The sequence below is a fragment of the Centropristis striata genome, chromosome 17 (assembly GCF_030273125.1).
Source record: "Centropristis striata isolate RG_2023a ecotype Rhode Island chromosome 17, C.striata_1.0, whole genome shotgun sequence".
Taxonomy (NCBI): Eukaryota; Metazoa; Chordata; class Actinopteri; order Perciformes; family Serranidae; genus Centropristis; species Centropristis striata.
Window position 1 is genome coordinate 17,005,694 of NC_081533.1, and position 144,179 is coordinate 17,149,872.

The following is a 144,179-nucleotide window of genomic DNA, read 5'->3' on the forward strand; positions in this document are numbered from 1 at the left end:
ATAAAATTATTTCGCAGCATCGACACTCAAATATTTAAGTTGGAATAATAAGTTGGGTTTTATAGTGTCTGTTTTTTCTGCACTTGTTGTTTTCTGTGCACTTTTAGTCTTTTAGTCACTTTGTGGTTGTTTTGTGTTTTTTTAAATCACTTTATTGTTGTTTTGTGTGCATTTTTAGTCATTAAGAGTCTATTTTAGTTACATTTGCACGCAACCAAGCTAGCTGTTTCCCTCTTTATGCTAAACTAAGCTAAATTAAGCTAAGCTAAGCTAACCGCTGGCTGTAGCTTCTTATTGTACCGTACAAACATGAGAGTGGTATTAATCTTCTCATCCAACTCTCAACACAACAGTAAACAGGCGTTATTTGTCTTATTAAAAAGTAAAAAATGCATGTATTAAGTGTGGCCAAAAAAACAAGCTAACAAGCTGACAAGCTAACGACAAAAACTAATTTGACAGTGTTTAACTGTAATTTCTACAAACATTTTTTACAGTGTATATATAAATTTAATTTCATTCCAATTCTAAAAAAAAAATATTTTTCATAGAAATTAAACTTATTTTCTCATGATTGCGCTGATTCCACAGAGCTGCAGGACTATTTTATATATTGCAGTGAAATACAAGGACACAGTGAGTAAAATGTAAAAAGAGCAACAACAAAAAAACCCGCCCTGAAACAGCTTGTTGGGTTCAGAGGGTTAACTGGCTCTCGGGGTCATCAATATGTTTTAATGAGCTCTTGCAGCACCTTTTCTCTCTGTGCAGCTCCCACAGAGCTGCTCAACGACTCCACTTATCATCCGTCAACCTCCGTTTGCCCTCGGCAGTATTTACCTAACCGTCTCACCACACTCAGACATCAGTTTCCCTCCAGAAGAGAATAAACCTCAGCAGCATAAAGAGAGCGTTCAGCCAGCAGCGACATAAATCACAACAGGAGACGTGAAGCTAGTTGAAAATACTATTATTATTATTTATGGTACTTTTTTTCCTCACGTGAGTGTTTTTGCAGTTACACAACTTGTAATGCATTTAAACAAAAAGTTTTATCATAAATCAAAATTACATTGAACAGAAGAAATATTCTCTCAACAAGCAACTGTCTTTCTTTCCTCCCTTGTCAAGTCAACGAGTTTCCAGTCGGTTCAGAAAATGGCTGTTATAGGACAAGAATACATATGTACAAACAGGAGAATATATGTGGAAGATGAAGAGTTGTTTGGTTTTAAAACAGCAGGATTTGTGTGGGAACAAACTACGGGGAAAAAAAGAGGGCAGAGTGTAAAACTGTAACCTTTAATAAACGTTAAGCTGCAGATCTGCAAGTAGAAAAGTGCCTGTTTTTTCACTTAACTTCAGTCCTTTTCACCTTTCAACAGCCAAAATATACACATTTCATCTTCCCAACCCCTCCCATCTCATGTCGAGCTGCAGTTTTTTTTGGTTTTTAAAAAATATTTTTTACTCTAGACAGGCAGAGGTGTCCTGTCCGAGAAGCTAGGACCATAAACTGAATTCAAAAAGTGTTTTAAAAGGGAATAATTCAACATTTTTGCTTTCTTACTGAGATTTAAATGAGAAGATCAACACCACTCTTGTTTCTACAGTCATGGAAAAAAATTGTTTTCTTCAATTTCTTTGTTCATTTTAATGCCTGGTTCAACGAAAGGTACATTTGCTCGGACAAATATAATGATATCAACAAAAATAGCTCATAAGAGTTTAATTTAAGAGCTGATATCTAGACATTTTCTATGGTTTTATTCATAATAACCAAAAATCATTATCAAGGAAACCATGGAAAATGTTGTTTTGTGTGCATTTTTTGTCATTTCGAGTCAATTTGTTGTTTTATGTCTATTTTTAGTAATTTAGAGTCACTTTATTGTTGTTTTGTGTGCATTTTAGTAATTTAGTCAATTTGTTGTTTTGTGTGTATTTTTAGTATTTTAGAGTCACTTTGTTGTTGTTTTGTGTGTATTTTTAGTTACTTTGTGTTTTTTTTTGGTCTTTTTTAGTCACTTAGTCATTTTATTGTTGTTTTGTGTCTATTCTTTTTAGTAATTTAGAGTCACATTGTTGTTGTTTTGTGTCCATTTTTAGTCTTTTAGTCATTTTATTGTTGTTTTGTGTCTATTTTTTTGTAATTTAGAGTCACATTGTTGTTGTTTTGTGTCTATTTTTAAATAATTTAAAGTCTGTTGTTTTGTATCTATTTTTAGTCATTAAGAGTCTCTTTTAGTTACATTTGCACACAACCCAGCTAGCTGTTTCCCTGTTATCAGTCTTTATGCTAAGTTAAGCTAAGCTAAGCTAAGCTAACCGCTGGCTGTAGCTTTTTATTTTACCGTACAAACATGAGAGTGGTATTAATCTTCTCATCTAACTCTCAACACGCCAGTAAACAGGCGTTATTTGTCTCATTAAAAAGTAATAAATGCATGTATTAAGTGTCAGCTGAGACTGGCAGAAGACAGAGTTTTGGCCAAAAAAACAAGCTAACAAGCTAACAACAAAAACTGCAACTCCTGTTTCGAGACAAACCAAACTCTTCCCCGTCAAAATATACAGTAAACGTTGACTTCCCGGTCTTCTTGTTCATCTTTTACAACCATTTTTACAACCAATTCCAGTCATTCAAACGAAAAAAAATCACTATATACACATCGTATACATTATAAACACAAGTGTCGTCTGTACAGAACAGTTATCATGTGACAGTTTAACGCGCCGGTGGAGTCTCAAACTCCAAACATGTTACAGTAATGAGAATACAAAGTGATATGACGATATTATGGTAGATAATAAACAGTATATGTGATGCTGGGTGCAGCTGAATACATAAAGAGAAGCTAACGAACTTCTCAGAGGCAGTTAATAACGCTGCAATGTTGACTTTAGTGTTGCTAACGGGAAGCACCAGAATAAAAAGTCTCCTTCGATTCTCTGAACCAGGAGATTTAAATACAAAACACAATAAAAAAGCAGCGTCTCAGTGACACATTCATCAAGAGAAAATGTCTTTGGCAACGTAGTGTTAGAAGACGTGTTTAACAGTTTTACAGTACATGTGAAGCAGACAGTATAATGTTGTATAAGTGGGTGAAATTTGGTCGAAAACATTCATTTCTTTTCCTTCTGTGGTCACAACATGCTCTCGGCTCTCTGTGGATCAGTTGTCAATATATTTCTGAAGATTTATCTGATTTCCAAAGTCAGTAAATGTTTTATCTGATGTTTCTTCGTGCTCCATTTTCTTCTTTTTCCTCTTTTTTTTCCTGCACCACAGCACCGAAATTCAGTTTTTTAACCTTGTCGACACCTCAGATTTGTACCTTCTTTTAGGTAAATTTGAGCTTTTATAGCAAATTTGGTTCTGCAATTTATGCATCTTCATCTCTGCCAACACAGGAAATAAAATATTTTTTTATCACAGGGTGAGTTTTACCCTCAATGTTGGAAATTTTGAGGCATTAACATGTACAATCGCACATTTTTTTGATTGTTTTATAGGGCATAAACCTTCATTTTTGCCCTTTGTCTCGAATATTTTTGACACTGATTTCTGCAAAACCTGAAAGGAATAGTTTGACATTTTCACATAAAGACGAAAGGAAGAAGAAGGAAATATTCTGGCACATAACCGGCCAAAAACACAAGATATAAGGTGTTAAACGGTGCTGGCAATCATGGGAGTGGTTTTGATGTTTTCATGGCAAGAAAATGTCAAACTTTTAATGTCGAAATGTTTTGTTTGTCTCATGTCAAAAACTCTGTCAAAAAACAAAACTTTTTTATTGTTCTGTGTAGCTCCACCAACTGTCTCTAATTTGTGTATATTTTTCTGTTATGAAAACAATAAAAATAAATACACACAAAAAAAGAAAATGTCAAACTATTCCTGTAAATCGATGCTTTTACAAGCATGTCTGCTACCCGTCTGCTCCTTCTCTTCTCGTCTCCAGACTAACTGACTTCTTCATCTCTTTTTTAATAATGTCCGTATCCCATCGACATTCCCATCCCGATCCCGATGCCCAGCCCCAGGCTCTCCCTCAGCCCCCTCAGCTGCTCTTCTCCCAGCCGCGTCTTGTCCTCCAGCTGCCGCTGCTCCACCAGCAGCGCCGCCTTCATCTTCACAAAGTGGCTGCGAGGGAAAAAAAACAGACGTTAACATTTTTTTAAAGAGATTAAACCCTGATTAAACGTAACTCAGAGTCATAATAAATGGATAAATCAGTTAACCTCACAACCTGCCATTGGTTCTTAAAAATTAATGAATCAATTCATTTGAAAAAATCTGCAAACTTTCATCATTTATCACAGCCGAAAAAAACGTAAAAACAAAAATTAACGTCTAATTGTCCCATTTCTGACGGTCCTTGAATGTGTCATGTGCGATGAACGCTTCATGAATGTTTATATAATAAAGGCAAAAGTGATAACTTTCATTTCGGTTGTTGTTAATGGGAATAATTAAGTAGCACTCTGAGAAAAAGCTTTTTTTTTTTTTTTTTTTAAATAAAAAATGTTGCTGAAAAAATATTTATATATTTTACATTATTTTATAGTATGTTATATACATAAAAGTTTTATATATATTTTATATTTATATTTCATCCAATAATATTTATTCTATTCAAAGTTTTTTTTAATTAATTTTTAATTATTATTATTTTTTTTTTTTAATTAATTTTATGGCAAAAAAACATTTAATTTATCTGAAATGTGCTCCTATGTTTTACTGTTGTTGTTGTTGTTGTTATATTGTAACTTCCTTTATAGATTTAACACAATTTTGTAGTAATTTATAGACACAAAAGTTATACATACACCTTTAATTCATATATTTATTCCATAATATTTTATAATATTCAAACTTTTTATATTTTCTAAATTTTGAGACCAAAAAAAAAGCCATTTCTTTTTAATGTTTTTGTTGTAAAAAAAATATTTGAATGTCTTTCATATCCTTTTATGTATTTTATATTCATAAAGGGTACACACACACACACATATATATATGTTTTTTCTATTTTTTGTGATTTCACTGCATGTTGTACTGTGTCTGATTGTGTTTATGATAAATTTCCCTCTGTATTGATGTGTTTGTGGTAAAATTATACCTTTTCAGCTCAACAGTAAATATAAAATGCTCGTGCATCAGATCGTGGTTACATCACTCAGATAGTTAAATAACCTCCATCAGCCTTTATTCATTAATTGCCACGCTGCAGTGTGTGTGTGTGTGTGTGTGTGGTACCTGTAGTCCCGGTGGTGCTCGGGGGACAGGCAGCGGGCCAGCACCCGGCTGACGGCCTGCTCTCTGCGGTCCACGTGCTCCTTCAGGTCCTGAGCCTCGGACAGCTGCCTCATGAGCTGACGCTTCTTCTCCAGCAGGGGGAGCTGCAGGCCAGAGAGACCACAGGTGGTTTAGTTCACCTGAAGCTTTAATAAGTGACTCTTTCTTTACACAGCTGCTGGTTCTGTGTTCCACAAGATCCTGAGACGTCTTCGCTTTCACTCCCTGGCTTCTTCTTTTATCCTTCTGGATGCTTTCACCTTATTTTCACTTATATTCCTCTGTGTTGATCAGTTTTTTAAGAAAGACAGACTATGCATAACCATATCAATAAACAAACATGCACAAGAAAATACAATATAAATATATATAAACACACTAAAAGTGTCAAAATAGTATTTGTACTCTGACGCAATGTTGGTGATATATATATATATATATATATATATATATATATATATATATATATATTTATATTTATATATATATATATATATATATATACACATATATATATAAATAAATAAATACAGATAAAACAATACAAATAAAATGCAACTAAAACCTCTATTAATAGACTACTAAATATATATATATATATATATATAGACATTTTATATAGACATATATATATATATAGACATTTTAATTGCATTTTATTTGTATTTTTATGTGTATTTATAGATATATATATATATATATATATATAAATACACATAAAAAAACATATATATAAAAAAATAAATAAATAAAATGCAATTAAAATGTCTATAAATACAAAAACATTTTTTGAATAAATAAAAAGAAATATAAATACACTTAAAAAAATACAAATAAAATGCAATTAAAATGTCTATACATAGACTAATTTAAAAAATAAATAAATATAAATACAGATTAAAAAATACAATTAAAATGTCTATTAATAGACCAAATTTTTAAAAAATAAATATAAAGAAATATAAATCCAAATTAAAAAATACAAATAAAATGTCTATAAATAGACTATTTAAAAAATATATATAAAGAAAAGTAAATCCAGATAAAAAAATACAAAATAAAAATGCAATTAAAATGTCTATAAATAGAATATTAAAAAAATATATATAAAAAAAAATAAATACACATTAAAATATAAACATAAAAGACAATAAAAATTGAAATAATCAATAAATACACATGAAAATTACAAATAAAATTCAATAAAAATGACAATAAATAAAAATAAATTAAATTAAAATGTTGAGTGAAAATCCTCATTCTTTTTGCATTGAAAAGGATTCCTCACCCTCTCGTGGTGCTCCGTCTCGGGGTCCAGTGTATCCAGCGTGGTCTCCACCCTCAGCAGGCGCCCGGACAGCGACAGCAGCAGGCTGACCACTTTGTCCAAGTCGCCGATGAACATGCGGAACTTGTCCACCTCGTTGGGCTTACACACCCCCACCACCATGCTCTCCACCTGGGGACACGCACAGGAGACAGCTGGAGGTGACTGAACTCAAAATTACCCAAAAAAAGTAATTAAAGGGACCTTCCACACACAGAAGGGGGAATAAATAACAACAACCAAGCACCAAAATCTGTGTCTAAAGAGGCAAAAAATCACTATAGGAGCAAAACTAAAAACTCAAAGTTTGGTCAAATAAATGTCTCCCAAAGATGTTTTTTGTCATTGTAGTTCATTACTATCATGCTGATGTTTGTTCAAGTGTTAATTCGTTTGACTTAGTGATTTGATGCTGTAAAACCGTTATGATTGACAGCTCTGATTGTGCTCTGATTGGGTAGCACGGTTGTTTTGGGGGCGGGAACCCAACACTGTGGATATTTTATCTTTTTGGTCCATTCTTTATAGTCTGTGGTATCATCTACCAGCCACATTTATATTCTAAATATCAGTATTAGCCTATCAGTTCATAATCTGTGCATTTCTAGTTTGCTGACGTTTCATAGATTCATGGTAAATGGAAAACAAATCACCTAGTATATCTTTCATGAAACAATGATTAGTTTGAGCGAGGCCTGGGTGACTATATGATCGCGATTAGTGTTTGTGAGAAATTTCAGGTTGATTACGGTGATCAGCTGTGAGCATATTTATCGATCAAACATGTCGTAAATGTGCGTGACAACAGCCAATCAGAGTCGACCTTTTCCTGCTCCACTACTGTTTGTAAGTTGCCGGAGAAGTAAACAGAAAGACCGAACGTGGAGCTAAACGAGGATCTGAGGGCAGCGAAATAGATAATAATAATAACAAACCAGGGAGGAACAGGTGAATGATGGGAAAGAGCAAAGGAAATTACAGTCTATCCGCCGCTGTATGGAGAGAAAATAACATTCACAGCACGGCAATTCACACACAGGTATGGTGCATTCATTAGTGTCAGAACGGCTATGGTGCGTTTAAGAGCATTGGACATGAAAAAATGAATCGTGATCATTTTTTTTGTCATATCGTCCAGCCAAGTTTGAGCTCTAATGAAGCACTCCAATAAAGTTCTTAGAAATATGATTAATGAGATTGTGGGTGAGTAAAAGCCAGAAGAAGTTTCTCTGACCTCCTCTCCCAGCTGTGCGTTGGCTCTGATGTCCTCCTGCAGTCCCCGCTGAGCTTCTCTCAACACTCCCAGCTTCTTGCGGAGGCTCTCCATCAGCTGTTTCTGCACCACAGACAAACAGGGATTGTTTGAAGTGAAGATAAAAGACAAAAACATGTGTCCCTATTGTGTTAGTTTTGCCTTGAAAACGCTAAAATGATTGTACAGGAAAGGAAATTACTATCTATCCGCCAATGTATCGAGAGAAAATAACATTCACAGCACGGCACTTCACACACAGGTATGGTGCATTCAAAAGTGTCAGAACGGCTATGGTGCGTTCAAAAATAAAAAAATAAAAAAAATAAAATATTAAAAAACATATTTGAGAAGAAAAAAAAAAGAACGGCTATGGTGCGTTCAAGAGCATGGGACATTTGGAAACTTAAAGAGAAACATGTTATTACTGAATAGAACTTAGTTCAAACAACAAGTTAGCAAAATATTAGCAGAGTGGGCTTTCTAACAACAACAAATCTCACAATTTGTTTATTTTGGGTCTTGCATGCCTGCAAAAACAGAAACAAAACTGTAAAGTAGTTCACTGTGCTATTTTAGATTTTTCTAAATTTGTTGTACTGTTGAGTAAAAGTTGTTTTTATACTTTTTTATGTTCATCTCATTTAATTTGCGTTGTTATTTACTTTGTATGTCAGTAAAATCTTAAACTAAGCTCTAGTTGTCAATACAGATGCTTCTTGCGGAGGCTCTCCATCAGCTGTTTCTGCACCACAGACAAACAGGAATTGTTTGAAGTGAAGATAAAAGACAACATGTGTCAAATTCATGTCAAAGTCAAAGTCAAAGTCAAACTTATTTAAATAGCGCATTTACAGACGGCTGAGCCGCACCAAAGTGCTTCACATAAAAGTACAAAAAGTGCAATAAAATTCAGAATTGACAAAGGTAAAAAGAAAGAAACAAAAAACAAAACAAAATAAAATTTAAAATAAATTAAAAGAAGATGGGATAATTTTAAAAGCACTGTGGGATCTGTTTCATTCTGAAGAGTCAGCTTTTTCAAAACCAACATGGCTCAGTTCAAAATGTTGTTTAGAAACAAAACTTCTCATCTCTTCTCTGACATGATTTTGTCGCCATCGTGTTAGTTTTGCCTGGAAAACGCTAAAATAATTGTACAGGACTAGCGGTTGGTCCAGCAGTGAGACAGCAGTGTTACCTTGTAGGTGAGCTCGTCGTCCTCGTCTCTGTCTCTGTGATCGGTGAAGTCCTTCATCTGAGACAGCAGCTGAGCTTTGGCTGCCGACGTGCTGTAATAGGACGAGCAGCTGGAGCTGGCACCGGAGCGCCTGGGGGGAGAACTTGATTTAATTTACGCAGAGATAAAAGACCGAGGAGAAGCGATAAAACAGACGGCAGGTCGTAAAATACAGTGATTAGAACAGTGCATAAATAAGGAGTGCACTCAATTATTTAAGACAAAAGAAAAACAAAGCAGACATATGGAAAACATCTTCGCTCCAAACAAGCAAATAAAGCAAGAAAGTTGCAGAACAGATGACAGAACAGGTGGCAGAACAACAGAAAAATACGTAAAACTACAAAGAATATGAAATATTTCTGCCTGATACTAATTTTTTAGTGGTGTTTCAGACTCTAAAAAGACCAGCTGTTATTATTTTCTCATTATTACTTAAATAAACAAATAAAAATATAACATTAATAATAATAAAAAATTGGGAAAAAAATAGAGAAATACAGATTTAAATAATATAAAATAAAATAATAATAGAAAAATGTTTAAGAGATTGTAACATTTTACTATTATTAATAATAGTAATAATTATTATTATTCAAAAACATTTTTTTAATAACTTAAAAATATAATCATTCATTCATTCATTCATTCATATTCATATTTATTTATTCTCTAAATAAAAAAATCGTAAACAATTTTTTTCTATTATTATTATGCTTATTTTGTCTCTCTTTTTTAAATAATTTAGTGTTTTTTCAGTCATTTTGTGTCCTTTTTTGTAATTTTGTGTCTTTTTTAAAATAATTTTGTGTCTTTTTTAAAATAATTTTGTGTCTTTTTTAAAATAATTGTGCGTCTTTTTTGGTAATTCTGTGTATTTTTTGGTCATTTTGTGTCTTTTTTAAGTAATTTAGTGTTTTTTCAGTCATTTTGTGTCTTTTTTAAAATGATTGTGTGTCTTTTTCTGTCATTTTGTGTCTTTTTGGGGTCATTTTGTGTCTTTTTTAAATAATTTTGTGTCTTTTTTTGGTCATTTTCTGTGTCTTTTTTAAGTAATTTAATGGGGTTTTTTGTCATTTTGTGTATTTTGTGTTTTCTTTTTTGTGTGTCCGGCTTTAGCCGCTCTCTGGTTACCTGTCAAGGCTGTCGGTGCTGTGCTCGGCGCTCTGGTAGGCTCCTCTCCAGCTCTCCCTGCCCGCCTCCCCCTCGCTGCCTGGGGGGAAGAGCTCCTCCAGGCTCTCCCCGGCCTCCAGCTCCTCCTCCAGCGAGCCGCTCTCCGCCCTCGTCCTGCTCGAGGACGGCGAGGCCTCGGCCGAGTCCGCCAAGGTGTCGATGTCCGTCTCCAGGACGGTGACGGGCAGCGCGAAGCACGGCAGCTCGCTGCTGATTGGCTCCAGCTCCGCTCGGAGCCCCTCGTCCTCCTGGAAGTCGTCGATGTCCGTCTCCAGGGGGACGTCCAGGTCGGCGTCCAGGCTGTGGACGGGACTCGGGCTGAGCGTCGTCTCCGACTCTGTTCCGGGTTCTTGGATCTTCTGGGGCTCGATGCTCTGGAAGCCTCTGTCCATACGGAGCTGCTGCTGCTGCTGCTGGTCGTAGTCGGTGCAGAAGAAGGATTCAGGAGGGAGAACCGGTCCCACGCCTCCGTTTTCTACCACGGGTGGACGACTCGAGTCGCTATGAACTCTGGGAGACGGGGCTCTTTCCCACTCGGCTCCTGGTCGCATGTTGGGTTTCTCTTTGTGAGGTTTCACTGTCACTCTGTCCTGGTCGGAGCTGATAAAACTGCAGAAACACAGACGAACATTATTATGATTATGAAGTGTTTATTTGAAAATGTATTCAAAAATTTTCAGTTTTTCAAAATAAAACTAGTTTTCTCAAAATAGAAACTGACTTTTGAAACTGAAACTGATTATTTTAAGATAATGACTTATTATTTTGAGCTAACAAGTCTTTATTTTGAAAAACTGACTCATTATTTTGAGAAAACAAGTCTTTACTTTGAGATACTCAGCTTCTTTTTTGAGATTGTGAAGTGTTTATTTTGAAAAACTGAAAATACTGAAAAAATGAGTCAGTTTTTCAAAATAAAACTTGTTTTCTCAAAATAGAAACTGACTGATTATTTTAAGATAAGACTCCTTATTTTGAGTTAACAAGTCTTTATTTTGAAAAACTGACTCATTATTTTGAGAAAACAAGTCTTTACTTTGAGATGCTAAGCTTCTTTTTTGAGATTGTGAAGTGTTTATTTTGAAAAACTGACTCAATATAATAATCAGTCATTTTCTCAAAATATTGAGTCAGTTTTTCAAAATAAAACTTGTTTTCTCAAAATAGAAACTGATTATTTTAAGATAAGACTCATTATTTTGAGTTAACAAGTCATTATTTTGAGATACTAACTAATTATTTTGAGAAAACAATTATTTATTTATTTTGAGATACTAAGTTACTTTCACCAAAATAAATGATATTGAACATTTGGGAATTTTATTGTGACTAAAAAAATGGACATATCTGAGTACCATAAAACATCACATGCACTGTAAAACTTTTCATTATAAGTTTACAGTAATTAACTGGCAGCAGCTTTGCAAAAAAGTAGTTTTTTAAATTTGAAATATTAGACAAAAAATTAACAGTTCCCACTAACCAGATTTGGTAAATAAACATTAAAAAACTTCAATAAATCTTGTACTTTAGCGCGCTGCTCACCTGCTCACACTGTTCTCCGTTGGAGGAGGTGGAGGGAGAGACGATAAGACCTCCACCCTCTCCTGCTGTCCATACGGGCCCCTCAGCTCCCTCTCCTTCTGGGGCGGGGCCACCGGTCTGAAGGCCCTCCTGGAGAACATGGGACTGGGCGGAGCCACGGTGAAGCCCTGCTCCTGAAACTGAACCGGATTCTGATTGGACGAGGCCTGAGAAAAGGGACGTTCCTGCATCTGTGGTTGATTCTGATTGGACGAGGCGTGGTTCACTTCCTGGTTGTGGCTGCAGCTGCAGCGCGGGCAGCCCTCGGACGCGTCAGGCCTCTCCGGAGGAAGACTGTAGGAGCGCTGTCTGGACGTCTCAGATGGAGGGACGCAGGAGGAATAGTGTCCTCCTGCTGTGTCGAAGGGTGGAGGCGTGGAGTGAGACGAAGAGGAGGAGGAGGAGGAGGAGAAGAGGGTGTGGTGGGACGCTCGCCGGCGGTGGAACTGCTCCCACTTTGGGGGCGGCGGTCTAGGCGGAGGAGGCGTCTTCTTCCTGTTTGGCCGGGCGGCGTTGACAGCTCCTCCTCCCCTGACTCCGCCCGCTCCTTCCTCCACCTCGCTCAGCGTCTGGCTGGTCGCCACGGAGACGGACGGCGACCAGCGGTGGCTGCTGTCGAAGCGGAGGTCGTTTTCGGACATGGCTCGTCCTCGGAGCGAGAGAGGAGCCGGCGGCGGAGGGAACCCGTACCCGTTACGGTCCTCGTCAGACGGTCTGTGGCTCCATCGGCCCTGATGGTGCTGATGGTTTATGTTCTCCGCAGGTCGGGACTCTCGTCTCCAGCTGGAGTAGTCCCTGTGGTGGAGATTAAAGAGACAGAGGAGTCACATTGTTAATTCAAAACACAAACAGTTGAGTCTTTATTTTGAAAAACTGACTCATAACTTTGAGACAAATTCATTATTTTGAGAAACTAACTCATTATTTTGGAAAACAAGCCTTTATTTTGGAAAACTGACTCATTATTTTCAGATAGTGACTCATTATTTTTGAGATAACGAGTCAACATTTTTAGAATCAGTCATTTTCTCAAAATATGGAGTCAGTTTTCAAAATAAAGGCTTGTTTTCTCAAAATAGAAACTGACTGATGATTTTAAGATACTAACTCATTATTTTGAGAAAACACGTCGTTATTTTGAGATAAATCATTATTTTGAGAAAAGTTATTTATTTTGAGATTCTGACACATTATTTTGAGAAAACAATAATTTATTTTGAGATACCAAGTTACTTTGAGAAAACAAGCCTTTATTTTGAAAAACAAACTCAATATTTTGAGAAAAAAAGTCATTTTGTTATATTAACTCATTATTTAAAAGTTAAGAAGAGAAAAGTTATTTATTTTGAGATACTGACACATTATTTTGAGAAAACAAGTAATTATTTTGTGATATTAACTCATTATTTTGTGATATCGATTTTCTGCTAAATTTTCAGATACTGACTCATTATTTAATTTAAGTTTATCATTATGACTTACAGGACCTTTTATTCCTTTGGCAGAAAAGGGTTCCATACTTGAAGGATGTGCGGCGGAAATTTCCATGTTATGAAACATGAACAGAGTCGGAGAAAGTGGCCAAATTACAGTAAATGTTTCCTTTTTGCATTCCAGACTCTCTGGACTGTTTCTGTCTCGGGTCAGATATGAGTAGAGGCCTTTTTATAAGTCATGCATGTCCTAAACTCCCCTTCTCTACCGCCGAACATACAGAAATCACCAACCAACCACATATCATTATGGGCACATTTTAAGAATGGATGATTGCACCGCACACTTAGAGCTCATTACAGTCAAATCACAGCCAGGCATGACTGAGTGGGATTTCCGCCCCGTCAGTGCACAATGGGCTGACCCCACCTAAAGTCCACAGAGACTCACTTAGAGACAAACGAGATGGAGGGAGTGTGTGTGCACCATGACAGAAAGGAATAGAAATTATTGTTGGACTAAAGGGAAAAAAAAGACACAGAATGGCCAAAAAATAAAAATAACTAAAAAAGGCACAACAACAGACACAAAATAACCAAAAAAGACACAAAATGACTAAAAAAAAGACACAAAATTACCAAAAAAAGGCACGAAAAGACACAAAATTACCAAAATAGACAAAACAAAAGACACAAAATTAACAAAATTGTTACGCTAAACACACAAGTCAAATAAAATAGAGTCACACTAGAATAAAAACCAGAGTTGGATGACAGGATCACACACAATCACAAGATCCCATTTATGTTGGTTTTTCTTTGTTTCTTTTTGATTCAAAATGTTGATCCAGTAAGTCAGAATAAAAAATCAATCATTATTAGGTCATATAGGTGAGGTTGTGCTGAAAAAGTTTGACAAACATGCCATTTAAACATTTTTTAAGTGGTGTATACAGGCAAGATGACAAGGATTCAGAAATGGACGAAATAGCCCAAAAAGACTCCATAGAGTTAAAGGAAGCGGCTCACCTCTCAGTCAGGCTGTACTTCCTGTTGAGCTTGGTCGTTTCCTGTTGCCGGGCGGGATACATCTGTGGAAGACATTTAGAGGCGGTTAATAACACCGGAGGAATGAAGGAAGGCTTCAATCTGGTGCTGGTCAGCAATCGTCCCTGCTGAAGGGAAGTGGGTGTGTTACTCCACCCGGCCGTATATTGTAATGGTGATAAGGTTAATTGGGGTGGAGGTATTTTCTTATGTCAAAAACCTTCCATCCATCCATTATATTTTTCAGTTTATCCAAACTTGGGTCCAGCTGACATTGGGCGAGAGGCGGGGTACACCCTGGACAGGTCACCGGGCAGACACATAGAGACAGACAGCCATTCATGCTCTCATTCACTCCTACGGGGAATTTATCTTGCTGCATGGATAGATGATTTCACTTGACAAGATTTCTTAAATTACGATTTTTAAATCTAGAAATAAGCATGTTGAACACTTAAAATAAGAAATTAACTATGAACAACTTTGTCTGGAAAAATAAACTGAACAAAGCGTAAGATTTAAAAAATAAAAAATAAACCGTTTACTCTATCCAAATACTGTAAATACATTAAATTCTGCACTCCTCAGCGCAGCTGTAGAGCCATGAATGACTCGGCTGAAGCCAACAGTCACATGACAAAAATTCGGAGAATTTTTGACTGAACTGCAGGCTGTTTACACAGCCGAGAGGAGAGGACAGGAGAGGTTAGCAGTAGAGGCTGTAAAAATGTGAATAGTCCAATATGTATAACTAACAAATATTTTTCCATTATAAATAATATAACACTGAAAAATTTGTATTTTCATTTTTTATGTAAAATTGTGTTGTTGCTTTTACAATTTAAGGCATTATTACTGTGTTATACTGCACAAAGAGGCCAAAAACAAGCAAAAAACTACTGAAACTTCTTGGGATTCCGAGGGTTAAATATTGGTTTGCCCACACTGAAAAAATTGGAGTGACATTTACTTAAAAAAAGCTAGGCAAGTTTTTCCACACAGAAAGTGTTTGTAATCTTTACTCAGGCTGTTTCTAAGTAATATTTATTTAATAGAACCATTTATTTTTTTAATGAAAAATACATTTTACTTGGAAATATCAACTAATTAAGCCAATGAACTGGATTAGTGAATATTACTTGGAATGAATGATTCAATTTACATACAAAACTGAGGACACATAATAACAAACAATCACTAAGTAATGCACTACATGAAAAACTGCTATTTCAAAGTAAAAGCACTGAATTCATATTTTGTTGTAGAATTTATATAGATGATTGAAATAATAATTACAGGGCCAAAAAAAATCTCTTTTTTTTCAGTGCAGATGTTGTGGTTGTTGACTTAAGAGTATTTTGTCAAAACTGCCATTTCAATTGAAGAATTAACTTAAATTGTATAACGTGTTGATAAGTGCTACAGTTACACTGCAGCTTTTTTTAAAATATCTAAATCACCAGAGTTCCTACTAAAACAAGTTGATGTTGACAGATAGATAAAGTAAAAACCCCCAGCAAGAATTAAAGTGAGGGATTGAGAAAGACTATAAAAGTGTCTTTTGTTGCTGAAATAATGTTCATTATGGCTACAACACAGGAAACGCCCACACAAAGCGTTCGACCTGGTTTATTACCACCAGTGGAATGCTGAAAGAACTCATTGCACTCTCATTACTGCTCAGAGATACAGCAGCCAAGAGATAGCTGCACAAACACACCGCTGGGGTCCACACACACACACACACACACACACACACACACACACACACACACACACACACACACACACACACACACACACACACCTACTGGTGTTCATACATCATGGGGACCCGAGTTTTAATGATCACTTGTGGGGACCACCCTTTCTAGAGGTTGTTGAGTAAACTTGCCACAGCTTAGTTAATGATGATGAAATGATGACGTGATGTTTTAACCAGACTTTATGGGGACATCCGGAAAAACCAGTAAACATGCTTTCAGGCTACATCATTTACAAGTATTAGCATATTTCACACAGATTGTTTGGTGACTAATGAGGACTACTTTTACATAAAACAATGAAAATTAGATACTTTTATAAGAAGTCAATTCTATAATTATGGCATTTGCAAAAAAAGTAAATAACATTAAGGACAAAAATAATATTGAGCAGAGACAGTTCAAATGATGTTGAACTCTCCGCAATAAGAGTTGTATTCCCTGCCTGGCCCAACACACACACACACACACACACACATTCCTGTGCAGAGGTATTTTCTGACTGTCTGCAATGCAAATCTGAACATTCAGATGGTATTTTTGTTGGAATGGTGGGATGAGAATTTAACATATTTGGCCGTCACTTGCTGTCGACAGAGCATAAAATCTAGAAAATGGTAACAACTGATAAGTTTGTGATAATAAACTCCTCGAACCACGAGAACCTGCGCGGCCCCTCTGCCCTTAAATGTGTCGTCTCGTGAGCTTTGAAGAGGCATTAAGTTATTTATAACTCTTTTTGGGGGTCTTGTCTATTCCTTTAAGTGGAAATTGAACAGAAACACCTGGTTAAGAAGAAGTTTATCACAACACATACACACGATTTAAAGAGGTGCTTTTGCCTGCTTCTTTGTGGAGAAACTGGCTTTACTGGTGTGAAAAACTCCTGAATATTCCTCTGGATGGAGGGATGGATGGATGGATGGATTTGATAAATGGATGGATGGATGGATTTGATAAATGGATGGATGGATGGATGGATGGATGGATGGATGGATGGATGGATGGGTAGATGGATGGATGGATGGATTTGATAAATGGGTGGATGGATGGATGGATGGATGGATGGATGGATGGATGGATGGATGGGTAGATGGATGGATGATGGATGGATGGATGGATGGATGGATGGATGGATGGATGGATGGATGGATTTGATAAATGGAAGGATGGATGGATGGATTTGATGGATGGATGGATGGATGGATGGATGGATCAACTTTCTGATAAGTTGACAAAAACCAATACCAAATACCAATATAGTATTGGTGTTAGTCGACTAACAATTTATTTAGTTGAAGGCGGCCGTAGTAAAACACATTCTGAATTCATTAATCAAGTTTCATAAATAAATGTGCTTTATTTTGAGTATAATGATCATTATGTACACTCACATTTACATTTAAAGTCCTTTGAGAAAAATGCATGGAGGTTTGGATTTAATGTTGATGTAATAAGGTGGGACGTCAAAAACAAGAAGCTTATCTAACAGTCTAATTTTGCCAACAGCGATTCAATTGAACTGAATTATTTCCCAACATTTTTTAAAAACACAGCTGGGCTTCTCAAATGAGAGCCCACTGAGTGACAGGCCACAAATAATAATAACAATCCTAATAATAGTGGCCGGTTACGTTTCTGTATTTTCACATTCTGTTTCCTTTCGCTGTCCAAACACACACACACACACACACACACACACACACACACACACACACACACACACACACACACACACACACTGGAGAATGAAAGCAAACAACTTAATGAATAAATCTGAATTCCTCATTTAATTTAAAATGGGAACCGTGTGTTTGAATTTCACATTAAAGCTTGGCTTCCACACCGTACATGTACACCCTGATATGTATGAGCTGTATGTCTTATCACGGCCTGGCCAGAACATCTGTTACCATTAAAAATATTGGACATCATCAGTGAAACAAGAACTCAATGCATGGGGGTTATCGTTGTGGCACCAACCCAACAACCTCTCATTTGAAAAGGATCCAGGGTTCAAGGCTCCCCCGAGGCCTCAGCACACCACACGAAAACAACAAAAAAAGCATCCGTTTGAACCAAATATCTACATTAAGCCAAAAGCAAATGTCAGTCGGGCTTTGCTCAGTGTGAAAGGATGAGCTTACTAATAGGTTGGAGTTCACAAGAGTGTTAGAAGTTCAGACGAGGGGCTGCACCCCCCTCCAAGACACTCGAATCACTTTGTGGTAAAAGATGTAAACCAAAGCTGCTATTATCGCTAACACAAGTGTCCGCCACTGTTGCCCAATCTCCCTCCAGCTCCGCGAGCTATTCGACTTTTCAATGAGAATTTCAGACTCCGACCGCATGCAGGATGCGAGGTTCGACTTCAAACCAACCGTTCAACCACGGAGGACTTGGAGCGAGTGGCCACTTACGGCTCCAACATCCAAAGTGTGGCCACTCGATCCCTTTTTTCTGGTGCTGGGTTTAAAGAACCAAGATAGTTTTCAGTCTCCAGTGGTCATTTCAGCTCGGGCCAAAACCACAGTCTGATTTCAGCGAGCTATAAAGTTTATCTTTGACTCTGAAAGGCGTTACTTGGTTTCAGTGCTGCTGGGAGACAGGCTGTTATTCAGCTCAGGAAGCCTGCTGCTGGAAATCTGTTTGGCCTGTAAACATACGTGTTAATGGATGCATTTACAACTGCTAATGTGTTTATATATTAACTGGATTTATGAATTGAAAAATCTAGTGCTGAGCTGATTAGTCAACTAATTGTTGTTTTGCTCTTAATTGATGATTTCTTGTGTCAATTAGTCAATTTTTAATGCTTTTTTTCAGGCTGAATGACTTCCTTCCAAGAAACTGATGAGCAGATCTTTGGTCAACACAAGATTTAAGTCATGCTTTATTCTTCGTGGAAAAGAGATTTGTAGATTAAATCAACTATTGAACTAAATCGTGTGAGTGGTAGTTGACTAGGAATTCCCTTAGTTGAAAATTGCTCTTGAAAAATCTAGTTTTTAGGTCTTATGAATGTTGTTTCAATATAGAAATGACTTTATTTGTAATTATTTGCAGACCAAGTTTCTTTTCTCCATTACAATACAATTTTATGTACGTGAAAATATTTTGTATACATAGATATGTCCAAATGTCATCTTGAAAAGAAACAAATGTACAAATTATTTTCCCACGTTCCCCTCCCCAACCCGAACCCAGATGATTCATGATATTTAGACATATGTTGAAGAAGAAGAAATCATTTTAATTCATTGTTACCAGTATTATCAGTATTGTTGATTATGATGATTTGGTTGCAGGGCATCTAGACCAGTGTTTTACAGTTTAACTATTAAGGTATTAAATTTACCTTAAAAGAGACATTTTGATATAAAAGTCAAAGTGAAGACCAGCAACACAATGTCCCAGAAACTTCAGAAAGTTAAAAAATTGTGGACGCAGCACCCCCAATTCTGACGCTGGACATTTGGGGGAGTTCCAGATGCTGTTCGACCAGCATCGCCTAGTAAAAAACAAAGGGCACTCAGAGAGTTCCCACACTCTCTCCTAATGTTGATGAAAGTGAAAAATAATTGTTGTATCCCTTCGTGATTTGGATCCAAACTTTAATGGGTTGTTTTTTGGACCATAATACACCGTTCCACCAAGTTTCATGAAAATCAGGCTGATAGTTTTCCATAATCCTGCTGACAAATAGACAAAGAAACCAACAAACTGAACCAAAATCATAACCTCATTGGCTGGTTTTCCCATTATTCTGAGTGATAAACAGGTACCTATAGCATGTTCTTTATGTTTGGCCCACTTCTCAGTGACTGATACTTCAACTCACCCCAGATCACTATCATCCAATATTTCAGGCCATATTTTACTCTTTCTGTCTATAAACCTGCCAAAGGCAAGTTTATAATCCAGATCCAGGGACAGCAGACTCTACTGAGAGCTAACCTGGCAACCCCTGACTCCTTCATGACCCGTATAAAGGCAGTATGTCTTTCATCAATGTGGAAAACAGAATGTGGCCTTTTTATGTTGTGTGTTCATGGACATGTTTTGATGCATTTTTCTTTTCTTACCTCTGTAGGCGTGTAGCTCCTCGCTGTGTATCCCTGGTGAAGAGGCTGCTGGTTCCCCAGTGACTGGGAAGGGGTGCTGACAGGATAAAAAGCCGACCGTGGGCCTTGGTTCTGGATTTGGTTGTGGGAGAAGGCCTGAGGCTTTGGGGGGAAGTTGTGTTGGAAGTCTTGATTTCTTTCTTTGTTGCTATAAAACTCCTGATGTGAGCTGAGCTGAGCATCTTCTTCTCTTGCTCTCTCAAGTTCTTTCTCTCTCTCTATTTTGAGACGTTCTTTCTCTCTGGCTCTTTCCATCTCTTTTTCTCGCTCCAACTCAAGTTCCCTCTCTCTCTCCTTCTCCCACTGCCTCACCCTCTCCTCTCGTTCCCTCTCCCGCTGAAGTCTTGCCCTCTCCATTTCTAACTCCCTCTCCCTTTCTCTCAACCTCTCTTCCCTCTCTCGTTCTCTTGCCCTCTCCTCCCTCTCCCTCGCTTGCTCCCTCTCCCTCTGCCTCTCCCTGCTGGTGCTAACCGACAGCCTCCTGGCTTCCACAGTGTTTGGAAGGAGGGCGCTTTCCTGCTGAAGCCCCCCTTGATAGGAGTACCTCCTTTGGGATGGGTACTGACCAAGCTCCCCTCCTTGGGGATCTGGATAGTTGGGTGGTTTTCTCTGCCTACGACTTGACAGATTTGAGACATTTGGTCCAGGCATACCCTTGCTTGTCTCCTCGAAAAACTTCATCCTATCTGCAAACGGTAGGATATCAGACTCCTCCATTCGAGAACAGGAAGAGGAGCGACTGTATGAGGAAGAGGATGAGGGGGTGAAGGCACAAACCCCGTGCCGAGACCCCGAGACTCCCAAAACCTTTTCACCCGTACCCCGTCGCTCCGGTTCGGGTTCAGGTTGGAGTTTATGCTCGGGGGTCCAACGCCAGCGGCGGGCTTTGCCAGCAGGAGCTGGTTCCTCTATGACTCGGATACCGACACCAAAACTGGGCAATCCTGGATCAAGAATCTGGACAGACCTGGATAGGTTGTTGTTTTGAGTGTGGGTTGTTGACTGAGTCTGCAAGTGGTTTGATTCGGTTGAGGTGGTTGATTTCTCGACTGGTGCTGGGGTGCTGGCATCTTTGGGACTAACAGATGGTGCAAATGCAACTTTGGTACTCCTCTCCTGGGACGGCAGCACTGGGTCTGCATCCTCGTCCTCATTGAGGTCTGGACCCTCTTCCTCCTGGACAGTTTCCCCACTACAGAGCAACCCTCCTGGGCCACGGCTACTCTGAAGCTGGGCTTTTTTCCTCTGGATCTCATTGCGGAGGTTGGTAGCAAACCGCTCGCTACGACGCCGGTTCCGGCGATGGTTTCTGGACTTCTTCATGTTCGCCTCTCCTGCAACAGCCTCCTCATTTTTACCTCCGGTTACTACTCTATCTACTGCTCTCTGCTCCTCTAGTAAAGTGTCAACACTGGCAGCAGCGCTAAGAGGCTGAAAGTCTCTCTCCAGAATCTGGTCGGCGCTCAACCTCGCCTGGGTCAACGAGCCAGTGGGATCCCCTGGAACACTCACAGAACGACCCCAAGGGTGGTGATGGTCCATTGGTGGAAGGCACCCTCCATTCACACCCGTCCCTTCCGGCCTCTCACTTGAATCCCCATCATCATCATCCCCTTCCAAGAAGACAGATCCTGGGGTTGAGCAACGGCTGCCTCCCCATTTATTTGACGGTGCTGGGAGGTGGTTCTGGTTCTGAGAAGCTTCTTGGTCCTCCTTTGCGGGCTGGAGGGACGATTGGGACCACTGGCTGCTACAAGGGGACAGGGATGCATCAGAAGTGTTTGATGAATTGTGAGGCTCCAATGAAGAGTCATCACTGTTAAACTGCAATAACTGAAGTTGCGTAGCAAGGAGCTTATCGGGGGCGCTGTGACGGTGGAGCCTCGTAGACGAGTGCTTGGTCTGGGAGCGCATGATATGAGACTGCTCCTGAACCTCCAAGGAGGATTCTGCAGGTAAGGAGCAAGGACGAGAGGAGGTGACAGGAACGAGGGAGGCTGACGCTTGGTCAGAGAGGTGATCTGCAGTGGTCTCCGAACTGTAGTCTTTATTTGCACTAGCATCACATCGGATATGTCTAACGTCTTCAGTCTGTCTTTGGATGTAGTGTGAGTCTACGGAATCTGTTTTGAAATTCCCAGTTTTGTCGCCTTCTTCCGGTGCAGCGAAGCCGTTATGAATTCCTGATTCAACATTAAGAGAGGGCTTGTTTTCGTCGTGGTAAAAAGAGACAATGGAATTTTCAATCGGAGCGGAGACGCAACATTTGTTGGCGACATTAGGGCGACTACGGGTTGCCCTAAAACTGTCCTTCCTGGTCGGAGGCTGAGGAGGGTTCATCTTTCTCTCTGCTCCTCCTTCTCCATTCCTTATGATCTCAAAGTCTCCTCCCCTCCGTTCCTCCTCGTAACAACACGAGGAAGGCCTCTCTTTTAACTGAACAGGCCTTGGTCTCGGCCTGGTCAGTGACCTGGATTTCAATACAATAAGCTGCATCTCATCGGGGGCCTCGCCAGATGAACTCCCCAGGGTTGGGGTGTCACCAGCGGGGTAGCCTCGGCAAGCCGGCCCCAGGCTCTGGAGCAGGTTATCCATGGAGCAGGCCTCACCGGGCCTTAGCGGCACTGTGGCGTAGTCGGACGTGTTGGAGCTGGCGGAGAACGAGCTGTAGGCCGAGTCTCTCTTGTTGTTGAAGAGGGCGGGATCGACGGGGGAATTGTGGGAGTCGGAGTACGGCTGTGTGGTGGGTGTCGGCGTGTCCAAGCTCTCCATGGAGCCCAGGGAACTGCTTCGGTCGGTGGAGGAGTAAGGTCTGGACAGCTGACCCCACTGCAAGGATAAGTCACTGCAAAGACAAGAAGACAAAGAAGATCATTAGAAACCAATCTCCAGATAAAAGAGAGACAACTGTCAATGTTACGTTGTATCCAGATACGATACTCATTTTCAAAAGTATCGATACCGAAGCAGAGAAAAGTCGACCTGCAACCAAACAGCAACACACACACACACACCCGACTCTACCGTCTGTGTTTGACCAACAACGAAAAAAATATGATGCCAAGTCCCAAGAAGCGAGAGTGCAGAATAGAGGACAATGCACTTTCTGAACACTGTGTGATTGAATAATTCTGTGCAATTTTCAGTTTCAGACTTTTTTTTTAACAGGTGCAGCTGCTGAGGATACAGCATAAGCATTTCAACAGTGTAATGTTCATGTTAACTGGTTTGGCTAGGGTCATTTAGTTTATTGTTGTTTGTAAAGCATAGCCAAGGAAGGAACACTTAAGTTAAGAAAATTTTAGTATCGTGACAACCCTACAATGTTCTCAGACATGATGAATGCTAAATAAAAACACTTTAAAAACCACAAGTCATCTTTAATTTTCAAGTGGCAAGTTTCGATTCTCCCCGGAGACATTTACAGTATATTATTTTGTAATACTGCACAGTTTGAACTGTGCAGCTGGGGAATCTGTTTTCTATCAGTCCTGAGCTGAAGATCCACAGCAGCCCCATGTGTTTGCAAAGACCCTCGGAGGAAGCCTCTTAAGGCGGAGAGGGATTTCCTCCTCATCAACTCCAACTGCCTGGAGTCAGAGTCTCTCAGTCATCCCCTTGATTCTTCTCTTCCTCTTTCATTCCTTACTTCCTCCTGTGAATTCTTCCAGTCCCATCTCCTTTAAATCAAATGTGGATTCAATCCAAGATGGCCCCTTTTTAAAAAACCTACTTATTTAGATTTGATTGACATTAGGGGTGGGCGATATGGCCCAAAAAAATTATCACAATATTTCAGGGCATTTTTTGCGATAACGATATTCTTGACAATATTAAAAAATACTGAAAAATATAAAGAAAATATGTTTTTTTTAGTCTGTATAAATAAATAAAAAACATAGAACAAAATAAAAAATCATAAATCTAAAATGTAGTGTAAAGTGCGAATCTCAACAGTTGCCAAATACAACATTTTTTATTCTTGTCTCTTGAGTATTAGCAAAAACTGTAATTTAGACTGAATATTCCCGTTATTTTTATTGTAATTGTGTCATTCATTCACACATCATGGTATTTCTCCATTAACTTTACACGAAAATGTTATATTTTTTGCAGCAAAACTGGGTGTTTCCTACAGTTTATGACAGTAAAAGTAAAAGTTTTGTGCTATTCTTTGATTTACCGTCTACTACGGTGATATACAAATTTTAATTTTACGCCCTATTTCTGATGTAGTTTGACAGTGTTTTATTATAATTTCTACAAACATTTTTTACAGTGTAGATATACTTTCAGTAGGTTGAAATGTGACGTTAGTGCAGCACATGAGACACTGGAGCCGCCACAGTCTAGGTCATTAATGGGAACCCTTACGTCACTATGGCAACAAGTAGAAATGTTGACAATATCATGATATGCATTTTTTTTTACCCATAAAAGAAAAAATACCGGTATAATTGTAAATGATACAATATGGCACACCCCTAACAAATGTGTTTCCTTTAATTGGATAGTAAGTCAGTTAAACTTTGCACTGATTATATGATATGCACTAACTAGGGGTGTCTAATTAGACTTTTAATATTAATTCATTTAAACATTTGTCTTCAGCACTGACAGCTAGGTCATCATCAGACTATTGAGTCTGGAGTCATGTACATTTTCAAATTCCTCTTTAAAAGCTAAGCCACATTGCATTTAAACAGTTTATTGTTGATTGATCACCAATACTGCTTTAAATGTGATAATTATATCAGACTTTCAAACTGCCATTATGTCTGGTGCATTCACTCTGTTAATATGCATGTGGCTTACTTTTTATTTTTTTGTTTATTTTTGACAAACTGGTTTCTTTCCTCTATTATTATTATTATTATTATTATTATTATTATTATCATCATCATTATTATTATTATAGTTCTTATTTTTATGTTTTATTATTATTATATTTTATTTATTTACATTATTATTATTATTATTATTATTTTGTATGCATATATGTGCATTTATTGACCGAACTATCTTTTAGCATTTAATGTTAATGTTAATAAATATTTTATACAGATCACTATCAATACTTTGCTTGAATGTTGATCTATATTAAGTGTCTGTCAATTATTTTTTTCTTTTAAGAAGGTTTTATGTATCTAACTGTATTGTAATTGTAAAACTGTAAAATCAAGCATCATAATGTATGTTTTAATAAAACAAATCTTCATATATATATTTAAAAAAAAATTGAAATTGTGACACCTGTAGTTCTACCAAATATTCTGTTTATACAGCACCATATTACAAATGTGGGCTTTAAAATCTTTACAACATGACACCTGTTATCCTGGAAGACTTAATTCAGGTAATTCAGATATGGAAAGACTATTTAAAAACCCTTTAAACCTCAGAAGAGAAACACCATACAACCACAGTGTCCCTGGTGTGAATCTGACCCTTCTACTTCTAACAGTCCAATAACTGGCCAAAAATGCCTGAAAAATCCAGGAGGTGGGAGCTTGGTTGAACTCCAATCCATAAAGGCTGCAACAAAAATGTCACTTTCATTTTATTGTGGTATTTCTTCTCTCTATAAAGAAGAGAGAGTGGTCACTCACCCTTTTATATTTCTTTGCTGTCTTATTGGAACAATAGGGAAAGTTGCCAAGCAGTCCGAGGAGAGAGACATTTCTCAAAGAGGCTTTGATCTCAAACCAGTATGTGGAAACAACCAGCAGACTGGCCTCGGGCTGTTTCTGTGGTATTTATGGTTTACAATCCCTGCAAAGATCTGGAGAGCGACTGCTTTTGTTCCTCTTATAAAGTACTTTACCACAACTCGCTCATATCATAATATGATTATCTGCTTATGTAGACAAATATTTTACTGGTCTGCAAAAAAGTGTGTTTTTATGTGGTGACTGTTTAGGCACCAGGTCAGGGGTCTCAAACTTGCGGCCCGTGGACCAATTGCGGCCCTCGTGATGATATTTTGTGGCCCCCACCTTGATATGAAAGTTTAATGTGAGTTTTATATGAATGGCACTTTATCGTGTTGTGTGTGGAAGGTCCCTTTAATTACTTTTCTTTGGAAATTTTGTGTCTTTTTAAAATAATTGTGTGTCTTTTTTGGTAATTCTGTGACTTTTTTGTCATTTTGTGTCTTTTTTAAGTAATTTAGGGTTTTTTTCTGTCATTTTGTGTCTTTTTTTGGGTAATTTTGTGTTTTTTTTTAATAATTGTGTGTCTCTTTAATAATTTTGTGTCTTTTTTTGTCATTTTGTTTCTTTTTTAAGTAATTTAGTTTTTTTCTGTCATTTTGTGTAATTTTTGGTCATTTTGTGTCTTTCTTTGGACCAAAATTACCGAAAAAGACACGAAAAAAACGAAAAAAAGATACAAAATTATTTTAAAAAGACACAAAATTACCAAAAATCTAATTAAAGGGACCTTCCACACACAACACGGTAAAGTGCCATTCATATAAAACTCACATTAAACTTTCATATCAAGGTGAGGGCCACAAAATATCGTCACGAGGGCCGCAATTGGCCCACGGGTCGCGAGTTTGAGACCCCTGCTCTAGATACTAATATTCCAGTATATAAATGGAGTACTGGGCATATTATAAAGCCTAGTTTTTAATGCGTACCATGCTGTAATGGGAACTAGAAGGTGACAGGGTTCATGTGTGATGCACAGGAAGTGCTTGAGAAAGGTTAAAGAGCTGCTACATGATTTTTATGTTGTGCAAAAATGACTGGGAAACATCAGTTGCCTGGAAAAAAAACATTCAGAAGTCTTGTAACTAAGGGAGAGGACATCCAGACAAGTGGGGGGAAAAGTTATCTGCATGAGAAAACTGTCTTTGAAGGAAGTGAGCCATGAATGAGAAAAGAAGAGGCGGCTGTATGGATGTGACCTGGGTGACAGAGACAGGAAATGAGACGGGACCTGGACAGGAAATGACCGACACTCCTGTCCAATCAGACGGCAGCCTGGAACATGTGAGTCTATGGGGCTGACACGGATAAAACAGCACTAATACTGGATCATGAACATGGTGCAGCTCATAGCAAAAATCCAAGAGCATTGAATGCATATTTTCTTTGACCCTTTATAACATATACAATCTAAAGTCACTGTTTAATATGAATTTATAATCTATTTGAAAAATTTTAATTTCAGTACCGTAACACACTTTTAACTCTATGGAGTCTTGGACTATTTTGCTATTTTACTTTAGTTATTTTGTGTCTTTTTTTTGTCATTTTGTGTCTTTTTTGAGTCTTTTTTGATCATTTTGTGTCCGTAGTTTCTTTATTTTTAAACATATTTATGATTCACAAATTCATTATCTTAATGCGTCCAGATAAAAATGTCATGATTTCCCCACACTAATATACAATAAATATTTAATAAACTTTATAAAAATAATATGCATTTGTTTAAAAAATTATAATTTAACAGAATATAATCAAACATAATGGTTTTTAACAAAGTCTGAATGAAAATTGATGAGAAAAAATGGTTAAATGTTACGGTAATGATAGAATTGTTTGCATTAAAATATGTGTATATTTTAATAAAATACATTTTGGGGATACCAGCTACCCTTGAGCATATTTGAGTGGTTGCCAAAGAAAAAAAAAAAACTTTCATTGTTTTTATTTCTATTTAAAAATGTGTTACAGTAATGAATTTTGCTCAGTGTCTCAAAAATATTAAAAATAGATTATACATTCATATTAATCAGTGACTTTAGGTTGTATTTGTTTATAAAGGTTAAAAAAAAATATGTATTCAATGCTCTTGGATGTTTGCTATGAGCTGCACTATGTTTATGGGAATCAACCAAAAGCTCAAAATCTGATGCTTTTCTGTCCTCTTTTATATTTTGTTTTCCATAAAAACACAAACTGTACAAAATGTCCCTCTCTATCACACAAACACCGTTTATTGAATGTCTTCCTCTCTTTGTCCACAAGTTCTGGGAGTCACATGCTATTGTCCAGAGTTATGCCGGGAGCTGCCTCCTCATCAGATATGTGTGTGTGTGTGTGTGTGTGTGTGTGTGTGTGTGTGCAGGACAAACTGTGGGAATAAGAGACCCGCACACACACACAAACACTGCAATCTAATCCACGTGGGACTATTTAATCTAATAGTGGGACATTATATCACTGATTCTTATCGAAATGAGAACAGTACAGGGCCCTGACGCACTGCACCGCCAAACTGACCGACAAAGACTATTTTTATTGTGAGTCAACATACAGACTGCGGTCACTTCCTCTTTCCCTTTAAAGGCTCACAGTTAGCTTTGTGAGATCATGCTTCAGTACAAAGACTACTGTACTGGAAGGCCTTCTTTTAGTTCATTAACCTGGGTGGACTATTCGCTCTTTTGTTCCAAGTGTTTCGTAATGATACAAAAATATCCAGGATTAGAATTTGAGCTGAAACAATAACTTTTATGTATTAATATAACAAACTAAGTCTTTCATTGGACTATTAGTTGTTTAAAGAAGCTGTCTTTTTTTTTTTTCTATTCTCCCCATTATAAAAGTAACAGATAATGAAATAGTTGTAGTAATGGTTAGATGGAGCCATTATTAGATTGTGATGCAACTGTGCACTTTATACAACAACATTTATTATTATTTATTTATTATATATTTAAAATAATTAAATTAATTAAAACAATTATATACTTATATAAAATAAAAATAAATCAATCAATTATATACATGCACATATGCATGTGCATACATACATTTATATGTATGTATGTATGTATGTATGTATGTATGTATATCTATATATCTCTCTCTCTCTCTCTCTCTCTATATATATATATATATATGTATGTATGTATATGCATGTATGTATGTATGTATATCTATATATATATAGATATACATACATACGAATTTGAGCTGGTAAGGTTATTATGCATGTATTTTTTTTTGTGGAATAAAATGGAAAAAATATATATACACTGTAAACACTTTTCTGTGCAGAATAACACTGTTAATGTTACATTAATCATACAAAAACTAAAAAATGCAAGCCCAATTTATCTGATTAATATATTTTTTAATTGTAATAAAATATAATATATGTATACAACACTTTTCCAAGTGCCCATAAGTGTCATGAATATTGGAATAAAAAAATGTGTCTCCACATGCTATACATATTGAACTATTTAAATTTTTACAACCTTTCCTGTCCTCTCCTCTCAGCTCTGTGTAAACAGATTTTCAGTGAATATTTGTCATGTGACCGTTCATCTCAGCAGAATCAATCGTGTCTTCACAGTGTCTCTGAGGAGCAAAATTTAATGTTTTTAACAGGATCTAGTTATTACAAACTGTTTATTTTGGGTGACTTTTTAAATGAGACATGTAGAATAAAGTGATTTTGACAGAAATATCACAATTTTAAGCTTCGTTTTGGTTACATTTTCTAATGGAAACTTCCGTTACCTATGATCCGTTCAAGAACGTTTGGAAAGTTCAAATTCTGCTGATAAGGCCTGTTTTTACAGTTTCTTTCTACGATAAATGGTGTATTATAAGCTAAGCAAAAAAAAAACTGACATTTCAAAGCTCTTTGGTAGGCTAAAAACCTAAATTTTACTCTTCTTCTTTGTCATAAAAAACCCAGAAAAAAAAAATCCACCTGCCCGTCCGCAGTCTAAGAGCAGGTCTGATTGGTTATCACTTTGGAATGTTTAAATAGAATCCAAAAATAGACCAATGGGCTTCCTGCGTGGGCAGTGTTGACATTAAAACATGGTGATGTCACCTGTTTCCTGGCAACCAAAATCCCCCGGCAGTGACTCGAGGCTCGGTGTGAATCATTCAGTGTAGCTCAATCTGCACATCACGCACCTATTTTCTTTACGTTGAAACAACAGCTGGATTAAGGAAGCGAGCCAGAAGAATATATTTAGCAGTGCATTTGAAGCTTCAAATAAGAGCCTGCTGCCCCCGCGACCCGGCCCCTTATAATCGGAACCAGAAAATAGATGGATGGATCACAGGAATTAAATTTGAGCTTTTATTTATTGTCATTCAGTTAAAAATGTCACTTTTAATGCGAAATTAGCTTTTTTTTTGGTAATGTTATAGTTGTGACGTGATTTTGTGACCTCAAAGAAGGTGGTATAGTTTGGAAGATATATCACTAAAGACATGATTTAATATAATAATACCTGTTTTTGTAGAAAAACAAATGTAGAAACAAGACATTGCAAACGTTGATTACATTAGTGAAAAAAAACCTTTCCCAAAGTCAGATTTTTGCACTTTTGTAGGTTTTAAGGTGCATTTGTGGCCCTCGTGACTATATTTTGTGGCCCCCACCTTGATATGAAAGTTTAATGTGAGTTTTATATGAATGGCACTTTACCGTGTTGTGTGTGGAAGGTCCCTTTAATTACTTTTTTTGGTAATTTTGTGTCTTTTTTTTGGTAATTTTGTATCTTTTGTAATAATTTTGTGTCTTTTTTGGTAATTCTGTGTCTTTTTTTTTGGTCATTTTGTTTCTTTTTGAGTAATTTAGTTTTTTTCTGTCATTTTGTGTTTTTTTTTTTGTTATTTTGTGTCTTTTTTGCGTCATTTTGTGTCTTTTTTTTGTAATTCTGTGTATTTTTTTGTCAGTTTGTGTCTTTTTAAAGTAATTTTTCAGTCATTTTGTGTCTTTTTTGTAATTTTGTTTCTTTTTTTAAGTAATTTAGGGTTTTTTTCTGTCATTTTGTGTTTTTTTGGTTATTTTGTGTCTTTTTTTGGTCATTTTGTGTCTTTTGGGGGTCATTTTGTGTCTTTTTTCTGTCATTTTGTGTCTTTTTTAAGTAATTTAGTTCTTTTTCTGTCATTTTGTGTCTTTTTTTGGGTCATTTTGATACTGCCTCCAGCGGCCCCCAGGTAGTTTGAGTTTGAGACCCCTGCTCTAAACTAATTCAATGTTATTGATATGAACTACTCACCTGTTGTCAGTTGTGTGCCAGGGTACTGTGTAGGGGCCGGGGTGGAGCTGCATGGCAGACAGAGGGGGAGGAGGGGGGAGGGGAGGGGAGTCTGCAGGGGGGAGGCAGGGCGGAGTAGGAGGAGGAGACGGAGGTGGGGGAGGGGGAGGGAGCGGTGGCTCCGATAGCTTTGCCAGGTGCCAGGAGTGAGGCCTGATGAGAGGGACGCTGCGCCTGCAGAGAGGAGAGGAGAGGAGAGGAGAGGAGAGGAGAGGAGAGGAGAGGAGAGGAGAGGAGAGGAGAGGAGAGGAGGTCAGGTGAGGATCAACGATAACTGCAACAAATCATCACGGCGTAAAGAAGTCACATTTATATCCCGATTTTAATGCATCAAATGGAGATGAACACTGAAACGAGCGTCTGAACAGAACAAAAGGAATTTCTGGAGAACTGCCGGATTTCATCAGAACCCGACCTGGTGGAACTTTGCAGCCATTCAGAATAACTACTGAGAAACAAGAAGCAAGAAGCAAGAAGCAAGAAACAAGAAGCGTTCATCGCTGTGTGAATTAATTCCTGATGGTGGCAGGTGGGACCAGTGTGTCCTGGTAGCCTCGGCCACCAGTATGAATGTGTGTGTGAATGGGTGAATGAGCGTAGTGTGTAGTGTAAAGCACTTTGGATAAAAGCGCTATATAAGTGCACCCCATTTACCATTTATCACTTTCACACACAAGCTAATTTGGTCAAAATTTAAAAATCTACTTAATCTCCCACTATATCAGGGGTCTCAAACTCAAATTACCTGGGGGCCGCTGGAGGCAGTATCAAAATAACCAAAAAAAAATACACAAAATTACAAAAAAAGACACAAAATGACCAAAATAGACACAGAATTACAAAAAAAGACACAAGATGACTGAAAAAAACTTAATTACTTTAAAAAGACACAAAATTACCAAAAAGACACACAATTACCCAAAAAAGACACAAAATTACCAAAGAAGACACAAATGACAAAAAAAGACACAAAATGACAGAAAAAAACAAAATTACTTAAAAAAGAAACAAAATGACCAAAAAAAAAGACACAAAATAACCCAAAAAAGTAATTCAAGGGACCTTCCACACACAACACAGTAAAGTGCCATTCATATAAAACTCACATTAAACTTTCATATCAAGGTGGGGGCCACAAAATATCGTCATGAGGGCCCCAGTTGGCCCACGGGCCGTGAGTTTGAGACCCATGCATCATATGAATACATAGTTCCTATGGGCACTGCACTAGTAATCTTAATAACAGTCTCTTATGGAGGTCACAAAGAGGCAACAGAATTAAAACTCAGTGTGTAATATCCAGTCAAAAGTTCCTTGTAGTTGCTTAAAACTGGATATTTTCCCCATGACGTTTATTTAACAGATTTACAGTCTGTTCACATTCATACCAGTTGAGGACTATGAAGCTAATTTCACATAAGAAAACCTTGAGATTTTGCCTACATATAAAGAACTTGCTGCAGTGTTGTATTTCCTGCTCGAAAACTCCCAGTCTAAATATATAAATGTGCAACAAAGACAAATGAAGGCTGTCATCCTTTTCCCCTGACGGCTAATGTAATTTCCCTTTTATACACTATGTCACTTTTTCCACTTTGCGACCTCCTCTTGTTCGACTACAGGACGCTTTTAACCACAACGTCTCGTCTTTATAGGTCTAAATACGATGATTTATCCAGGCGAGATGGCTGAGATGACATCCTTATTTGCAACCGCAGTTGTAAGTGTCTCTGAAGATCAGAGCGCACATAAAACTGGGAGCTACACAGCAGCGCTACCTCGCCAACCCAAATTCTGCAGAAACAGCCTCCTCAGATATTGTTTGGCTTGCTATTGGGCTGCTATTAAAAACTCATCTAACATGTACAGTAAGATCTCCAGTGTGATCTGAAGCCAGACATTCCAGAGTGTCCCATGATATTCCCTAATTCCCTTATACAGACTTCCGATCCCATATGCGAGACAGATTCAATTCAGCCCCCTGCAGACAGTGTGTGTGTGTGTGTGTGTTCTTGTCCTTCCTACATAATGGGGCCCAGAACACGTTTTTAACCAACAGAGTGAGGACATTTTTGCAAAGTGAGGACATTTCGGCCGGTCCTCACTTCTTTAAAGGCTTTTTTTAAAGATTTCAGACTTTGTTTTAAGGGTTAAAGGTTACATGATAATGATAATTAACTGAAACTGTGTTGTGTGGTTACAAAACTAACTGAAATTATAGTGAAAATGTCCTTCGTTTTTGTCTTCGTCAACTATTTTCATACATAATGAAGATGGATAAGGCAAAGGAAATAAAGGCAAAATTTACAAATAACCTGTTACAAAACACTAAAACTAACACTAAAACTAATAAATACTAAACTAAAACTAGCAAACTCACTCAAAATCATTATAACTAACTGAAATTGAAAACAAAAATTCACAACAAAATTAAAACTAAAACTAATGAAAAATCCAAAACTATTTTAACCTTGCAAGGGAATTCACTGTTACAATGAGGGTCCTCACAAAGATAGAAGTGCAAGAATGTGTGTGTGTGTGTGTGTGTGTGTGTGTGTGAGAGAGAGAAACATGAAAAAAAAGAGAGCTTTATACACGGGAAAGAAAGAGAGAAAGCTCTGTCAGGTATAAATGATCCATTCTCAGAGTCTGAATGGCGCGTTATGTGTTTATCTTTGAGATTAACACAGTTGGGAAAACTGCTGCTGGAAGGAAACAACGTAGAGCAGGAAAACAAAGAAAGCTGCTGACTTGACAGAACTCAGAGTTGACTTTGACTGACCTGGGACTTGTCTTGGACCTGTTTCAACTGAGGTTTATCGAGACTCAAACTTGACTTGAAACCTAACAAAACTCATACCTGACAGGAGGACATGGACTTATCTCAATGGACTTGGGACTTGGGCTAGACTTGTGGCGTGACAAGGCCTATTCTTCAGTGGGACTTCAACTGACATGTCTGGACTTAAACTAGACTTCGACTTCTCTTGATTGGCACTCTCTGCAACCTGACTATTACCTGGTTTAGGCTTTAGACTTGACAAGACAGAATTGACTAGGACTTGGAAACAGGTCAAAATACAGTCAGGCACAGATATGACTTGTCTTAATGAACAAGTCTCAAGACTAGATCCAGATTTATATTGACTGATTTAAGATTTAACAAGATTGGAACTTTTTTTACTTGTCTGATTTAATCCGACACTTGATTCATATCAAACCAGATTGTGATTTGGGATTTACAGTCACGAGTCTCTAACTTGACTTGGACTTGTCTCAACTGACAAGAATTTCAAGACTCAAAATTGATTTGGACTTGTCTTGATTGACTTGAAATTGAACAAAACCTGAACCAGCCTTGTCTAAGATGACACAAGACTTGACATGGACTTATCTCAATGGACTTGGGACTTGGGCTAGACTTGTGGCGTGACAAGGCTCATTCTTGAGTGGGACTTGTCTCAACTGACTTGAGACACGTCTGGATTTAAACTAGACTTCGACTTCTCTTGATTGGCACTCTCTGCAACCTGACTATTACCTGGTTTAGGCTTTAGACTTGACAAGACAGAATTGACTAGGACTTGGAAACTGGTCAAAATACAGTCAGGCACAGATATGACTTGTCTTAATGAACAAGTCTCAAGACTAGATCCAGATTTATCTTGACTGATTTTAGAGTTAACAAGATTGGAACTTCACTTGTCTGATTTAATCCGACACTTGATTCATATTAAACCAGATTTTGACTTGGTACTTACAGTCACGAGTCTCTAACTTGACTTGTCTCAACTGACGAGAATTTTCAAGACTCAAAATTGAGTCTGACTTGTCTTGATTGATTGTCCAAGTCTTATTGGACTGGACAAGACTTGAACCTAAGTTGGAAGAGTCTCAAATGACTTGAAAACAGCTTTGAAAACAACCAAATTAACAGCTGGATGAGCAGAACGGCAGTTTTTTAAAAACCTACAAATTTTGCCTTGACAATTTTTCCAAGTCTTATTGGACTGGACAAGACTCGAACTCGAAGTTGTAATAGGCTTAACTGACTTGAAAACAGCTCTGAAAACATCCAAATTAACAGCTGGATGGGCAGATCGCCAGTTTTTTTTAAAAAACAACAACAACAAATTTTCCCTTGACAATTTTTCCAAGTCTTGTCAAGCCCAAGTCTTATAGAGGACTGGGTAAGACTTGAACCTAAGTTGGAATAGTCTCAAATGACTTGAAAACAGGTCTGAAAACAACCAAATTAACAGCTGGATGGGCAGAACGGCAGTTTTTTTTTTTTTAAATCTACAAATTTTCCCTTGAAAATTTTTCAAATTGTCTGAAGTCTTGTCCAGTCCTATTGGACTGGACAAGACTTGAACCTAAGTTGGAAAGGGCTCAACTGACTTGAAATAGACTTGAAACAGCTAAAAACAACCAGGTGGATGGGCAGAACGGCAGAGTTTGATTCCCGTCCAACAGAGTTCCCTGAAAGTGTCTCCGGTTAAGAGTCTCAAAGTACAAAACTGTAAAACGAGACTATTCCGGGTACTTCGGAGAAACATTTAGAGGTACAGTTTTGGGAGAGGAATGCGTCTCCTGGCACGGCGAGGGAAAGGAAAGGACCATTTCTGACTATTATTGTTTATGATAACGCAGGAGCAGGGGGAACCATTTCCAAAACAAACACTCTTGTTTCCTGGTTCTCGCTCCTTAAGAGGGATTTCTACCCGAGCCCACTGATTGTTCGACTCGGCTGACAATGTCCTTAAATTATCCCCTGAGAAAGTTTATGTTGAGCCCGTGTGTGTGTGTGTGTGTGTGTGTTTCTGTCTATGTGCATGAATATGTGTGGGAACCGTCCAGACTCGACCAGACAAAATACCATTATCGAACCGAGTTTAGCTCTCAGAGATTGATGGCTGCGAAAATCAAAACAAACAACGTGACGCCAACATGAGATGGAGAATGTGCGATAAAGACATAAAAAAAAATGCTGACAAGTGTGCAACTGAGGAATGTAATATTGAAAGCTACTGTAGTGTTTTTTGTATCCATGCAGGGGAGAGGAGGAAAGTTCTTCCAAAACCACATAACCAATCGCTGTTTTTCCCAAAAATGCTCAGAGCAGAGCTCAATCATAATTCCCACAAGTTCAGGGATTTATCGAAGAAGAATCTTTTATCACGGAACCACAAATTCAACATATTTTCTGCCAATATGCAGATTTTTTATTATGTTACACACTGTTATGGTGCTTTTAATGGTACTTATCAGTATACACTGCAAATAATTTGTTTCTTAACAAGTTTTTAAAAAAAATTAGATTAAGAAGCTTGTTTTAAGACTTAATTTCTTAATTTAAGCGTTCATCATGCTTATTTTTAGATTTAATAATCTGAATTAAAGAAATCTTGTCAAGGTAAATTATCTGTCCATGCAGCAAGATCATTTCCCTCAGATTTAGTGTTTTTATCTTGTTTTTAGACACACCTTTTTTTTGCAGTGTATCTTCCGATATGCCCTGATAGAAAGATTTTTTTTTACAGAAAATATAATAGAGAAAAAATACACTGAACATACAGTACTATTGCTATTTATTTTCTTTCCATTGTATTCCTTAGATCGACAATCTAATACACTGTATGTACAATGTTTAATGATTGTAAATATTCTTTTATAAAGTTAATTAATTAAGGTTAACCCTTTCAATCACAACCTTAACGTATGTTTTCTTTAAAAATCAGCAAAAATGCACAGACTGTCGTAGAAAGAAATTGTAACAACAAGCATTATTGTTGAAATTGTAACTTTCTGACACTCTTTGAACAGATCGTTGGTTATGAAAGTTTCTGTTCCAAAAACGAAGCTTAAATTTTTTTATATTTATGTCAAAATCACTTTGTGACTTGTCAAAATCTGTTTACACAGAGCTGAGAGGAGAGGACAGGAGAGGTTGTAAGAAGAGAAAAGTATATATTTGTATATACATACATATATATATACGTATATATATGTATGTATATACAAATATATATATACATATATATATATAATTTTTATTTTATTTATTTTAATATATTCATTTTGAATTATTCCTTATTATTCTTATTTTATTTTTATGTTTTTATTTTATTTATTTATTTTTTATTGTCTAATTGTTACCTATATTTTTTTGCATTATTGTTTTATTATTATAATGATCTTTTTTTTTTCTTGACTGATTTATATATATATATATATATATATATATATAAAAAAGATAATTCATCAGAGAAATTCAACTTGTGTTTATGTGTGTGTTTATGGTTTATGTCATTATAACTATGTTATTCTGCACAAAAGACATTTTTTAATGGTTGTTCCCATTTCTAGCCATGCTTGTGCTGATTCCATAGAGCTGCAGGACTAATATATTGCAGTGAAATACAAAACCACATGAGTAAAATAAGCAAAAAACTTGGGGCTTGGGGTCCAGAAAAAGACAAGACTGATCCTCATGCACTGCTAAAAATCTTTCTTTGGGAGTCAAGTGTAAAAAAAAAAAAGGTTTCCAAAGCCTTTGTCAGGGCTGCATTCACTGACAGCTACAGAGGCTCCATAAAGTCTGTGGCTCTTTCATTTATAGGGAACAGGAAACAAACCAAAGTACAACTGTCCCTTTGAGGTAGCGAGGCCACCATCGACTGTCCAAGCTGGTAATAACACAAGAACTCTCCCTTTCCTGCTTCTGACACTCTAACCCAGTTGGCTACCTGCTTTAAAACAGGAACAACACACAAATAGGAATCACATGAATCATTTTTTTCAAAGAATTCGCCTGCATACGAGAGGTAACAGCGTGTCTTTGACGCTAGAACCGAGATAATGAGTAAATCGCTGCTGTTGTGGTGTTGCTGCGACCGTAACCAACCAGGAAATCCAATCAGGTTAGCAAGACATGGCAAGCTTCTATTTATACATTTATTCTCAGGGGGGTTATTTTCTGTTTATATTCAACTGAGATTAAAAAAAAAACATGTAATAGTGGCAATGGGATAGAAGAGGGAGGCAAAATGGTCCTTTTAATGGTACTTATCAGTGTACACTGCAAATTATTTGTTTCTTACCAAGATTTTAAAAAATCTAGATTTAGAAGTGTGAGATAATTTATCTTGTTTTAAGAGTTAATTTCTTATTTTAAGCGTTCATCATGCTTATTTCTAGATTTAATAATCTGAATTAATGCATTAATCCATGCAGCCAGATCATTTCCCTCAGATTTAGTGTTTTATCTTGTTTTTACACACACCTTTTTTGCAGTGTATCTTCCGATATGCCTTGATAGAAAGATTTTTTTTTACAGAAAATATAAAAGAAAAAATACAGTGAACATACAGTACTATTGCTATTTATTTTCTTTAAATTTTATTCTTTAGGTTGACAATCTAATACACTGCATGTACAATGTTTAATGATTGTAAATATTCTTTGATACAGTTAATTAATTAAGGGTAACCCTTTCAACCACACCCTTAACGTATGTTTTCTTTTAAAAATCGGCAAAAATGCACAAACTGTCGTAGAAAGAAACTGTAACAACAAGCAATATTGTCGAAATTGTAACTTTCTGACACTCTTTGAACAGGTCATCGGTTATGAAAGTTTCCGTTAGAAAAAGTAGCCAAAAATGAAGCTTAATGTTTCTATATTTATGTCAAAATCACTTTGTCGCTTGTCAAAATCTGTTTACACAGAGCTGAGAGGAGAGGACAGGAGAGGTTGTAAGAAGAGGCTGAAAAAATGTAAATAGTTCAACATGTATAACATCTGGAGACCCAATTCTTTGTCCCAATATTCATGACTCTTGTGGGTACTTGGAAAAGTGTTTTATATACATATACATATACATATACATATACATATATATATATATATATGTATATGTATATGTATATGTATATGTATATATATATAGTTTTGAAAGTTTGACAGCAAAATTTGACTTGCGTTTATAGCATTTATTGAAAAAGTCCAACAACTCTTGGGATAAAAATAGTGTTATTCATAATTTAATATTACATACATTACACTATATGTAAAGAAGTGTTTAACAATGAAGATACATCTCTCTCATTTTATTTATATAATATTTGAAAAATCATTTCTTATTCTTTTTTAACGTCACACCATAGGACAAATTTATGGCGCTGTTCAGTGAAACTGTTAAAAAAAACTGTGAAAGAACTGAAAAAGTTATTGACCCCTTATATTTTCTCAAATTTCAGATTTCACACCCCATAAATATATGCTTATTTTATTCAAAAATGGTGTTTTACAAAAAAATGCTTTTTTACTGCCTATTTGTCAACAACCCATATACATATAATATATACATACATACATACATAAAAATCGGGGTTATTTTCTGTTCATCTACAACTGAGAAAAAAGTGTAATAAAAAGTGTAAAAAAAAAGTGTAATTGTGGCGGAGAGGGAGGCAAAAACAGACAGAAATGACAAGAAAACAGCAGTCAAAGGCTGAGAAATTATGAATTCTCCGTCCTGCAGCTCTGAATGAGCCTCTATGAAAGGATCTGTTGGAATGTCCCACTTAATGGACAGAAACTGCAACAGCTGACTGATACCGCAAAGGTCAACGCGCATAATCTGAGTCACACACACAGCCTCAATACAGTACAGAACGAATGCCAGACGGGCAGCCGGACAAATAGATTTGGACTCTGCTGAACAGTCTCGCAGATAAGAGCAGAAAGGCATGACTTCCAGAAGACAGGAAGGACTCGAAACAAGACGGGGGTGATTCAAAAATTGGGTTTGTGGAGAAAACGCGTCATGTGCTCAACAAACCGTCTCCAGGACGATAAAAGAGTGGTCAAAGATGCAAAATCTGGTATTTAAAATACAAATAGTTCAATATGTATGACATGGAGACAAGATTTCTGTTTTTTTTAACAATATTGACGAAAGATCACATGACAAATATTCACTGAAAATCAGACAGAACTGCAGGCTGTTTACACAGAGTTGAGAGGAGAGGACAGGCGATGTTGTTAAAATGCAAATAGTTCAATATGTATAACATGGAGACAAGATTTATTTTATTTTTTAAACAATATTGACACTAATAAAAATGTTGTATATATGAATTCCATTTCATTCCAATTAAAAAAAGGTATTTATCAGAGAAATTCAACTTTTTTCAACTCTTTTGTTATGATTTATATCATTATAACTGTGTTATTCTGCACAAAAGACATCTCTGAGTTGTGTTAAAAAAGTTCCACAAATAAAGAAATTATGGTTGTCAAAAGTATCGATACTCAAAAAAGTATCCATACTAAAACGTTGTATCCGGATACAATACTCATTTTCAAAAGTATCGATCCAACAACTTATTAAGCAGCTAAACCATACAGCCTCAAAATATTGTTCTAATTGTTATTGTTTATTGTATTTAATTATTTTTTGCACTACCTCAGACCTGAAGCTTGTTATCAGAGTTGCAGTTTCTTTTTGCACAACTGTTTTTTATTATAAATATTTAACCTGTGGTTCTGTTAATTTTAACATGTTGCATTTTCCTTGTTAATAAAAATATCTAAACATTTTTTCTAAAAAATCTTAAATTTTGGGGTCTTTGTATTTATCCTTGTGGTATCGAAAATGGTATCGGTATCGACAACCCTAAAAGAAATCATGGAAAAGATAAGATTTTGCACCTAAACTGATGTGGAACCTCAAAATAAGACCTACCAGACTCTGCAGGCTGGAGCATCCGCTGTCAAACTGGTCCCAGTTCAGGTCCCAGCATCCCTGACGCTCAAGTTCAAGTTCAAAGAGTTGAGCGTCTACTAAAGGACTCGCTTTTTAAAATTCTCCTTACGAGTTTTCCAAGAAGTATCACCTCGTCACTTTTTTCCAAACTTTTCCCAACTTTTTTCTATCGTCCTCAAGCCGGTTGAGGTCCAGTTAAAAGAAAGAAGCAGGTTGTAACTCGGTAGAAAGCGTCCAAGTTCTGATGTCCATCTGAAGAAATAAAGCAGTTGGAACTCTTTGACCAAGAGGGAAAAACCGAGAAACGATGCTCACATCCCCTCTCCCTCCTTTTCCTCTCTTCCTCCTCCCTCGCTCCTCTCGCTGGAAGACAAAACATGGCTATTTCTCCCTCCTGCACTCTGCATTTCTCTCTCTCCCACCCCTCTCTCTCTCTCTCTCTCTCCATCTCATTCTCTCCCTGCCTCGCTCGCCCCCTCTCAGGCAGGATGTGTGAGTCAGTGGGAGAGGAAGTATTGTGCAGGGCAGATAAAGTGGTGGACGGCTGCTAAAATAATACCCAGAGTTCCACACTGTTATTGTTTGACGGGGGGGGAGAAAATGCAGAGGTACTTCCTCTTTGTGTGTGTGTGTGTGTGTGTGTGTGTTCTTGTACTCCCTACATAGTGAGGACCACGACACGTAGTTAACCAACAGAGTGAGGACATTTTTGCAAAGTGAGGACATTTCGGCCGGTTAAAGGCTACATGATAGTGATGATTAAGTAAAACTGCATAGTGTGGTATTGTAACAAAACCAACTAAAATTATAGTAAAAATGTCCTTCGTTTTCGTCTTTGTCAACTTTTTTCATACATAATGAAGATGGATAAGACAAAGGAAATAAAGGCAAAATTTACTGTGACCTCTTTTAGTCTCCCACCCAACAAATACCCCATTACAAAACACTAATACTAATAAAAAACGAAACTAAAACTAAAGCAAATGAAATAAAAAATAAAAACGGGAGCTTTTTAAAAAACGAAAACTAACTGAAACTGTATTTTGTGGTTACAAAACGAACTAAAACTAACTAAAATTATAGTGAAAATGTCCTTTGTTTTCGTCTTTGTCAACTTTTTTCATACATAAACCTTTTTGGTTGATATGAAATCTCTTTCATCTATCTATCAAGTCACTGTTACAATGATGGTCCTCACAAAGATAGAAGTACAAGAATATGTGTGTGTGTGTGTTATCGTGCATGTGTGTTTGCAGAGAATGAAAAAGAGATCGAAAGAGCAAAGAAAGCAGAGACTTGTTGGACAGACGACGGGGCTTTTTTAGTTTTGGCCAAGAGACGAGAAAAACAAAATGTGGTGAAAGAAGAGGGAATGTGAGAGATGATGGGAGGTCTGCAGGAGAAAACGAGACTCTGACGGAGAGTTACAGACGTAAACAATCAGCGGAGGTGATGGATGGACAGCAGAGGTGACTTTATCACTCTCCTTATCGCTGGAGTTCCTTCATATTATCAAACAGTTATGCATTTGACCGTTACACCTCCACGCCACTGAGAACTTTACTGTCGCTCTCAAAAGGTCAAAGAACCAAAACTGCATCACCTGCTGGTTATAACTTTTCCTTCCCTACATTTAACAGGAAGTAATCAGACACAGGGAGCAGGTAAAAGAAGAAGTAAAATTTGATGCACTCAAAGGAAAACAGTTTTTTTGTGCATAAAATATATATGAAATACAGTTTAATATTAGGAAATATATAAAAATGATGGCTTCTCATTGCCTGATATGTTTGTTACTTATACAATGTTCCTGAAAATAAATGAATGAATAAATAAAACAAATAAAAATGTAATTAAACATATACAATTAAATTAAAATAATAAAGAACAAAATAAAATAAAATATAAACTATTAAAATGAAAATGTAGTTAAAAATAAAATAAATAAACAAAACAAAAAAATAATTAAACATATAAAATTAAATTAAAATAATTATAAACAAAACCAAATACAATAAAATAAAATATAACCTATTAAAATAAAAATGTAATTAAAAAAAATAAAAATAAAAAACAAACAAACAAGGGTTAAACAAAAAAGGTTTTAAGAGACCCAGTTAATAATTGAGGTTGAGTCTGACCAATTTCCTGTTATTACCGGTTAGCTCTCCATTTAATGCTACCTAATTAGAGCAAAAATAAAAATAAATGCTACAACAACAAAAAAAAAGAAAGAAAGAAAATAGATACTGTGAGGCCATGATTGATTCTGCTGAGACGAACAATCACATGACAAATATTCACTGAAAATCAGACAGAACTGCAGGCTGTTTACACAGAGCTGAGAGGAGAGGACAGGAGATGTTGTTAAAATAAAAATAGTTCAATATGTATAACATGGAGACAAGATTTCTTTTTTTTAACAATATTGACGCTAATAAAAATTCCATTTCATTCCAATTAAAAAAAAGGTATTTATCAGAGAAATTCAACTTTTTTCAACTCTTTTTTAATAATTTATATCATTATAACTGTGTTATTCTGCACAAAAGACATTTCTGACTTGTGTTAAATGTATAAAAACACTCTAAAACAGCTTAGGGTTCAGAGGGTTTGTCCGACAACAAACTGCAGTATTGACTGAAGCTGCTTCTCATCGACTCAATATTTTTATCATGTTTGTCCAAACAGGAACGGTAGCAGCAAAGTGTTGAGTTTTGTCATATGACCGACTCACAGATTTTACGTTGATTAGCTGCAGCTGATGCAACCTGCATGTGACGCCTGTATCACCGTCCCATAGACTCTTATTCTGACCAGACGTGAACCTCGCAGAGCAAACATCCAGAGGTGTGAGTGTCCGACTCTAAATCTGTTGAAGTTTAACCAACCGCACAACAGCAGACGCTTAATAACATGAAGGCCTCAGCGGGCTTCAAAGGATTTCCTGGAGACTTATATCTCCTGCAGACTGTGTGTTAACGTGTGTGTGTGTGTGTGTGTGTGTGTGTGTTGCATGCATGCATGTGAGCAGATTCCTCACATTCCCTTCAAAAGGGTGAAGGGTTAACTACGCTAGAAAGCCTAAACAACCTCACCTCCTCCCCTCTGTCCCTTTGTGTTCGCCTGCAATCAGCTTCTATTTGTTTGCTTTATGGGTCTGTGTGTGTGTGTGTGTGTGTGTGTGTGTGTGTGTGTCTGCTGTTTGTTTGCCTCTCTTATGGACCCTCATCACCCTGATTATGGATTTCTGAAGGACTGCCACAAACACACTTTTAGGCATGCTTTTACTGTTTAAATGAACACACACATACCTGGAGACCAGGGGTCTCAAACTCAAATTACCTGGAGGCTGCTGGAGGCAGAATGACCAAAAGAAGACAAAATTACAAAAAAGACACAAAAAGACAGAAAAAAATAAATTACTTAAAAAAGAAACAAAATTACCAAAAAACGGCCCAAAATTATTAAAAAAAGACACAAAATTAATTTTAAAAAGACACAAAACTATTAAAAAAAGACACAAAATGACCAAAAAGACACAAATTGACAAAAAAAGACACGAAATTACAGGAAAAAAAGACACAAAATGACCAAAAAAGACACAAAATGACAAAAAAGACACAAAATGACAGAAAAAAACTAAATTACTGAAAAAAGAAAAATGACCAAAAAAAATACACAGAATTACATAAAAAGACACAAAACTATTGAAAAAAGACACAAAATTACCAAGAAAAGTAATTAAAGGGACCTTCCACACACAACACGGTAAAGTGCCATTCATATAAAACTCACATTAAACTTTCATATCAAGGTGGGGGCCACAAAATATCGTCACGAGGGCCACAATTGGCCCGCAGGCCGCGAGTTTGAGACCCATGCTGTAGACTCTCATTTCCACACACACATGCACAGACAGACACACACACACAGTTTTGACATACCAGGTAATCAGTACAGTGAGACTAGGCTCATACCAGAGGTCGATAGCAGGAAGGGTGAAGTCCACTTTAGCATCGGCAGCACAATGAGCTGTTTGTTACTGCTCCGTCCCCTAACATTACGTGTGTGTTTGTGTGTGTGTGTGTGTGTGTGTGTGTGTGTGTGTGTGTGTGTGTGTGTGTTTGCCTGTAATCAGTACTGCCATTTGCTTCATTCAGCTGTCAAGAACATTTTAAGTGACTTTTTTACCAAAATGTTCCAAAAACTTGAATGCAAATTAGTTGCTGTTCCATCAATCAGGTTAAGTAGAAAAGACAGCTTATATGTATTAAATGACGTATGAAATGCAGTTGAATGGCAGAAATAATAGTTGAAGTTGAGGTTCCTAAAGCTGAGAGAGGCAGGTTTCTGGAAAAGGAAAAAAGACTCTTTGCTGCCAGAAGAGCTCAGGCATATTTGTAAACCCTTTAAAATGACAAAGTAGCCGTGTTTCCATTACAGTCGAATCAAATTTGGAAGCAAAATTTTGAAATGTTGCATTAAAGAAAATGTTAATTAGGGATGTTTCATCAGCTGGTTTAGAGCAAATAAACAAAGCTGCATTAATATACTTTGGTCAGCAGATGGCAGTGTAATGTGTTGCTGTAGGCTTATCTGTCAGTAAACAGTAGAAGAAGAACAATTCAATTCAATTGGGCAACTTGTAATTGTTCATTCATGCCAGCTCGGAAATCAGTCATGTGAGTTAAATGTTGGCTGTCAGAACTTATTCGGAAAAAGACGTTTCCGTCTCCTATTTGGCGCATTAACTATTTCTCGAAAAAGACAAAAACACCTCAAGTGAGCACTTTTTCAAAAGTTTTATCCAATTTATGTGTTTCCATCAAGCTTTTGTCACGCAAATCTTTCAAATGTGCAAAATAATGAATTGATGGAAACACAACTATTGATGCATATAGACCAGATCCAGCATTTAAGTTGCCCATCCCTGACATGGAGACTCAGACTCTTTCTCATAAGAGTGTCTTTCTAGATCTGGTTGCTTTGCAGTGTGGTCACATGTTGCCAATGTTAAATTTGCAACTTTTTCTGCAGGATATTACACAATTGAATCAGGCACATAGAACCCGTAGTACAGCCAATAGGAACACCATCAAATGACCTGTGATCAGCCAAAGGCGAGAAAAATCAGGATAAAAGCTGTGAAACTTATTATAACATATATATGACTACTGTGATAACCAATTAAGTCATTTATGAGGTAAAACAATAAATATTTCTTGTTTCCTGTCGAGAAAAGCTGAAGATTTTGCAGCTTTTCCTTGTTTCATATTGTTAGTCAGGCAAAGTAAAAGCATGTGGGGTCTGGTAACTTTTGATGGGAATATATAATTATATGAAATAATCAATAACTGGGCGAGTGAGGTTACAGGGTTAAAGGGAATATCCTCTCTCTCTCTCTCGACAGCACTGAGTTAGTGTGATGACACTTTTAATGTCCTGCTTCTTCTTCCATAACACAGAAACATCTTTTAAACATGTGTGTGTATGTCCAAGTTGGCCTCAAGGAATTTGTGCGTGTGTTTGTGTGTGTGTGTGTGTGTGTGTGTGTGTGTGCGTGTGTGTGTGTGTGTGGAGTCAGGCCAGTGTCATGTATCATGGAGTCGGAGTTTAATGGGCCAGTTAATAAAAACCAGGCCGGAGGAGACAGATAAACTGTAGCAGACCACACGCGTAGAGCACGGACAAACTCGCCCACACACACACATACACACACGTTTAAACACACACTCTGCACTAGAGCTGCAACTAACGATTACTTTCATTATCAATCAATCTGCTGAATACTTTGCAGATTAAAGGAAAACTCTTTTGGTCTTTAAAATGTCCAAAAATAATGAAAAAGGACCCACGCAGGTGCCCTGCAGCCCAGTTAGTGCTCCACTGAAAGTTATTCAGGTCATTATTTCCATATAAGACAAAGAAAAGCTGAAAATTTGCTCATTTGAGAGGTTGGAGCCAGCTATTTTTCTTGATAAAAAGAAAATAATCAATAAAAAAAAACAGAATACAGAAAAACAGAGTATAAAAAGTATAACTCATCAGGTAAAATTGATACCTATAACTGGAACTATTGAAGGAAAATTGATGAATAAAAGTAGTCGGGGTGAGAATTTGGAGGAAGTTGTATATTATTTTTGGTTTTAATGCTATTTTTTTCAAATATTAAACTCTAATAAACTCACGGTTTGCTTCCTCCTTAGCACCAAACAGCAGACAGACACAGTCAGAAACCAGCTGGTGGAGACCAAAACCGAGCTAAAGCGAGATTAAATATTGGACCTACATTGAGTCGCCCGAAACAAGACTTTGCTTATTGCTTATGTTGCTCTCTGTCTGCAGAGTATAGCCCCTTTCATAGAGCCGTTTCATGCCGGGACATTTACGGCTCTGTAATGTCTCGCCTCCACTATGGACATGCCCGAAGCGGGATGCCGGGATCAAATGATCCCACCAATGTTCCGCCTCCAGAGGAAGTCACAGAGCCGGAATACTGGTGGGACTGCTGGAAGTGGGACCACTATGAACGGGACACGTGACTTCTAACACACACCTCCCACTTGGTCCAACAATCACTGTTGAACGCCCTAAGACGAAAAGCCGGCACAGATCTTTCAGGCATATAGCGGGACATTTGCTGGACCGCACGATGAAAGGGGTTTTATGTCTATAGGCAACTTTTTGCTAAAATGTTTTGCTAAATGTTTGCTAAAAAGACCCCGAGGGCATCGCCAAACAATTAGAACTTCATTGGGTCTGTCTATGAGGCACAAAGAGACTTTTTTGCGGGCAGCTGTGGGTCAGTGGGTAGAGCGGGTTACCCACCGATCGGAGGGTTGGTGGTTCGATCCCCGACCATGGCAGCCTAAGTCAGTATCCTTGAGCAAGATACTGAACCCCAAATTGCTCGCAACGCTGCGTTCATCAGTGTGAGAATGAATTCCCAATGGTGGCAGGTGGCACCATTTATGGCCTCTGCCACCAGCATGAATGTGTGGGTGAATGGGTGAATGAGCGTAGTCTGTAGTGTAAGCAGCTTTGAGTGGTCGCAAATCGGCTAGAAAAGCGCTATATAAGTGTAGGTCCATCTACCTTTACCATTTTTTCCAAGAGAAGTAAATGTTTTAAGGTACATAAACTTCCCAGTACCCAAACCATTCCACCTATAAGATGTCAAATCAAATAATAGTCAAGTCCAGAGTTCAAACTCCATCAATAATACAGTTTATTTTTATGGTAAATGGTGATTTTGGTGAATTTGTCAACGTACCGTAACGTACATAACTTTCCACATAACTTTATGGTCGACTCTTCTTTGTATCTATAAGACCATTTAGCTTAACTGGAAGTTATGTCGCTTACAGTTTGAGTCATGTCAACCTCCCTTCTCCCTGGGAGATTATTAAATGCAAAATTCCTTGAGGAGCTAAATTAGTTTTTGTTCCCCTTCATACCATCACGGTTAAAGGATCCCGAAAGGAGGCACTGACTCTCAGCAGCATCACATAATTAGCTGGAAGAGTCCATTAAGGCAAGAATACATTTTTGGAATTAGTCAATAATTAACTGAATCCAGTTATTTAACCCCCTGATTGAACTGCCAACCTCATGAAACTCACTTCAGGCCACCGCTGACCCTTTCTTCTGTTCATCCCGACCAAAAACACAGAAACACACATTCTTCTTTTCTACCCACAATATCACTAAATCAACCCAAACAGCGTCACAACCAAAATCATTTACAGTCAGGATCCTAATAAGACCCAGAATGGTGTATATATGCATGTGTGTGTTTATGTGTGTATGTGAGGAAGAGGTCTTAAGGAATGCCAGGAATGTCCATTGTTCGGTTTGGGAAGGAGTGATGGGGGGCAGACTATTGTGTTTCATGGTTCTTGGCACCGCAGACCTCGGTCTTGCCCCGGTCTCCTGGGACCCTGTGGTACAAAAAATCTAAACAACGGGATGTGTGTGTGTTTGTGTGTCCATCAATCTGTCTGCGGTTAAACTCCCAAACACTCACATGAATGTGTGTGTGTGTGTGTGTGTGTGTGTGTGTGTGTGTCTGTGTGTGTGTTCATGTACTTCCTACATAGTGAGGACCAGGACACGTTTTTAACCAACAGAGTGAGGACATTTTTGCAAAATGAGGACATTTCGGCTTTTTTGATATTTCAGACTTTGTTTTAAGGGTTAAAGGTTACATGATAATGATAAATCCAAAACTATTATAACCTTGCAAGGGAATTCACTGTTCCAATAAGGGTCCTCACAAAGGTAGAAGTACAAGAATGTGTGTGTGTGTGTGTGTGTGTGTGTGTGTGTGTGTGTGTGTGTGTGTGTGTGTGTGTGTGTGTGTTCTTAAAGTCTGAAAAGAGCAGGAAAAAACAAAAAGATTCAGCGAGTCAGCGTGCACACAGAAGACGAACTCTTCCAGGAAAAAAGATGAAAACAAATGTTTCAAATGAACGAGAACAAATAAACTGTGAAATTGAAGCAGCTCACCGGTCAACACTGAGGACTGGAACCGAGACAGATCAACATTTAAGAAGAATATGTTGGAGGAAAAAGCCTCAATCTTAGTTTGGCTGGATATTGAAATCGGAAAAAAGGTCCAAACATGATGGGAATGGATTAAACAGATATGGGAGTATGGTGGTCAATACTTGTTGTACAATACTAGAGAATAATAGAGTTTAAATGTATGTTATGTTTAAAAGATCGCCATTTATCATAGAAGGAAACTCTAAAAACGGGCATTATTGTTGAAATTTGAACTTTCCGACAGTCGTTTTTTTTTTTCTGTTAGAAAAAGTAGCCAGAACGAAGCTTAAAATTGTGATATTTCTGTCAAAATCACTTTATTCTACATGTCTCATTTAAAATGTCGCCAAAAATAAACCGTTTGTAATAACTAGATCCTGTTAAAAACATTAAATTCTGCTCCTCAGCGACACTGTGAAGCCATGATTGATTCTGCCAAGACGAACGGTCACGTGACAAATATTCACTGAAAATCTATTTACACAGAGCTGAGAGGAGAGGACAGGACAGGCTGCAAGTAGAGGTTGTAAAAATAAATAGTTCAATATGTAACGCATGTGGAGACACATTTTTTTTTTATTCATAAAACTTGTGGGCACTTGGAAAAATAAATTCCAATTTCATTCCAGTTTTAAAAAAAATAATAATAATCAGAGACATTCAACTTGCGTTGAATGTTGCTTTTTTCTTTTTCTTTTTTTTTATTATTTATGTCATTATGACTGTTAGTAATTTAGTGTTTTTTTTCAGTCAATTTGTGTCTTTTTTTGTCATTTTGTGTCTTTTTCTTAGAAATGTGTCTTTTTTAAAAGTAATTTAGTGTTTTTTCAGTCATTTTGTGTCTTTTTTTGTCATTTTGTGTCTTTTTTTTTTTTGAAATTTTACGTCTTTTTGTAATTTTATGTCTTTTTTGGTGATTTTGTGTCTTTTTCTAATACTTTTGTGTCTTTTTTAGTAATTTTGTGTCTTTTTTGGGTAATTCTGTGTCTTTTTTAAGTAATTTAGTGTTTTTTCAGTCATTTAGTGTCTTTTTTTGGTCATTTTGTGTCTTTTTTTGTGTATTTTTTCTGCAATTTTGTGTCTTTTTTTAGTAATTTTGTGTCTTTTTTTGATCATTTTGTGTCTTTTTGAAAGTAATTTAGTGTTTTTTCAGTCATTTTGTGTCTTTTTTTTGGGTAATGTCTTTTTTTTGTAATATTGTGTCTTTTTTTGGTCATTTTGATACAGCCTCCAGCGGCCCCCAGGTAATTTGAGTTTGAGCCCCCTGCCTTAAACTGATGTTGATATTTTCAGATAAAACTTTTTTTAGCTAACTAAAATCCATTTTGCTGCTGCTCCCACCCACAGCAGTATTCTTATTCTCTATAAAATAACTTAATGTTTTACTTTTGTGAGAAACTTTTCTTGAGTTTTCTTGAGTTATCAGCAATAATGTGGCAACAACCAGTGACTCATCTAATCTAATAATCTAATGTTCCATTCCTGTTGTTTCCTTTTATTTTACCTTAAGTTCCCCCAACTCTTTCTCTCTTTCACCTACTTTCCCTGTTTCCATTCTTTCATCTCCTCTTCCTCCTCCCCGTCCAGCCCCTCGGCTAAATAAATGTTTGGTTAATGTGCAGCAGAGATGAAAAAGGCGAGCTGGGATGAAAGAGCGTGGTCATGAAGCGCTGTTTACCCTGTCAAAGCATCAAACCTGATATCGGCCTCTCTTGTAATTATCCTTTTAATTTCCTCGTGTTCACTCCTCCTTGGTGCTGCCACGTTACTCCGGTCTGTGGGAGATTTCCTGCCGTGCTGCCCTCTAATCTGACTGCGTTTCTTTTTCCCAGCTTTTGTTTTGATTTGCTTCTGAATCTGACTGAGGTTTCCTTCCAAACTGAGATTGTTCACCGTTCGTAGAAAGTGACAGAAAAAGATTGATGTCGAACAGATTAAACAAACGGCTACTGAAGGTCGGCTCAAGTTTGGGTTCGACAAAAGACAACAGACGATATTTTGTGGCCCCCACCTTGATATGAAAGTTTAATGTGAGTTTGATATGAATGGCACTTTACTGTGTTGTGTGTGGAAGGTCCCTTTAATTACTTTTTTGGTAATTTTGTGTCTTTTTTTGGTAATTTTGTGTCTCTTTTTTAAATAATTTTGTGTTGTTTTTTTTATAATTTTGTGTATTTTTTATTTAATCTGTGTGTTTTTGGTAATTTTGTGTCTTTTTTTAATAATTTTGTGTCTTTTTTGGTAATTTTGTGTATTTTTGGTCATTTTGTGTCTTTTAAAAAAATAATTATGTGTCTTTTTTAAGTAATTTAGTTTTTTTCTGTCATTTTGTGTCTTTTTTATGTTTTTTTTAAATAATTTTGTGTCTTTTTTAAATAATTCTGTGTCTTTTTTGGGTCATTTGGTGTCTTTTTTTGTCATTTTGTGGCTTTTTTGATAATTTTGTGTCTTTTTTGATAATTTTGTGTCTTTTTTGTCATTTTGTGTCTTTTTTTGTCATTTTGTGTCTTTTTTGGTAATTTTGTGTCTTTTTTTAAGTAATTTAGTTATTTTTTCTGCCATTTTGTGTCTTTCTTTAGTAATTTGTCTGTTTTTGGTCATTCTGATACAGCCTCCAGCGGCCCCCAGGTAATTTGAGTTTGAGACCCCTGCTTCAGAGGAATAAAACAGTTTTGTTAGGTGTCTGAAACTGAGAAATCTGCATCTTTAAGGAATAACCTGGCTGACTGCTTTACTCTCCAATTTGAGACTTCAACAAACTCAAGGGTGTAATTTCGGGTTATTTCTCTTCCCACTGGGCGCTGCACATCTGCTTACAACAGCTGGATGTAAAAGGCACAGACAGACAGACAGACAGAGAAAAAGAGAAATGTCTTAATAAATTATACTTTAAACTGACCAAACCCAGTGTTTACTGGTCAAAAAGTCTGAGCCTGGCTCCAATTTCTAAATTAAATCCATGTTTTCTTTGCGTTTAAATCCATTCTAATGTTTTAGGACATCACAGTCTTGCTTTGGAGAGCACAGCTGTTGGTTGAACCATTTCTGTTATTTTATTTAAATGTACTTCAACATCCACCATCCCAAACAGATTTTAAATGTATGTTTTCTTTATAAGATGCCCCGACATACACCGTTTATCAGAAAAAAAACTGACAAAAACAGGCATGATAGTCAAAATTTGAACTTTCTGAGAGTCTTTGAATGGATCAAAAATTAGAATAAAATGGAATTTATATAAACAACATTTTACCAAGTGCCCAAAATTGTCATGAATATTGGAAAAAATAAAATAAGGTCTCCACATCCTGTACATATTGAACTATTTGAATATTTGCAACTTCTCCTGTCCCCTCCTCTCAGCTCTGTGTAAACAGATTTTCAGTGAATATTTGTCATGTGACCGTTCATCTCAGCAGAATCAATCGTGGCTTCACAGTGTTGCTGAGGAGCAGAATTTAATGTTTTTAACAGGATCTAGTTATTAACTAACGGTTTATTTTTGGTGACTTTTTAAATGAGACATGTAGAATAAAGTGATTTTGACAGAAATATCACAATTTCAAGCGTTGTTTTGGTTACATTTTCTAATGGAAATTTCCGTTACCTATGATCTGTTCAAGGACATTTGGAAAGTTCAAATTCTGCTGATAAAGCCTGTTTTTACAGTTTCTTTCTACGATAAATGGTGTCTTTTTAAAAAAAAAAAAAAGAGGTCTGATTCGTTATCACCTTGGAATGTTTAAATCGAATCGCAAAAAATATTTTTGGCAAAGTTTTAAATGAGACAAGTAGAATACAGTTATTTCACAGAAATATCACAGTTTTCAGCTTCGTTTTTGCTGTTTTTTTCAACAGAAACAATCATAACCTATGACCCAGAAAGTTTAAATTTCGATGAGAATGCCTGTTTTTACGGTTTCTTTCTACGAAAAACGGTTTATTTTTTGCGATCTTTTGAAGAAAACATGTTCAGAGGGTTAAAGGAACAGTTTAGCATTGTAAGGTTTAGATGAAACAATTTAGAAATGTACGATACGACGATAAAGATGAAGCTTGCAGCCAGCTAGCTTGCTAAACTGCTAGCCTGGCTCGCCAACAAAAGCCGCCGTTAAAACTCACTAATTAACACGTAACACATATCTTGTTTGTTTAATCTATAAAAACAGACCACGTCCATGCACACCTGCATGATAAGAGCCATTTCCTGTTCCATCAGCAGCTTTAAATAAACTGTTTGGTCTTCACAAGCTGCTTCTTTTCACAAAAATTTCCCGCAATGCATTAAGTCCGAGCTGGACAGGAAGTAGAGGGGGGAAACTTTGGAAAGAACAGGAAATGATGCGAAAGCTGAAGAATGTCCTCCTACCTCTTTCATGGCTGCCCACTGAGACACACACACACACACAGAGTACAGTTGGATCTAACAAAAGGTCGGTGAAAACAGGAAGTACTATAGAAGAAACATTTCCAGGTCAAGTTAACAAAACATCCCCAAACATTCTTTCCCCTCCAGAAATATATTGGAAAAATTGTCAGTTAAAAACACCCAAAAAGATGTAAAGAGACAGAAATATCCTCGCTGTTCCACTGAAAGTGGAGGTGGAGGTCCAAAAGGTCACAGCAGCAACAAAAACATGTATCCCAGAGTAGAAATCATACAGGAAATTAGGCTAAAGATATTATAATATATATACAGTCATGGAAAAAATGTCAGACCACCCTTGTTTTCTCTAATATATTGTTCATTTTAATGCCTGGTACAACTAAAGGTACATTTGTTTGGACAAATATAATGATAACAGCAAAAATAGATGATAAGAGTTTCATTTAAGAGCTGATATCTAGACATTTTCCGTAATTTTCTTGATAATGATTTTGGTTATTAAGAAAATGTCTAGATATCAGCTCTTAAATTAAACTCTGATGAACTATTTTTGTTGTTATCATTATATCTCTGAAATGTGTTTTGTTTGTCAGAAAAAAAAGTTTTTGCAAGATAAAGTTGCAACAATTAGACGACTAATCAATTTGTCGATCATGAAGATGAAAAAAAGAAAAGTACAAACTACTTTAAAGTAATTTTTCATGCAAAAATAGCATAAAATGCTGTTTCAACCACTCAGATGTTGAGATTTCATACTTTTCTTTGTTTTATTTCTCATTTAACTGATTTTTTTTGTTTTTGGACTGAGAAAACAAGACAAAGACAAGAAAACAAAGACATCAACTTGGACTTTGAGACATTTTTCACTGTTTTTTTTTTGGACATTTTTATAGAGAAAATGATTAATCGATAATTACGATAATCTTTACTTTGCAGCCCTATTCGCTGACTTCACTCAATGGAAATAATCTGTGTTTGCAGCCTTTAATATGAATAATGTTTAATAAAAAATGTGGTATACAAGCATGCATGTGTCCAGTTTATAACATAACATGATTCTTTTTATTCTGGGAGTCGTTTCTGGGTAATGAAGTCCTTCAACTGCCAAAAAACTCAATCTGCTGCCTCTCACTGCTGTCTGCTCCAAGCCACACTTCTTAAATTATCTTTTGTTTATGTTTTTTGCTGCAGTTTGTTTTTTTAACATGCTGGACGTCTTAATTAGGAGGGAAATAAAACACTAGTTAACAGCAGTGTGGGTCCTTTTTTACCATCTCTTGGCTTGTAAAGACGCCAGTAAAGCATCACTGTCCTCTGAACCGCTGGGCAGCCCACTGAATTCCTGCGGTTTGCCAGATTTAGCCTGCGGGCCTGCTCTTCTTTCACCACAGGACAATGCAGCCAGTCTGAATTGAATGTATTTTATTTAAAGAATGGACAATGATGTGAAGGATGGAGGGAAAGCTCGAACAATGACAGCAGATTTAACCCATTAAAGCGAGGAAAGCATTATCGCATTTCTACCATTAAAACCGGGGGCGCTGTTGTGTTATTCTACCAGTAAAGCAGGGAAAGCAGATACGTCGTCTTGTAGTATTTGTAGTTTAATCCACCTATTTTCGGTCTCTTGGCCAATGAAATGCATCAGAATACATGTGGGAGTGCCGCAACGCAATGCAACATGGGACTTTTCCAGAACTTTGAAATCATCACCAAAAAAAGAGACAAAATTACCAAAAAAGACACAAAATTACCAAAAAAAGGACAAAATGACTAAAAAACGAAAAAAAATTACAAAAAAGACACAAAAAGACACAACATGACTAAAGAATGACACAAAATGACCAAAAAAGACACAAAATGACCAAAAAAAAGACACAAAATGACAAAAAAAGACACAAAATGACAAAAAAAGACACAAAAAGACACAACATGACTAAAGAAAGACACAAAATGACCAAAAAAAAGACACAACATGACTAAAAAAAGACACAAAATGACCAAAGAAACACACAACATGTATAAAAAAAGACACAAAATGACCAAAAAGACACAAAATGAATTAAAAAAGACACAAAATTATTTTAAAGACACAAAATTATTTTAAAAAAGACAAAAAATTACCAAAAAAGACACAAAATTACCAAAAAAGACACAAAATTATTTTAAAAAAGACACAAAATGACTTAAAACAAGACACAAAATGACTCTCAAATACTTTTTGAATTTCGTTTCTATCTGCTACAGAGGCTGAAAAATCTATTATTTAGTAGGAGTTGACACTTCTGTTGAATTTCCAGAGAAACTTCAGGTTTTTAGGGGCTTATTTTAAAATCGCCCAGAGGTTTTACAGGCATTTTTTTTACAGCCCTTTTAGGCCTAAATGGGTAAATGTAAGAGCTAGAAAAGTTGTGTGTTTTAGGACGTTAAAACTCTCGTTTTGTCTACGAGAATCAAATGGTTTTCATTTCCGCTGTCACACAACTTCTTATTAATGTCATGCAAACCTGTCATATACAATAAGCCCCTTCATAAATCCAATATCAAAGTGAAAATGCTGCACAAAAGCACCATTTTCCAACCAGAAAGTTGAACAAATCATCATCTCTCTTTGCCAACTTCACATTTCCTTCCTCTGCGTTTACATCATGTAATTAAATCCACTATGTGCATTTTCCCTGCCCGTTCCCTTTAAAAAAGAAAAAAGAAAAAGGCCAATTTCTTTACAAACAGTAAAACACTGTACAGGGGAACCCCAGTGAGTAATTTCCTGATGTGTAAGAAATCCATGTAGCTACTCTCCACCTCAGTTTAGGTTAAGTGAGTTTTAATTGAGCTTAGAATAACAGAGAAGGCACACACACCGAATTTCTCACACTCACTAAAACATAAGTACACACGTGTGCGCGCAGATATAAAAACATGCGAGGCGGAGTCCCCGAGGCCGGGCAGAAATGTTGACGACAGTTTGGCAGGCAGCCAAATTAGAAGACCAGGTGAAGAAAAGGAGTCGTGTATAAAGAGACTTTAGATTTACAAACATTAAACATGCAATAAGGTCAGCGGTCTCAAACTCAAATTACCTGGGGGCTGCTGGAGGCAGTATCAAAATGACAAAAAAGACACAAAAAGACCAAAACAAGACACAAAATGACTGAAAAAACACTAAATTACTTTAAAAAAAAACACAAAATTACAAAAAAAAAGACACAAAAAGACCAAAAAAAGACACAAAATAACTGAAAAAATACTAAATTACTTTAAAAAAAACAACACAAAATTACAAAAAAAAAAGACACAAAAAGACCAAAAAAAGACACAAAATGACCAGAACAAGACACAAAATGACTTTAAAAAAAGACACAAAATTACAAAAAAATACACAGAATTACCAAAGAAAGAAACAATTATTTTTTTTAAAAAGACACAAAATGACCCAAAAAAAGGACACAAAATGACAAAAAAAAAGACACAAAAGGACAAAAAAAGACACAAAATTATTTAAAAAAAAACAAAAAATTATTTAAAAAAACAAAATTACCAAAAAAAGTAATTAAAGGGACCTTCCACACACAACACAGTAAAGTGCCATTCATATAAAACTCACATTAAACTTTCATATCAAGGTGAGGGCCACAAGATATCGTCACGAGGGCCGAAATTGGTCATGTTGGGTATGCTTGTTATCTACACTCTTTTTTGTACATTTTACTCCCTGTGTCCTTGTATTTCCCTGCAGTATATCTCAAATCTATAAGTCCTGCAGCTCTATGAAATCAGCACAACCATGGCTATAAGTTGGAACAACTCAAAAGTGTCTTTTGTTCAGAATAACATAGTTATAATGACATCATTTTTAAAAAGTTGGAATAAAATGGAATTTACATATGCAACATTTTCCAAGTGTCCACAAGTATCTTGAATATTGGAAAACAAAAATTGGGTCCCCATATGCTACACATATTGAATAATTAAACATTTTAACCCTTTGAACCCCAACAAGCCATTTCAGGGTGTTTTTTCCTCTCCTGTCCTCTCCTCTCAGCTCTGTGTAAACAGCCTGCAGTTCCAGTGTGTTAATATCCACTTGTTTTTATTTTCTGATTGCACATAACAAACATCTGAGTAGAAACACCAGATATTTGGGGGGGAAAGTAATATTTTTTTTACCTGAAAACCTCTATTTACAACCTCTCCTGTCCTCTCCTCTCAGCTCTCTGTAAACAGATTTTCAGTAAATATTTGTCCGTCTCGGCAGAATCAATCATGTCTTCACAGTGTCTCTGAAGAGCAGAATTTAATGTTTTTAACAGGATGTAATTATTAAAAAACTGTTTATTTTTGGTGATGTTTAAAATGAGACATGTAGAATAAAATTATTTTGACAGAAATATCACAATTTTAAGCTTCGTTTTGGTTACTTTTTTCCTAATTAGAATCCTTTGTAACCTATGATCCGTTGAAAAAAGTTAAAAATTTGGACGATAACTCTTGTTTTTACAGTTTCTTTCTGCAATCATTTTAGGTGATTACTTAAAGAAAAGTTGTAATTTAATCCAGAGGTTGAGAGGAATAAGCCAATAATTTTATTTCTATCTCATCAGGTTTTTACATTCCTTATAATAATAATAATAATAATAATAGTAATGACCCAGTGAATCATAAAAAAGAAACAGAGGTTCTACCATTCACATGTCCTCACTGCACCAACAGTCCCCTTGTGTTATTAAATGAGGTGGTAACTAGTTTTGGCTTTTCACTAAGGCTCCTTTTCCACTGTTAAAACTATACAAGAAGAGCCAAGTGTGCAAATGTGAGCATTTCATCATCCCTGTGTGACCAGAGTGAGTGTGTGTGTGTGTGTGTGTGTGTGTGTGTTCTTGTTCTTCCTACATAGTGAGGACCAGAACACGTTTTTAACCAACAGAGTGAGCACATTTTTGCAAAGTGAGGACATTTCGGCCTGTCCTCACTTCTTTAAAGGCTTTTTTTAGATTTCAGACTTTATTTTAAAGGTCAAAGGTTACATGATAATGATAATTAACTGAAACTGTATTGTGTGGTTACAAAACTAACTAAAATTATAGTGAAAATGTCCTTTGTTTTCGTCTTTGTCAACTTTTTTCATACATAATGAAGATGGATAAGGCAAAGGAAATAAAGGCAAAATTTACTGTGACCTCTTTTAATCTCCCACCCAACAAATACCCCATTACAATGAACTAAAACTAATAAAAAAAATCAACTAAAACTAAAGCATTTAAAAAAAAAAATACTAAACTAAAACTAGCAAACTCACTCTAAAAACTCATTAAAACTAGCTGAATATGAAAACAAAAATTCACAACAAAATTACAACTAAAACTAATGGAAAAGCCAAAAATATAATTATATTATAACCTTGCAAGGGAATTCACTGTTCCAATGAAGGTCCTCACAAAGATAGAAGTACAAGAATGTGTGTGTGTGTGTGTGTCGGCTGGCAAAGGCAGTAATGTGATTGGCAGAGGTCAAAGTGCAACAGCGTCCCGCCCGATCCTGCAGCCATGATTGGCTATTAGTGTCAGTAACGTGTCAATCAAAGTGAGTTTAATTCACGTGTGGAGTGTCCGTGGTTTGAGTGCTCCTGCCAACACACATAAAACTGCTCTATACAGGCACACAGAGAGTAAAACACACACAAACCACAAGAAAACACACAGACTCATTCGCACCAGCGTGCACAGATTAAATATAATTATAATGTTGAATGGCATCTTTACAAGGTCCTTATGGTTGCAGGTGTTTCAAGACCAAATTAGGTGTTTTTTAATGTTTTCATTATTGTTGCAGGATAACGTCATTTCTAATACATATTTGAAAACCATCAGGAAAAGTTATTATATATATATATATATATATATATATAAAAATATAAAAAAAGTTTCTGTGACCAGATAAAAAAAAAGTTTATGTTCACTTCTATTAGAGCTGAAACACTTTTTTTAAAGTAATGTTTTTAAATTAAGAAAAAAAACATTGTTTCTGCTTCTTAAATGTTAATATTTTCTACATTTACTATGTTTTATTGATTCTGCTGAGACCAACAGTTACTTGTTAAAAAATTGCCGAATTATCCACTGAACCGCAGGTTGTTTACACAGAGCTGAGAGGAGAGGACAAGAGAGGTTTGTTAGTTCAACCTGTAAAAGTGTAAATAGTTCAATATGTATAGCATGCAGAGCCTCTCATTTAGTTTTAAAATATCTGTAACACTTGTGGGCGCTTGGAAAAGTGTTGTATATATAAATTATATTTTATTCAAATTTGTTAAAAATAATTTATCAGATAAATTCAACTTTTTTTAATGATGTATGAAGGAAAAATGTCCACAGGGAGTAAAATGTGACAAAAACAACACTGAAATAACTTGTTGGGGTTCAGACAACTTACATATGGAGCACTGATGGATCATAATGATGCACACATGTCTTCAGACACCACACACACACACACACACATTGGGAAAGCCCCTCAGAGTCAGACATGCAGTACATACCAGACACTGACACACACACACAGTGGATTTAACTGGGTGGGATGCTCATAACCAGTTGCATTCCTAAAGCCATCTATGTGTGTCCATCTGTCTGAGTCTGTGTGAATGAACGTATACTGCTTAGTGTGTGTGTGTGTGTGTGTGTGTGTCTAACAGCATTAGACGGGGGTCCGCCTGCTGCACAAACAGGAGCAGAAAACCCAGCAACGCTCCGACTGCAAGATCTGGTTTCAAAGCCAGAACAAGACGCGCTGCTGCCAAACAGCTGTCTCAAGCTGTCCGCAGAACACACAGGAATACTTCCAAAACCAGAAAAAGTGTAAATACTGGTTAAAAGTTTGAGCCCAGTTGAGAATTTTAAAAAAGTGTCAACATCATGGGTGCAGAAAAGCTGAGAAAAAATACATTTTTAAGTAAAACAGGATTTAAAATGCATTTGAAGATGTTCTGCATTTCCACTTGCATCCTCTAGGGGGCAACAAGAACAAAGTAAAAAAAAAGGAGGTAATTCATTAATTAAATCCTGGAATATTTATGTAAAAATATAAAGATGTAATTCACACAACCTATGATAAAAAAATATTTTATAAAAATATCTAAAACCCCAGATTTCCTCCTTTTTAAGTTTCTTATATATCTTTTTTTTGTGCGTAAATGCACATGTAAAAATGTTTATAAAGCAGAAGAGGGAGGTTTTTGAATAGAAAGGGGAAAAAATCTAAATAACGTGGGTGATAAGAAAGCGATGAACAGTGATAAATATTTACTGTGCAGAAAATGGGTGCAGAAAAGCTGAGAAAAATTATATTTTTAAGTAAAACAGGATTTAAAATGCATTTGAAGATGTGCTGCATTTCCACTTGCATCCTCTAGGGGGCAACAAGAACAAGGTAAAAAAAAAGGAGGTAATTAATTAATTAAATCCTGGAATATTTATGTGAAAATATAAAGATGTAATTCACACAATATATCATACAGAAATATCTTATGAAAAATATCTAAAACCCCAGATTTCCTCCTTTTTAATTTTTTTTTTTACACATTTTTGTGCGTAAATGCACATGCAAATATGTTTATAAAGCTGAAGAGGGAGGTTCTTGAATAGAAAGGAAAAAAATCTAAATAACGTGGGTGATAAGAAAGTGATAAACTGATAAATATTTCCTGGAGATTAGCATATAATTTAAATTTCAGCTAATATGCTGTTTACATCTGACCTTGGATCTGCAGGGCAGTTTCACCCAACACCCTCTAATTCACTCTGAAGACGCCACACTTGACTTCAGTTCACAGAGTGGAAATATTCCTGCCATTAGTTCTGCTTCATGAGCCAAAATACCAACTCTGGGCTGGGAGGAGAAGGGTGGGAACCAGGCAATAATTTATCCTCCATGTTTCACACGGATAGTATCAGGGTGCTGGAAATTAACATTAAAGCTGATTATATTAACGCTTTTATGGTAATAGTGGATGCAATGACTGTGTGTAATGTGCAATAGTGATGTCTGACTGACTCAGCAAGCTTTTTAACATCTTTTAGGTGTTGATTTTTTTTTATTGGCCATAACTTTACATATGATAAAGGCCAATTTTAGCAAAGAAAAAGCAGTAAACTGTCCAAATGTCTTCAGGGATCTGTTCATTTTCAGGTACATTCTTATATTTTTTGAACATGTTTGCATGCTTTAATGTTTCAGAACTTTTCTCATTCTGCCTACAGCTGCTGCACGTCTATCCACCCTCCCAATAAAAGCCCCGGCTGCTTTGATTGGTCAGCGTTTCTGGGTCTGACTGCAGCAAAGGGAAAAGACCATGTACACAATTCAACACTTGCCAGCAGGTTTGTATATAAAATGTAAAAACTGCAGTCACATGACTGGAGCAGATTATATTTAAATCTGTCACAAACTGACATCAGTTTGAGCCAAAACAGGTTAAAAAGAAACTGTTGGAAATGGAGCCACAGAAGAGGCTGAAACCTGAAGTTTATGCTGCTTTTTGTACACCTTTACTACATTACCTGACACATTTTTAATATGAACATCAGAGATTGTAATATTATATATGAGAGAAAATAAGGAAAACCATAGTGGAGCATTTTGCAGGTTCAGTCAGAGACTCACAAAGTTAAAGGTATTCTTTTAAAATTAAAATAAAATGACAATAAAATATTTTTATTTTATTTTTCATTTTATTTTTATTTTTTATTTCTTTATTTTTATCTTATTTAATTTAATTTATTTTATTTTTATTTATTTTATTTTATTTTTGTTTTAATTGTTAATACGTTTTACATTTCTATGTAAATAATATTGTTAATATTTTACTATATTTTTTTACTTATTTATTTGCTTATATTTGTAGTTTATACTGCTGTTTACTATTTATTATTATTTTGCTATGGGGGAATGTGGGACTTATAAAAGGAAATCTTAATCATAAACCATCTTAAATCATCTTATAAACCTTAAAAAAAATTTCAGGGCTGGAGCTCCAAAAGCTACTGTTTTCTCGTTGATTTCTTTGACATTTAAATGCTTTTTTAAATCATTTCTAAAGCAAAACAGAGTTTATCAGCTGACACCTCGGAGGTCAAAGGTCACTTCCTGTGATGTGTTTTTGCAAGCAGATTCCTGACAGAGCAGGAAAAGCACAGCCACCTTCCTATCGTCTCCTCCCTCACCTTCCTTCCCACATTCAACGCCAAGTCATGTAAAGTGTCGATAAAAACATTCACTTTGAAGTCATGAAACTATTCAGGAGAGGAATCCGTGTGCGTGCAGGTATCTGGTGTGTTTACCTCCTGACTGCGAGCTTCAGTATCCGGTAGGATCCCTTGATGAGGATGAGGGCTTCCTGTCTGCTGCCGTAGAGGGCGGAGCCATTTATGTTAATGAGCTCGTCGCCGACTTTCAGCTTCTTGCACAGCGCGGCCTTCCCTCCATCCTCGATCTGCACACAAAGACAATCGGTTGAGATGAAAGAGGGGAAAAGTTGGACGGCAAACAGAAAGTACATTCAAGTTTTAAGAAAAAAGATACTCCAGTCCCAGCAGCTGCCAAAGCCTTTAAAACTCCACTTTTGGAGGCATTTTTGGTCAAACTGTGTCCGTTCTCCATGGAAACGGAGCTCTAACAAGGCATCTCCAAAACAGCCCGGACCAAACATCCCACAGAAACTCATCACATTCCTCTGGAATGGACTCTGTGCTGACTGCAGGTCACACAGTGGTTAAAGCTCGGGTTGTTAATGCATCGCTCGGATGTTTCGGGGCCGTTTCTTTAAGGCGGCAGAGGGGTGAAACACTGCGCGGTGCAGCGGTGTGGTGTGAGGTTTGAGTTTGGCGGTAAATCACATCAGGAGGAAAAGATGAAAGAGGGTAAAGACGGGAACACACACAGACGAACTGACCCGATTCATTGACCGGACCTAAGACTCAGGGGAAAGAAATGTGGGCAGAAATGAAGTGTTTTTCAAAAAGAGGAAGATGTTTTGTGAAGCAAAAAAAAACTCAACTTCTTCAGCTTCTGCATATTTAAAATATCCTGCTCTAGGGGTGGGCGATATGGACCAAAACCAACAAGGTCCCACAGGAATCCGTGAAATAGCCACGGATTCGCTTAACTCAAAATCCGTGGAATAGCCACGGAATCACTCAAATTTCCGTGAAACTGACACGGATTTTGCTACAATGCAAGTTAATGACAGTCATATCCCGTGGCTATTCCAACATACAAAGTGATTATGTACATTCACTGAGTGAATATTTAGAAAATAAAATAAAAAAATATAAAATAAAATATATTTCTCGCTACAAATGTGATCAAAATCCATTTTTATGCAGAAATTCAAAGTAAAAATATTGATTTTTTTCACTAAAAATGAGAGAACTGTCCGCCATGTTTTTTGTTCTGACCGCCGGGACCTTGAAAAAAACATGACTTGGAACAAACCAATAGGAAAAAATTTCCATGGAATAGCCACGGGATATGACTGTCATTAACTTGCATTGTAGCAAAATCCGTGTCAGTTTCACGGAAATTTGAGTAATTCCGTGGCTATTCCACGGATTTTGAGTTAAGCGAATCCGTGGCTATTTCACGGATTCCTGTGGGACCAGGTTCACCAAAACTCATATCATGGTATAGAGCCGGGCCATATATCGATATATAAATATTAGGGCCGGGACATTAACGCGTTAATTAAGATTAATTAATTACACAGAAATGAACGCATTAAAAAAATGTACGCATTTTAACTTATTTTTTTATTTCTGCACCGCGGAACGTTTCTCACTGGATGAGTTTCAGGCGGACCGATTATACTGGAGCACCAACTAGCGTTCATGAGTTCAGACAACAACAAACCACAGTGAACATGAAGGAAGAAGCTGATGAGACCTTTGGTTGGCCCCGTGGATGATGGGACATTTAGTTACTAAAAACCAACGGATGGAAGCGTCGATAAGAGCATGGTTGTGTTGCTATGCAACAAGGAATTCACATATCACCGCAGCACATCCAGCCTCAAGTATCACCTCAATGCTAAACATATAGCAGCTAGCGGCTAGTGTGGTAGCTAGTGTGGATTGTGTTTTACTTAAAAAAATAAAGTATTCTAGTTTACAGAAGGTCTACCTACCTATAGGCTACCTGGATTTATGAAATGTACTATATTTCTAAATATGCTTTTGCTACACTTAATGGCAAAAATTGCACTGGTCTGTTGGACTTGAACAAAAATAAAAAAATAAAAATTATTTTTGTTGCTTAAGCTTATGTATTCAGTCATTATTCAATGGTATACTAAAAATCCATGTGAAAAAAAATACTTCACTGTTCTCAGGTCAAATATTTATATGCGATTAAAATGCGATTAATTTCGATTAATTAATTACAAAGCCTCTTAATAATTAGATTAATTTTTTTAATCGAGTCCCGGCCCTAATATATATATATATCAATATATTTCTTAATGTGATATGGAATTAGACCATGCCGCAGATATAAATATAGTTCAAATGTGTGCTGTGATCCTTTGCTCCAGGCACGCGGCTTTATATATAAAAGCAGTAGTGGAGTTTGGTGAGAGTTCAAAGCTCTAACGGTTTAGTTTCATAGATGATTGATTCCATTAACAGAAGGCTGGATTCAATAATTACTGTGGTTGTTTCAAAAGTATTCTCTCTCATTTTACACTCAAAAAACAGCGAGTCAGATCCTGTTTCAGGGGTCGGCAGGCAGGTTAGAATTTATCTTCTTTTTTCTTTTTTTTACCAACCATTGCAGATATAAAACCCAGGTGAATTCCTCCATGAACCCAGTATAAATGCTTTTAAAAAAATGCTTCATGGGCAAATAAAAAGGAACAAATTCCAGATCATGCAGTGTGAAAATGTAGAGCAGGTTTGTGCCTCCTCACATCATTCAGTCATTCATTCATTCATGCATTCTCTTGCTGCAAAAATCAAAGGAATGCATGTCACGGAAACACTGCTCTGATTTTACGCTTGTAGGTTTTACAGACACGCAGCGGGGAACTTTTGCTTTATGAGGCAGCTCAAACATAAATCGAGATCTTTCATATATTAACTCATGCTTTTTGCCTGTTGGGCCTGATACTGTCACGAATTGGGACTTCAAAAGGTTAATATTTTATAAATTTGATCCTGCTGTAATACCACTCTGGACATGGGAAACTGAGCTGAGATTCATCACAACTATAAGTTTTGATGTCAAACAAAGGTGACGTTTAAAAAGGTATACTGTGAAAAAATCCAGTTTATAATCATGTAATTAATTTATTTTAACATGTTGCCAATTTATTATCGGTCAATTGTTGCAGCTTTAATTGCTTTAAACCTTTGAACTGATGTTTTCTTTACAATAATGCCAAAAATACATAAATAAAACAGGCATTATCTGTGAAATTTGAACTTTGTAGCGGCCCTTGAATGCATCATAGGTTACAAAAGTTTCTGTTAGAAAAAGTAACCAAAACGAAGCTTAAAAATGTGATATTTCTGTCAAAATCACTTTATTCTACATTAGGGCTGGGCGATATATCGATATAAAAGATATATGTGATATGGAGTTAGACCACATCACATATATCGCTATAGTTCAAATTGTGCACTGTGATCATTTATTTAGGATATTTCTTTATTTAAATGTGCACTTTATGGAGCTTTGATTCTTAAAAAAGCTACTCCTGTTGTTATACAGTATTGATGTTCACTTAAATAAACAGTTTCAATAAAACTACTTGTGACATGTCATATTTGACTTTGACTTTGACTGAACATTTGTTCTCACTTTGCGATAAAAGTATATCGGGATATATATATCGTATATCGATATTCAGCCTAAATATATCTGGATATGACTTTTGGTCCATATCGCCCAGCCCTATTCTACATGTCCCATTTAAAACATCCCCAAAAATAATGCATTTTTAATAACTAGATCACTAGAAACATTAAATTCTGCTCCTCAGCGAAACTGAAGCCATGATTGATTCTGCTCACGAATCAAGACGAACGGTCACGTGACAAATATTCAATGAAAATCAGACAGAACTGCAGGCTGTTTACACAGATCAGAGAGGAGAGGACAGGAGAGGTTGTAAATAGAGGTTTTCAGGTTAAAAATATTACTGTTTTTCCAAGTATCTGGTGTTTCCACTCAGATGTTTTTTTGTGCAAACTGAAAATAAAAACAAGGGGATTGAAATGCACTGGAACTGCAGGCTGTTTACACAGAGCTGAGAGGAGTGGACAGGAGAGGAAAAAACTGAAATGGCTTGGTTGGGGTTCAGAGGGTTAAAATAATTTTTGTGTTTTGAAATGATTTTGCAACAAGCATGAGTTTTAACACACTCAGCAATATTTTGATAGCAAAAACCATAAATAAAGTGCCAAAAAGCAGAACTACCAATACAAACAACAGAAAGAACAGATGCCAGTTCATCAATAATGACTGATTAGTCTCCGTGTGTCGACTCTTTTCTGAGTCAGTTTCAAAGCACTTTGGTTCAGTTTCACTTCAGTCTGACCTACATGCCTGTGCTGTGTGTGTGTGTGTGTGCTGTGTGCTGTGTGTGTGTGTGTGTGTGTGCCAGCCATGCTGCTGTGGGATGTCCAGACAGGGTGAGGTCACTCCTGGCACCGGGGAGACGTAGAAGAATGCCCTCTTTATGTGCTGAAACACACACACACACACACACACACACACTAACACACACACACACGGACACACCGGTCAGACACACCCTTTTATTTTTAGATTCAAGGGGTGACTTAATGGCTTCGGTGTGTGTGTGTGTGTGTGTGTGTGTGTGTGTGTGTGTGTGTGTGTGTGTGTGTGTGTGTGTGTGTGTGTGCGTGCAGTGGCACGTTGCCTGTTATTGTGCACTGTTAAAAATGTTGTTTTTTTAAACGGGAATCCCCATGTTGGTCACAGGTTGTCATCACTTGGCTATCACCTGACACACACACACACACACACATACACACACAAACACACACACAGAATCGAACAACAGCCTCTTTATCAAACTGTAATGATCATCTCCAGTCTGAAGATAATTAACAGCAGGGTACAGATGATGCAGTGTGTGTGTGTGTGTGTGTGTGTACTTTTGACAAAAATGATTAACACAGCAAACATCTGCACTTCAATATTAAACAGCAGGAGTTACCCTAGAAGTTCCTTTACAGTACACATCTGTGTGTGTGTCTGTGTGTGTGTGTGTGTGTACCACTGCAAGGCGGTACCTAAACATGTGCATGTGAAACCTCACATTACCAAAAGGTCGAGACAGAGAAAATTAGTAGTTCTCCGGATAACACCGCTTTAAAGTGAAACAGTGTGTATATACACACACATGTGGGACACACACACACACACACACACACACACACACACACACACTAAAAGAAAAGATGCTCCAAAGCTCTGGCAGTGAGTTCAGTTTGGGAAAAGTCGTGTCATTTCTTTGACTGTGAAGTTATACAGCAATTTAAATCACACACGTACACATTTGTACAGCACACACACACACACACACACACACTTACAGATACACAACCGCTGGCGAGAAATAAAGTGAAGGAAACAGTTTCTCATTTGTTTACATGAAGACATCCAGAGAATACAGGAGGATCTGTGCAGCCTCGGAAAAGTATTTACACACAAAGATTGGAATCAGTGTGTCATATGCTTGAATTGAAAAAAGATAATTGAGCGCGCACACACACACACACACACACACATGCATATCTTTGCTTTTTTTAATCTGATCTCATGTCTTTGTGACGTCTTTATCCAGTCGTATAAACAGCACAAACAAGAAGCTGGCGTCACCTTCTGGGTGTCAACGTTTTTTGTTTATGTGGTAATTTGAAGCTGACACAATAAATAAACATCTTTCTCCAGAGTAAATAATAATTATCAGTGAGGTGTTTGTGTAATCTGAGGTGGATGAACTTGTATTTTGTTTATAAGTCATTAAATGTTCGTTTCATGCCACATTGCCTCCTGAATGGAGACGGTTTTAAAGACGTTATAAGGAGATTTAAGAAGAGACAATGTTCCATTCAGGTGAGTTCTTTTTGAATTACTTCATCCATAAGGTTCTCTTGTGGTGTTTTCTAACATAAATCAAAGCGACTCGAGAAGAGACAAAGTTCAGACACACAATAGGTGTTTGTGCATTACATTCTGCAATCACACGTTTTCTTTTAAGGTCATGTAAACAAGGAGGTAGGGGATTAAAATTTCTCCTGAAGAAAGCAGACTTCTTGTCCATAAAACTGGGTTTCTTTTAACATTGGAGAGTGAACAAATTGAGAAAAGAGAGAGAAAAAACAGAGAAACAAGGGGGAAAATAGATTAAAATAAGAAAAAAAGTACAAGAAATAGAAAAATGAGGGAAATAGAGAAAAAAAAGCAGGAAAAATTAGAGAAAAGGGGAAAATTAAAAAAGGAAAAAAATTAGAAAAAAAGAGAAAAATAGAGGATGACAGGGAAAAAATAGATCAAAATCAAGTGTGAAAAACAGAAAAGAGGGAAATAGAGTAAAGGAAAAAATGGGGAAAAAATAAAAATAAAAAAGATTTAAAAAAATAAAAAATTACAAGACATGCTAAAAGAGAAAAAGAGAAATCAAATCTTCAAACTTCAAATGTATCAATCATTCATTATCATCAATTATTAATTACACCTAAGACAAGGGGGGAAAAGAACAAAAAATAGGAAAAAAGGGGAAAATTGAGGAAGAAACCAAAAAAGTCAAAATAAGAAAAAATGTGTGGGAAAAAGAGGAAAAATAGAGGATAGAGGAGGAAAAATAGATTAAAATCAAAAACATTTAAAAAAGAGGAACAATTTTAAAAAAAATTGAGAAAAAGAAAAAATATCTAAAAAAACTACAAGAAAAAACAAGCTAAAAAGAGAAAAATAGAAACCGCCAATCTTCAAAATTAAATTGTATGCAACATAATTGATTACACCTGAGAAAAGGAGGAAATAGAAGGAAAAAGAAACATGAGGGGAAAAAAGAGAGAAATGAGGGTGAAAAGTGTCTATTCTGCATCAATTGGGCAACTTCTGTAAATTGTGTTTGGTCACAACTGTTCCGGAGCTACAGCACCCGAGGCTCATGGGTAATGTAGTATTTAGAGCCATCAAGCTGCAGGGTGTTTATATGATCCAGCAGACGATGATAAGCAACATTAAGGAGCTCATTAAAAGAACAAATTTAAATGCTCAGCAGCTCCCGACTTCTAAATGGAGCCGTCAACCTGACAGGTCGACACATGCTCCCAGGAGCCCTTTCTGCTCCGTGTGGCCCCCAGGACAAAGGCCCCGGGGGAGGGAGGAGAAGCTCCCAGGACCCCCTGCTGCACACCAGCTCCATGCTCCTGCTATTGTCTGCACATAGGCCTGCCAACATAATACATTGTTTAGGACGATATATTTTACCAGAAACTATCACAATAAACGATAGTATCGTTATATCGATGTCGTTTTAGTTTTATAACCATATTAGAGCATAATAAGTTCATTTTTTCCACAGCAATGCATTTTTAAATCTTGAGAATATTTAACACTGGGATTGAAATGTGGAAAAGTAATATTAAAATATCCTAGATCATCCTACAAAAACGGCACAAAATGACAAAAAAAGGACACAAAATGACAAAAAAAAATACACAGAATTACCCAAAAAAGACATAAAATAACCAAAAAAGACCAAATGACAGAAAAAAACTAAATTACTTAAAAAAGAAACAAAATGACCAAAAAAAGCCACAGAATTACCAAAAAAGACACAAAATTATTTTAAAAAAAGACACAAAATTATTTTTAAAAGACACAAAATTACCAAAAAAAGTAACTAAAGGGACCTTCCACTCACAACACGGTAAAGTGCCATTCATAAAAAACTCACATTAAACTTTCATATCAAGGTGGGGGCCACAAAATATCGTCACAAGGGCTGCAATTGGCCCGCGGGCCGCGAGTTTGAGACCCATGGTTTATGACAAAAAACTGAATATCTCTTTGGTTTGTGGACAAAACAAGAGATTTGAGGATGTCGTCTTGTGGTTTGGAAACACTGATTGATATTTTTCAACAACAACTAATCGATTAATCGTTTAAATAATCAACAGATTAATCGATGATGAAAATAATCGTTAATTGCAGTCCTATATCACAGTAGTTCTCAACCTTTTTGAGTCGCGACCCCCAATTTAACATGCATGTTGTCCGTGACCCCAGCTCACTGAACAGAATCTCACATGCACAGTTTAGATCACCCAAAAAGACACAAAATGACCAAAAAAAGTAAACAAATGACCAAAAAAGACACAAAATGAAAAAAAAGACACAAAAAGACAAAAAAAAAGACCAAAAATAGAAACAAAATAACCCAAAAAAAGAAAAACAATTACCAAAAGACAGAAAATTACTAAAAAAAAAAGACACAAAATTACCAAAAAAGACACAAATTGACCACAAAATGACAAAAACAAGACACAAAATGACTAAAAAAAACCGTGACCAAAAAGATGAAAACACATTAACCCATTAACACTTTAACACAGTGGAGACAGAGCGGGCTTCCAAAATGATTTGGCGACCCCCAGAAATCATCTCGGGACCCCAATTTGGGTCCCGACCCCAAGGTTGAGAACAGCTGCTATATCAAACAGGCCTATCTGCCTCGCCACCGCTCAGCTGGGAGACGAATGTGGAAACACGGAAACATAGAAACATAGAAACATGGTTCAGAAGCTGTCAGTTCTTCACACAGAACTCTGAAGGTAGAGCCCAGTCTCTTCCACATTTCCTGTTTGAATTCACCTTAATTTCCACTGTTGGTTAAAAGTGTGAGTCACTGAGTGTTTGACCGACTTTGCAGAATGAGGTCAAAGACTGAAGGAGCTGCAGCTCGTGCGTGGGAGGAGCAAGGCACCAGCGGCTCCAGGGGCCGAGGTTCAATTCCCACCAGCGCCCAGCTGCACCTGGAAGTTTCTTTGTTTACTTATAATGTTTTGTGGTGTTTCCACAATCTAGAATAAAACTGACTTGGCTTTACTTATGTGGTTCAATGAGTTTCCACACACACTAAGGAGTATTTTGAGTCTTGTCAAAAAGCAAAAGGAGCCAGTTAAAGTCAATAAAGAAGCAGATATATGAAGAAAAAAGTTTTCAAAAGCTTGTGAAAATCATTTCAAAGTCAACACAACTGAGAAAAGGGAGATTTTAGGGTTCGGATCTTAGGGATTGTGGATTCAGCTGCCAAAGTTTCTGTTTTAAAGCATTTATTATTAATTATGTTATGTTATGAATCTTCCAGTCTGTCCTTACATCACATGCATGGCTCCTTTTTCTCCACACAAACTTGGCTAACAGTCAGATTTTTCATTTTATTTTAATTAACAAAGTCTAAAGCTGCCAGGAACCCAAAATACAAACAAAAGACACAGGTGTCTATGGAAATGTACCTTTTTTTTTTAACATTTATACACAAAAAACAGCAGAAAAAATAATAAATAATAAAACTACAAAACAGTCTATTTGCATGTAAATTAAAAATAGTAATAGTTTTCATTGTTGAAAGAAAATTCACATTTTAAAAATGCTCTAGAAACATAAATGGCACACTGTGAAAGCTCCTATGATTGAACTTTAACTGGCTTTCTCAGCTTGTCTACATATCATATATAGATAAAGTTATTACTGTAAATAAAACACGCATTTTCAATAAATAGATGGACTCCAGAGGGTTAATAGTGCCAGAGAGGAAGCACAAATCTGTCAAAGTCAAAAAACTAAACATTCACAGCAGAATAGTTTTTTCTAAATGGAGCTGGGTGCTGCTGGTTTAAAGTGAGGAATTAAAGCATTTAAACACCTTTTTCTCACATTTATGACTTATTTGAGGTCAATGAAAAAGGCCATAAAGCTTCTAACTAAGCGCCTGACTAAGAACAGCGATCACTGCCAGATGTGCCGGGTTAAATTCTCTCCATGCAGGTAGAGCAACGCACCTTTTATCTCCAAATGAGTCCAGGCTAATGGTTTCTACACTGTAAAAACAAACCTGTTGTTTTTACGGTAACAAGCCGGCAGCTGTGGTTGCCAGAACTTTACCTTTAATAAATACGGTGCAACTTTTTGTAATATTACAGTAAAATTGTATTAGCACTGTTGATTTCCCGTTTAAGATTGCCATTTTAGTCCATATTTTAGCGTAAAAATAAAAAGTTTTTCCATCAAAAAAAACCCTGCTCTGCCATATAACTGACAAGAAACACTTTATAAAATGCCAGATTTTACCATTAAATATTACAGTATATTTCTGTTGGAGATATGGTGTTTAGTACATTTAACAGTGAAAAAAAGTATTTTTTACAAAAAAGAAATGCAGAAATGACGGCTTGTATATATATTACAGTATATTTTTTGCACGACAAACATGGTGCCAGTGTATTTTACAGTGGAGTAATGTATTTTTTTTTTAAATGTAATACTAAATACTGTTTTGGCTGATATAAACATTTACGATGTTTCATTGTTACTGAAACTGAATTAACCCATTTATCATTTTACGGTCTTTAACTGTCATGGTTTAGCAGTTTTTCACTGTAAAATCTAAAGACATTTTTTACAGTGTACTCTCCCTGTGGGAGAAGAGGGAGGTGCACACGAGACAAACGGGTGATTCTCATGAAGCCAGTCTAAGTTCTGTCTGTGAAGATTATAAGGACACACTTTATTAAACTAAATATATTTCACTTATATGAATGAACAATATAGCCATAATGGGGCACAATTCATTGTTTTGTGCTAAAATAATATTTTTGAACATATTTTTGATTCACAAATTCATTACCGTAATGCGTCCAGATAAAAATGTCATGGTTTCCCAACACTTATACACAATAAATATTTAATAAACTACAAAAAAATAAATATAAATTTGTTTAAAAATGTAGAATTTAACAGAATATAATCAAACATAATGGTTTTTAACAATGTATGAAGAACAAAATCGGAATGAAAATTGATGAGAAAAAAATGGTTAGATGTTACGGTAATGATAGAATTGTTTGCATTAAAATATGTGTATATTTTTAAAAAATACATTTTGATATTTAGATTTTGATACCAGCTATGAGCCTTTGAGCATATTTAAGTGCTTGCCAAAGAAAAAAAAGAAAAAACTTTTGTTGTTTTTTTTTTTATTTAAAAATGTGTGTTTCGCTAATGAATTTTGCTCACAGTGTCTCTAAAAATGTCAGAAAATACCTTAAAATTATTTAAAAATAGATTATAAAGTCATATTACAGTGACTTTAGATTGTATATGTTATAAAGGGTCAAATAAAATATGTATTTAATGCTCTTGGGTTTTAGCTGTGAGCTGCACCATGTTCATGAGAATCACCCAAACAGTTTCTCCTCGGAGCTGTAAGGAGCTGTAAGGAGCACACACCCTCCATCACCTCTGGCCTCCAGTCGGAGCCTTGTGAGCTTCTCCTCCCTCCTCACACCCACGCTCACACAAGGCCTCTTTATCAGGGAGGAGGAGGAGGGGAAGGCCAGAGATGGAAAAAGAAAAAAGCTCCCACGCTCACACCACAAGCACCAACAGCTATAGGTGTGTGTGTGTGTGTGTGTGTGTGTGTGTGTGTGTGTGTGTGTGTGTACGGCTGCCGTTGAGCTCCATTGATCCCCGATGCTGCAACTGTTTGGGTGTGATGTCCTCAAACAGCCTTTGACCACAAGAATCATCACAAACAGAGGAGAGGAAAAGAAGGAAGAATGGGGGAAAAATTTAAGGATCTACAGAAAAGAGGAAAAGGCAAGGAAAGCAAAAAGAAAAGAAGGGGCAGAAGGAAGGGAGGAAGGACAAGAAAAAAGAAGTATGGAAGGAAAGGAAAGGAAAGGAAAGGAAAGGAAAGGAATTAGAGGACAAGGAAAGAAAATAAGGAAAGGAAAGGACTAGGATAGAGAAGGAAAGAAAATATAGGACAAGAAAACTAATTAAGGAAAGGAAAGGAAAGGACAAGAAAAAGGAAATAAGGAAAGGAATTAGAGGATGAGGAAAGGAAAGGAAAGGAAAGGAAAGGAAAGGAAAGGAAAAGAAAAAGGAAATAAGGAAAGGAATAAGAGGACAAGGAAAGAAAACTAGAAAATTTCCTCTGGGGAAATTCTGAAAGGGCCACGGGGGCTACTGCCGGTGTGTGTACACTATGATGAGATTCTTCAGAGATTTCAAACAATTAATACTAGTAATGTTATGATACTATATAATATACAAGGAGCACACCTACAACAAGCATTCCTTTTCAAGTATTTATTTAGACAGCAACCTATGACCTTTAACCTCAAAATGTGTGTGTGTGTGTGTGTGTGTGTGTGTGTGTGTCTGTGTGTGTGTCTGTGTGTGTGTGAGTGTGCGCGCTTACGCGCATGTGTGTGTGTGTGTGTGTGTGTGTGTATCTGTAACTGTAATCACAGCAAAGATGAAAGGCAATCAGAGCAGAGCAATCAACACAATTAACTGCCACTGTAGAATGTTCTGGAACAGTGACAGCAGCCAGAGGTGGACAGACTGGAATTTCTGGCCTCGAACAGAAAGCATTTTTGGCAAAACTATAATACCTATCATTGATCCGAGCGTCCTGAGTTCTTCCTGAACGTCTACATATGGGTTTTTTTTTTAAGAAAAATGAAAAAATAGCTTTGTCAGAGCGATCTAAAATAACTGTTACATCTCCCTTTTTCAGAAATCTTCCTGCGTTTTTAATATGGGAGCCAATGAGGCTGTTGGTGCGTGTTGGTGGTGTTGGTGGATCATCTGTGCGTCCTACGCCCAAACTATAACTCTGACAGCTTTACCAGAGGATTGTGAGTGAGAAGACAATATGTTTCTATGTATAAATTATTTCTGTAGAGTGGAATTTGTGGCCTGGAGCGCAGTTTTCAAATTTATTTTTTGACAATTTTTTCTCTCCCTCTACACTCTGGCGATGATGTCACACACCGTGACACGAACATTCCGTGCAATACACACCCGTTATAATCTCAGAATTTCTCCAAAAATGATCATGGTCATTGAACAGGGATTGATAAAAAACTATATGACCTATCGAAACGTGGATTAATACACCGATACACAAGACTTGTGTCTACTGTTTAAAGTTTAAATGGAGTCTTATGTCGCAAAAAATTTGTATTCCGAAAAGTAACAGCTACAGCTATTGCTGTATGGGACCATTGCTCGGTGCGATTGCCCCGTGGCCCTAATAAGGAAAGGAAAGATAGAGAAGGAAAGAAAATACAGGACAAGGAAAGGAAATAAGGAAAGGAAAGGAAAGGGAGAGAGAGAGAGAGAGAGAGAGGAAAGGAAAGGAAAGGAAAGGAAAGGAAAGGAAAGGAAAGGTTAAGTCATGGCCACCTAACATATATATTTAAAAAAAAAAAATGCTCTTATTCTTTTCTCTTCTTTTCTTCTTTAACATATAGGACTCCTTTAGTGAAGACAGTTAGCTCTTAAAGTTATATACGTACTTACTTGATTCCTATGGTCTATGTCTAGTACCATCAGGTTGAATGCACTTATTGTTTGTCGGAAAGGAAAGGAAAGGAAAGGAAAGGAAAGGAAAGGAAAGGAAAGGAAAGAAACACTGATGATCATCAATCCTCTGGATTATTGACTCTCAAACATGAAACCAGAGAAACATCCTGCGGTTCAGTCACATGGAGGAACACCAACATGTGAGCAAACACTCACTTCCATGTGAACATCTCTCCATCTCTCTCTCTCTCTCTCTCTCTCTCTCTCTCCATCTCTCTCTCTCTCTCTCTCTCTCCATCTCTCTCTCTCTCAGGTTTAACAGAGTGTGTTTTGTTTGGTCCGGAGGAGGAATGCCTCTCCGTGTTTCCTCGTTTGCTTCCTCTGACAGATTCCTTCAGTGAGTTGGAGCTTCATACTTCACATCCTTGCGCTGCTTTCCATCACCAGCATGTCACTTATTACACACAAACTGTTGTTCAACACAGTCTTGTTTGGTGATCTGTGTTTCTTCCACCTCATTCACAAACCCCACAACCTATAGACAGCTGGAAGTGCTGGGTGCTTGGGAGTTAATGACCCAGAATGAAACAAACTTCAAACTGTAAAACTGGTGTTTTGTGCAGGTTGAATGGCTTTTAAAAAATCAAAAGACTGCCAGGTAAAAGGAAAATGAAAATGATTTGCAAGCAGGGCTGGAAAAGTGAATTTTACGGATTTACGAATCTTTAAAGTTTCTTAAGGATTGTTCTCAGTCCAAAACAAAATAATTAATTATTAAGAATAATTAGTCTTGGACTTGATTTGCTGATCTTAGTTCAATGAAGAGAAGTACTTGGGCGCCTGGAATGCCCTGCTTAACCTGCTGCCCCCGCGACCCGGCCCTGGAGAAGCAGACAAGAATGGATGGATGGATATACATTTGGAAAACATATGAAGACCATCACTGTCTTTACTTCCTGTATTTCCACGTTTTGTCCACTTGATGTTTATTAAAAGACAATTCAAGCATTCCTCCACTTACACACAAATCATATATATCTAAACACTGGAGCCGACTCGTGTGGTTTTTCATGTTTGTTTTTAATCCTGAACTTTATAAGCATTTATTCAAAATGTGCTGCAGACGCTGTCTGGTAGGTCTCCTCGCTGGTATATTTTTATTAGCCGAACTCCCAGGACGAGACTAAATATTTTAAATTCAAATTAAAAAGCCCCTTCACTCTCCCACCCACTCTTACTTGAAGAGGTGCCAAAAATGTAGCGATACTTGTTGCTTTTTTGCTCAAACTGTCCTCCAACTTTGGCGCCTTATGAATTGAGGAGGAAAGCGACAAATAAACAGCTCGAAAAGCAACAAACATGTTGGGTGCATCACATGTTAAACTGTCACATTTTACTCACTGTGGCCTTTTATTTCACTGCAATATAACAAATATTTAAGTCCTGCAGCTCTGTGGATAACACAGTAAGAATGCCATAAATCAGGGGAAAAAACAGGGGAAAAAAAACATTAATTTGATTTTTTTTTTTAAATGAGAATAAAATGGAATATATTAATGCAGGGGTCTCAAACTCAAAGTACCTGGGGGCCGCTGGAGGCGGTATAAAAATTACCAATGAACTATCAATGAACTATTAATCAATGAACTATTAATGTCCTATATATATATATATATATATATAGGACATTAATAGTTCATTGATTTATTTATTTAAAAATATATATATATTTATTAATTAATAAACACCAGAATCAGTATATTTCTATGATAAATGGTATATTTTTGGCATTTATTTTTTTTACAGAAAATATGATCTTTAATCCTGCCAGTTCAGAGAGGTACATTTCATTGATATTTTAAGGGGCTATATTGTGTAAGAATATTTTAATATTAAGTTGGATTTAATGTTCACTATCATTGTTAATGTTGTTGGCTACATATACATTTCATGATATAGCATAAAACCAGCTTTTACTGCTTAAAAACGGACTTAAAGAGTGATTGTCTAGCAGCTCTTCCCCAGCTAGAAAATACGACTGAATCAAGAAAAGAGGAGAATAACTGAAAAAAATCTTCTTTACAAAGACAACAGACGTCACCACGCCGCCCGTGGTGTTTGATTGACAGGTGATCTTTGGGAAATCCAGCGCAGAATCCCAGCAGCTTTACACCAAAGACCTTCTTACCACCTTAAGCTCCAGTAATGCCATTAAAATCAGACTTAATCTGTGAAAACAAGCCCCTCGTTACAGACTCTGAGCTGACGGCCACATCAAAGATCCCCTACCCAGAATGCTTTGCAAAAGGAGCACAGCAACCGCCACGACCCCAGTAACACATCGGCCTGTCAGACCTTCACCCTCAGCCGTCATCTACTTCTATGGGTCAGTGACAAATAAGGGTTGGCAAGATGTCAAATGGTGTAACCACAAAAAAAGATGAATATTAAATATTCTGTGTCTTTTTGGGTCATTTTGTGCCTTTTTTTGGTTATTCTGTGTATTTTTTTTTTTTCATTTTTTTGTCATTTTGTGTCTTTTTAAAGTCATTTTTTTTCAGTCATTTTGTATCTTTTTTGTAATTTTGTGTCTTTTTTGGTCATTTGGTGCATTTTTTAAGTAATCCATCAAAACATCACCCTCCACACTCACATCTTGGTCCTTCTAATCCAGGGGTCTCAAACTCAAATTACCAGGGGGCGCTGGAGGCAGTATCAAAATGACCAAAAAAAGACACAAAATTACTAAAAAAAGACACAAAATGACTGAAAAACACTAAATTACTTTAAAAAGACACAAATGACAAAAAAGACACAAAATGACCCAAAAAAGACAGAAAATTATTAAAAAAGACAAACAATTATTTTTAAAAAACACAAAATGACCAAAAAAAGACACAAAATTACTATAAAAAAGACACAGAATTACCAAAAAAAGACACAAAATTACTATAAAAAAGACATAAAATTATTAAAAAAGACACAAAATTGTTTTAAAAAGACACACAATTACCAAAACAAGACACAAAACTATTTTAAAAAGACACACAATTACCAAAACAAGACACAAAATTACAAAAAAAGTAATTAAAGCGACCTTCCACACACAACACGGTAAGGTGCAATTCATATAAAACTCACATTAAACTTTCATATCAAGGTGGGGGCCACAAAATATCGTCACAAGGGCCGCAATTAGCCCGCGGGCCTCGAGTTTGAGACCCATGCTCTACGTCTATACATCGTACAAACACGCTCCAACTCCCATAATCCACCACAACATCACCCCCCAACACTCACATCTCGGTCCTTCTAATCCGTCATAAACCGACACTCAAACAGCGACACTTAACCTGTCACACACACACACACACACACACACACAAAGAGACAACACACACTTTTTGGCAGTGTGATGTTCTGGTTTGTGTATATATATACACCAAAAGGGGAAAAAGTCCATTTTGGGGCGGATTAGAGCTCTTTGGGTTGACATGGGGACGACACAAACACACAAATGAAAACAGTTGAAGACTGGGAGGTTTTATGAGGACACTTTGAGGCTTCAAGCTAATAGAGACACATGAAAACAAACAGAAACTCCAAACAAAGCAGTCTTCTGACCTGCTTATGCAATTTGGGACATAAACCTAGAAAAATATTTTGTACAGAAGTAGGAAAACAATCTTCAGAAGGCTGCTTTATTGTGCATGAAGTTATATTTGGAAGCAATAAAACATTGTTTCGGACAGTTAATTCAATAAGATAATAATAATATTAAATATATTAAATTCCCAAGTTAGTATGACTGGCACAACTGGCTTATTAATAAATATTAATGCATACTTTTAAATTAAAGTTTAAATATTTGTGTTCATGTATGCATGTATACAATCTGTTTCTATTATTATTCTGTATCTCTTGTTTTTTTATTATTATTGTTCTCATGTTTTTTCTGTATGTTTGTTGATTTGTTTTTAAATGTAAACAATCTTTTCTTTAACTCTATATCTCTTGTTTTTTGATTATTATTTTCATGTTTTTTCCGTGTGTTTTTACTGTATATCATCTTGTTTTTATTTTAATTCTATAACTCTTGTTTTTGGATTATTAATTTCGTGGGGGTTTTATCAGTGTGTTTTAAATGTCTATTATCTTGTTTTTGGATTATTATTTTCATGTTTTTTCTGTGTGTTTTTAATGTACATAATCTTGTTTTTTTCTTCTATATATACTCTATATTATTATTATTATACTCACTATGTATGGGCATAAATGGAGGAATATGTAGTATTTTTTAGTTGTAAAAAACCCAAAAATTAAAAAAAAATAAAAATCCAAAATATACATTAAAAAAATATATTTTTATATAATTATTAATTAATAAACACCAGAATTTTATTTTAAATAAAATGTGTCAATGTCTCCCATGATGATAGTCTGGCCACAAGCTTATTATTTCATCTTTTTCTGGTTGTTATTATTATTATTATTATTATTATTATTATACACACTATGTATGGGCATAAATGGAGGAATATTTATAATAATAGTTGTTTAAAATACAAAAATAATAAAAAAAATATTTCCAAAATATATATAAAAAAAAATAAAATAATTAAAAACATTAATAGTTAATAGTTCATGGATTTATTGAATTTCATTTATATTTTTAAATATAATTATTAATTAATAAACACCAGAATTTTAAAAAAATTTAATAAAACCTGACAATGTCTCCCATGATGATGACTTTAGCTCTTATAGTCTGGTCACAAGCTTATTATTTCATCTTTTTTTGGTTGTTTTATTACTCACACACACACACACACACACACACACCCCTGGCTGTGTGTTTCTGGTGGAGTATGGAAGACATTAGATCCGGTGAACGGCGCTGACAATAGCAAAGGTTAAAGGTCAGCGGCCTCATGACGGACTGGATTGATCCATCAATGTCATATGTGTCTGTGTGTGTGTGTGTGTGTGTGTCTGTGTGTGTGTGTGTGTGTGCATGTGTGTCCTCTTTATCTCTCCCTTCACACTTAAATAAGGGTGAAACATTAACTTCCTAATGTGAACTGGATGACTTTACCCACTTCACTGATATCTGCCCCACTTTTTTTTCCCAACATGAGAGAGAACATTGTGTGTATTCTTACATTTTTCTGTTACATCAAAGCCTTCAAACTCTCCATATTTTTCCATATCTGGGCTTCTATTCAAGTATTTTTATGAGAGTCATAACGTATCACACTGGGAAAGTCAATCATGTGAAGTTCCTTGAGGCAAAAGCCTTCTTTTGATTGGAGATGAAGAAAATATCTGACTTTTAGAGATGGAAATGCATCTGTTTAATAGGTAAATTCAGCCTTTTTTAAATGTAGTTTTGAATGTTTTTTTAAAAACATACTGTACCTATAAGCAGCTGTAACCCAGGCAGAGCTTCTTCATGTCTTCATGTGTGAGGTGAAACTAATTATTAGATGAAAATAACTCACGTTTATTATGGATAGAAGACAAAAGTGTCATCAGTTTTCAGTAATTAACAGCTAATTGAATATCTGTAGACAGATTTGCACACAGATATCAGATTTATGAGCGTCACTCATCTCCAAATAGCACAAACCACGAGAGGAAAAATTACCTGGGAGGATCTAATTATAACGTTGTTGTTTATTTGCTCTGAAGGCGTGTTTGGTTATTTCAAATAGTTTTGGTTAGTTATTTCATTAGAGAGATTTCTTTCTGTGCTGGTTTTTTTTTCTCTAAACATTTGAATCAAAATGTGATGACAGTTTCGGGGTTTGCTCGTGTTGCCAGGCCGCTGTCAGTGCAGAACAGCTGAGTTTGAGTCCTTAGCTCTTAATAAATAAAAGCCTTTTGGTTAACTTTAAAAGGAACCTGTGGAGTTTACGAACACAATATGGGGCAGCGGCTTTGTATCTCATCAACAGTCAATGGTCAAGTTTCCATCCATGTTTTGTGCTAATTTCAGCAAAGCAAAGACGCCAAATAATATGGGTTTCCAATCCCAAATATTAGGATTTGAATGCAATGAGACTAGAGTTGTTTTTTCCGATTCCAATACCAGTATCGGAAATTGCTCCGTTTGCCAAAAATAAAACGTTTGTAATAAATAGATCCTGTTAAAAATATTAAATTTTGCTCCTCAGCGACAGTGAAGCTATGATTGATTCTGCTGAGACGAACGGTCACGTGACAAATATTTACTGAAAATCTGTTTACACAGAGCTGAGGGGAGAGGACAGGAGAGGTTGTCAGGTAAATCCCTAAATATTGTAAACATGCAAATAGTTCAATATGTAAAGCATGTGGAGGCCCAATTTTTTTTCACTATCTTTCACTTTCACTATCTATCGTGCGGAATTCAAGTTCCAAATCAGACAGAACTGCAGGCTGTTTACACAGATCAGAGAGGAGAGGACAGGAGAGGTTGTAAGTAGAGGTTGTCAGGTAAAAATAATGACTTTTTTTCAAATATCTGCTGTTTCCACTCAGATGTTATTATGTGCAAGCTAAAACTAAAAACAAGTAGATTGAAATTCATTGGAACTGCAGGCTGTTTACACAGAGCTGAGAGGAGAGGACAGGAGGGGAAAAAACGCCCTGAAATGGCTTGTTGGGGTTCAGAGGGTTAAAATCGTTTTTGTGTTTTGAAATGATTTTGCAACACGAGTTTTAACAACAGAAAGAACTCTACAGATGCCAGTTCGTTTCCACTCAGATTTTTTTAAGTGCAAACTGAAAATGAAAACAAGGGGATTGAAATGCTGTGGAATACACATAGAAATGTGCCAAAACTAAAACCAGTAGTTAGAAACAAGGCAGGTTAGTGAATATTTAGTGTTACAGGGGCTCAAAACAACTATTAAGACAGACTATTTTCCCTAACTTGGTGTAGCTGGTAAGAAAAACAAGTTGCATTTATATTTTGGTGACAACAGAGGGAAAAACACAGCTAGGGATGTGTTCAAAGACTCATAAATGCAGAGCAAAAGGCAGGAAAGCATCAATCTGGCAGCTGTGTACACCAGACATCTGAAACCTTTTACTCCTCCGTCCCTAGCCGTCCTTCTCCCCCCACCTCCTCTATCTTTTGATCTATTATCTCTCCATCCACCTATTATGCATCTATCAGCCTCCAGCCAGCAGCTAAACACAACCCCCACTCCGTCTCTTTATTTTAATCAACCCGTCTCTCTTTTTCACCCATATATTTTCATGCATCACAGTCCTTTCATTCACCTTTTCATCCTCCTTAATCCACCTTCTTCCTCTGTCCTCCTTACATTTCTATCCATCCGTCTGTCCCAGTTCATCTGTCTTCCTACATTTCACCATCACACCCCGTCGGTCTCCTGTCTGGATTCTTCCAGTAAAACTCTGCATGGTTAATTATCATCTGAAAAATTTTGTGTCTTTTTCCAGTAATTTGGGGGGGGGGGTTTCTGTCATTTTGTGTCTTTTTGTTTCTTTTTAAAGTATTTTTTCAGTCATTTTGTGTCTTTTTTGTAATTTTGTGTCTTTTTTGGTCATTTTGTGTCTTTTTAGGTCATTTTGTGTCTTTTTTGTCATTTTGTCGTTTTTTGTCATTTTGTGTCTTTTTAAAGTATTTTTTCTGTCATTTTGTGTCTTTTTTTGTATTTTTTGTATTTTTTTGTCATTTTGCGTCTTTTTAAAGTATTTTTTCAGTCATTTTGTTGTCTTTTAAGATCATTAACACATTTTCTTTCTGCTTTCATTCATCCCAAAGTCTCCCAACTGCAGCCATCCTGTCATAAAAAGAGTTATTCATGTTGAAAATTGTTTAATTATTCCGGATTTCATGGCAGTTTTTGGAGACCACAGTGGTTGAAAAATGCCAAAAATGTCATTATGAAAAGAATAAAATTCACTAAGTCTGTTATTTAAGAGAAGAGAGACACTGAATATTCATTATCAGAAGCTTTAATCAGCTTTTAAAGGGAACCCAAATCCAACCAAAATCACTCAAACCAAAGAAATGAATCAACAACTCCTCATAAATCCTGAATCATGAGGAATGCAACACACCCACCGTCCCCCTCCACAAATGTTGGTTCCCCACTCAGAGGGAGAGAGCGTGAGGAAAGTTATAACTTGCATCGTCCCCCTGAGGAAAAGATGGAGGGATGAAAGGATGTTTCAAAAATGCATAAAATTGAGCAAAAAATGACTCAAATTGACCACAAAATGACAAAAAAATGACCACAAAAAGACACAAATTGACAAAAAAAGACACAAAATGACAAAAAAAGACACAAGATGACCAAAAAAGGAAACAAAATGACCAAAAAAATACACAAATTGACCACAAAATGATCAAAAAGACACAAAATGACCAAAAACAGACACAAACTGACCAAAAGACACAAAATGACCAAAAAAGGAAACAAAATGACCACAAAAAGACACAAAATGACCAAAAAAAGGAAACAAAATGACCAAAAAAAGACACAAAATGACCAAAAAAAGGAAACAAAATGACCAAAAAAAGACACAAATTGACCACAAAATGATCAAAAAGACACAAAATGACCAAAAACAGACACAAACTGACCAAAAGACACAAAATGACCAAAAAAAGGAAACAAAATGACCACAAAAAGACACAAAATGACCAAAAAAAGGAAACAAAATGACCAAAAAAAGACACAAAATGACCAAAAAAAGACATAAAATGACCAAAAAAAGGAAACAAAATGACCAAAAAAAGACACAAAATGACCAAAAAAAGGAAACAAAATGACCAAAAAAAGACACAAATTGACCACAAAATGATCAAAAAAGACAAAAAAGACATAAAATTACCAAAAAGACACAAAATGACAAAAAAAAAACACAAGATCACCAAAAAAGACATCAAATGACCAAAAAAGACTAAAACACATTAACACATGAACACTTTAACACAGTGGAGACAGAGCTGACTTCCAAAATGATTTGGTGACCCCCAGAAATCATCTCGCGACCCCAACTGGGGCCGGGACCCCAAGGTTGAGAATAGCTGATTTAATCAGAAGCTTTAATCAGCTTTTAAAGGGAACCCAAATCCAACCAAAATCACTAAAACCAAAGAAATGAATCAACAACTCCTCATAAATCCTGAATCATGAGGAATGCAACACACCCACCGTCCCCATCCACAAATGTTGGTTCCCCACTCAGAGGGAGAGAGCGTGAGGAAAGTTATAACTCGCATCATCCCCCGGAGTAACCAGCGTCGCCTGACAAGGACGAGGAGGGGGAAAGATGGAGGGATGAAAGGATGTTTCCGTCAGACGCCACAGAGGGCAGACGACGAGAGAAGACCCAGTAAACAAAGAGAGTTTTGTGTCATTTTAGACCTCAAACTGGAGTCGACTTGCCAGGGTAGCCACCAGAGTGGACCACATTGCATGGTGGAATGTGTGTGTATGTGTGTGTATGTGTGTGTGTGTGTGTGGTGCATTCTTTGGTTTGGGGAATGGCAACGACGTAATAAACTGTAAACATATAAACACAGACGCACATAAAATTATGCACCGCGTACCGCCCCGCTTAATCCGATATAATAGCTCGGAAACTGCTTCTAATGGCGAAGCGTCAAACGTAAGAGCTGCAGCGTGGTCGGTGGAAAATATGTGATAAAAATAATCAGAAACAAGGTGGGATTCAAAGAACGGGATAAAAGAGTCATTAGATGTTATAACAGCAGCAGAAAACAAGGACTAAAAGGTGAATTACTGTTAACACATTTAAGCTGGGAAAGCTGATACGTCGTTTTGTAGTATTTGTAGTTTTTTTCCACCTATTTTTCGGTCTCTTGGCCAATGAAATGCATCAGAATACATGTGGGAGTGTCGCAATGCAGCATGGGACTTTTCCAGAACCTTGAAATCATCATCAAAAAAAGACACAAAATGACCAAAAAAAGACACAAAATGGCCAAAAAAGAGAAACAAAAAGACACAAAATGACTTAAATAAAGACACAAAATGACTAAAAAAAGACACAAAATCAACAAAAAAGACACAAAATAACTAAAAAAGGCACAACAACAGACACAAAATCACCAAAAAAGACACAAAAAAGACATGAAAAGACTCTATATCCACAAATATTCACTGGAAATCTGTTGTAAGTAGAGGTTCCAAAAATGCAAATAGGTTCCAAAAATGCAAATAGGTTCCAAAAATGCAAATAGTTCAATATGTATAGCATGTGGAGACCTATTTTCACAATCTTTGTGACACTTTTGGGCACTTGAAAAAGTGAGATAATTGAGTTTTTCATAAAACATGAAAAAAATCGCCAAAATACTACCACCAGCAGTGTACTCAGCCAATCACTGATAGCCAATATATTTGTCAATAGCCAGATCATATTTTATGTTTAAAAAAGTCAGTTGTCAAAATACAGATTAAGTTTCTGTCAATTGACTAATTGATGAAAAAAAAGTATGTTTGCAGTGGCCCCGGGGCGTATCCCTGCTGTACACCAAATCCATTCACTAACAGTGGTGGGGAAAGTTACTTTTAAGACTAACTAATTAACTTAATAGATGCCTCCCATCATAACAGTTTCTAGTTACTTTACTAAGTCACTTTTTATTGAAAGTAACTCATAAAGTACGTTGAAAGTTACCAATTTAAATGCTTTTTAAAAATGCTGTTTGGTGTGTTGTCACTTCTATTGTAAAGAAACACCCACAACAAGCATTATATTGTCAATTTAATGTATTTATTTATAGGGTTGTCACGATACTAAAATTTTCAACTCGACACCGATACTGGATACCATTTTTGATACCACAAAGATAAAAACAAAGACCTCAAAACAGAAATATTTCTAATAACAAGTAAAATGCAACATGTAAAAATTAACAGAACCACAGGTTAAATATTTATAATAAAAAACAGTTGTGCAAAAAGAAACTGCACTATGATAACAAGCTTCAGATACTCTATACTTTTGAAAATGAGTATCGTATCCGGATACAACGTTTTAGTATCGATACTTTTTGGAGTATCGATACTTTTGACAACCCTATTTATTTATCTATTGATCATATAAACCATGACCACAACATACAAAAAAAAGTTTCTTATCTGCCACAACTCACTCGCAGCGTAATGAGGCCTCTACATCCTGAAGTGTACTTTGGTTTTCTGGGTCAAAACAAAGCTGCTAAATGAATCACACTATTTATTCTGACATATATCCTCTCAATTCTTGCTCTCGGTTTCTTTTATATGTACTTCAGTTGAGTTGAAAACACTAAAGTTAGCTGTCCTGTGGGGTTGCACCTCCTCCACTCAGCAGCTTTTGTGGGAAAAATTCGGAACTGCAGATCAAAATTTGCAAATCAGCAGAAAACAAAACCCGACGAGACTTTCCAAAAACTGCTCTCCAGCACATCAAGATGCAATTTTGGTGTAATGTGAGAAAAAAAGAAAACATGGCGGAGGTGTGTGTGTGCTGCCCCCCAGTGAGCGTCCGACAAAAACAATAACAACTGCAGCAGCCTCGGGTCGGGACTTCTACACCCCCAACACACATGACATACATAGTTGGGTCATAAACCTCAATTCCGTGACCATTCTCTGGCTAATATGTTTTGACGACTGATTTGACTTCTATACACCCTTTCTAAAAAATTTAGCCCCCATGTCCCTCGCAAAAATGTCGGCATTTTTTGCTAGAGGGCCAAATCCAAAATGGCCGCCGGCATCATCTTGAAAAAGTATTTTAAAAGTATTATTTTTACCAGAGCACCTACAGTTATGTATGAATACACTTTTTGTGGCAAATTGACCATGAGGATTGTGATTCTGACATCATTTTGAGATTTAGGCATCATCTTGGCTTTGAAATCCAAGATGGCCACCATCTGGTAGAGCGAGAACATCATTTCTAATATACAAATTTACTTTTTAATCAGAGCACCTAGAATAATGCATGAAGACACTATTTTTGGTAAAATTGACCATAAGAATTGTAATTCTGATATTAAAGCCCCACCATGGAGGAATTGGTATGCTCACGAACATAGAAGCTAGTTGTCGAGAGCTGGAAAAAGGACCAATTCAGTATGTTTGCAACTACATCTGTAGCCTACAAAGGTATGCACAATCACCTGAACCAGAGAAATGCTGTTAACCACTGCTGGCTCCACTGCATACAGCGGAAAGACAGATATTAGTGAGTGAGAGTGAGAATGCTAATGAGCAAAGTACAGCTAGTCAACTATCGCTAAATGTCTTACAAATCCTGGACTATCCTGACACTCGTGGAACTTAAGTAGCAAGCTAGCCAACATAGCTATCACAATAGCATTGTAAAGAAGCCAAAGAGCACTTATTACTAGCTTCGAACTACAAGAGTGTTAATAACAAACTTGCTAACATTGCTAACGAGAGGTCCTGCTAGCACTAAACCTAGCAAAACCTGTTGTAACTTGCTTACTTTTTTCATGACAAACTAGCAAGTGAATAACTTCCCTAGCACTGACAAGGTACAATTGTTCCATAGTGTTACATTAAGACATTATTTTGATCCCAAAGACTAAAATGGCCACCATCCGGGAGAGCAAAAATGTACAGGTACATCTAAAAAAAATTGAATATCGTGTAAACATCATATATCGTGGAAACAATCAAGTGAATGAAACATTAGCCTGGCTCTGCCCTACTACGTACTTCCGCTCAATTTTCATTTCCCCCTTCAGTACGTTGTCTGGGTCTGTGGTATATTCACAGGTTTTCTTCGGCCAAAAACTTGCAGATCCAATCAGTGAACAGAGGGAGTAGCTAGGAACGATGTTAGCATTGGCTAAAATAAAAACGATGTTAGCGATTGGTTATGGCAGATCCAGAGTGGCTCTGGGCAGATCCAATAGTTTTAAACTTCAACAGAGTACCCGCATTCAAGGAAGTTAACGCTTGGCAATGGAAAGTGGCCGGACTCTCTGTACATTATGAAATATGTACGAGAGTTTGGTAGGACCAGGCTACTGAAACATGCCACTGAATGTGTAATGGTTATAGAATGTATGAAGGTGTCATTTCATGAATTACGTTTTAAAAATGTTTTATATAATATTTCATTTTTAAATACATAATATTGCATTATAAATTAATACAATAAATAATAAAGTACATTTTATTTATATATTTTAAATAAACAGCAATTTCACAAGGTCGTCTTATAATGTAATTTGTTTGACTAAATTCTCGAAGGTTCTTTTAAACCCCACCCACTACAATCATATCATCACTCACTTCATTCTCACTCTCACTTATTAATTTCTGTTCTGACAGCAAAGTGAATTGACAATTGCAAACATGCCAGGCATTCCATGTGTTCTTCTGTGTGGCAGGCTTTGTGATAAAGACACTGATTCAATTATCTCAATGGAGAGGTGGGCAAATCTAAAGAAAAAGGCCCTGCTATGGAAGGGTCTAGACAAGTATGGAGATGTCTACACAACTGTTGATTGGGATAAAGGTCCCATTGGACAATGTGTTCATAATGCATGTATGTTGACATTTTCAAACGCCAAAAAGCTGGAGCAAGCCAACAAAAGACAGAGAAAAGAAGACTTTGACGAAAGCCAACGTCAGTCTTCATCTATGTCTGATGTTTGTTCCCCACCTGTGGCTCCAGCTTCCAAACGTCTGAGATCAAGCCTAGGGCCGATCCATGACAAAACTAAATGTGTCTGGTGCTGTGCTCCAGAGTCAAAGAGCAGCAAAGTCCTCAGTTCTCATTCTGCTTGACTTGTCAGCTGCATTTGACACAGTTAACCATGGCATCCTCCTCTCTACTCTCTCTAAAATGGGCATCTCTGGCTTGGCTCTGTCCTGGTTTGATTCCTACCTCAAAGGACGCTCATTCAGTGTATCCTGGCATGGACAGTTGTCTACTTTGTCGTGCCTCACCACAGGGGTTCCCCAGGGCTCAGTGCTGGGACCCCTGCTATTCGCTATCTACACCACCTCTCTGGGTGAGGTTATCCGCTCACATGGCTTTTCCTACCACTGCTATGCAGATGACACTCAGCTCTACCTGTCATTTCCTCCTGATGACCCATCGGTCTCTGCTCGGGTCTCTGACTGCCTCTCTGACATAGCCACTTGGATGAAGGCACATCACCTCCAGCTGAACCTTTCAAAAACTGAACTGCTGGTCCTCCCTGCTAAACCCACAATACACCACAACATCAACATCAAGATTGACTCCCTGTGTCTTTCACCCACCAAGGTGGTGCGAAACTTAGGGGTGATGATTGATGACCAACTCACCTTTTCCAGTCATGTCGCCTCAGTTATCCGGTCATGCCGCTTTGCACTTTACAACATCAGAAAAATCAGACCTTACCTAACTCAACATGCCACTCAACTCCTGACACAGGCTGTTGTCATCTCAAAACTTGACTACTGTAATGCCCTCCTGACAGGCCTGCCAGCCTGCTCAGTAAAACCGCTTCAGATGATCCAGAACGCGGCGGCGCGTCTGGTCTACAACCAGCCAAAAAGGTCACATGTCACTCCGCTGCTCATTGAGCTCCACTGGCTACCTGTTGCAGCCCGCATCAAATTCAAATCTCTAATGCTGGCCTACAAAGTTGTCTCCGGTACTGCTCCTACCTACCTGAACGCCCTGATTCAGACATATGCTACCTCACGACCGCTGCGCTCTTCCAATGAACGGCGCCTGGCTCTGCCCCCCGTTGGTCCAAGGCAATCCAGACTCTTTGCACTTCTTGTTCCCCGCTGGTGGAACACACTACCAGTTCCTACCAGAGCAGGGGCGTCCCTCTCTACCTTTAAAAAACTCCTGAAGACCCAGCTCTTCAGAGAGCATCTTCTCTCCTAGACCACATGATAAGTCTACTCCTCAAATAATTGTCACTAGCACTAATAGCTCTTATTGCACTATACCTTGATTGTTTGCTTTTTACTCTTCCTGTAAGTCGCTTTGGATAAAAGCGTCTGCTAAATGACTAAATGTAAATGTAAATGCAAAGAAGCACCCAGAATCAAAATCAGAGTCTAGAGTCTAGTGAGGCAGAATGCTCTGATTCGGACTAATCTTCTTCTAAACTTTACATTTTTCCCCTCCCAGCTGTTGGCCATCTTGGGTTTTGGGGTCAGAACAATGTCTTAATGTCAAAATTATGTCAAAATCACAATCCTTATGGTCAGTTTACCACAAAAAGTATCTTCATGCATCATTCTAGGTGCTCTGGTTAAAAAATAAATTTGTGTATTAGAAATTATGATTTTTCCTCTACCAGATGGCAGCCATCTTGGATTTCAGGGCCAATATGATGTCTAAATCTCAAAATGATGTCAGAATCACAATCCTCATGGTCAATTTGCCACAAAAAGTGTATTCATACATAACTGTTGGTGCTCTGATGAAAATAATGCTTTTTAAATACTTTTTTAAGATGATGCCGGCGGCCATTCTGGATTTGGCCCTCTAGCAAAAAATGCCGACATTTTTGCGAGGGACATGGGGGCTAAATTTTTTATAAAGGGTGTATAGAAGTCAAATCAGTCGTCAAAACATATTAGCCAGAGAATGGTCACGGAATTGAGGTTTATGACCCAACTAACATCTCCACTTATCTTTAATACCTTCTCAACTTTTTCCATGACACACACATTACAAACACACACACACACACACACACACACACACACACACACACACACTGGACTAATAACAAGGTGTGTGTTTTAGGGTCAGTGTACTGATGAACCTTCACAAAGAGAGGCTGTTATTTCTGTGTGAGCAGACGTAGCCTAAAAGAAACAGCTACGAGGCTCCACAGATCACAGATAGAGACATTCCAACCACACCCCAACACACACACGCACACACGCACACACGCACGCACACACGCACACACACACACACACACACACACACAAATAGGTAGCTTGAACCCCTTTAACCCACTCATTGAAATACTTGCACATTCCAAATGTCAACCCTAGAGAATATTGGAGGATATTACATAGAGGTGGGAATCACCAGAGGCCCCACGATACGATTTTATCACGATACTTGAGTAACGATATGATATTATTGCGATTTTAAGCATTTTGCGATATGATGAGTATTGTGAAACAATATATTGCGATTTTACTGTTTAAAATTACTCAAGCTTTACTGCTGTGTATAGCTTTGATACGGCTGTGTCCGTGAAATAACGTTGCGACGGAGTCACATACCCGGGTTTGAATCCGGCCTGAGCTCCCTTTGCCGCATGTCCTCCCCTCTGTCTCCCCCTTTCTATCTATCACTTTCAATAAAGCATGAAAAATGCCCCAAAAAAAAAAATCTGAGGACTGATAACTGAAGCTGATCTTCAGCAGTCAAATATTTTGGTAATGATATCGTGAATACTTCAGTATTTTAAAGCAAACATTATCTAGCATTGGTACCAGATGGGGCCGATACTGACTCAAATAGATGGAGAGGGTATTGGTGAGAATGGGGCTGTCGTATTTAATTAATTTCCTTAATATAATTTACTATTTGCATTTCTTTAAACAATTAAGTGAATGCATATCTATGTATTTATGTGCTACATTTTGTTCAAAATTAAGAAAGCTACACTGTAAAAAAAAATCATAATTAGCTTATTTTATGCATAATTTCTTTATAAATACAAATTAAATAAAAAACTAACTAACCCTATATATCTGTAGAATAACTAGGTTTGTTTTTTACTTTAATATGACAGTAAATGGTCAGTTTTTACCTCTTTTTAAAGATTTTTTTTTTTACAATTTTCTTATTGAACTTAGTTTTACTCTAAGAAAACACAAAGTTCAGACATGCGTGGATGTGAATTAACTGTATGAATATTTTTCAGCTACTGAACTTGCAAAAACTCTATGTGTAACCCAGGGTTGGGGGTGAAAAATGTAAGAAAATAAGCCCTTTATGTTTATTATGTTGCGGAATTAATAAAAACATTAATTTTACATTCAGCAACATAAGACTGTTTGTTTTTCTGACTTTTACTAACAGCCAAAATCCTAAATATATTCTGTTTATAACGAGGAAAACCGCTAATTTTGCTTCATAATCGACTTGATATGATTAAAAAAAAGTTAATTTCCCCATCCTGTTCTTTAATATAATTTGCTGTAAACATGAATAGACTCTTTCTTTCTGGTTCTCTCATCAATATGCTCCATTGTTTACTATGCTGCTGCACAACATATGTTTTTGGTTAGTTAGGACAGTGAGCAAAGCAAGTCAGGGCAGAGGACATGGAAACACACACATACATACACACACACACACACACACACACAGTAGAGACAATAGCATCTCTATCTGATGGCATCCTCATCTACCCCCTACGGAGCAGATTGCTACTGGAGGCTACCTTTACAGGAATGTCTCACACACACAGACACACACACACACACACACACACACACACACACACACACACACACACACACACACAAACAGCTGTTTACCAACCCAAGACATTTGGTTGCATACCTTCGACCACATGTCAAAACATTCTTTTGTAAAATCCTTGGATTTCTGTTACTGTCAACAGCAGGACGGCAGAGAGAGAAAGATTATCGTCTCCATCTTTGTTGGCGAATCAAATAACCAGAGTCCTCGAATTGTTTTCAAACATACATCTGCTGGAATGCCCCCCCACACTAGGAACATGGCCTGGTTTTACAACAGAAGAAGAAGAAAACCCCTTTCAGCCACAAATAAAAAACAGAAGACTCATCCACAACATCCTCCGTGACCACATGTAGCGGTTTGAGTTTAGTTGAGGTAAACTTGTGAACCAAGCTATTTCAAAAATCCTGCAGCATGGGGGAGAATCACATATTTATGTCCACCAGGGAGGTCATGTTTGGCTCGGTTTGTTTGTTGGTTTGTTTGTTAACCCAGAAAAGGAAAAAGAAATAGGACTGATTTCATGAAACTTGGTGGAAGGGTGTAGCATGGGTCAAGAAAGAACCTGTTACATTTTGGAGTAGATCTGAATCACAGGTGGATAAAAAAATTAATTTCATTGACATTGAGAGAATTGTGGTGCATTCATGTGGTGTCAGAATAATTGGGAAAATTAGTTCCCAAGTGGTATAATTTTTGTGAACGCCCCCTGGAGTCGGAACAACAGCTCGTAAAGTTGCAGATTCTTGGTGAAGTGTAAGTTAAGTTGGCAATAAGATCTCAAACCCAAACAGAATAGACCGTTTGTCAATGACAACCATAGCGACACATGAGCGTTCGTCAAAAGCAGCTTGTGGCAAATCAGACTCTTAAAGTAGCACACACGTCAGTATACATGTACGGTTCACGGTTTCTGTGAGTTTAGGCTACAAAACCACTGACCTCGGTTTAGGGCAGAAAAATAGCTGGTAAGGGGTTATAAAAGACAGTAAATAAATGTACGTAAATGCTGGAATTGAAGTAATTTATGACGGTGACGTGAGCCACGTAAGTTACATTTACATTTAGTCATTTAGCAGACGCTTTTATCCAAAGCGACTTACAGGAAGAGTAAAAGCAAACAATCAAGGTATAGTGCAATATGAGCTATTAGTGCTAGTGACAATCAAACTTTGAGGAGTAGACTTATCATGTGGTCTAGGACAGAAGATGCTCTCTGAAGAGCTGGGTCTTCAGGAGTTTTTTTAAAGGTAGAGAGGGACGCCCCTGCTCTGGTAGGAACTGGTAGTGTGTTCCACCAGCGGGGAATAGAAGAAGTGCAAAGAGTCTGGATTGTCTTGGACCAACGGGGGGCAAAAAGTTACGTTAAAAAAAACGCAAGTTACATAAAAAACTGCAAGTTTCGTAAAAATGCAAGTTACGTAAAAACTGTTAAAAAAATGCAAGTTTCGTATAAAAAAAACCCGCAAGTTACGTAAAAAAATGCAAGTTTTGTAAAAACCGCAAGTTACGTTAAAAAAAACAGCTTACTTTGGTTATCACACGGGACACGAACCCCGTTCTCCTGGGTGAAAGTCCACTGTTTATTCGACCCATCCACCCGCCCTGAGTGTTTCATCTGCCATTTAAAACTAGACAGTCTAAAACTTCGTATTCGTATTTGCTGCCAGCACAGACACGTATATTGGTGTTTTTGGGGGGAGACCAGTCTGAAGTTGGGGACCATAAAAACCAAAACAATGAACGAAAAGAAACAGATCAAAGTCACGGGCTGGATACACACATTATAAACATATATCAACTTGCAAACACTCTGTAATTTCAAAACAACGTGATATTTTATTTATCAATGTAAGGGTCATCGACACACAAAGTCTAAAGACAAACTTCCCAACATAGAAAATGGCATTGGCGGAGGTCTGGAAATCTCAGAGTACCATTCCACGTAACAACTACATTTGAATCACAGTTGGTTCATGCTTTCTACTTTTTCAACAATAAACAATGTGAATCCAGATCCTGGCAGTCTGATAACAACTTCTCATGATCTTGAGCATTTGTTAAAAACTTGAAAATCCTGGACATTTCCTGACACCAAATTCTATCTGTGGCTTAACGTTAAGCCAATTTCAGCCCCTATATTAAAGAGATTTACTGCAAGCTGTGCACTCTTAACAACCCTCTCCATTTACCCAACATCAAAAACAAGCACCAAAGAAGTTCATAGAAAGGGTTCTTAGAATTTCCATTGGGGAAAACCACATAATCTAAAAAACACCAAAGAAATCACCCAAAACTCAAAGAATCACCCACAGATTTCTCTCTTAAAAACAAAGAAGGAAATATAAGGAGTTCAGCTCAGTCAAAGTTTTCATCACAAATAACCAAAGTTACCTCCCGTTGTGGGTCAGTAGGGTACTGTTGGTTTCAGTGGTTGGACGGCCTGGGAGATGGGCTCATTGTTGGCGAAAAAGAACTGTGTATCGGGAGGCAGCCAAGCTAGTGGTTGGTGAACACTCAGGACAGACCCAAGCCGTTTCCTCACATGAAAATTGAATGCAATATTGATTTGTATCTCTTATAATCAGCAAATAGTTAAAGGGGTCGGACAATCAAGGGTATTATTGCCGGTTTTAGATTTTAAAAAAACACTCACAATAAGTTCATGGTGGTCAATTGGTGACTTGAGCTGGCTAATGTACAGTCTTGTATTGATTTTCTGATTTATTTTAAATTGCCTCAATGTAATAATATCCGCACAGTGTGGTGCAGTCCTTCTTCCTACCCTATGCCTGGCCGATATTTCCACTTTGGTCTCCTGTTTATTGCCTGCAGTCCTTTACAGTTTATTCTCTAACTTTAAAATAATTTGGCCACAACGTAAATAACAAATCAAGTTGGATTTATTTTATTTAACTGAAAATCCATCTTCTCATTTGATGTCCATTTATAGCTCCATTTTAGGAGTTTTAAACATATTTTTAGGATTATCACGATATCGCAAATATTTCGGCCAGGATAACCGTTTTATATTGTCCAGTGCTAAGATATGGGTTGTAAAGTGCAAGATGCAGAGATTATTATTTATTTACATCTAGAACATACAGTCACTGGCCACTTTATAGCTAGAAAGCTGTACCTAATATAGTGTCAGTGTGGTCTTCTGCTTCAAGGTTGGACGTGTTGTGCATTCAGAGATGGTCTTCTGCATACCTTGGTGGTAACAAGTGGTTATTTGAGTTACTATTGCCTTTAATCATCTCCAACCAGTCTGGCCATTCACTGGATATTTTCTCTTTTTCGGACCGTTCTCTGAAAACCCCAAGAGATGGTTGTGTGTGAAAATCCCAGTAGATCAGCTGTTTGTGGAATACTCAGACCAACAACCATGCCACATTCAAAGTCAGCTCGTCTTCACCATGTCTACAAGCCTAAATGCATTGAGTTGCTGTCTTGTGATTGGCTGATTAGATATTTGCGTAAAACAAGCAGTTGAACAGTTGAACAGTTCAAAGTTTGGCGACCGGACGAATATATCGGCAATTACATGAGTAGATGTTTGTCATTTTATTGTAAATGGTAAGTGGAGTGCACTTATATAGCGCTTTTATCCAAAGCGCTTTACACTACACACTACGCTCATTCACCTATTCACACACACATTCATACTGGTGGCCGAGGCTACTATCTGTGGCTCACTGGTGCCACCTGCCACTATTGGGAATTCATTCACACACCAATGAACGCAGCATCGGGAGCAATCTGGGGTTCAGTATCTTGCTCAAGGATACTTTGACATGTAGGCTGCCATGGTCAGCCACCGAACCACCAACCCTCCGATCAGTGGGCAACCCGCTCTACCAAGTGAGCCACAGCCACAATCCCAAAACTGTTTAGGGACCCCAGTATGCAGAAATATTAAAACACAGTAGGCGAAAATAACACATTTGCAGGAGAAAAACTGCATGAGATTCGCATTTAGTTTACATTTCAATAACTTGAGTTCAAAGGTCAAAGAATCTTTTAAAAATGGCCATTTCAGTTTTTTAACCAGAGCCACAGCCGCCCCCAATGTGCCAATTTAATGGTCTTCATCCAAAGTATGAGCTGCTTGCTGAACAACAGCTATCACAAAGGCTTTAGGTGCAAGAATATTTCCCTTTCTTGGCCACAACTCCCAACTGAAACAATGGTGCGACCACAGACATTCGAAGCTTCTTTCGAAAATAAACAGACGCTTTAAATGTAACACGTACAGCCTCAAACATATATAATTTGGTTCAAAATCTCTTTTACAAAACAACATTGCAGATAAATTGTATAACTGTATAATCCTACATCTCCATAATATACATACAAAACTGAAGATAAGGACAGGCTCTGCTTCAGTCCACTCAGACAGACTCCTGTACAACAAGTAGAGTCTGATGTTCATTTAGATAGCAGACATGTCTGGTCTGCAGAGGTCTGCTGGGAAAAACACACAGTCCAGACAGTCCACTTGAGCAACTGGGATCCATCAAAACAACTGGCATCAATTCTAAATTCATAGCAATCATTTAGACGACTGACTCATCACGTTTCACTGCGAATTGAGTTTATTTCACTACGCCATCTTGGAGGTTTTAGGGTAAAAGAATGCTCTGCTGATTTTTTTTTGGGATGCCAACCTGTCCCATGGGAACACGGCCAAAAAACTGCTAAGGGGAGACACAAAAATGTCCTCAGCAGAAAACACCAGAGAGCTCAGAGTGGATCATAAAACCACTATGAAAGTGAGCTGACAGCTCAACAGCAGCTGTTCAGTCAAACACAACAATGGATGGAACTCACCGCTTAGTCATCACAACCACATTTGAAACAAAAGACATAAGAAACGTCACTTTTAGATGATAAATTACCCTGAAACATGGCTGGATGCCTGTTAGTCTGTAAACATGCACTTGAATTACCACGCAACCACAAGAACCTTAACATGCATTGTCACCAAAGCATGTTAAAGCCTCGACTTACTGATAACTTGGCCGATACGCTGACTCACCCAATGGCTGACTGAAAGCTAATGGCTAACTTGTTAAGCAGATAAAACCTTAAACCCACCGTGTCATCACGTAGTCGATCGCTGGCTGCAAGGACGACGAGTATTCATGTCGGATAATTATGTGTATGAGCATCGCACATGTGCATATGAACACACCCATCCACACACACTCACCCCATAGTGGTAATTTGTTATGCTCCTGGAGGAATGTTGACCAAATGGCTTATATCCCTCTGCTGTCTCAGACTCAGGGAAGCCTCCCTTCCCCCTCCAGCAGCCAACACACACACACACACACACACACACACACACACACCCCAAAACATGAACATCCTGAAAGGGCAACTGGCACATTTTTATGCACTCAACATCTCATGCACATGTTTCAAAACTGCCTCAACAACTTACTTTTTCAAGGTGACTGGCACAAAAAAAAATCACTTTAACCATCTTTAGATACTTAGCCTAATTCAGTTAGAAGTATATGATACATGGCTTCAAGTTATTTGACCAACTGTTTATAGAATGGAGGTACTCGGGGCACTTTTGATGGGGATAAGATCCCAGAGCAGACCAAGAATCCGTTGGAGGGATTATATATTCAATCTGGCCTTAAAATGCCAAGGATTCCACATGGAAGAAGAAGTACAAGTAGTAGGCCAGGAGGATGGGAACCTGGCTATTTGGCCACAGTGGCAGAAAATTGATGGACATATGAAACATTTTAAGACAATCGAGCAATCCTTGAAATAGTTGTTTGGGCCGGTTTTCTGTCCACGAGCTGATGATGCAAGCCTGAAGTAAGAAATAAGCCAGAAATGTCCAAATAAGTTAGACCGGACATTAACCAAACTTTAGTCTGTTTAATGTCCAACTGAGCCCATGTGTGAATAGAGCAGGTCATTGTCCGGAGAATTCACAGTAAGCAAGCGGGTTGTTAATTATGTGTCTATTATGTAAATCGTGTGAAACCAGGAGAATAAAAAAAGCAGAGGAGGAAGACTCATTTACACAAAGACGGCAACGAAAAGAACTGACTCCAGAGACAAGGAAATTTGGGGACTTGTCTCTGTAAGGGTCAATGCAGGACCCCAGGAAGACTAGCGAACTGCCATGGCATAAGCTAATGGGGATCCTTTAATAAAACAAAACAAAACAAAACAAAACCATCAAACAAATTCAAGGAACGACAAGATACTTGGTGTCTGCCTCCTGCAAAGGGATGGCAAAAATCACGATACCACTTTTTTCCATTCAGATACCGATATGGCAACCTTAAAGGCCCCCACACACCGCCCTGACGGGACCCGACGGGACCCGACGCCAACAAGCTCTTGTCCAACGATTCTGTCGCCTCTCGTCGGACACAGTCAGGTGAAAAAAAGCAGTGAAACACTCCGCCACGACGACTGCCGACGACACAGCAGCCTGTACGTTCTCTGCTTGTGCAAGATGCAATAAGTCTCCCTAGCAACGGGTGGCGCTAGTCTATGACTGTAATCCAAAACATGAAAACAGGAAACGACGTAACGGAGAAACCATAGAAGTAACCATGGAGATTAAAAACAAAGCGCACACAGCATTAAGCTTGTTATTAGTTTTGAGAAGACATTTTGGAAAACAAAGCTTCACAAAACACAAAATGACAAAAAGACACAAAATGACCAAAAAAGACACAAAATTACAAAAAAAAAAGACACAGATTTACCAAAAAAGACACAGATTACCAAAAGAAACAAAATTATAAAAAAGACACAAAATTATTTTAAAAAAGGCACAAAATTATCAAAAAAAAAGTAATTAAAGGGACCTTCCACACACAACATGGTAAAGTGCCATTCATATAAAACTCACATTAAACTTTCATATCAAGGTGGGGGCCACAAAATATCATCACGAGGGCCACAATTGGCCCGCGGGCCGCGAGTTTGACACCCATGCATTATACACTCATGTATAACACACATATATATACACACACCTCAACTTTACCTTCAATCTGTGCTCCTGTCTTTCCCCCTTTTACTTCAAGGACCTAACACTTAATCATTAAACCGTTTTGTGCACCACATTTTCCTGCCTGAGCTGCTTTATTGTGTGTGTTTTAACTAGCCACTGGACACAAAACAGTCATAGAGCACAGTTTGATTTTTATCTCCTTTAGCAGTCCCAGTCACATTTTCCCAGGGGCTGTGTTACTCTGTGTGTGTGTGTGTGTGTGTGTGTGTGTGTGTGTTTCCAGATGACTGAGCCAGGCTTTTCCATTCCCTGCTGTGGTGAATATAGAAGTCCACCGGCCAACATTTACACCACCGCCACCGCCGCTGAGAGTTTTCAGGGCGAGAGACAGCGAAGGAAAGACTGAGAGCGAGAGCAGAGGTTGAATGTCAGTCGGCCTACTTATGCACTGGACTGAGCTGAACACACACAAACGGACCACCCCCAGCAGAACACACACCAATAATTACTTGCAGTAATTCAAAGACACCCTCCTTATTTCCAGCAGCTCACCGCCCATGGCGTGGAACCGTGAGAAGAGGACGGGCGGAAACGTCAGCCCCCGCCACTTTATCGCACAAGACAAGGTCAAAAAATTAAAAAAAAGTAAGCATGCACTAAATCTCCTATGAAGCCCTTAACCCTTTATCAGGCAACTTTATTTGGTAACTTCAGGTAATATTTCGAGAAAAAAAGTTGCAAATTTACTAGATTAAAGTGGCAAATCTACAAGAAAAAAAGTCGCAGATTTAAGAGATTTAAAGTGGCAAATCTGTGCGAAAAAAGTCGCAGATTTACGAGAAAAAAGTGGGGAAAAGCAATTTTTTCTCCCAGATTCACTACTTTAACTCTTAATAGGGTACTCATTGAAATACTTGCAAATTTCAAATTTCAACGCTAGAGAATATTGGAGGATATTTCATACAGCCAGAATGTGTAAAAAAAAAAAAAAACACACGAAAATAATATTTTCAGAAAAAAGTTGATACGATTAAAGTGGCAAATCTATGAGGAAAAAAATGTGCAGATTTATGAGATTTAAAGTGGTGAATCTGGGAGAAAAAAGTTACTTTTTCCCACTTTTTTCTCGTAAATTTGCAACTTTTTTTCTCGAAATATTACCTGAAGTTACCAAATATAGTTCTTTGCCTGATAAAGGGTTAATAGGGCACTCATTGAAATACTTGCAAATTCCAAATTTCAACCCTAGACCTTCAACCCCAAAACCTCCCCAAAAAACACCTCATATTAACCTCTTAGGGCTCTGCAGAAACACCACGCTACAAGTCATTTTGCACGTCTACAAACGCCCACATTTTTGGGTTTCTTTTTTGCAAAACAATCTGATATCAGTGCAAGCTCTTGGAAAAAAAAGAGTCAAAGAACTGTAAATGATGTGACTAAAAAAGCCTTAAGCAATCCTAAGAATCTCTCATGAGAGAATCACAATCTTTCTTTTCATGGATTCCCACATGCACCCCACTGGAGTGCACATTTCTGCCCGGAACTCAGACATCTGAAGTGGTTTTAGTCGTCTGTCAGCACCCCGGCTTTTTTACCTTCCAGTGAATGAAGTGACAGGAAGATGAACAGAGCCTCATTTTGCCAGGGTTCCCCTTGGGAAACCCCTTTTAGCACCCCTTTGACCTCCATGTTTGAGAACACAACCTCTGCATTAGGGACTTTTTTTGTGACAGCTGACAAACATCAACTTGCTCGGATATTTCCTGGAGATGAGGACAATAACTTTTTATTCTCTGCAGAAGAAAAGAAGTAGGAGGAGGATGAAGAGGAAGAGGAAGAGAAGTCTAGCAATGCACAAGTCAAAAAAGAGGGTGCAGGAAAAGCAGATACTTTTTGCACCGGGTTGAAAAGTTTAAACCAAAGGCTTCAGCAGCCAAGCAGACTGAGAAAGCACATATGAATAAGAGAACAGTCACACTAGCATGCAAAACAAACCACAATTGCTGTTTTTGGTGGAGCTGGAATGTTGCAACAACCATATCTTTACGAAATAAAATTCCTGCAGTCAATTTAAGTGAAAAAATATGCAAATATGAAACCAAAAGTGTAAATACAGCCGGAAATATACTGCAATAAACTGCACCATCACCTTGTTCATACAGCGCACATATTGTTGAACATAATGTATCACCTTCATTTGCACTAGTGTGTGTGTATATATATATATATATATATATATATGTATACTTGCACTACTGTGCAGTTAGACCTGCATTTTTTGTACAATCCATACTTGTATATACTGCATTTTTTTATATAAATAATTCCTGTATATATTGCACTATGATTCACTTAATTACTGCTTAAGCACTTTTGGTTAGATGCTATATGCATTTTGTTGCTTTGTACGTGTGACATGTGCAATGACAATATAGTTTAATCTAATCCAATCTAAAAATATCAAGAAAATATGGTGAAAAATGTAACACAGTGCAGTGTTGACTCACTGTGGACAGCTTTAAGCAATGTTAGGTGATGAAATTGATATGTTAATACATGTCAATGTTTATGGTTAACTTACTTTAGTGATGATGAGCGGCTCGCCGTGCTCGAGCCCTCCTTTCAGCGTGAACCCCCAAGGCGCGCCCCCGCTCAACTGGACCTGAATGTGGTGGAAAGAGACGAGCTGCTCAACCGTTTCCATTCTTCCGTGTATCCGTTTGTTTTCTTCTCCCCCTCCGGTCTCTGTGTCTCTTTCTCTCGGCTTGAATCGTTGCTAGCTCAGCGGCGCCGGTAGCGGTCCCTCGGCTTCTCCATCACCGCTCAAACAACAACAACGAATGGATGGATGGATGGATGGAAGGACGGAGTGAGTGGAAGAGAGGGGGAGGGAGAAAAGTTTCAACTAGCGTCAAGTTTGATAAAGTTATTCCCGGTGTGTCGGTTGCAACATCCGGTCAACGTGTTAAAAGATGACAAAAAGTAGAAGTTGGCGTATTTTACACCTCTAATTTCACTCGGAACGTTATCACACGGATTCTACGGATTATTTAACTTTGTACTTTGGCTTAATCATCCGCTTATTCCCCCCGAAAAGAACAAGTTGACGCTTTTATTTTGGCGTCTAAGTTAAATACGTCCGGTTATTTTTGCTAGCTCGACGGAAAAACTTTGGGAAAACTTTGGGAATGGGGTAGACGGCCCCGCCCACAATTCGAACGGCGGTGCGTGATTGACAAAAATGTCCACCAATAGCAGAGAGGCTCTAACTTAATGTGGCCAATTAGAAGCAAGAAGTGGGAGGGGCTACACTCGCAACAACCGCTGTATTGTAATAACATCAGGCAGGCTCACGGCGGCAACTTCAACCAAATAACAGTAACAGAAGTGAGTGTTTAGCCCCTCATTTGAAACATGAAACCCGCCACTTTGCCACCGACCCCTGCAAAAACTATCATCAGTTCATTTGATGACATAATGCCGAATTTATGCTTAAAGTAGAAACATAATTTTAGTACCCTAACAATAAACAATAATCTTTAGAAGGCTTATCACAACAAAAATACAAATCCAACAGAAATAAGGTAGAGTTTTGGCATAAAAGAAAGTAAAGAGAAACAATTACTCAATAATTACATTAACTCTGAATATAAGTACATTTTGCTACAAAAATAGGTATTTGTATGTTCCCTTGCTACTTTAACTTACATAACAGATCCAAATACTCAAACCTGGATTCAAACTAAACTTCCACACATGATCTAACATCCTTCTGCACACATGAACCTGGTCTGTGATAAAAAATAAAAATAAAAATCCCTCATTTTTCATGTGAAAGCAAATACTGTCAAAGGCTTCATTCATCCGGACTGAAGCCCTGCAGACCTGCAGCTTGAAGAACTCCAGCACTAGTCCTGCAGGCCAACAATAACATCTGCTATCACGTCCCACACATTTCTCAACCCTTACCAGCCATACCATGTTTGACCACCATATTAAGACACATTTAGCAAGCAGTTCCTCTCAAAAATAAGACAAACTTGCTCGCTAATCATCTTGTTTTTTTCCCCTCTAAGCCATGGGTCTCCAACTTGCGGCCCTCAGGCCAACTGGGCCCTCGTGACGATATTTTGTGGCCCCCACCTTGATATGTTTGTGTCTTTCTTTTTGGTGGTAATTTTGTGTCTTTTTTTTTTTAATTTTGTCTTTTTTTGAAATGTTGTGTCTTTTTTGGGTCATTTTGTGTCTTTTTTAAGTAATTTAGTGTTTTTTCATTCATTTTGTCTTTTTGGGTCATTTTGTCTTTTTTGGGTCATTTTGTGTCTTTTTTAGTAATTTTGTGTCTTTTTTAGTAATTGTGTGTCTTTTTTAAGTAATTTAGTGTTTTTTCATTCATTTTGTCTTTTTGGGTCATTTTGTCTTTTTTGGGTCATTTTGTGTCTTTTTTAGTAATTGTGTGTCTTTTTTAAGTAATTTAGTGTTTTTTCATTCATTTTGTCTTTTTGGGTCATTTTGTCTTTTTTGGGTCATTTTGTGTCTTTTTTAGTAATTGTGTGTCTTTTTTAAGTAATTTAGTGTTTTTTCATTCATTTTGTCTTTTTGGGTCATTTTGTGTCTTTTTTAGTAATTGTGTGTCTTTTTTAAATAGTTTAGTGTTTTTTCAGTCATTTTGGTTTTTGGGTCATTTTGTGTTTTTTTTTTTTTAAATTGTGTCTTTTTTGGTCATTTTGATACTGCCTCCAGCGGCCCCCAGGTGATTTGAGTTTGAGACCCCTGGTCTAAGCTTTACTTCACCCCTAATGGAGCAGATAGTACATGACAATCGGGTTGTGGTGGAAGAAGTACAAAGTAAAAGTAGAAATACTCTGTTACAAGTAAAAGTGCTGCATTGCAAATGTTATTGAAGTAAAAGTGTTAGGATCAAAATAAACTAAAAGTATTGATTGATTCTGCTGAGACGAATGGTCACGTGACAAATATTCACCAAAGATCTGTTTACACAGAGCTGAGAGGAGAGGACAGGAGAGGTTGTAAAAATGCAAATAGGTCAATATGTATTGCATGAGACCCTTTTTTGTTGTTGTAGTTTTTTTTACAAACTTTATGCCACTTGTGGGCAATTGGAAAAGTGTTGTAAATATAGATTTTTTATTTCATTTTATTTATTTATTTTAATTATCAGATACATTTATTTGCGTTTTATTGTTTTTTTGTTTGTTTTTTAATCATTTATGTCATTATAACTGTGTTATTCTGCACAAAAGAGCAAAAAAATGCCCTGAACCTGCTTGGGGTTCAGGGCATTTTTCCTTTTTTGGTAAATTTCTTTATGTAATTAAACTTCTTTCTGCCTCAGAAGCCCTTATGGCCATTTACTGCAATTCCATTGTAGGTTTCCCACACTCTCCCTGCAGACTGAAATGATCGGGATTGGAGATAATCACTGTTGTGGAATGTCACCACGCTGCAGTGGCACTTAACTTAACGCGTGCATGTGCGTGTGTGTGTGTGTGCATGCGTGCGTGTGTGTGTGTGTGGCTATCGTTTTGTGTTTCAAAGAAGGGAAGATGAAGAGAATCAAAGATGTGAACATGCCCAGACATCTCACTCCTCCTCCAGACCACGAGGAGTTTGTTTTGGTCAGATCAGACAACTTTTCAAACCGTTTTCTTTCTTCCTGTAATATTTGGTTTGGTGGTGGTGAGTGCACGCTTTCAAGTGAGATCAAGTTTGTTTTTTTTCCAGCTTGTGTTTCTGTCATTTCTCCTGCAGGAGCAGCATGTAATCCGTTCAGCTCCTCCTCGCTGAGAACAACTCGTTTAGCAGAAGATCCCAAAGCTCTCAGGCTTCAACTCATACAAGAACCAACAAACAATATATCAACAAAAAAGGAAAACAAAAGCACTCAGAGGCTGCAAATATAGTCTGGGAGGAGTCTGGAGACAAAAATACAACCACAAGGCAAAATCTTTTTACCAAAGACCAAGAGAGGAAGTAACAAAGAAGAAGGACTCAGATCCTTCCTTTCCTTTAATAATTATTTCGATGACATACAAGAACGAACAAACAATATATCATAAAAAGGAAAACAGAAGAACAGTTCTCCGATTTTCTCAATTGCATGTAAACTGGGACAAGGACAGAAGTCCTAAAAGACGGCAATATCAATTTTTATGCATAGCTCGATTAAACTGTGCATGTAATGCAATGCACTGATTGTTTGTAATTTCGGTCTACCACCTGATGGCGCCAAAGTGAAGCATTTTCTTACACATTTATGATCCTGTGCAACCTGCGAAAGTAAAATAAATAAATTCTAAGATAACTGCATTCTTTCCAGGAATTCAGATCTTGTTAACTTGTGTTGTTTTGTTAGGCAAAATGTGGATAATTAAAAAAAGAACAGATCCCCCAAAAATTGAAGAAGTTGGTTCAAAACTTGTGAAAACAAACATATTAGGAAGTGTTAATTTTGAGTATACATTCCAATAACACCTTTCCTTTTAGAATAAATATTGTATTAATCATCTTCTGTTTTATACTTTACTGTTTGTTTTAACTCTGAATTGTATTTTTATTTAAGTTTTGTTCATATTATTTATTAATTTCTAATTCGATTTTAATATCACTATTGCTATTTCTCCTTTATTTATATGCTTTTATTATTTTATTTATCCGTATGTCCATTTTTTCTATTTATCTATTTCTTTTATGTTTATTATTATTATTTATTTGAATGTATCCTTTACTTTTATTTTTTACTGTAGATTCTATCTTATTAATTTTTTCTTTCTTAATTTTATTTTTTCTATATATTTCCAATTAATTCATTCCTACATAGATTTTTTAAAATTACTATTGCTATTTCTTTTAATGTATCTTCTATCTTTAAATTTTTGTTGACATTTATTTTTAATTTATTCTTTAATATAAATTCTATTTTATCTTTTAAAAAAGGTTTACATATTTTTATTTATCTGCATTTATTTTTTTTTCTTTTTAATCTATATATGGTTATTGTCGTTATTGTTTATTTTTAATTTAGTAATTCTACTTAAAGTATGTGAATTTACATAAAATAATCGGTGGGGGAAAAAGAATCACAAAAAGCACCTTTACGCACCTTGACGCATTGTTGTTATTGTTCATTTTTAATTAAGTAATTTTACTAAAAAATATAATTTCTAGTTGGATTTGATTTTATATTGCTATTGCCATTTTCATTTTCCTTTTATTTCAGTTTTATATATTTATCTGAAGTTCTATTATTTCTTTTTTTTGTCTCATTTTTATTTGATATTTATTTAAAATGCTTTACATATTTTAATGAATTGATTTCTATTTAGGTTTTACATCACTATTGCTATTTCTCATTTAAATTTATTTATATGTACTCTCTTTTTATCTTTCTTTTTCTTTGGTCTATTATTATTATTATTATTATTATTATTATTATTATCATTAATTAATATAATATTAATATTAATTTATTTTCTGTATTTTCTGTATTTTCTTTTTATCTTTTTATTTTGTCCATCATTATTGTTATTATTCTATCCTTAAATGTAAATCAGATTTTATTCAAACATTTTTTGCATATCTCATTTTTATTTGATATTTATTTAAAATTCCTTTACACATTTTAATGAATTAATTTATATTTAGGTTTTACATCACTATTCCTATGTCTCTTTTATTTAATTTTGATTTATTTATCTGTACGTTGTTTTTATTTTGCCTATTATTGTTGTTATTATTATTACATATTTGTATTCATTCATTTCTATTTAGCTTTGATTTTATATCATTTTTATTCATCTGCATTTCTTTTTTTTTTGGTCTTTTTAATCTATATATGATTATTGTTGTCATTGTTTATTTTTAATTTAGTAATTCCACTTAAAAAGTATGTGAATTTACATAAAATAATCAGTGAAAAAAAAAAAAGAATCACAACAGCCACCTTTACGTACCTTTACGCACGGGTCACGTGGCCTCCTCGCGCTCCCATTCCGAGGGGTTAATTGGGGTCACAGCCTTCCGGAAGTTGATTGTCCAAAATGTTCAGTGATCAGGTATGAATCCCGCCCTCGGCCGTGCAGAGGAGGGTTGGCGACTCTAGCCTCGTTGGTGGAGCTCGCTAGCACCAGAGGTTTTAAACCAAAAACATGAAGGCGACCCGCGCCGCGCACAGTTTGCTGCGGGTCTGCGTCCTGTACTGCTTCGTGCTGCTCCTGGGCTCCGGCTGCTCCGGGCTCGTGGCCTCCCATCACCGCGCCTTGAAGCGCAGCAGGCGGAGTCACCACGGCGCAAAGCACAAAGGCGCGCACCACCGGCCGCTGACGGACGAGCAGAAAGCGGACCAGAGCCTGCAGTTCATGCTCAGCCTGTACCGGAGCGCTGCAGAACCGGACGGCAGGCCCAAACAGCACCGGAAGTTCGGCTCCAACACGGTGCGTCTGCTGAGACCGTCCGCGTCGTCGGTGCACTACCTGCCGGCGTCAAGAGGTAAGAGGGACTCATTTAACTTCAGGTAACTAAACTAACTTAACCCTCTATTGTACGTATTATGACCCCAGTTGGTAAAAAATGTTTTGGGTGTTTTTTTTGTCTTAAAATAGACCAAGTAAACATAATCAAGAGATATTTTCAAAAAATATTATTTTTTAGTAGTTTTTACACCGTACGATAGTGGAAAGTAATAAAAACGAGAGTTTTGTTTAAAATTGTATATATTATTTATTTAAAAACTCATGTTATTGTCTGAACAATCCCCAGTAGCCTGAATGCATGCATGAGATGCTTAATAAATAATAATAAATAAAAATAATTCATGATATACATTTATGTCCTATTTAATTATAATTAGTTTAATTGAATAATTATATTCATCAGCTCTTTCAACTTCCATTTAGTTAATCACACATTAATCATCGATTATTTATTACTTATTTATGTATACATTTATTTATACATTTTAACTGGGTATCTTTACTAAGAAACATCTAAATATATGACATCACTATATTTTTATTGAGGCATTATTGTGATGTTCCTTTTTTCCTGTGGAAGTGGTTTTACTGGCCGGTCTGGAACCAGTCTGAACCGGGGACCTTTCCCCCGCTCATCTATGATGTTTGATATTATCGCAAACCCAAGACTAGGAAAAGACTGATATGAAACAGAGCAGATTACTACCTTAAACTTACTACCTAAACATTAAAACTCCTAGATTTACTAAAGACTTTCACTTTTTAGTCTGGGACTGTAAAAAATCTTTTGTTGTAAGCCCAGCATGAGTATTTCTGTTTTATGCAACATGTCAGAGAGAAATATTGCATTTTATTCCATTATGTTTGGAAAAAAGTCTAATTCCTTCTCCTCTTCTCTCCTTCAGACCACCACTACAGCTTCACCGTCCAGTACAACCTGGACACTCTTCCCTCGGAGCAGCTGATCCGAGCCTCCTTCATCCACCTCCGCTCTTCGTCGCCTCCGTCGGGCGCCACCCAGAGCGTCCCGCCGCCCCGCTGCCGGGCTCAGATCACCTCGCTGGGCTCAGAGAGCCTGGTCACCCTGGAGCCCCACCAGCAGTGGACGGAGACGGACATCACCGCACACGTCCAGCAGGGGAAGAACCGGGGCCCGGGGGGACACTTGACCCTCACCGCCCAGTACTGGTGCACCGAGCCCGGGCACGCCGACGAGGATGGCAGCCTCCCGCGGCGGCGGCAGTGGTGGTGGTCCCGTCTCGGAGAGAGTAAAAGCCAAAGAGGCGAGTCTCATGTGGAAGTGCCGTCTCTTCTTTTATACCTGGAGGAGGACCAGGAGGTGAAGGAGTGGATGGGGGACCTGCTCGGGGCCGACGGCGAGGACGTGATGTGGCGGATCGGGCGGTGGCGTCCCTCGGTCCACCGCCGCCGCCGCTCCAAAGACGTTTCATCATCATCAGACGCTAAAGATTCATCTCTGGAGGTGTTAAAAAACGCCCCGACGTCCTCCTCGTCGTTCTCCACCTCCCCGTCCTCCTCCATCATCTCCGACATCCCCGACTACAAACGCAAAACCGGCTCGCCAAAAAACCGCTGCAAGCTCCACTCGTTCCGCCTCTCCTTCGACGAGCTCGGCTGGGGTCACTACTTCATCGCCCCGCCCGTCTACAACCCGCGCTTCTGCCAGGGGAACTGCCCCCGCGTGCTGCCCTACGGCCTCCACTCGCCCAACCACGCCATCATCCAGACGGTCATCAACGACCTCGGCGTCGGGGACATCCCGCCGCTGTCCTGCGTGCCCTACAAGTACATGCCCATGAGCGTGCTGGTGGTGCACATGAAGAAGGTGGAGTACCGGGAGCTGGAGGACATGGTGGCCGAGTCGTGCACGTGTCGCTAATAGGGTTGTCACCATAGTAACATGTTCAACTCGATACCGATACTCAGGAAAATATTCGATACTCGATACCATTTTTGAGTCTCGATACCCTTTTAACTTAAATGAGTATCGTATCCGGATACAACGTTTTAGTATCGATACTTTTTTGGGTATCGATACTTTTGACAACCTTAGTCGCTAAGGACTTGAATAATATGCTCAGAGACTTAAAAAAAAAAAAGAAGGGCGGGGCAGATTTGAGGGGTCATTTGTTTGATCTAGAGCAGGGGGCGGCAACCTGCGGCAACCAGAGCCACATTCACAAAAACAGTATATACAAAATGAGACATTTATTTTTTTACATTTTCATTTTCAGTTAGTTTAGACCCAAAGCAAAAAAAACATTTCATTCAACAAAAATATGCACCATAGCTTACAAAAGTCTACAACTCAGCGCCTTAACCTCTAAATTTTGCCAACTTCAAGTCCAGTTTTGAGTTTCTCTAGCTCGGCTAGTTTTTGATTCCAAATCTCCAGAGATATTTCTGACAAAATCAAATGAATAAATGTTCATTATGACCTATTGGTAATGATGGTTGGCTGATTTTTAGCTAGCAGGCTGGTTTATCTTCACGGTAAGGCTCATAATTATAAGGTTTGTGGCTCCATTACGATATTGTTTCTCTTTTTTTGTGGCTCTTTTGTTGGTAAAGGTTGCCGACCCCTGATCTAAAGCTTGGCGGCTGGTTTCAGATCCTCACCGTCCCTGTTAAAGCACTTTAAAGAAGGCAGCTGCTGAATGAAAGTCTGGCCTTTGAAGAACTATGAGTGGATGTGTCTATTTACTGATTTATTTTTCTTTCTTTCCTTTTCTGAATACTTGTTTTGTGAGCTGTTTAAAAGCACTTAAGCTGATTTGTGAATGTGCTGTTTGCTACGTCCGAAGTCAACAATGTGTTTTTCCTCTTGAGATTAAATGGAGCTGCTACATTTAGAGGCATTTTAAGCCATTTCAGGGTCGAATGACGCGTTGCTGTGTTTGTAGCAAAGCGTATTGTAGTTGTAGCCACCTAAAAAAATCTATCAGTTTAAGTGCTATAATGCTATATTAAGAATATTTTTACCACATCTTTTCTGACGGGGAACTAAATCCATTCTGTGCTCTTGTTCAGGACTCCATTGACAAAATTGTATGTCTTTTAGCCACTTTAAAAAAAAAAGGTCTATTTGTAGGTTCTAGAAGCCCTATTTAAGTTTACACTGGAGGAAATTGAGTTGTTTTAAGCTCTTGTCAAAGTCACCAGACTCCATTGACAAAAACACAAATTTTACCTCTCTGATTGAAGCAGCTGTAAACCAGCAGCTCCTGTCTTCTGTTAGTGTATTCGTGTTCTTGTGTCATGTTGGTGTTTTTAAGGGTTAAGTTTGGATTCACCAAAGTCACACAATAACACAAATACACCAACTGGTTGAAGCAGCAGCTCCTGTCTTCAGAGAGGTAAAATTGGTGTTTTTTTCAATGGAGTCTGGTGACTTTGATAAGAGCTTAAAACAACTTAATTTCCTCCAGTGTAAACTTGAATACAGCTGTCTAGAGCCTAAAAATAGATCTTTTTTTTTTTTTTAAGGTGGCTAAAATACGTTTTGCTCCTTCCTCCATTGACATCAATACAAAGTTTAATTTCTGTGCCAGTTCTCCAAACGGAAACACGCTGTCTGAGAAAAAAATACCTCATTCAACCCAATTTCCATTAATCCTCAATCTGAATTACTTCAACTAACTAACTTCTACACTTAAAAAAAATCTGTATCTTTTTAGCCCTTTGATGCACAACATGGGTCAAAAATAACTCATTCATCCAAATTTGATTTAAAATTAAATTACCTATTCCTATAATACTAATTTGTTTCAAATAGTTACTTTCCAAACTCATTTATTTAATATATTTAACATGTTTATGTATCATTTTGTCACACATACAGTGTATCTGGAAGGTTTTCACAGCACTTCACTTTTTCCACTTTTTTTATGTTTCAGCCTTTATTCCAAAATTGATTGAATTAATTTTTCCTTAAAATTATACACACAATACCCCAAAATAAAATTTTTGGCCCATGTTGTGCATTAGAAGCGAAGTGATACAAAAAGGGATTTGATTCAAAAAATAAGAAAATAAAACAAGAATTAGGATGTATGATGATCAAAAACAAGTCGATTTAGGAAAACCTGGAATACTGAATGATGAAAATAATTTATTGCAAAGATATAGAATATAAAAACTCAAGTCGGGTCACTTTAGACCCATGTTGGGGGTTAATAAAACTAACGAGGGAGAAACAGTTGGTTTGAATCATGTTACAATAACACATCTGTTGGATCTCAATTAATATTTCCCTTCGGGTTCCAGTTTTTCTCTTTTTTTTCTATATCGATCTTTTTTCTTTTCTTTTTTAAACTGATCTGTGTATCACATGAGGGCTGCGATCCCCACAAAGCAAAAAAAAAAACGTGTGTATAAAAAAAACAACAAAAAACAAAACATTTCTTGATATAATGAATTGCCACTTTAAAAAATTACAAAAAAATAAATATTTTAATAATCGAGGGCTCGGTAACCGTAAAGGTCTTGTGACGCCGTTTGTATTTATAATGGGAGGGGTCTCCAAAAAGAACTTGTAATTTTTTTATTACGAGTGAAAATGAATAATACAATTAAAATGCATGTTTTCTAAAAAGGTACTTTATTGTCATTTTTTTTAAACGTTGTTGAAAAGTGTGAAAATTATTTGTTTTTTCCAAAGTCAGAATTGTAACTTTCGATCTTAAAGTTAAAGAAGACACAAACGAAACGAGGAGCGAAGAAGATCAAAAGCTCCAGAACAGTTACTGTGTGGACTTTGTGGTGAGATTGTTTTGACACTTATAAATATTTAAAAGGGAAAATAAAACTAAAAAGTCTTCTGTGTATCTTCCATGTTGTTTCCACTTCACAACTTAAAGTTCATGAACGCACCGTAGAACGACTTCCCGATTCCTGAAGCACGTGAACGCACCACAGGCTTTGGAAGAAGACTATTTTTTTAACGCTCCTGTTGTGTTGTGGGTCAAATTGACCCATTTCAAAGTTTCAAAAAATCTAGGAGTTTTACTCCTTCTCCTCTCCTCTGCCTGCTCCTCCTCCTCCTTTCCTCTCCTCTTCTCTGCCTGCTCCTCCTCCTCCTTTCCTCTCCTCCTCTCCTCTGCCTGCTCCTCCTCCTCCTCTCCTCTCCTCCTCCTTTCCTCTCCTCTCCTCTGCCTGCTCCTCCTTTCCTCTCCTCCTCCTGCTCCTTTCCTCTCCTGCTCCTTTCCTCTCCTCTCCTCTGCCTGCTCCTCCTTTCCTCTCCTCCTCCTGCTCCTTTCCTCTCCTGCTCCTTTCCTCTCCTCTGCCTGCTCCTCCTCCTCCTCCTCCTCCTCAAAATGTTGGTCCAGTAAATTGAAGTAAAAAATAACAGTTATCAGGTCATATAGATGAGGTCGTGCTGAAAAAATTAATACCAACAGCCCAAGTCTCCGTAGGGTTAAAGTGATTTAAAAGTCATTATTTTGAATAAATAAAACCTCATAACTAACCAACCACATAATTAAGTAGTTAAAATGAGCCCTACCTTGAGAAAATTAAACACTGCTTATATAAATGCACCATAATAATCCAGAAATATATAAAACAATCTAAGTGGGTCCGTTCTGCATAACAAGTACTTTTACTTTTGATACTTAAAGTACATTTTCTGATACTTTTGTAATTTTACTGAAGTAAGTTTTGAATGCAGGACTTTTACTTGTAGTGGAGTAATAGTAGTAGTGGATTTGAATACTTTTTCCACCACTGCTGTGCACACAACATATTGCTTGTATGGAATTATTTTGAAAATCATAATTAATGCACTTTTCTTTTATGCATTTTATCAGAGATTCCCGGACGAATTATTCAATGGAACCTTTAATTTTTAACCCTCTATGGCACACATTATGATGCCAGTTAGGAAAAAAAGTTTGGAATGTTTTTTTGTCTTGAAACAGACAAAATAATCTGAAAAAAAAATTGGGGGTGGGGTTTCTTGCCTGTCGGCAACATAGTCCCATAACGGTGCACAAGTGAAAATTGATATTTTTAACATAATTTATTCAATGAACATGTGTAAAAGATTCAGTAGCCAGTTTTTTTAACCAGTTTCTTGTCTGAATGTTGCCTGTAGGCAACATTGTACCATTGAACCAACGACCCATTGAAATGTATTTCTTGAACAGTCTAAGTGTATGAAACTATCAAAAATTAAGGTTAACTCACCTATCAGTAGGAATATATTTTTCCCAAATGGAAAAGGGCCAGGAAATGACTTTTTAAGTGATTTTTTTGTGGCGCAAAATGGCAAAGCTGGGTTTCAATATGGCCTCCTGGAGGTCATGTGACAAATTAAAACATGGCTATTGGTTCCCTATACTCTTCCCTTATTGCATCACTCAAAAAGATGCATTGTATACATTTCACAGGCCAAAAATGGGTATGTTGCCTGAGGGCAACACCATACCATAGAGGGTTAAAAGATTTTTTCAATATACAAACCAGAAAAGTGCATGTATGCATGAAGTCCAGCAGGTGGCGCTGCAAACTAACAAGGAGACACAAACTCTGAATCCAACAATGAAACCTGGTTTGTTTCTTATGTTCATTGTGTCTTTATGTGCGTGTTTGCATGCAGAGATTTAGGTTTTAGGTTTAGGTTTTATTTTATTTGCACAGTTAGAATTACATAAAATGACAAAGACAACATATAATGTAAAGTGCAGGGAGAGGCAGAAAACCCAGATGGGCTTATTTAAAGCCTCCACCTAAAATTTCATTAGAAAGTTATAAACTGATAATAGAAAAAACAAAGGTATAACATCAACAAATTATAATGACAATAACAAAAACAATTAAAAACAAAAATGAACATGTTAAAAAAGTATATTTGTGTGTGAACTAGAATTTCAAAACAGCAGTTAAATGAGCTTTCAGACATCTTTTGAAGCATTTTACAGAGCTGGAGTCCTTTGCCAGATGGGAAAAGGTTTTTATCCATAATTTAGTCCCTAAATTGAACAACAAATTGACCTCTGCATGTCAGAAATCTTGGAGGATGAAGATCTAAAGATTGACGTGTTGAATAAGAGTGAATCTGAGAATTAAATTTAAAATAAGTCTTAAAGTGCTTTGGAAAGATGTGTGTTTGCCTCTTATATCTCCTGACCTCGTTATCAGGAGGAGCTTTTGAAGGAGGTCAAGTGTGATTTACACAGAAACAACAAAGTCAAACTGGACACAAACAATCCAAGCAGATAACTGATATTGTCTCGGCCAGCAGAGAAGGTCAGAAGGTTCAATGAATAACTTCTTGACACAGAAAAAAAGAGGACAACGCCACATGTTTGTTCTAATCTATTGTGCATGAAACTTTTTTTCTTTCTGTCTGATCACAGGAGTGTCTTCAGGCTCCAAAATGTTCATACATGTAAAAATAAATTCATTTCCTTAAAAATTTGCACAGCATTTTGTTGGACCGACATGTTTTTGTGCACATTTTCTTTTTACATTAACGAGTAAGTGGTGGCTGGCTGTCTGTTGCTTCTGTTTTGTTTTATCTGTTTGTTTACTTTTATTTTATTTATTTTTTTCTCTGTTGGTTTTTTTTCTATGTTTCTTGTACTGTATGTGTCTGTATATATCCAAAACTTTACATAAATAAAATTTACAAAAAAAAAAGAAAAAAAAAATTTGCACAGCAAGACATCTGACAGAAGGGAAAATTATATTAGAAGTACAAAGTCTGAGTCTGACAGATATTATTGGCCAATATCCATCCATAATCCACAATTTCTTGTTCATTATAATTCCTGGTACAACTAAAGGTACATTTGTTAGGACATATATAATGATAACAACAAAAATAGCTCATAAGAGTTTAATTAATTAATAAAAAGAGCTGATATCTAGGCATTTTCTATGGTTTTAAATCAAAATCAGTATTAAGAAAACCTTGGAAAATGGCTAGATAGAGATTTACCATGACGTTTTGGTATTGTTTTCAGCACAACCTCACCTATATGACCTGGTTATTATTTTCATTTTGACTTACTGGATCAACATTTTGAACACAAAAACATTACAAAAACACATGTAAAACACATAAAACATGAAAAACAAACCAAAAACACACACAAAATTACAAAAAACACATACAAACACACTCAAAACACAGCAAAAACATAATAAAAATACAAAAAACACAAAAATTACAAGAAACACACATAAAAAAACACAAAATTTTTTACAAAAAACACAGATAAAACCACAAAGAAATTACAAAAAAAAACACAAAAGTTGTTTACAAAAAATACACATTAAAACACATTTTTAAAAAAATACTCATAAAAACACAGAAAGAAATTACAAAAAAAAAATAAACACAAAAGATTGCATTAAAAATGCTGAATGCACACTGCAAAATTAGAAAAATCTCTGCAAAAAAAGTAAAATCATGTTGCAATACTTTACTGTTTTTTATCTTTGCTGAAAAAGAGTTGATGCATTAAATTGGACAAGGAAACTTGTGGAAAAGCCAAAACTCAGAGTTCAGCTGACAGCAGGGCTCCTTGCTGCTGAAGTTTTTACGTCGTGACGTCATGAGGAGGGTTAAATAGATCAGTCATCACTTTGGAAGAGATTCATTAATAAAGTTTTGAAAAGATATACCCTTTATGTGTCAAGAATAAATCACATTGTCACAATAATTTCATGGAAAGAGGTAAAACAGTATTTTATTCCAACTTTATGAGCAACAGTGTAAATCTTTTTGTCAGCTTTTTTAAGTGCCATTAGGGCCTCGGGGCAATCGCACCGAGCACTGGTCCCATACAGCAATAGCTGTAGGGACCAGTGCTGCACTACTGTTATACTGTGGATTTTTTCTTCTTCCTCTTCCGGACGCATTTCGTCCCGCTACTAGTCCTACAACTTAAAGAGTTGCAGGACAAATTATATATCAAAACGTGCGGTTTGATCGGGATTGGTGTGCTATTACTTTTCTCTACAGAATACGAATTTTTTGCGACGTAAGTCGCAAAAAACTGCTCAAAATTTTGCTTTGAAATGAATGGGACGGCCGACAAAAAATGAGCGAAAAAGAACAATCATTGGAGATTTTTAAACATCTACTTCTCCGGCATAATTTCACAGAGAGACTCCATTTAAACTTTAAACAGTAGACACAAGTCTTGTGTATCGGTGTATTAATCTATGTTTTTGATAGGTCATATAGTTTTTTATCAGTCCCTGTTCAATGACCATGATCATTTTTGGAGACATTCTGAGATTATAATGGGTGTGTATTGCACGGAATGTTCGTGTCAGAGTGTGTGATGTTATAGCTCAGAGTGTAGAGGGAGAGGTAAAACTGTCAAAAAATAAATTTGAAAACTGTGCTCCAGGCCGCAAATTCCACTCTACAGAAATTATTTTTACATAGAAACGTAGGAAAATTTGTCTTCTCACTCACAATCCTCTGGTAAAGCTGTCAGAGTTATAGTTTGGGTGTAAGACGCAGAGATGATCCACCAACACGCACCAACAGCCTCATTGGCTCCCATATTAAAAACGCAGGAAGATTTCTGAGCTGTCTGAGATTTAACAGTTTTTTTAGATCGCTCTAACTAAGCTATTTTTTAATTTTTCTTCACAAAAAACATATGTAGACGTTCAGGAAGAACTCAGGACGCTCAAAGTGAAGTCGGATCAATGATAGGTATTATGGTTTTGCCAAAAATGCTTTCTGTTCGAGGCCAGAAATTCCAGTCCAACTCTGGACCTCTGTCCACCGGCTGCTGTCACAGGTGTCAGTTATTTCTGTTGATTGCTTTGCTCTGATTGCCTTTGATCTTTGATGTGATTACAGTTACAGATACACACACACACACACATGCGTGTAAGTGCTCACACTCTTCACACATGCATACACATGCTTCAAACATGCGCGCGCACACACACACACAGGTAACTTTATGCGATTTTCGCTACACACACACACACACACACACACACACACACACACACACATTTTGAGGTTAAAATAAAGTCAACACAGCTTTGGACTTTTGGCTTCTTTTGAGCTAGATCATTAAATGAAATATCTAGTGTAAAATAGGGTCATATTATTGAAGTATTTAGTGAATTTTTTTTTTTTTAAATACAGTTTTATTTAATTCCTGCTGGCCATCTAAACTGAAAGGTGTAAATAAGTCTTTCTTCAATTTTGTTCAGAGCTTAAATACGAAAATAAATAAAAATAAAAAATAAAATAAAATAACTAAATAATAAAATAAAAAAATAACAAATAACAAATAAATAAATGAAAAAAATAAATATAAAAAATAAAATAATAAAAATACAATCTTATATTTATATTTCTATAAAATATAAATTGAGGCATTTCAATTAAGCTGCAGCTTTTTTAAAGTAAAAAAAAACATTTAAAAAAAGATAGTAAAGAAAGTAAAGAAAGTAAAATAACAAGGCATTTGTGTGTTAAAACCAGGTTACATAAAAGACAAAAAAAGTGCTTACTTTGCAGTAAAACTGTATTTTATTAGCAGATTTATAAGAAATGCTTAATTGTAGCACAGTCATGTTTATAATTCTCACTTTGCCTGAGGATCTACGGTGCTGATCTGTGTTACCGTAACTTTTTGTTTATAGAGTGACTGGAAATCCTGCATTTTACGGGACCTCCCTGATGATTTCCTCAAGGGGTTTCATGTCTGAGTGTGTCCTTCTTGCTTTAATCTCCTATGACAGATGTTCAAAAATAACACGCTCACAGAAACGCACTTTAGCGAGACTGATTCCCGTAAAACACCACACATGAGGATGTGTTGTGAAGGGAACAAGTGTCCTGTTACTAATTACATTAGACAGAGAGCCATAAAGGTCAGTTGTTGCAGGAAAAAACAGCTTCTGAGCTCTATTACTGGATCTGGAGTGGAGGAAGAGAGTGAGTGTGTGATAGGTGATTAAATGAGTCAAGCAGACAATCGCACACTGCTGCTGTGTGTCACGTAAAGAGGAGACTTGTGGGGACCCAGAGGGCCTATTTTCATTCAGAGATCATGACGTCAGAGGTCACATGACTGCTTTGAAAATCACCGTGAAACATCAAAAAATAGACTAAATTTGGAGTGTTTTCTCATCAACTTCCCGACATGATATCCTGACATGCTTGGCATCAATGGATTCCTTAAATCTTCATTGAAAATCTTCAATTTCAGCCAGTATCTTCAGTATATCTTCAAATACTTCAATAAAAATGTGAAAAAATGCACAAGAAGGTTCCACTGCGTTCTGTATTGTACACTGTAAAAATTTTTTGTTTAAATTACAGTAAAAAACTGTCAAATTGCATCAGAAATAGGTTGTAAAATTAAACATTGTACATCACCGTAGTAGATACTTTTAATTACTGTAAATCAAACAATAGTATAAAACTTTAAATTCTACCGCCATAAACTATAGAAAACACACAGTTTTGCTGTAAAAATATAAAATTTTCATGTAAGTTAATGGAGAAATACCATGATGAAACAATTATCCTAAAAGTAATGGGATTATTCTGTATAAATTACAGTTTTTGCTGATATTTACATTTACATACGCTCACTGTATTTTTTACGGGGATGTTCTGGCAACCACAGCTGCCGGAATTTTACCATGAATTAAACTGATTTTTTTTTTACAGTGTAAATGCAACAGCTTTCAGTACATAGATTTCTTTAAAGATAGTTTAGAAAGTCTAAAATTTAACAATACCAATGGTGCATTCAAATGCTCCTTGGTTGGTCCCGTTTCCAGAGTCATGAGCTTAAAAGGGATAGTTCAGGATTTTGGACATTAACCCTCTGGAGTACATCTATTTATTGAAAATACACATGTTTTATTTAGAGCAATAACTTTATTTATATATGATATGTAGACAAGCTGAGAAAGCCAGTTAAAGTTCAATCATAGGAGCTTTCACAGTGTGACATTTATGTTTCTAGACCATTTTTAAAATGTGAATTTTCTTTCTACAATGAAAACTATAACTATTTTTAATTTACATGCAAATAGACTGTTTTGTAGTTTTATTATTTATTTATTTTTCTGCTGTTTTTTTGTGTATAAATGTTTTTTTTAAAAGTTCATTTCCATAGACACCTGTGTCTTTTGTTTGTATTTTGGGTTCCTGGCAGCTTTAGACTTTGTTAATTAAAATAAAATTAAAAATCTGACTGATAGCCAAGTTTGTGTGGAGAAAAAGGAGCCATGCATGTGATGTAAGGACAGACTGAAAGATGCTAAACAGAGACAGAAATTAATGCAGAGGAAGTTGACAAATTTGAACCAAAATCTCCTGGACTTCAGAGGTTTAAGTTGTATGAAATACTTGACACTTGTGTAGTGGATTCAAACCAAACTATCCATTTAGTTGCAATGTGGAAACAACCTAGAGGCTTTTAACAAGATGTGATAAACTCAATATTGATAGCCATTTTCAGTATTTGCATGATCAGCCTAGAATCAACTAAATGGCGTATGAATAACAGCAGCTATTTGTGTTATTACGATGCATTTATCAGTATGTCCTACAGAAATTGAGCCTGCTACAGCCTCAGAAAAAAAAGATAAATGGCAGAAATTCAGAATACTTGGAATACTAATTGTTTAACATATAGTCCTATCCACTACTAAATGCATACATTTAGAAATGTAGGACTTAAATGCGTGATTATTGTCTCAAAAATTAGATTGTCCATTAAATATGCTTCACTTCCTAGATAACTATAAAACTTTATGTTTTTTCTATATTCTAAATAACCTTTTAATCCTTAGAAGTCTACGCATTCACATTACTTAACCCTTTGGAGTTTGGAGCTATTTTGTCGGTTTTGGACTTCTTTTCATTCTGCCTGTATAAACCACTTAAAAATCTTTACCATTACGTGTTAGTATCATTGTTTTCAGCACAACCTCACCTATATGACCTGATTATTTTTTCATTTTGACTTACTGGATCAACATTTTGAACACAAAAAAATTACAAAAAACACATGTAAAACACACTCAAAACACACCAAAAACATAATAAAAATACAAAAAACACACAGAAATTACAAAAAACACACATAAAAAAACACAAAGAAATTACAAAAAACCCTACAAAAGATTGCATTACAAATGCTAAATGCACAAAGCTAAATTAGAAAAATCTCTGCAAAAAAATAAAAAAAATCATGTTAATACCCTTCGAGGTGTTTTTTTGTTTTTTTTACCTTTGTTAAAAGAGGGTTAATGCATTAAATTGGACATGGAAACAACTGTAAAAGCCAAAACTTTAGAGTTCAGCTGACAGCAGGGAAACATGCTGCTTGGTTTTTACGCTATGACGTCATGAAGAAGTCTTGCTCTGGCGCTTTCATGGACTCCAGAGGGTTAAGAGACAAGAGATAAGAGATGAATGCTGCCAGAGATGAACTGTCTCCACATTCACTATCAGAGAATTACTGGCTTTCATTCAAGGCCTGTCCATATTTATTTATAGGCCTTTCAAGGTAACCAAATTTCTGCTAACATCATCCTGCTGAGTCCACATGAGGACTGAACACAGGTCAAATCTGGCCATGTCTGCAACCTCCCTTCGATCCATTTGTCTAGTAGGATTTGTTCCTCCTACTCCAGGAAAATCAAAGTTTGAAGTTCACGTCATCATTGGCTGATCAGACTGGGTTTTTCCCCCTCGTCGACTGACTAGACGAGAAATGAAACTGGCACCGTCCGCCCATAAAGGCTGCACCGTCAACCTCAACCTTTCAGCATCATACTGTATTCCTGCCCACCCAGGTGGACTGTGCCAACAATAAAAAACCTTTCCCCACAGGGAACAATGAAACACATGTTACAATAGAAAACTGTTCAAGCTCATGTACAAATACAACACTGTAGACACACTTTAAGTAAATGTCCTGGATAGCATGCAAAACTTTACTTAACCCTCTGGAGTCCACAACTTCTTCATGACGTCAAAAAAAGACACAAAATGACCAAAAAAGACACAAAATGACTAGAAAAAAGACACAAAATGACCAAAAAAGACACAGAAGACACAAAATGACAAAAAAAAAGACTCAAAATTACCAAAAAAGACACAAAATAGACACAACAACAGACACAAAAAAGACATGAAAAGGTTTTCAAAAATGGACAAAATAGCCCAAGACTCCATAGAGTTAACCTTACAGTTTTACCTGGCTATCATTTTTTAGGGGAAGCAGAGAAAGGGAGAGAGTGACTGAGCAAGAGGCCTCCAGGCAATCTGGGAGTGGCTTATTTTTGTTGGCGAGTGAAATAAAAGTAGTGACGTGTTCTTGAGTCATTGTAATTTGGACTTGATTCAACACTTGCACAATAGAGTGTGATGTATTTCAGTTTTACAAACTGCACGTCACTTTACTTCTTGTCCAGTCATCACATGACAGCTTTTTATCCTTATGTTAGTTATTTTACGTTTCAGTTAGCTTTATACACTTAGTATTTACAGTTTGTTTAATTTAATGTATTTTTAACATTTTTGATTTGACTTTTTATAGTCACCTCTGTGTCTTAAAATACTGCCGTTAGCCTAGCTGGCTACTCAAATGAAGAAAAGCACCATCAGGTTTATGAGGAGTATTTAGCTCTACAGAGTTTAGCTCTGATGCTGAGCCAGAGCGACATAACGTTAGCTAAGCTATGAAAATCAGGCTAACGTTGGTGCTGTACCAAGTGACTAGCTAAGGTCGCTATTGGTTATCTAAGACACAAAGGTGATTATCAAAATGAGAACTTTTTTTTTTTTAAACACACAAAAAGAACAGTAAATACTATGAACAATATGTACACAGCAAATTGTGAAAAACTGAAGAAGCTCATTTTATATCTAAGTGCGACACTGTTAATAAATTTGTTGAATAATGTTAACTAATGTGCTAGCATTAGAGCTAGTTAATGCTTAAGCTTCTTGCTAACAAAAAAGTCACTCTCACTTTTATGTTGCGACATGACTTTACACAACCTGTGATTTGATTTGTCCAAAAATAAAGATTTGGGACTTAAATGACCAAATGACTTGAGTTGCAGATAGACACCAAGCTGATCTTCTTCCTGTTGGACAAGTAAGTAATATTAGCTTCAGTGACAAACATATCATGTAAGCAAGTGCATATCAGCTACATTAGCATCTTCATCGTATCACAGATATTGACAATATAAAGCCATTTACTGTAGCTTCTGTCTGTAGAGGTTTGTGTTGTGTGCAGTCGAGTGCACCACAACAAAACGGATACATTTGCATGCAAGTTTTCTGCATTTTCGCATTGTCCGGGTGAGAATAGCATTATTTTTGCATTATTTCACAAATAATGTTATATGATAGTTGACTTCATGCATTATCAAAATCTATGTCAACAGTTTCGTTAGTCTACATTTTTATATGCTCTGCAAAAAAATCTTTAAAATCAGTTTTTAGTTGCATTATTGATATGATTGACAGGTGCACGCCAACTTCTTTCATGTTTGTCCCTTCAGATATTTAAACCAGATGAAGTCCAACTCCCTGCATGTGTCCTGCATTAAACACAGCACCACACGCATGGAAAAAAAAAACTAATTTTTTTTAGTCTTCTTCTCTAAAGCCTTCCACTATCTCTGCAGTTTCAACTCTGCAGCTGCTCGGCCTGTCAGGCACAATGTGATGAGTCATGCCTGGTGATAATATATGATGCAGATGTTCTGTGGGATTCCTGTCAGTCTCAAGCTCCTCTTGAGGCCATGATGAACAAACTTACAGGAATCTGCACACAAATTTTCCATTCCATCTATCTGTGATCCTCTGCTTTTCTTGATTTAATCAAATGTACTCTTCTTTTCTTTTTCTTTCATTTCAGGGTTTAAACCTACTTCTAACGTAACATCCAGCCTCTCTGTTTTGGCCAGGACTAAAACATCCTTGTCTCTTCCAGGCTGAACTGAATTACCCTTGAAAAACATTACTGTTTTTCTGGTTGCCATAAGAGATGTTCGGATCTAAATATAATATAAATAATGTATGTCTCATAGGAATGCACGTTTAATGAACTTTTAACTCATGAAGCCAAACTGAAATGCTGTTAAAAATTGAATTACTGTCCAGTTGGGAATATAGTTGTTGTTTTTTTGTTTTTTTTAAAGACATGTCCTGAAACATAGTTGACAGTTTCACCTTTGTCTTACTAACCCAGTCAAAGAAAACCGGCCACGTGCACACAAGCTGGAGGTTTTTATTACCCACTCCAAGTTCACTCAACACAATATGCCCGACACAGTAGGTATGAGTCTGTTTGTGTGCTGGACACAAATTTGAGAATATTTTGAGAAAAAAGTTGCAAATTTACTAGATTAAAGTGGCAAATCTACAAGAAAAAAAGTTGTAGATTTAAGAGATTTAAAGTGGCAAATCTGTGTGGAAAAAAGTCACAGATTTACGAGGAAAAAGGGGGAAAAAAGCAACTGTTTTCTCGTAGATTTGCCACTTTAATCACGTAAATGTATTTCTCAAAATATTACCCCCCTCCCCCGGGTGCGTATGTTTTTTTTTTACACATTCTGGCCGTATGTAATATCCTCCAATATCTCATGATTCTTTCCAGAGTCATGAGCTTAAAAGGGATAGTTCAGGATTTTGGACATTAAGTTGTATGAAATAATTACCAGTTGTGCAGTGGATGCAAAGCTTTTCATTGTGTTTACTGGCTTTTTCAAGAAACAAAGTACTGTCAAGTGAAGTTGGTTTCCGATATGCACAAAGACCATCGTGTTGTGGCGGATTGGGTGATCTTTTAGTGTACATGTAGTTTTGTGGGGTAAAACCTTTTAGTTTTGTGACCTTTCCAGCTCACTGGAACTATTTATTCTACGATCGGAACCGGAAACCGGAGCTCAGAAAGTAAGCTACGCTAAAATACCAAACTATCCATTTAGTGGCAATGTGGAAACAACCTAGATGCTTTTTAACAAGTGATGTGATAAATATTGATATCAATATTGATAGCCATTTTCAGTATTCGCATGATCAGCCTGGAATCAACCAAATGGCGTATGAATAACAGCAGCTATTTGTGTTATTATGATGCATTTTCTGCTTCCATTCTCAACCGCTTCTCCGGGGCCGGGTCGCGGGGGCAGCAGGATAAGTGGGGCATTCCAGGTGCCCCTCTCCCCAGCCACAATGCCTCCATGTGTTCCAATAGTCTGTGTTTTCCCTTGTCTTGAGCCAGTATGTTTGACCCCGTCACTATACCAGACAGTTATCTCCTTCTTGCCACAGCTTGTCTTGTTTTCGCCCTTTTGGATTCCTTGCAAGAGTGATTTTTCTTTGTAATTTATAAGTTTAGCGCAGGTCTTAGTTCTAAAGTTTTTTGAGTCAGCCGTTTTGTTTTTTCTTCCTTTTGGAGCGATTTTGTGTTCGTTATTATTTTCCCCCCTTTAGTCCTGATCCAGTTTTTTATAGAATCAGGTTTTGTTCCTCCCTTTTGGAGCGCTTTTTGTTTGTAGGTGTTATAATTTAATAGTTTTCCCTTCGAGAGTTTAGTTACTTTTTCCCACTTATCTTAGATTAGGATTTTTATATTTAGTTTTTAGCGTAGATAGGCTCAATGTCCTTTGGAGCGACTTTTCTTTGGTTTTACTCAGGTGTTTAGCCTAGCCCTTTTCTTTCACTCTGTGGGGACTTACCCTGCTGCTTTCTATGAATAAAGAAACTTTTAAGTCCTGACTTGAGCCCGGCCTGACAACAAGAATTGAACAAAGAAACAAATCTGGAGATATGATTTCCCCGTCTTCAGTAATTTCTTCACACAAATGAGTCACGTGCTGGAGTCTTGTGTACCAGCTTATGTAAACCAAACCGGCTGCCTCCTTATTTCCCATTATGGTTGTATAAGTGGGACTGTAAGATTGCGTCAGGTCAGTCAAAGGTATCCTGCAGCACTCAGACTCTGCAGATTGACAAATCCTTATCTTCCTGCGAGTTCATTCACACACACTGTGGCATTGACACACACACGATCCGACCTCTTAAAAACCTTTTCTACCCAGCTGTGTTTCCATACATGTATGTGACAATCACGTGTGTGGTGTCTGGTCCACCGGTGCTCACGTTATCAGGACGTGTAGCGTGTTCAAGACAAAGAAGAAGAAGAAGAGGCAGAGAGCAAGACAGCAAATAAAGAATGTGCTGGGTGGCCTCATTTTGGGAAATGGCTGGTTTTTCTGCAAACACATAATGTCACATTTGGACCAGAAAGGAGAGATAAAGAGGGAGAGAGAGGGGTGGACGACACAGCATGGACTGTGACTCTTTTCTCTTTTCTCCCTCCCTCTTGCTTCCTCTCTCCTGGGATCGTGGCCTGTCTGTATAAAGCAGAGCCCAGCCTTCTTTCCTGGTGCCACAGCTGAGTTCAGGCTGACTTGAAGAGACTGCCACTCATGAAAACCTGCTGCACTCATCAAGCTCCAGACTCAAGGAAAGTTGACTGAGCTGGTTGAGTTGAGAGCTCAGAAATCAGGGAACCCAGCTTTTGGAGAGCCTCAGCGTTACGGGCAAACAACTGAGATTGTTGAACTGTGTAAAGATGCAGGAGAAAGGCTTCTTCATCCAAAGGAAAGTAGCAGTCGCACTGTGCGTTGTGCTGCTAATGCTGACTCAGCAGGTGAGTGCATTGTCCTGACTTTATGAAATACGGATATATGTGCACGGTCTTTGATGAAAAGATGGATTTTTCACCAGGTTTTTAGTTAAAAGTGGGCTTTTCTTCTCTCTAGTGTGCACGAACAGGAATTTATTATTCTTAAAGAGCAATTTAAGTGTTAGAAACACGCTGTGCATTGTAAAAACTATTAATTAGATTGATCCATATGAACGTACAAGGGGAAATAGGACCTGACAACTAAGAAAATTCAAATCAAGTAGAGTTTTATTGGGATTAAATGTTAGGCATAGACAAATGTTGCCTTAGACATAGGCAAAAAATAAGAAAAACTAACTTCTACAGTTGTACTATTGCAATGTAAAAATATAAGCTACTAATGATATATTAAAGTACAATTACAGTCTCATAACAGATTAAATGCTCTTATTTTATTTAAAATTCACTTTTGACCTCAGCATGTCACATGTGGTAGAAAGCTCTGTTGCTAAATCTAATAAATTGTTGTTATATACCTAATATTAAAAAAAAAGTTATATACCTATTAGTACTAAATGTATGAAAAGATTCTTATTTAAAGGGTTGGTATAGATTTGTATTGCTTAGTTGCATGTTTTACAATGACGTTGGATAGCTGACATTGTGTGCATCTTAATGTAGGCAGAACACTAAAAACACAATAATTTATGAATAAAATGAATAGCCTACAAATCAGCTGTCACTTTGTGTATTAGAATTACAAACAAGAATTGCTTCAATTTTTGGTTTCTCTTTTTTTAAAATTACTTTAATGCAACATGTCCTTCATCTTCCTGAACACAATTACTCCTTTTTAATTCCATTGAACATTTTTTTATACAATTACATAAATAACATAGAATTAATAAAAATAATTAAACTTAACAAACAAGCAAGCAACTGAGACAAACAAGAACTAAGAAAGAGATACTTGAGATATCTGATTAATACTCGTATTTGGGAATATAAATATACATTTTTGTAGTCAGTCTTTGGGATAAACCTAGTTTTTTAATGAATATTTCTGTGTGTTTATCTGTTTTTGTATCGTGGTCCAGGTGTGTGCAGCTCCGCTGGTCCAACAGGTCAACTCAGAAGTGAAGGCCGATACAAGTGTCCACACAGCGAGGAGGATAGCTCGAATGACCCCGCTGTGGAGGATCATGAACAGTAAACCATTAGGAGCTTACTGCCAAAACAACTATGAGTGTTCAACAGGACTCTGCAGGTAAATGAAAGTACAAAACACCGAACTAAAGTAAAAGTTTGAGGGGATTTCATTAAAGTAGAGGTAAAATTAGTTGTAAGAAGATACATAAAAAATGCTAATTTAGGTTGCTGTCAGTGTTAATCCGATTATTTTTTATACAATATATAATTTAATTTATTGTGTTTCATAGTCAGATTAACTACCATCACCTACAGCAGTGTATGGCTGCAACTAACGATTATTTTCATTATTGATTAATCTGTTGATTATTTAAACAATTAATCGATTAGTTGTTTGGTCAATAAAATGTTGAAAAATATCAATCAGTGTTTCCCAAACCACAAGATGACGTCCTCAAAGCTCTTGTTTTATCTTGTTTTGTCATAAAGGAATAAAGAAACCAGAAATATTCACATGGAAGAAGCTAAAATCAGAGAATTTGGCCTTATTGTCTTTAAAAAACTGCTCAAACCAATTATTTGATTATCAAAAAAGTTGACGATTCATTTGATAATTATTGTTCGATTAATTGAATAATTGTTGCAGCTCTACTGCAGTGTGTTAAGTGCACAAAATATAACATTTTTGAAAGTTAATGGTCTCCATGGTACCTGTAGCCTACCACACATTGATGCTAGTGCCGCTAGCAAGATTAGCATGTCAGAATACTAGCTAACGTGTTTTGTTATGGAGAAAGTTTCAGTAGGTTTAGTTAGCTTAATTATTTTAACAAAAACGTAATTTCATTCCGTTTTAGACACAGAAATTTGTATTAATAAAACTGCTTTATTATAAATGTGTTTAGAAATACTGACATACACAGCACAAGTTGATAGTCTAGTAAGCTAATTATTTTAACTCTAAATATATGGGAGTATCTGGAGTGTGCGATGAAATTAGGAGGTATTATAATATATGACATATATAAAACTTCTATAATGCTAAACTCAACACTTCGGCAATTTGGGTCACTAATTTCAAATAATTTTATACAAATTTGTCTGAAAATCTATGTAAAATATGTGTATGTGGCCCTAAGGAAGTTATTTTAATCATAATTTGTTTAGATGTGTTGAGTTTATGGGAAGTTTCAGACACCAAGTATATATTTATCCATTATTAGTTCATAATTGGAGATTTTATTGCTTATTTCTGTTAAAATTGTTTGCCTTTATGCAGACGACTTCATATTCTACATTTGTAGTTGAGTGAATGGAGTGTGTGAGAAAGTTAATAGTTATTACAATGTGTGGCAGTGGATATCCATTATTTGTTTATAATTGGACAAAATATTTTTTTATATCTGTTAACAGTGTTTTGACACCCTTTTAAAAATAATGACCTATGCGATTTTTATGGGTTTTTCTGGCGATTTTGCCACAAATGTTTCAATATATCTTTCATTAAAGTTTGATTACATTTTTTTATGATTAAACTTTTATTGACTTTTTAAATTTTTTTACAAGACCACACTAACAACCAATTAAGAAAGGGGAAAAAAAGAGAAAAAAAAAGAAAAAAGGGGCAAAATTAACACACACAATCTTATGATAATAAAACATAAAAGTAAAAACAATAAAATAAAAATAAGTACATAAGAAGTCCAAGACAGGTACAATTGCTTGATTACATTTTAACATTTTGTATTGATTTGAATTAATGAATTTTACCAATGAACCAGTTGAACCGTATTTTTTTTTCAGTTGAGAACAGTTTTACAGTTTTTTCTCTTAATAAATTTGTTTGGCATTTATACAGATACGTAAAAATCAACTACTGCCAACTTCTATTACCATGGAGCCTGAAAACTGAACCTAATCTAACTGAATTTTCTGTCTTTTTTTTTTTTCTCTCGTCATCTCTTCAGGGCAGGACACTGCCAACGCGGCCCCTCAGAGTCTGTGAACTACTAGACGTCCCGGGAAAATGACCAGCGTGTTTACATGAGTGTACAGCCACAATCCTTATGAAAAGGTTCAGGTCCAGGCTTTTTTTTAAAAATCGGTTTTATATTTATATGTGCCGATATGTTGCTGATAATATCTAAATGTTTATATGAATTTACACAGCAGGTAGTTATATCCAAGAACATGAACGTTGGGGGAAAATCTATGCTCCACTTGAAATATTTTGCTTTGATGAAGATAGGAGCAATGGGGCAAAGTGCAAAAATGTAAGAAGAGAGTAATTTAGCTTTTTTTATACTTGATGCTATCCATGATGTAATTGTCTGAACCCATTTATGGTGCAAACAACTAAAATGCTTGTTTTTTTTATTACTATGGATCAAAAAAGTTCTCCCCTCTGAGACGTTTAGTGATTCAAAATGAAAACAAAAGTACCAAAAAGACTCCTCACTGCCAGTTAAATGCTTGATAACAAAATTTTACTGGCATTGTTTTACTGATATCATGACGCCTTAGAACAGACACAACGCGACGTGACAGATGACGGATGGCACAGGGAAGAATGTGAGCCATTCAAGGGCTCACGGCCTTCAAATCTTTCCACATTTCCTCATCGCTATCTCGTGTCGTGTCTGATAAGTTATCTCTTGACTGTGTGCACAGAAGGTTTAATCATTCCACCGATAATGTGCCAAATGGAAACATGTGCGTCTCTTTTTTTTTCCCCCACAAGAGGATTTTTTTGCCTTAGTTTGCAACTTTTATAACTAATTGATAGGCTGCCGTCACACCATTTTTCCTTATTTCCTTTTCTGGCAGCCACTGTAGCAACAATATTTGTTCTCATTGCTGATTTCTGAAGTTTGTATGAGGCAGAAATTCTCCTCTAGTTCAAGTACACAGCAGTTTAAAGTGTGATATACATTTAAATGGGTCACAAATATCGAGTTTCATTTTAATTGATTATTTTCTAAAACAGCTGGGTAGTGGATTTTAAAAAAAAAACTGTGCTAAGTGGGGAATATTTTCAGCTTCGGACCAATGCACTTTTGTTACTCTAGCAACAGCTATAGGCTTTAGGTCTCTTATTTAACCCATAAGAACCCAGAGTTGAAAATTCTACCCCTAAATGACAAAGATCTGTGATGTGACATATATAGGATACATTGGGCGTTTATGGTAATTATGTGCAAACATGTGCTTCTCTTTTTTTCCCCCCGAAGAGGATTTTTTTGCTTCCGTTTGCAACTTTTATAACTATCGGATATCCTGCCGTCACACCATTTTTCCTTATTTCCTATCAATTCTGGCAACCACTGTAGCAACAATATTTGCTAACACTTTACAATAACAACTAAGTGATGTTTATAGATGGTTTATAAACCAATTATTAACCATTTACAAAGTGCTTTACATATTTAATTGTTAAATGTTTTAAACCAATTTCTTAAAGGTATATGAATAATTTCAAAAATCATTATAATACTTAATATGGTGTTAAAAATGTTAAAATGAGTGCAACTTAAACTATTGATAAACTATTGATTATAATTTAATTGTTTGTTAATGGTAAAGTAACTATAAAGTTACATTAATATACCATTTATTTGCCAATATAAATGATGCCGTTAGTTAAACATTAATAAATTATGTATTTAATATTCTAAATGGCCTATATACGGTTTATAAATGATGATTAAACATTAAGAAATGATCTGTTTACCATTTATAAATGATGGTTATTGTAAAGTGTTACCCAATATTTGTTATCTTAAACCTCAGAATTTTAGTAGAGTAAATATATATTTATCAGCCAATTAAATGAATTATGACTCATATATGTATGACTATATAATAGGATGTATTTGATTATTATTATCCATTTAAGACCAGACTAGAAAGGCACCCGAAGAAAGCAGGGAGCAAAAAAAAGAGAAGAAGAACAGATAAGACAAAGCAAAGAAAAGGATCAGAGGTTACAAAATATTGATGCAACGCTCAAGAAATATTTCCACATCTTCATGTTTATTTTCTATTTTTTCCCCCATTTATTTTTAGAAAGACAGAGCTTCTTAACAAAGTCACTTATGGTAACATTATTCACAATGTAATGCATGCTTACTGGTTTGGTGTAATGCAGTAATTCTCATATTTTATTTATTTTAACCTCTGTTTAAAAATGTAAAAAATGTACCCATTCTTAAAATATATATATTTGTTTATGATATTTCAATGCTTCGATGTTTCAGAATAATCAATCACTTTGACTGGATTTTTAAAAATGTTTTCCAGAGGGAACTTTTATCTACTTTTATCTTCTATCTACTTGCTTTCAATCTTAAATCTTAAACCAATAACAATTATCTTGGATGAGTGTACAAATATTTTTGAACTGATTTGTTATGACAAGCTGCAAAGTCTTGTCTTTCTTTTTTTTTTTTTTTTTTGCACATCCATCTCCCGAAAGTGATTTTGGACTTCGCTTCAACTCGCCTGTTTACTTCATGCACAGAGCAGGTGGTTGCTGGTATTTTGTACACTCAGCATGTTTGAGAAATGTTTGAGTAGGATTGCACTTTTAAACCCAAATTATCTTTGTACTGTGTACTACTGTATGTACTGTATTACTCTCATGTAGAAGGCTGGAGAAAAAGTGGAATAAAAGCATTGGGGGGAAAAGAATTCAATGCATCTGTGGCACATCTTTTTGCATCAATTTCTAACATTTCCTACATTTTACTCCTTGCTGCATGAATGTTCACATTACTGCCCACCTTAGACAATAACTTTGGACGATAACAGGCATTTGAAAGCAGCAAGATACAGCCAACGATAAAGCTGGCATTAATCCATCCATTAATAATGTTATGGCATAGGCCATATAGGCAAATGCTAAGGGCGTCGTCCATTGGGGGCGCCACACCAGTGCCACAAATGGGAAAGAGAAAAAAGTGTAACTTTCACTATTTTATATAACAAGTTGGTACTATTATTTCTTAATACAAAATGATCCCATGTTAATTTAAATGCAAAGCAAAGCCTATTTAACAGAAATAATTAGGGACAGGACTTTAACGCGTTAAGATTAATTAATTACACAAAAATTAACGCGTTAAAAAAATTGACGCATTTTAATCACACTTATTTTTGCACCGCGGAACGTTTCTCACTGGATGAGTTTCAGGCGGACCGATTATACTGGAGCACCAACTAGCGTTCATGAGTTGAGACAACAACAAACCACAGTGAACATGAAGGAAGAAGCTGATGAGACGATTTGGTTGGCCCCGTGGATGATGGGACATTTAGTTACTAAAAACCAACGGATGGAAGCGTCGATAAGAGCATGGTTGTGTTGCTATGCAACAAGGAATTCACATATCACCGCAGCACATCCAGCCTCAAGTATCACCTCAGTGCTAAACATATAGCAGCTAGCGGCTAGTGTGCTAGCTAGCGTGGATTGTGTTTTACTTCAAAAACCAAAGTATTCTAGTTTACAGAAGGTCTACCTACCTATAGGCTACCTGGATTTATGAAATGTACTATATTTATAAATATGCTATTGCTACACTTAATGGCAAAAATTACACTGGTCTGTTGGACTTGAACAAAAATAAACCGGGGCGTCCCGGTGGCTCACACCGTTAGAGCGCTTACCATGTAGGCTGAGTCCTTGCTGCGGCGGAGCCGGGTTCAAATGGCCTGAGCTCCCTTTGCCGCATGTCTTCCCCTCTATCACCCCCTTTCTATCTATCACTATCAATAAAGCAAATAAATGCCAAAAAAAATTATCTTTAAAAAAAAAAAGCTTATGTATTCAGTCATTATTCAATGGTATACTAAAAATCCATGTGAAAAAAATTACTTCTCACTGTTCTCAGGTCAAATATTTATATGTGATTAAAATGCGATTAATTTCGATTAATTAATTACAAAGCCTCTAATTAATTAGATACATTTTTTTAATCGAGTCCCGGCCCTAGAAATAATATAATATGTTTGTAATGCTACAACCTCTATGGTTACAACATGTTAACCCCCCCCCCCCCACATGCTCATTAGCATGAGGCCTCCGTGATTCTTTTATGACGTCACCACATCAAAAAATCAACACGAGATGTGAAAACGGCCAAAACTGTCCGGTGGCCAGGGAAGAAAACAAGACAAGAAGAGGAGAAACGAGACAAAGACAGAGGTAACGTTACACAAAATAATTAATCTGTTATAGAACGTGATAGTAACCTGGCTTTTTAACATTAAGCTACATGATTCGCCTATTGCTAATCAATAAATAGCTAGCGTTAACTGCTAGCTAATTGCTAATCAATAAATAGCTAGCGTTAACTGTTTTAACGTCAATATTAATATTGTGGAGGGACTAAGTTGTTATAGAACATAATAATGTAGGTAACTACAATACTCCCACCTTACTTTCCTCTGGGACATTTGTAAATATTAGATTTTTTAAACAGGTGTTTACATTTGTTTACATTTTTATTGCCTTCTGGTTAGCTAACGTTTGCCCTGCTGGTAATAGTCACTTTTCCACCCCTTTATATATTATAGTTGTAAGCCTAGTTGTTAAAGTGCACATCATTAATGTTAATTAACCAATATCACATGAGAGGGAATGCTGTTTTGAATATCAGCACTGCTGTGATTCGGTCAAAGCCACCTAAAATCTTGCCTAGGGTGCCTGATTGGTTATGGCCGGGCCTGCCTATCCTGTCTGTAGCTCCATGCTCATTGATAGGACAGTGTCTGTGACAGTGACTGCTGGTACAGCGATAATACATCAGTATGAAGCCAAAATACAGTGATTAAGCTATAATTTAATGTCAATAAATGGATCAAAGGATGCTGAAATAACTACAATATGCTGGTGAAAAAGTCTGAATGTATGCTTTGTCAGGTCTGTCTGCAAGACCATAAGAAAACTACAGTTAAAATGATGGTTTTCTGAATGGAGTTTGGTTCAAAGCAAATCTCATTGCTGATTTCTGAAGTTTGTATGAGGCAGAAGTTCTCCTCTAGTTCAAGTACACCGCAGTATAAAGTGTGATGTATTTTTAAATTGGTCACAAATATGGCGTTTCATTTTAATTGATTATTTTCTAAAACAGCTGGGCAGTGTATTCTTTTGAAAACTGCTGAATGAGGAATATTTTCAGCTGTCGATTAATGCACTTTTATTGCTCTAGCAACAGCTATAGGCTTTAGGTCTCAGTATTTAAATTTACAGCACTGTTTTTATGACTGAAATTTATACAGAACACCTATACTTTGACTTTTAATGCATTGTTTTCTGGAAACATACAAGTTTGGAACTTCTGGAAGCAAGACTTATAAATATAAATATGCTCAGCAGATATTGACTGACATTGATTCCTGCTTGGCTGCAGAAAACAGCGGCACTAATCTGAAACTAACTTAATACATCTGCAGCGCTGACAGCACAGAACCAAAAGGACAGCCTGACTCATGCACTCTGACCAGAGACTCTGACTCATCGGCTGTCACACTTTTGCATTTTTCATGCGCTGAGAGAATCTGCTGTCAGTTTTCAAAAGTCAAACAGCTGTTGGCGTTCACATTTTTTCACAATGAGAGTTTTTGAGTGAAACAAATACTGAAGGATTTTTCCACTTCACATGAGTATGTGCAGAGTCATGAAAATAAAATAAGTATGAACATGTGTCATCCGTGTCAGAGATTTGCCAAAGTCAAAATTAAATCACAATACAAGAAGTATAATTAACCCTCTGGAGTCCACGAAAGCACCGGCGAAAAATGTATTCATGAGGTTGCAACGTAAAAACGAAGCAGCATGGAGCCCTGCTGTCAGCTTTTTCAGAAGTTTCCATGTCCAATTTAGTTCATCAAACCTTTTTCAGCAAATGTAAAAAATAAAAAACCGACCAAGTGTAAGTTTTTGCAGAGTTTTTTCAAATTTTGCAGTTTGCATTCAGCATTTTTAATGCAATCGTTTGTCTTCAATGGTTTTTTGTGTGATTTGTGTGTTTTTATGTGTGTTTTTTGTCATTTTTTTGTGTTTTGTGTGTCATTTTTTTGGGTGGTTTTTGTAAAAAAAAAAAAAGTATACCTTTTCGGTGGGTTTTTGTGGGTTTTAAGTGTGTTTTTATGTGTGTTTTTGTAAAAAAAAAAAAAAAAATAGTTTTTTATGTGTATTTTTGTAATTTCGTGTGTGTTTTGTGTGTGTGTTTTTGTGTGTTTTTTTGTGTTGAAAATGTTGATCCAGTAAGTGAAAATGAAAAAATAATCAGGTCATATAGGTGAGGTTGTGCTGAAAACAATACCAACATGGCATGGTGAACACTTTTTAAGTCGTTTATACAGGCAGAATGAAAAAGAGTCAAAAACCAACAAAATAACCCCAAACTCCAAAGGATTAAAAGCATTTCAGAAATGTGTGTGAGAGCACAACATTTTAGTTGTATGTATACAACGGGACTGACGATAGTGTCCCGTGTGAGAAAATAAGTTTTCCATGCAACTTAGAACCAATATGTATAGTTTAGACATTGGCATGAACATTCCTCATGCACAGATATTGCAGATTTTGCAGAAAGAGTCAAACTTTTCAGGTTGGCATTAGATGTATTCTGGGACTTTCCAATCTGGCATTAGGGTGAAAGAACTTGACTGACCTGCACAGTGCCCTGAACTCAACCCCATCCAACACTTTTGGGACACATCAGAAGCCAAGTTTTGTTGCCAAACATCAGTGTTGAACTATACTGATGCTCTTGTGACTGAATGTGAGCAAATGCCTGCAGCCAGGGTCTAAAATCTTGTAGAAAACCTGAAACCACAAGAGTTGGAGGCTGTTATAAGCTGTGTTACACAGATTTCTATGCACTATTATTTTTATTTTTTTACACTAGTATTTTTGTAGAAAGATTAAGCTGGAAAATTCATAAAACTTCCTCAATTGCACAAATAGGGTAAAAACTACCCTAGCTTTTGGTGGGTTTTTGTCTTGGATCAATTGTGTGCCATTGGAAGTTATGTACAGATGTAGATTTTCATAACCCTAACCCTGTGCTTTTTTCTAAACCATAAAAAGGTATTTTGGTGCCTAAAACTAAGAAAATTGCAACCGCAAAACAGCAATTGTCACACTTAAAACAGTCTTAAAATCTTGTCATATTTTAAGATACTATACAATTTCACACGTGAAACTGAAGCTGTGTTGTTGGAGGGTTTCAGCAGACGGATATACAAAGAAGAGGGTTGATATCTGCTCCGGTGCCCTTTTGGTGCGTCTAGCAGTGCACGAAAACAGTCGATGCTGCAAAACTGAGGCCCCAGGAAAAGCTTGTGACTTTAAAGCCAATATTCTTAATGACGGCGTCACGTGATGGCATTTGACCCTGCAACCTCCCGGACTTGCGCATGGAGGCAAACCAGGAAGTGCCTTAAGCTGCATTCTACCAAAGATTCCAGCAGGGGGCGCTAAGTTTGGCTGCAAAAAAAATCTGTCCATTCATTTCAATTAAAAATCTGAAAACTTCTCACTTGATTTATTACCTTAGAATTGTTTTTTAAGACAACACTATGGTCTCAATCGCTAGTAAAAAATCTTCTTGAAGAGAATTTCATGTTAATAGTGTAAATAATGGCCCCATTTAGAAGAAAATAGAAGATAAAGAATCGTATGATTTGGGGCGTGGCTACCTTTGATTGACAGGTCACTAACAAGGCGAGCCGTCATCAGGAGAGAAGCAGAACAATGAGTATCCACAGCAACGTGTCAATAAAGTTATATATAACGTTATATAGATACAAAAAAGGACATTTGGTCTCATAACTTTGAGCCTTTCACTGTATTTTTTACACTTAATGACAGTTTATTTGAACGTTTTGTTCATTAAAAATGTCTTGTTCAGCGTTTGGTTGGACTAACAGACACTCCAAGGAGTCGCTGCTCAGTTTTCTGAGGTCAGTAATGAACATTTTGTTTTTGTTTTTATGCTAGCCAAAACTAACATCCCAGTTAATGCTCCAGTTAATGCTAACATGAATTTGCAGCAGCTTCTCTCAGTCAGGTTGAGGTGTAGAGAGGCTGTAGTCAGTGATCAGATCCCTCTCCTCCTCCACAGTCCAGATATGGTCTGCTCCGCGTATCAGAAACAAGATGGCGACGAGTGTAACGCTGATGCTTCCAACGGGCCACAAACCAACGGGTGATGTCACGGTGACTACGTCCATTATTTATATACAGTCTATGATTTGACCCAAACAGACTTTTCCCATTAGACATCCGTATATTGGTGGCTAAATATAATTGAGTGTCATCACTTCCATTAAATTACTTGTTTCACCAAAAGAATTTGATTTATTCAGTTTGATGAAATCCAGGAAGTCTTGCTGTGTGATTAAATCAGTTTATCCCCATTCCAGTTGGCCGAATGCTGAACCGTAAAAGTATCTGGCACAATTGCACGATGGGCCCCATCTTCGGAAGATCCGGTTACTTTTATACACAAAAGTTTGCTTCACGCGCCCTTGACCCAAGTTCCTCTACGGACATCTCATTAACCCTCTGGAGTCCATCTATTTATTGAAAATACACATAATTTATTTACAGTAAAAACTTTATTTATATATGATATGTAGACAAGCTGAGAAAGCCAGTTAAAGTTCAATCATAGGAGCTTTCACAGTGTGTCATTTATGTTTCTAGACCATTTTTAAAATGTGAATTTTCTTTCTACAATGAAAACTATTACTATTTTTAATTTACATGCAAATAGACTGTTTTGTAGTTTCATTATTTATTATTTTTTCTGCTGTTTTTGTGTGTATAAATGGTAAAAAAATAAATAAATAAATAAAAAAAAAGGTACTTTTCCATTGACACCTGTGTCTTTTGTTTGTATTTTGGGTTCCTGGCAGCTTTAGACTTTGTTAATTAAAATAAAATGAAAAATCTGACTGATAGCCAAGTTTGTGTGGAGAAAAAGGAGCCATGCATGTGATGTAAGGACAGACTGAAAGATGCTGAACAGAGACAGAAATGAATGCATGGGAAGTTGACAAATTTGAACCAAAATCTCCTGGACTTCAGAGGTTTAAAGGAATCAATCATCTCCATGTTCTCTGATTGCGGGCCAGCTATTGAGCCTCATATCAGGACTGTTTTAAAAATGTGTTTACTGTTCCTTGATATCGTATTGTGAAAAGTTGATGTGACCTGATGCTGGACTTGGCGGCTTCCTCCACATCACCATCCATCAAACTGTCTGGGCCGGAGTCATCTGGCACTTTTTCCTTGAACACAGTGTTCTTCATACAAGCTGTCCTCGCCAAGGTAGACTGTTATTGGATATTGATTCACACTCCATTTATCAATCTTATATCTGAAGGGTTCAAGTAGCAGGATCTGTGATCATATTTGATGTATTTCAAAAGGAAAGAGTTCAGCCTTTCCTCTACTTCTGCGTTTGTTTATGAAACTTTTATTTTTCTCTGTCTCTTATCTTCTGTCCTTGGTTTGGGTTCACAACAGGCCTCTACTAGAGCTGCATCTGATTATTTATTTCACAAATTAATTTACAGGTTACCACTTGCCTTTATTTACTTGAAATGGACAAACCTTCACCCCTTGGGATACTTAATTCTGCACAGAAAGCAGAGCAATATGACACAACATGGCAGGGAAAGAATAGGTGGAACTGATATCTTTTCTACTTGGTTAACCCACTAAAGAGGTAAAAGTAATAACTGGCTCCCATTATTCTCTATTACAGTGATTCCCAACAGGGGGGGCCCGACCCCCCCAGGGATGCGGCAAAGATCCACGAGGGGTCGCAAAGACCTTTTGATTTTAAGAGATGTAATAAATCTAATGTGTTGAATATAGATGAGTCAGCATTTAATTAAACTACTAAAAAAGGGCTACATTAAACATTTATTCATTTATTTAAATAGAAAAATCACTATAGAAAAGTGTAAAAATAAAGGCTATATTGCGAGAATAAGGACATGTGTAACATCCCTCCTGCAGTATACACAGGTAACCTCACCTAGCGGTAACCTCACCTAGCGGTAACCTCACCTGGCGGTAACCTCACCTAGCGGTAACCTCACCTGGCGGTAACCTCACCTTGCGGTAACCTCACCTAGCGGTAACCTCACCTAGCGATAACCTCACCTAGCGGTAACCTCATCTAGCGGTAACCTCACCTAGCGGTAACCTCACCTAGCGGTAACCTCATCTAGCGGTAACCTCACCTAGAGGTAACCTCAGCCAGCGGTAACCTCACCTGGCGGTAACCTCACCTGGCGGTAACCTCACCTAGCGGTAACCTCACCTAGCGGTAACCTCATCTAGCAGTAACCTCACCTAGCGGTAACCTCACCTAACAACAGAAACACAGAGCTAATGGGAAAATGGTGAAGCGTCAGGGAGACGAAAATGCTGAATATCTCAAAAAGAAAAAGAGAGGGTACCATGAAAGTCACATTGAGTTCGGCTTCATAGAAGCAATGGACAATGGGGGGGGGGTCGGGTATTGTAGTTGATACTCAATGAGCTCATGTCCGCTTGATGGAGCCAACATACAGCTGGTCAGTGGCCTTCCCTCCACAGCTGCACATTATCTGCAGACGCTGTTTAAACATGCAGACAATGTTGTTAACCATCTACAGCAAACTGTGTCTTTCATTCTTCTTTATCATGCATACAAACTCTCGCTGCAAGTGCACCTGATCGTGTTGCAGGTGCTCTTGCAGAGGACCGATGAATTCATTTAGAAAATCTTGTAAAAGTGTCGGGAAACGTTTAAAGGTAGGCAGTTTTACGGTCCCTGTCTTGTGTTGATGTGCTGATGTGGTTGACCAGTTATTGTTTTTCCCATGTGTCCTTGAAGGAACCATCAGCAGAGTGCAGATTTGGAGCACTTGGTCTAGGCCAAGGTTATTATAGTTAACGAAAACTAACGAAATAACGAAAACTAGAATTGAAAAAACATTTCTGTTAACTGAAATAAAAATAAAAACGAGTTTTCAAAAAAAACGATAACTAACTGTAACTGTATTTTGTGGTTACAAAACTAACTAAAATTATAGTGAAAATGTCCTTCGTTTTCGTCTTTGTCAACTTTTTTCATACGTAAACCTTTTTGGTTGATATGAAATCAATTTAATCTATCTGGTTTTATGACTTAATAAACTTATTGGGGCTGAGATGGATCAGACAAAGGAAATAAAGGAAACATTTATTGTGACCTCTTTGAATCTTGCACCCAACAAATACCCCATTACAAACAACTAAAACTAACACTAAAACTAATAAAAACTAAACTAAAACTAAGCATTTTCCAAAAAACTAACTGAATTTAAAAACAAAAATTGATAACAAAATTAAAACTAAAACTAATGAAAAATCCAAAACTACTATAACCTTGGTTGAGGTGCTCCTGAAAGGATAAAAACCAAGTATAAACACTGCACAAACACTCTTTGTTTGGTTTCCGCTTTGTTTTCACTTTAAAACATTTATACTTCATATTGCTCACACATCCACATTTACATTACATTACTGATGTTACTGACTTAGACACTTCACATTTGTTCTTATAACCTCGGTTGTTTAAGTGAATTTAATAAATGCATTAATTTCTAGACATCTATTGTGTCCTATGCCGTATTAGCCGGGTTATGACAGTAACATTAGTCTATCTATCTTTCTTTTTTATTTTTACCATTTATACACACAAAAACAGCAGAAATAATAATAAATAATAAAACTATTTAGTTTTCATTGTAGAAAGAAAACTCCCATTTTAAAAATGGTCAAGACACATAAATTGCACACTGTGAAACCTATATAGGCTAAATAAAATTATTACTGTAAATAAAACGTGTATTTTCAATAAATACATGGACTCCAGAGGGTTAAAGACAAAGATTAACATGCAGTATTTAGACTAAAAGGAATTAAACATTTGTCACCAATTACCTCAAAGTTAAAAACAGTTTAAAGTTAGCTATGTTTTATATATATATTTCTTTTTAAAGTTATCAGTTTAACAGCAGATGAAGACAGCTATGTACGTACTCCCTGTCTGAAAAGGACTTAACGTTAGCTAGAGTGCTAGAATTAGCTTCTGCATTTGCTAACGGTTAATGCCCGTTAGCTTGTTGTTTTTATGTTGTATGTTGTTTTTATGCCCTTGTAAAGCACTTTGTGTTGTTTTTTTTCCTGTGAAAAGCGCTTTATAAATAAAAATGTACTTACTTACTTACTTCTACAGGTAAAACCTCAAAATTTCATAAATGTTTCTGCTACACTTAGTGGAATTGAGGTACTAAAACTGCACAATCAAAAACACATCTGGTTACACTTGGAGAATAAAAGATGAGTCTTGAAAAATCTTTTTCATTGAACTGCAATTGTTAGATTTATGACACTGTTTATAATCTGCTGACTGCTGAGAACTGGGTCATATGTTTTACATTTGGATCATTTTTGACCCAGCAACTAAGGACTTTTATTCTAGTTTAACTGTATTTGATCAGGCAGTTTATGTGTGCGTGTGAGATCATGAAGTCAATACTTACATGCCTACACAGAACCCATGTCTGTGTTTATTCCTGTCTGTTTGCTTTTTTCAGATGTATATAACCCGGGTCATGTATTTTTGTCTGCGTTTAACATCCGTGAACTTTGAACTCAACACCACATTTCAAAGTTTCACATGATATAACGTTATGTT

The 144,179-nt window shown here is 36.8% G+C and overlaps 3 protein-coding genes across 4 annotated transcripts; 2 read left to right on the forward strand and 1 right to left on the reverse strand.

Annotated features, from left to right (window-relative positions):
- Positions 1-1,965: 1,965 nt before the first annotated feature.
- Positions 1,966-104,146, reverse strand: shroom4 (shroom family member 4). 2 transcript variants are annotated; one of them, XM_059354302.1, is made up of 12 exons: positions 103,681-104,146; positions 63,325-63,476; positions 31,239-31,451; positions 20,213-23,096; positions 14,347-14,408; positions 11,846-12,679; positions 10,262-10,909; positions 9,089-9,218; positions 7,870-7,971; positions 6,597-6,767; positions 5,270-5,412; positions 1,966-4,153 (listed from the first exon to the last, which is right to left on the reverse strand). In XM_059354302.1, the coding sequence occupies exons 1-12, from the start codon at positions 103,801-103,803 to the stop codon at positions 3,997-3,999; spliced, it is 5,619 nt and encodes a 1,872-aa protein (XP_059210285.1). In that variant the 5' UTR covers positions 103,804-104,146; the 3' UTR covers positions 1,966-3,996. The 2 variants fall into 2 exon arrangements, with proteins under 2 accessions (XP_059210285.1, XP_059210286.1); XM_059354303.1 differs by lacking the exons at positions 63,325-63,476; positions 103,681-104,146 and adding an exon at positions 41,029-41,667.
- Positions 104,147-109,134: 4,988 nt separating this feature from the next.
- On the forward strand, positions 109,135-112,405 carry bmp15 (bone morphogenetic protein 15). The gene is made up of 2 exons (XM_059355585.1): positions 109,135-109,607; positions 110,497-112,405. Exons 1-2 carry the CDS (start codon positions 109,268-109,270, stop codon positions 111,489-111,491), a joined length of 1,335 nt encoding a protein of 444 aa, XP_059211568.1. The 5' UTR covers positions 109,135-109,267; the 3' UTR covers positions 111,492-112,405.
- Positions 112,406-127,777: 15,372 nt separating this feature from the next.
- On the forward strand, positions 127,778-134,115 carry leap2 (liver-expressed antimicrobial peptide 2). The gene is made up of 3 exons (XM_059355277.1): positions 127,778-128,301; positions 129,375-129,544; positions 131,394-134,115. The coding sequence occupies exons 1-3, from the start codon at positions 128,224-128,226 to the stop codon at positions 131,437-131,439; spliced, it is 294 nt and encodes a 97-aa protein (XP_059211260.1). The 5' UTR covers positions 127,778-128,223; the 3' UTR covers positions 131,440-134,115.
- Positions 134,116-144,179: the final 10,064 nt, after the last annotated feature.

Excerpts from the sequence above, each read along its gene's own strand:
- leap2 (XM_059355277.1), top strand. The coding sequence starts at position 128,224 with ATGCAGGAGAAAGGCTTCTTCATCCAAAGGAAAGTAGCAGTCGCACTG. Across the intron at positions 128,302-129,374 it reads TGCTAATGCTGACTCAGCAG|GTGTGTGCAGCTCCGCTGGT; the intron begins GTGAGTGCATTG and ends ATCGTGGTCCAG. Across the intron at positions 129,545-131,393 it reads TGTTCAACAGGACTCTGCAG|GGCAGGACACTGCCAACGCG; the intron begins GTAAATGAAAGT and ends TCATCTCTTCAG.
- bmp15 (XM_059355585.1), top strand. The coding sequence starts at position 109,268 with ATGAAGGCGACCCGCGCCGCGCACAGTTTGCTGCGGGTCTGCGTCCTG. Across the intron at positions 109,608-110,496 it reads CTACCTGCCGGCGTCAAGAG|ACCACCACTACAGCTTCACC; the intron begins GTAAGAGGGACT and ends TCTCTCCTTCAG.
- shroom4 (XM_059354302.1), bottom strand. The coding sequence starts at position 103,803 with ATGGAAACGGTTGAGCAGCTCGTCTCTTTCCACCACATTCAGGTCCAG. Across the intron at positions 5,413-6,596 it reads AGACGGAGCACCACGAGAGG|CTCCCCCTGCTGGAGAAGAA; the intron begins GTGAGGAATCCT and ends TCTGGCCTGCAG. Across the intron at positions 4,154-5,269 it reads GAGCACCACCGGGACTACAG|CCACTTTGTGAAGATGAAGG; the intron begins GTACCACACACA and ends TTTCCCTCGCAG.